Here is a 144,179-nt window from a genome sequence, read left to right as displayed (position 1 = left end):
GCAATCCATCCGATAAATGTCGACACATGTCACTAAAGACCAAACGTTATAACCGCATGGCGGCGCTAGAGGAGAAGTCAAAGAATCACCAACGTCATGACAGTTTATCCTGTTTGCACTCTTTAGGAGTGGCTCAGTTAAATCATAATATGGCAAGGCAAGGAGTCAATCCAGCAATGACTGCATTTAGTAAATTCAGCATTTAACAGCAGATGGATTCTCCCTGCAGTCCCTGAACAACTTTATTTCAAAATTATTTGGCAACACAGCACACTGGAGTTAAATTTAGGGAAGGTTTAAAGGTATCAAAGTTTGAATCTCATCCAGCCTTCATAAAAACTCAATTACTGGCATCTGCCGTGAGACAGATGAATAGTCAGTTCACTTCTAGCCATTTTTAAGAATCGTCACATTACTGAACTGGATTCTTGTTCATTACAAATGATATATGAATTACATTGCAGGTTTACGGAGGATATCTGCCTAAAGAATATACTGTGCTTTGACTGCTCCACAGCCTTAATGGTGGCTTGTAATTGCTCTATCATCTATACTAATGTGCACTCTGTGCCCCTTTCAAAACAAAAACATTGCATTTCCTTTTTTTTTCCATTGTGGACCGTCTGAGCATTGCAGCCAATAGAGTGAGGTCTCTCAGATCCAGGGAACAGAGAAAACAATGTCATATTCATAAGCAGAGACATCAGCTCTCCTCCTCATTACCACAGCACAGTCATGAATGGAAGCTTCTGTCCCCACAATCATGAAAGGACCTGTCATCTGTCTGTTTCTCCTAATTGACTGTTTACTACATTTCGACACAGACAGACAGACGGAGACATTTTTCATCGTCCTCAGTTTGTCATTCAGTTTGACACCGCAGTACAAATCCCTTAGATAGAAATGTCCCACGTTTCTACTCACTACATGACTCAAAGTGATAGCAGGTCTACAGCACCACTCCTGCGACCTTGACAGAACAACCTCATACAGTTTTTACTTGAAGGTCCCACTATTAAGTAAGTGAAGAACAAAAGCTCGTACTCAGCACCCAAGGTGATGTTTTTGAGATTGGAGATTGGACTCTTTCAGATACTGAAAAGAATCAAAGATAGAAAGAATTTTATTTCTTTTTTTATCCGCTAACATGGACCTCTATAACCAAGTTGTTTCTATATAAACTGACTGACTTGCCCCAACCTCTGACTTGGGAAGAACAAATACTAAAGGGAAATCTGCCTATTCACTTGGAGCTGCAAGGACCTTCTGCGCCCAAATCCATTTAAAAAAAAGCGTCTCAAAAGAGAGCGTGAGGTTCGATCGTGGACGCACATTCCCACTCTTGCCATGCTCAGGCAAGGTGGTAATGGTTTACAAAACACTCCATCTGCAGACGAAAACTTCACACATACACAGCAGAGACGGTCAAAGCAGATACAGCAAGTAAACATCCTGAAGGTGTGATGTACTTTAACCAACATGACTTACTTTGTTACATGTGATACCAGTGGCTTAGTTCCTTACATGCATTAGCTGCCAATTCTCTCCCATCCCCTCCCTTTCCAACAGTAAGATTAGCTGCCACCGCATAAAGTAGTGCCATGCATTATCAAGCAATTAGAGTGAAGCTTATTAAGCAGAGTTTAATGCAAATTTAATGAGCACTAAATTCAATTTCTTTAAATAGAAGAGTTTATTATTGTTACAAATGATGTACGGTGGTGATCTCGAACGTACCGGCGATGAAATACTTCACAAGAGGGCACATATCAATGGGCCATTAAGTGTGGTATTAAATTTATACTGAAACATGGCACTGTACCGTAAGTGCTATTTTATAGATAGTGGAGAGAAGGCCACTTCAGTTTGCAACAGAGATAGCACTGAGGCTCTGCATGTGGTTCTGACTCGGTAGTAGGTATTACTTGATTAATCGATTATTCTTTCGACAGAGGTTTCAGCCTCTTCATTTGTGAGGGTCTGCTGTTTCTTTATATTCTGTGAGTTTAGACAAAACAAGCGATTTGTTGGCGTCACCTCTGCTTTGGGGAGTTTTTCTTAACATTATTTTTTGATTATATTTCGATCAAGTGATCAATCAATGAATCACATTCAAGCACACTACTTGCACTTGAATATATATTTTTTTACTTCATTCCATTTGAGAGGCAAACAGCTGGTGTGTATTTACTTCATTACATTATTTGACGACTGCAGTTACATTGCAGAATAAATTATTTAAATCATAATTTTAAACACAAAACAAATGAGGGCCTGATCACAGAATGTTGCATTCTGATGCATTTAATTTAATTTAATTTAGCCCAAACTTCCAACACCTAGCACATTAAAATGCTGCTTACACATACTGTTAAGGCATCAGTAAAAAATAATGCAGTAAGATATAATACTTTATAACACTCAGAGGGGAAATGTTTCTGCGTAATGGTACTTTAAGTATATTTTGCTGTTTTCTTTTGTAAAATGTTGAATGCAGGACTTGAATGAAGTATTTAACACTGCTGTAATTCTACTTTTACTTAAATCAAGGATCTGAGCCCTTGTACTACCACTGGCCCTAGATTGGCTTATATTCAGGACTCAACAGAAGTATGCATATATAGGTGTGAATGTTCTTCCGGTACTGGGGGCCGCACTATGCACCACTGACAAGTACATGTGAAAAACACAGGGAGATCAACACTCGTATGATAACTGGGGAAATAAAAAACAAAACACCAGAACATACTCGCTGTAAGCAAACACAAACTGAGGGCAGAGCAGCACACTGCTGGCCGATTTCCGCAGTATCCTTTTCAAAGCCGAACCCCACCATAAGCAGCAAGAGACGGACATCTTCAATTACTCACCCTGTCACGTGCCAACTGGCAGACCAAGGGCACCGTAACAACTGTATGTTTCCTTTTGTTTCTCTGAGATCCCGTCCTTCAGCGGTGCCTTGAGGCTTCATGACAGCTCGTATTGATCCATTTCACCATCACTCAGCTCTGACGAATGACTTGAAGCTGGCAATAAGTGGGATTATGCAACCTTCTGTAATTAGTCCATCTGATATGGTACAGCAGGCCGAGCCCCAGGAGACGCAGGGAGAGAAAATACTGCTAAACAGATTATTTGTTAAAATGCAAAGTGTCAGCATTTCATAACAGGGTGCCCAGCCCAGGCAGCTCTTTAGCTCTATCATTCCCTGTGTGTACTGTAGGAACAACTTTCTCTTATGACAGTCAGGGTCAGCTTCTTTCTTTAACACACCCTATTTCCTTGGTATCTTTATAACAAACTGAACACCTATTGTGACAGGCAGCATCCAGTTAGTGGGGCTGTTCACCTCTTGCCAGATATGGAGACAAAGTTCAAATCCATTGATTGTGGATTATTAACAAAGAAAAATTGGAAGGCTGTCAAAAAGCAGACCGTCAGCACTTCAAAAAAGCTCGAGCTTGGGGCTTTTTTCCTGCTCCCAGCAGCTGCCACAGAGACAATCAAACAAATAAAATGCCTGATGTCAGATCAGACTTTCTCTGGCTTGCATGGGGACTTTACCTGAACTAAGAGGCCGCATCAGCTTCCTGCTGCTGCAAGCCTCGGTGTATTGAGCTTGAGGTTGCTGCTCATTATTTTGTTTGACTGTGAGGTTAATTAACTTAATGTGACAAGGATACTCTAGACAATGCTGTGAATGTCATTCAACGGTGACCATAATAAATCCACCAATTGTAAAAATGAAAGCATTGCATCTGTAAAAATAAAAAATCCCACTGTAAAAAAATAAAAAAGTCCTTTATTTAGTAGCCTCACCTCAATTTGGGAGCAGGTTTCTAATCTCACACCACACACACGCAGACACACAAAGAGGCTTTGTTGAGTTTTTGCAGACCTGTTGATGTGTGATGCAGATGTCAATATGTGTAGCCACCAATGGCACTATCAGAAACAGAAATTAAATAAATAAGAAGTCGCTCAAGTAGACTTCCAAGTGTAAAGCTGTCATCGCAACTGTTGCTTGCCATTTTAACAACCCGGGGATTGACAACACAACATGTCCATCCCACCGCTGGGAGGCATTTAAAGCGGCTGCAAGCTGACATTTTAACCACTTTACATGCGTCAGTATTGTCATACGTTTTCCAGGAACAAAAACGAAACACTGACGCATGCGACTCTGATGCACCCGCGGTGAAATAACAGGGGAAACGATCGGACTGTGGGGCTCCAATGGTTTGCACAGTTAGGCACCCCTGGTTCATGCAGTTTCACACTGTAAAAAAAAAAGGGGGAGGGGGGGACAAAGCCCCAACAAGCGACATGGCAGATTTACATCTCCAGCCTCAATGACAGGAGGAGAAGTGAAGACTGCGGACTGGAACACACACTGGCATCCCAGGCTGCAGTTGTGCGGCCAGAGGACACTGCGAGACTAGAGCTGCAATGCGTGTTTTTTCCTCCAAAGCGCACCTGAAGCGCAGACTTGGGAGATTTGTAGACCGTGGATGAGTTGGGACTGTGGGGGTTTATGCGGTACGAACAAAACGGTACAAGTGCGATGGAGCCGTGTTCTCTCGTGAACGGAGAATCGGCCGTATTTCATGATAAAAGAGCCACGTTTCACGACACATTGCCTTAAACTTGCCCTGTGGGTCTGAATACTGTACGACCATTTCACCCGATCGTCGCTGCTGATACTTTCTCTCCGCCGATGCAATTGTGCGGCACTAACACTACTTTTTATAGCACTCCTCTGTCGCTACTACACAGGACAACACCCTTCCAATCAGCGCTCAAATTACGAGATAAGTAGCCCAACAGTCACGAGAAACAGCGTGGATGTTTTGGAGTCGACAGCGGTATCGCAGTCAGTAGAAAGTGATGCTGAGATTCGTGGTGGAAGCTTGTGCGCATCTAGCGCGCAAACGCACCACAACTTCTCCCCGGTGCTCCTCTTGCTTTAGCTGCGTGAAGCGGGTAATTGTGCATCACGGACACACACATACACACACACAACAAACGCGCGAGAAACCAAAAACTTACCTTTCCGAAGAAACGCCGCTGAAATCACGAAAACTGAGAGAGAAATAGCGAGAGATCCGCTCCCCGTGATCGCCATGTTGGACACCTGCTTGAGACTGGCGGCGCTAAATCACCTAGAGACGGCCATGGGATGAAAATGTAGACACATGAGAGGCGGAGGGAGGGCTCAAGCAGGGAGCCTGCTATCATACTGGGCTGCATTATGTTGCGATGACATCTATGCCTATAAAATAATGTAGGAATATTACAGTCATATCTTAAATAATGTCAAAACAGTGATACTGTCCTTCTAGACTGCCACTAAAAAAAAGCCACACTGTAATTCCCAATAGGAATATTGAAGGGGTATTACAGTGATACCATGGGAAGTGTAAAATACAATGGAGCGCGGTGAGGTAACCATAAACTCACCACCGAGAACCACAGACACTTTATAGGAATATTATAGTCATTTTCTTTTATGGTTATAGTCTGTTAGTTCATGTGGATGAGACCAACATATACTCATCTGGCTGCGCTGTGGTTTTTATAGCTGAAGCACAAATGAGATAAAACACCTTTTAGTTTATGTTTATTATACAGTATAGGCTAGTCAGCTCAATAGCAGCGTGAGCTTCTGTTTGTTGACGGGAGTGTGCATTCTAATCTGTTTAAGGCTGCAGACAAAGAGAGGATGTGTCTATATGACACTTTTTTTGTGTGGAAGAACACACATTTATGCTACTTTTTTTAGAACCAAAATTGAAATCAAACTGTAACATATTGAGTATTCAGTGACAAAACAACAACAACAACATATGTTTGGTAAAAGGACAGTAATGATGGTGCTCTACCTCATTGAAACCTGTTTAACCATATTCCTACAAACTGGGGTCCCCACAGACCCCAGAGCTATACTTTTAATCATATCATGTGCTTGATTCTATCGTTCCAATTTTCCACGACTTTGTCAATTAGTGTGTTCCTAATAACTTCCTATCTTTTGTTTAGTGCTTTTTGAAAAATACCAATATGTATAATATGTATTGGGGTCCGGGGGGGACACCGGTCAAAAGCATCCAATTCCGCCTATATGCAGTTTTAATAGATGGAAATATGTGTGGAGTTCACGTTTGCCGTGGTGCCTAATTTAAAGTATCATGCTGTCAGTGGGGTTGGGGCACTCTGTCAGTCATTTTCAAGGAGACAGACACAAATGCAGCAGGCACAGATTTCCTCATGTGCTCTGTCTATTTTCATTTTACACGATATGCAAATGAACTGTAACTTTCGTAAAATCATAATCAAAATATTAATAATAATTTAACAACATTCATTACATAACTGATACTGTTTTGAAAAGAACTAAGTTAACATTTTGCTATGATGGTTGTTTGTTCATTCTCAGTCAGTAGTCCTATTATGTTATGAATATGTTGGTAGAATGAGGGTTTATTAAGAGAATGATAATTAAGTTTCGTGAAACTCCGGTTCTCGAGCTATTGATGTCTACTCAAAGACACTCGCCTTGCTTTGAATGGTGCATTACATCTCTGACACTTGGCATGCTCCGCAAAATTGGGAAACAAAAATCACATTTGAATTTCACATTTTAAAATCCGACTGCTTGAATGGAAATTAAATACTGTAGATTATTAATAACTGTGACCGATTCAACTCTCTCCGCCACTCTCTCTGTGTGTGCTTTATTATATTTTGTAATGTTTCAACCCTCCCGAACTCATTCTCACCTGAAACAGTATACATTTGAAATATCTTGTGGGAATCACAGGGGCTACAGAAAACCGTGCATGACAACGTTGAATCTCATTTCCCTTCTTCATTGTGTCAAAACAGCACAAAGGCTGCTAATTGCACAATCTATTCTCTGAGACTGCGTGTCAGTCCTCATTCCATGGATGAGTAGATAGCATTTAGAGCTTCACTCTAATGCTGCAGCCGTCCCTATCACTACAGATTGAATTCCACACATCAAATTTATTTCAGATGTTATTATCTGTGGCAGCTTGCCAGTTCTGCCTGCCACTCACACAATGTCTCCACAAGGTGTTTTCCCCGCACAGCTCCGGCCAGCCTGCTTTACTTTCCGACAGCATAGCATCGGCATCAGTCTGCACCTGGTGGAGGTGTGCTCAATAAGTTATATTTCCACATTTTGTATTTTTGTGGGATTTGTAATAATTCGATTTAGTATAAGCCTGATGGTTCATCTCAGTTCTTGTGCACTCAGGATATTTCACACTACTCTCAACTTTTGTTTTCACTCTCCAGTGACTCACTCCCCTTCTGCATTGCATTGCCTATGCTCATGAGAATAGATGGGGTTCCTGGGTCTCTCTGAGAAGAGAAGCCCAGCATCTCCGTCTCCCCGAGCAGGATGAATAATGGATGGGAATGGATCAGATGACTGAACTGCTTCATTTGAATCCTCGTGTGGTAACGGCCAAGCATAGATTATCTGTATATTTGGGTGTTTGTGTGTGCTCAATCTGTGTATCAATGCAGCTTGCAAACGGTTAAGTCGTTTATTTTGAGGATTTCTCATATGAGCTAGTCGCACGCCGAAAACTGGTGGTGCCATTTAAAAAGGCAGCCATCAGCATTTTCTATTTGAATTAGTGGAGAAAGTGGTAATAAAATATTTTCACCCAGGCCTCTCTCTCAGTTAATGTTTGATTAGAAATGCAATGGTTTTAAATTAAGATTTCTTCCCCCCCCCCTTGGTATGAAATCAATCAAATTAACGGAAATTGAATTATTTGAGATGGTAATCTATTTAGACAAACCATTCACCATGAAAATGTTTTCCTCCTGTTGTGAATGGAAGAATAATTGAATCAGACCCTGGTAAGTGACCCCCAATGGCTAAGCAAGAACAAGGCTTATTGAAACAAAATGAAGATTTTTTCATGCTTATACCATATAAGTGAACAGGCAGGGGTATGTAAAATTCAAATTACCACACATATGTATACATGTGTATGATATTTTACATGCAGGAGCAGAATAATGGACTGTAATCATGTGTGCGGAAACGTGTGTTTTCAAGCCTCTGCCCTGCCCGTAGCCGCCCAAAGTCAGTCAACTTAATTTAGCACAACAGCATTTATAAAGTAGAATAGTACTACTGCAAATTTCCGTCTCTTTCCCCTCCCATATCAAATTATTACAGGAAATGATATTCCAAATATATCACCACAGGTCATCAATTCTTTATGCCTTCCAGGGATGAAACATGTGCACTCAACTGGTTTCCTGCCTCTTTTTTTGGTACACTTACATTCATGTAGGACCCACTTGTAAATCACATTCATGTATGTTTTCCAGAAAGGGAATCCTATATTTGCTAAATGTCATAATGCTTTGAAATACTTTCTCAACCTACTTATGATTATTTCACAAATGGGTTACATTGAATTGATACGTTGCCATTAAAATCATTTGTTTTGTGGTGAATTAATATCACGTGTTGGCCAAAGATAGCAAACAGACCTGCACAAATACATGTTGTATTCTGTGCATCTGTTCATTTGAAGTAACACAAGTGTATGTAAATGGGATACAGTAATAACATTCATCATTCTCTGTCTTTTCCCCAACAGACAACCCGTAAATACTTAATTGTTCGACACATGCTTCACATTTTATCAGCCAATGCACGCACAGGCAATTTTGCATTCTACCACACCCACAGACGCAGGTGATTGTAATAAATCAGGAGTCACATGGTACCTCACAGAGGTTTAATGGTAATAAATTTGGCAGGGTATAGTGGATGTCAAGTTGGCTGGATGGGCCTGAGTGTGCCTTTCTTGTCACTGTATGTGTGGAGGAGAAAAATTGTTTTAGTCCTCCAAATTGTATTAGTCTAAACTCTGAAAAACCCTCTCTCTTTGCATTTTTTGGCCACTTCAACCCTCTTCGGAGCTTTAAAGGATGATATTGACCCACTTCTACCTTTTTATCTGCTTCAAGTGGTCTATCTAATTCAACATATATAGGGCATCTTCTCTGTCTGATGTACCCCTCAGCACATATACAATCAAATGAACAAATACACCTTCAGCAATGCTAGTCATGCTCCACATGTGATGGTTTGGATTAATTATTGTTATTACTAACAATAATAATAATACAATTTTTTTGTATATCGCTTTAAAAAGGTATTTAAAAGCACTTTACATGGTAAAACCAGAAACCAATAACAATATAAAAAAGGCAGAGAGATGACATTATAACAGTAAGAATAGAACTAGCATCACTGGATAAAAGCAGATTTAAATAGGAGAGCAGACAAGCAACTGAGTTTTGGATGTATTGTAGTTTGTTGATGATTTTGGTGGATGTGCCGTACGATGCTGTTGCAGTAGTCCAGTCAAGAGGTGATGAAGGCGTAGATGAGTATTTCAGCGGCTAAGGTGGAGAGGGAGGGGCGTAGAAGGGCGATGTTTTTTCGATGAAATAAAGTTTTTTGTGTGATTTGGTTGACGTGGCATTCAAAGGAGAGTGTTTGATCAAAAGTCATACCGAGGTTCCGGATATGTGTGGAAGCAGGAACAGCGGTGCCATCGATGCAGAGGGAGAAGTTGCGGATTTGTTTTGTGATTTGGGGCCGATGATGAGGATTTCAGATTTGTCGCTGTTGAGTTTGAGAAAGTTGGCTTGCACCCAGGTTTCTAATATCTGTGAGGCAGTTGGTGATGGTGGAGTGCGTGGTGGGGGTGATGGATTTGGTGGAGATGTACAGCTGGGTGTTGTCAGCATAGCAGAGGAAATGGAGACCATGGTGGCGTATGTTACCAAGGGGGAGCATGTAGAGGATGAAGAGGAAGGGATCGAATACCGGACAATGGGGGGGACACCTTGAGAGACTGGAGCTGTGTCAGAGTTGAATTTATTGACATTATTGAACTGGTGGCGGTCAGAGAGGTGTGATTTGAACCAGGAGAGGGCTGTGCCAATGATATGGAGGGGCTGGAAGTGGCCAGTTGGTTGTGGATAGTCTACATTTTTGCATTGTTGAATGACAGGAAGGAGTTACATTTCTCAGCAGTGGAGGAGTTGTAAAGATTGTCCATAGGTTTGAGAAGTTTCTTTATTGTGGAGAAGAGGACCTTAGGGTAAGCGGAACTGGAGTGGATGATGCCAGAGTAGTAAGTGGAGCGAGCAGTATTGAGAGAGTTTGTATTCCTGTATGTATTCCTCGTAAACCAGAGTGTGTACTGTCAGGCCAGTTTTGTTGGAGAGCCCCTCTAGTTGGCGTTTCCAGGATTTCATGAGGGGGAGTTCAGGTGTGAACCAGGGAGCATTGTGTGTAAAAAATTGTGGTTTTGAACTGAGCTGATCAAAGCAGGAGGATAGTGTGTTCCCAATCCAGCGGCTCCATCCTTCGGACGTTACATTTACTTTCAGCTAACAATTTAATTGTTGATCCATTAACTTTTAGCTAACTATTTCGATCATGTATCCCTCAATTAGATACTGCAGGTCCTTCCTTCCTGCTGCACAATCAACACTGCTCCCAAATTACCACACATACCAAAAACTGCAATATCAACATTTCACACCATTCAGTCCGGTTACATCTTATTTGTTGTTAGTTTTGCGGTTTTATACACATAGACACATAATATAACACATAATAAATTATCCTGGGTATAGAGACATCTTCTTAATGACAATGACAATGAAGAAGAATCTCAACAGGGATTACAAGAAAAAAGAGAAACAGAACAAAGCTCTATGATTGTGTGTTGGCATAGAAACGGTGGATCTACTGCGCTTCACTGGAATTATTAGCACAGCTGGAATGCCTGGCTGAACGTACAGTAGACTAAACAGCATAATGCAGGCCCAGAGTCATTAGCATCAAACTGCTCATGACCCTTTCTGCTGGGAGCTAAACGGCCGCTGCCTATACCTGCTGTCATTACATCACAAGATCAAGGTGGCCGCAGTTTTAAGAGCCAGGTTGCTCTCCACCGACTGCAGGACCCAGGAAACGATGGGAGACGATCAAAGAGCTGATTGGCTCTCAGATTTGAAAACAAACACCACGTTTTATAGAAAATACTATTTTTCTGTGTAATTGTAATACTCGACGCTAGATTGTTGGCTTTTAGTCTCATGTTGTGCAATGAAGGTTTAATCTAAAACCATAGCTTGTGTGATTGATAATAATAAAGCTTATTTATAGAACATATTTCAAAACGAGCAGCAAAGCGTTTCACAGGCAGACATAAAAAGAACAAAGGATAGCATACAATGCAGATACACGCACATTTCCACATCAATATATATTTACGAACAGACATGAATAAATCCAAACGAGGTCTGCAAACTAAAAGCAGCCTACAGATCGGATCTAACAGGATGTAACTGTTAGATCTGTTTCTATGTCTTCCTGTTTATTCTTTGAAGGCAGCTGAAAACTGTCCGACTTGACCGACTTTTCAACGCCCCCTGCTGCCTCCGCCTGCTCTCGTCCACCTTCAAGTCGAGACACAGTTCATCTCAAGCGAGCATATAGTAACATTATTCGGCCAAAAGCTTATGTCACAAGTGAAATCAATAATATAATACCAGTAATAAAGTACAATACACATATATCGAACCCTTTTTGCCAACAAAAGCCACATAAAATGATGTATGTTTTGCTGTCAAAGCCTGATATGGACAATGTAGCTACCAGTCGGTCAATTTGAAAAATGTCCTTTCTCTAAATGGAATTAACTCTCAAGTGGATTAAGACACATTCCATTCCATTCTCCAAACCGCGTATCCTATAGGATTAAGACACATTTGCATATTAATTAGTCTGAAAGATCCCATAAACTGAGCATTTCTCTAAAAATCCAGATGAATGATTTGACAGATTTATCAAATTGACTTGTCTTACAGAAGGCACTTCATTCTGAAGACCTATAGTACATATAGTACATTTAAAATCCAGCCCATGTCAGCAGCAGTCGCCCAGAGTTAAATCCCAAAGCCCCAGAGGTGCTGTTCAGGAACCATACCTGCCCTGAGCTTAAGATCAGGATTACAATTCTTGATCTGCTTGTGTGGGCATTAATATCTTTACTACCCTGAAAAATACACACCAAAGACCAACCGAGCAAGAATCAAACCTCAGAAAATCCATAAAAATGCTTTAACCTTGACAGCGCATGTGGCAAACATTCTGTAATTCTTTTGGATACACAAATTATTCTCCAAGAGCATGCTTTCACACATCAAAATAATTTCGATTTTCAATTACTGAAATCAAAGAGACAATAATATGACTTAGGAACATCCGATCACCTCATAATATATTTTCTAACCCTAACTGCAAATGTTTTGAAAAAGACAGTTAGGTTAATATCCTTCAACCTATTTTAGAGAAGCTGTTTACTAGACCAGTGATTTTCAACCGCTGTGCCGCGGAGGTCGTCAGGTGCGCCGTGGGAAAATGTCCAATTTCACTTAATCAGTCCAAAAACATATGATTTAGTTGCTGCAAATACTTTGCCATTGTTGACCGTCTGAGCCTGCAATGTAGTGGCTGGCTAAGTAATTAAATACTCTTCCATGCCAGTGGGTGGCAGTAGGTAGCGCAATAATGACCTTGTTAATTTAAGACAGTCGTAAAAGACGAACAGCGATGGAGAAATATTTGAAAAGGAACATTCTAACCCAGATTAAAACCTAGTAAGGATCAACAAATTGAGAGACTTGTCATTAAATTGTCAGCATATATGCTGTATTATGCTAAAAGGTGTCATTTTGTAACTTTTTTGGTTGTTGGTGTGCTGCGGGATCTTTTTAATGTAAAAAATGTGCGCGGCTCAGAACAGGTTGAAAAACTCTGTACTAGACAACAGATGCTCTAAGCAGAGTCAAACCTCCTGGTGACTCAATTCAACCATTATTCAGTTAGAAAACCTTCCAGAGAAACAAATGAGGGAACATACCAGTTTTAATTTCCCGTAAACACACAAAGAAACAATACAAATCATTGTATCGCCTCCGCTGTGGTCGATTTTGTATAGATTCCATCGACTGCTATTGAAGCACTGACTCTGTGACCCCAGAATACAGTTGAGCTTTAATTGAACTCTCAGATCCAGAAAGCCCTCAGGACTGTCTCCTCGTCTAGATGAAAGACAAGGGTGATGCTCCATTTGCACCCAAGAACTTTAAACGTAAGATAACACGTCTGACAAGATATAATTACCAATCTCTGTCAAGCAGAGCTGTTGCTTTCTTATTTTATTTTAATTTATTTTTTACATTTTCTGAGTATAGGCCTTGTGTAAGCAGGAGTCTGAGGTTCTATGACATTATTTCTGCTTTAATTTGATGGTGTAATTAGATAGTTAGTGGCCTGTAAACTGCTAAGTGGGCTTTATAGTGTCCTAATTTGTATGTAAATTGTCATTGTTACGATAATACCACACTATAATGTATTGTCGTATCTCTGTTATGCTGAGCAGGCCTTTAAGGGAACCTGATTTTCCGGAACATCTCCTACTGTGTTTGATTATTTTGTCGAAATTTGTGTAACGTACTTTGATTTCAGACAATTTGGTTTTTCATTGAACTTTCGGACTTAAATGTGACATTTTTTTACCCTCTTCTAAACAGACAGGACAGCGATTTATTTTAGTATATCTATGTACTATGTCGATGCATATAAAGTCATGTACAACACATCACGCAGTCTGTTGATTTACCCATACCTTCAAAACATAACCAGGGCAACAAATTAGCTTCAATTAGATGCCCTATACAACTGTTCTTCCTGTTTGTCCACCCGTGTCTGTATTGTCCTTGTTTAATAAACTAACAAATGAATAACAAAATATAATCCAGTTTCAAAAATCCACCCTATCCTGTAAGGCTGCTGTTATTCACTATTAAAGTCAGTTGCTGTGTGTGTAGGACACAGCTCATCGAGCAACAGTCGTACACTTTTCCTCCCCTGTGTTTTAAAAGTTCCCTTATTTAATGAACAAAAGGGAACTGCGTTATGGGGCTCTTTGTGATAACAGACAGGTTTTCATTAGATGTGAAAAACAGCGTTTCAGCCAGGTTTAATTGGTTCTTATATTTCTAGCAATAAAGCATCACAACCTGTGTTCATTTTAAGCACTAAAGAGCAGGATTTGATTACAGCTTACAGGCCCTATATACCTCAAACAACAGGTCAGTGACTTTATCATTTCTGTCAGTAAATCTGAAAGTGAAAAAAAACATTTACAGCAGAGAAATGTTCATGTTTTTGATTGTTTAACATGTGAAGCCAGAGAGGGAGGAGTGATGCAACGAAAGTCTCTTGCCTTGTAGCCTTGTAATTATATTATTCTCATGGTCTCTGTTTCCACCAAGGACAGATCTTTGTTGGATTTATATTATCAGTACAGAATCATTTCCTTTAGAATTCTCTATCTTCATTTTTAGTATTTTTACACAAGTTGAGATGTATTCAACTCAAGGCGATGTGTCTGTAAGTAAGACCAGGTCTAATTCCTTCTGAACAGTTACAGCATTACCAAATGCAAGTTGACAGTGTGAAACATGGTTTGTGGTAATGATGCCATTCAAATCATTGAGACTGGAGCTGCTCAGAGGCTGCATCCACACTGCTATAACAGGTTTACACAGGTAGTCAAACAAAAACACAGCGGTGAGGCATGGAGAAGAAAAGTCATAGCATATGATGCAGTACTACTCTTCCTAGTAGTATAATATCTAAAATTGGCTCTGCATTGATGAACCACAACAATGATATGCTTTTACATGTGAACATTAGTGATAAAAACAGAATAATATAATACTCTATAATAACACAACACTGTGAAAGTAGCCATTCTGCATACTGAGTACTTCACTTTTGACACTTGAAGTACATTTTGAATTCAGAACTTTTACTCGTAACAGAGTATTTTTCTTCCACCACTGTGTATGTATACAAATATACCCTGTGCAGAGTGACTGTTGTCGGGCCTCTGAAGAACTGGATCATGACCCGCAACAAGTAACTAGTTTTAAAAAGTGCAACGCCTTCTTATAATAACTGTCACACTGAATTTGAACCAGACAGGAAACCATTTGTGAATTAAAAGAGGCCACATATTAGGTACAGTATGATGAGGCAACGCAATTGACTTCATTAACTAATTTGCACACTGAATTATTCAAATAACAAGCAAGGGAGAATGATGGCTTGTGTTTATGCGTGGCCCTAATTATCAACATACTTCATTAGCAACTTGCACTGTCCTGGTATGTTGGCGAAGAGCTCTTCATGTTTGTCATGTCGGCAAAATAAACACTTGTGAGACCTATCTAAATAACATCATGTATAACGCTCCAGTGTTTGACTGAAGACACACTAATTAAGCATTTTAAAATTACGTTCACATATTTTCAGTATTCCCAAAACCCAGTTTGGTCATAATCCCCCGTGGTATCCAGACATCATGGTGTTATAATGAAGATATAAATAATCACATCTTTTAGAGCTTCAAAGACTACCTCTTTCTTCTGCTTTCCACCCCACATACAAGCACAACTACATGTCATGTACAGTGTATGTGAGCATATGAATCAATTAATCTAAAATTATAAACATCAAGATTTACACTTTTTAGCAAACTTCTACTATATATATTTTTTTTTACATTTATTTTTTTTACTTACCTACGGGCCAGCAGCTCACTACACAGTTTTAGGGTTTTATTAACTACAGGCAACAAAACTCCCTGTTCATCTGTTTGGACATCAATATTACAAAAACTCCACTAAATCTGGTGGCTTAGTAAATGTTTTCATCAAAATTTAACAGGAAAACAATCACTGCACCGCAATTTATTTAGAAAGTCATAAGTCATATGGAAATCTGCTTTAAAAGCACCCCAAGCTATCGTTAAACCTTTGAATCCCTTTTGTTGTTTTATTGCTCAAAATGATACTGCACAAGTCTCAAAACAGCAACCTCCTCAACACTTAATGGTTGTTTTTCTGTGTCTACGAGTAACATTTTATCATAAATAAAAATGAGATGAAAAGTAAACATAAGGGGAGGTCATCTGCATTGGCATGGCGAGCCATGCTAGCCTCTGCTCAGCTCTCTCATCCTCTGACTGGCCTCCAGATACCGCCGTACTCATTCTCGACCTGACCTTTGGTTTGATGTCTTCCGGCTGGATGTCCACTGGCAGGCTTTAAAGGCGAGATAAAGTAGTGGACGCTGCAGGCGGACATGAATTGACTTTTCCTGTGAAAACTGGGTCTTCTTAAGCCCTACTTGCAATGCTATGATGGAGCTTCGTACAATTATTCCATTCAATAGTACTTTTCACATGGTTGGGCTTGATCAAATGCTTCAGTAGATTCATACTGATGAGGTCCTCCATGCTGTTTTGCCAAAGCTCAAGGTAAGTCACCATGATCTCAAGTCCAACAATATGTATGCAGACTCCTTTAGCATAGGATACACTGGGTCATCCCTTCTTTTTGGTCTTTTGATTAAAAGTATGAAAAAGAAAACTTTGTTTTTGTCGTTATTTAATCTAACAATTGGCATGTAAGGTTTTGGCGTCTGTATCAGACAATGAGTAAATGAGCAGATCCACTCTAATCTACACTGAGTGACAAAAGGAAATTGAGTTAAATATGCTCTTCCCTCTTCAGTGGAACTTAATAAAACCCATCACTGCAGCTCACATGCCATCAATGAATGTTCAGCTGGGGATGCATTCTACTTTATATTTCCTCTGTGAGATATCTCAGAGAAATAATGATGAAACCAACACTTGATTCTCTGCTGAAACATCTCCTGAACTGAGTTGGTTCATGGATGATTGATATGCCAATTACTCAAGGTCTGCTTCAGAACTTGCCTTTAAATACTGCTTTGTATATGTCCTGTCTGTAAGTAGCAATGATCTGAGCAGCAAGTCAGAGATACAGGCCTCAGTAGATTCATCTTTTTAGCTTCACCAAAATGCTATAGACTACAATTAAACTGCTGTAGTCAATTAAACTGCAAATTACTTTATTTTAAATTAAAACTCAGGCTGTGCTGGGTGGGCAGAGATACACGGGATCATTGTAACCAGAGCGGGAGAACTGTGTTATTTCTGTGTTTCCCAAACTGGAGGTTGAGTCCCAATATGAATCTGGTGGGTAACAAGAAGAAAAATATCCAATTGTTTGCCTCTTTCTTGAGAAATACTGCAATACTTTCACATAACTCATGTCCACTCTACTCGTGTGGTGAGGGGTCACAAGTAAATGTTACTTAATTTCAATGGAATTGTTTGACATTATGAGGGGTTTTTTTCTCCTTCTTGGCATGAGTTGGATCAGAGAATTGATTCCACCTTAATGTCTGCATGGTAAATATAAACAGGAGACAGGAGAGCGGTATCAATTCTCTCATGTAACTCTCGGCAAGACGCAAACAAAAATATTTCCACAAATATCAAACCATTCCTTTAACACAATGTGCAGTGATTGCAGGTGGGAATCCGGTGATAGGTCATGTCCATCTACACCTGTAAAGTAATCAACAATATATATATATAAATAATACAGCTCTGCCATATTATCAAATGAATGTCACACTAACCAAATAATTGTACTTCAACAGGTATATTCTTCATTCATTTATTTAGATGTATAGTTGTTGATACAACAAGCATTTATAATTTAATAACAATGAAACTGGATACATTTCCTTGTGCTGCACATGTAACCGATCTGGAGTTATATTTCATGTAATATAGCAAAAGAATGACTTTTCCTGCTCATGCATTCATGACAAAGGTATTATCACTTAATCTGAATGGCTGAATACTGACTCATACAAGATATCTTTATTAAAACATGTCCAGGTCTACGATCCAGCACCTGCCTATTTAACAGTCACATGCTGTTCATTAAGTCTCCCTTTTTTTCTGTCAGTCATATCTAACCCTGGCCATAACTCAGCTGGGGATATGAGTGATAACTGCACTATCATGGGCCTTTTCAATTAGTTTCTGAGATGAAAAAAAATATATAATCCTCATCCTTCATGCCAAGATGCTTTTCCAGATTACAACACAGTCTGTATTAATCATAAAATGTATGAACAAGAAGTCTGTGCTTGCATAGCGCTGCCAGTCATATTGTCTGGCTCTGGGCATTGATGAGTACTCATGCACAAGCATAACAAAGACAATTAGGGGTTGAAGTGTGTGTTTATGTTCTACTTATTGTGGTCTTTTATTCTAAGCAACAAATAGCTTAGTATAAATGACTCATAGCACTTCAAGTCCTAGGGCTGTTGGCGAAACATAGAAAGCAAGATCCTGCATGATGTTTGTTTATTAAGATTCACTGCACTTAGCTAAAGGTAAAGGAACTTGAATATTGTACAAAAGATAAAGAGCTCTGTGAGTCTTTTCTGTTTATCTGGAAATTGTCATGCAACTCAACCACAAGTACAATACTGTGCAACAAAGCCATGCAGCCATCAGCTTGCTGATTCGTAAGGTGATGCTCACATTAATACTAACAATGTGCAAACACAAGTAGTCATCCTACTACCAAGGCTATAGGTTAGCCCATGCCCGTATATATGCAGCTGATTATGATGCCACACAGTGTGCATTAGTGGGAGAGACACACATTATTTAATTTTAAAAAACAGTTTTAGAGGGGAAGCTATGGAATGCCATGGTGTATCAGCAGGTGCTCAATTTATTATGCAATGATCTCACACTGGCATATATTCACATAGCAGTGGTTGATTGAACCTTCCAAGTTTTTTCCCAAGTGGGGGGGGGGGGGGGGGAGGGGGGTTGGGAGGTTCCTTTCACCTCAAGATTCAGGTGAAAGGGACAGTTGCGTGCGGTGTTGTAGAAACAGAAAATGACTTATTGTAGTTTGGCCCACTGATTTTGCTCTCTGGTAGGCCACATGGTAACTTACTAAATCCATAGCAAGCAACCTTATACTTTTTGTTTACATCCCCCAAAGTACTATGGGAATTATATATTTGATTATGCATTTGCAGACATGTTCAGGTTCTTCAAAGTCTCCACTGAAAGTGGTATTGTAGGCTACTATGGTAGCGGCGAGTTAGTGAGTGCACTCACTGTGGTGCTAAATATCTGAAAACAGCCGCTGCCACAATATGGTGACATAGTGAGTGTTGTTGTCAGCCCGAGTTAGACAAGTAGACATAGTGCAAATCCTTTTGTTCCACTTTTTTTTGTTGCAAAAATATACATGACAGTCTCAAGTGTAAACTGGGGCTAGAAATGACCTATATGCATTTGCCTAGGGAGAGGGCAACAATCAGGCCAATTGTTTTAGTTGTCTTCCTATTTATAACAGAGGTCAGTGTAACCATGTAGCTACTGTATGTAGTACATTGTCAGAAAGTGGACATTTTGTAAGTGGACTGTGCTCTGGCTGTACTGGATTCGGCCCTTAACATGACAGCTCATGTAACCTTGCAAAGGTTGCCTGTACAATCAGGTTGGCCTTTTCATTCATGAAAAAGGAGACACTTATGTGAGTGATGGGCAGCACAAATCTATGCAGCGGCTAAATTTAGGCTTGTCAGTTGGGCTATTTTTCTACTTGACATATCTCATGTCATTCTTTGCTCTGTTGTGTATTGACCATGACTCAAATGTGAGTATCTGGCAGAAAGTACCCGATGTGATAGCTCTGTCTTTTCCACTAGTGATGCATTGAATTAGGCAGAGGTGACACGCATATGAACACTGTCTGTGCTCAGACTGAAACTAGGGGCAATAATTGAATTGATGTGGAACAATTTCAGCCCACAGCATCATCAAACAAGCTTACTGAAAGAGCTCTTTATTGACTAACTATTGCAGGGGTCATTAAAGCTTTTTTGATTTAAAAAAAGGCAATTTAAAAGCTTAATGAGGGCAATCAATTAAAAAAATTGTCAGCAGAATGAATTGAGAAGTATACATTCTGACATTTTTAATTGTAAAAAATGGTTTGGAAAATTCCACTCCCTGAATTAAAAGTTAATGGGCCAGGTGGATACGTACGGACAGCACACAGTGTGAACAATCACACAGTGTAATTAATTACCACACAGCATTTGCATTCCTGTTTTCTTCTCCGTCAAAAATAAGCAAAACCGTGATACGAAGACATTTTGCTCAGTGAAATGAGCACAGAGATTACAGAATATCCTCGCTGTGCACTATTTGTTTGACTGATGCTCTTTTATTGATTCTCATCTCATCACAAGATAGTACAGGAGAAAGTACAATTTGTTATGTCCGAGACATTTAAAAACATCAAAGAACATGATGATCTCAGACTGCTGTTGTCATATTGGAAATGCAATTTAATGAAAGCGATTCTACACAATATGTGCCAGATAGCTTGTTAATTAGTGAGCTTTATAGGTGCTGGTAGGCTCTGAGTTTGGTACCTTTGTACAGAGCCAGGCTAGCTGTTCCCCCCCGTTTCCAGTCTTTGTGCTAACCTTAGTCGGCGAGCTGGTGGCTGTTACTTTATATTTGGCATACAGTCATAGGAGAGAGGCTTAACTAACTCTCTACAAGAGAGAAAATATGCGTATTTCCCAAAATGTTAATAAATTCAATCGATGGAATATTTTCTTCTTGGCATGTTTGTGGTATCATTGCAACACAGCCTCACAGCAAGTTGTGAAATTTGGTCACAAATTTGTTATCTCTTGATTTGCGGACATGGAGAGGAATTTTCTATTTTTGTTGTGTCGCCCAGCAATTGGAAGTATCTTTTGTGCCTGCACCACGTTTTTCTTCCTGAGAGTTAGGAGAAAATTAGCCAACTGAACAAGCATTAGGTTTCGGCAACAAAACCACTCAGGGTTAGGAAAACCTTCACAAATATGTCACTTCACAGCAACACTTTGGGGACATGGTGTCCAACACTGATTTCGTGGTTTAAAGTCCTGTGTTTGTTTTAAACATACACACCTCTACTCCCACCCACCATAAGTGGTCTTTCGCAATATTTAATACATCACTAGTTTCCATTGTTGCATAGTCGCATGGATGCATTTTATTTGTGTGTACATCCCCAAAAAGGATCATTATTGACTTTCCATTGGCACTGTTTTTGTGCTGAGCAACAGAAAAAAAAATGGAACATTTGTGTCCATGTACACGAATCAACAAATTTCACGAACTGTTGTGAGACTGGGTTGATAATATACAACTTTCAAAGAAGTTTGTTTTTCCTAAACATCACTTCTTCAGGTACTTACAAGTTTGTGGTCCTAATATTTAACAGCAGCTGCCAGTATTGACCAGCTTTTCGACCCCGCTGCAGTGCCCATGAAGGACATGATCTCTGTTTAGTCAAAAGCACTCACCCCGATCTCGCTTCACAATATTGAAACACCATGGGAGGATTTTTTATATCTCGAAATAGAAGAGTAGGATTGGGTCGAGTTTTTGCGGTGGCTTCACTCCTGTCCTTTTTCATCCAGACACGAGCTGATACAATGTAAGATTCTTCTCCGCTATCACTTAACTGAGGTCAGGCTCTCAGGGATATATGAAGACTTTTCATCCTATCTGTGATTGATGTCGTCAATCTTCTTCTACCTATATTCATATGTGTTGCATGTGCCCCTCTTTGCACTATATTTGCCATTTGTGATAAAGATGATTTCACAGATTATCCCAGTTCTTGCACCACCTGCAATTATCGTTTTACTATGAATCCCACGCACACCTGTAATACTAAAGCATATGATGAAATATTAGTACATGTTAGATTCTTGTCATGTAGAAATTCACTCGATCGTTTGTTTTGTTTTTATATTCATTTAAAAAAATGGAATTGAAGTTAGTTGTTTAGTGTTATCTATTTGGAAATATTGGGGGGGGGGAAACACATTTTTTTACTGACACTAAATGCAAAACAAAGAATCTACTAAACTGTAAGGCCCACACACACTCAAAGCCATGAAGCACATGACATGTTTCAGAAATAAATTGAAGATTCTGTCTGTCACACTTACTGCAGTAAAAATATAAGATGATGTCTTCAAAGTGTAAAAGATATGATACTGTAAAGACATATTGCTAGGCCCACCTCCTTTTCACCACATGATAGAGGGTGTAATGAAGAATGGCGTGCAAAATTGATGGAATCACTTCAAAGATAGCATGTGCTTTGATTTCAAATGTTTCTAAGATAGGTTGAACATTTATGGTGATTGATATATATCAACCTCTAAGTCAAATGTTCTTCTTAAGACCGCTCTCTTTTTATTCCGTAAACACCAGATTTCCCCCCTTTTTTTGCTGGTTGTTGTCCCTCCGTAGCGCTTTAAACTTTCATTGTGAAAATGAGTACAACAAATTCAGTAACGTAGCGCTTGAGAGTATAGTTAAAATGCAACACTATGTTGTAGTTTGAATATCAAACAAATATATAACATTTCTGACCTCGCATTAAGATGTGGGAAGAAAGTTGCTCAGGTTCTCAGTTTACTTTTGGAGGAAAAGCAAAGACAAGACAAAATGATTAAAAGGCTGTGGATTGCGAGTGAGGTCAGAGGAAATGAGCAACAGGCAAAATTTCTTTGTTCTTGTCTTTCTCACACAATCAATAGAAGTGAAAAGGGGAAAAAAAACTGAATACCTCCCCTTCAAAGTCCAGCTTATTCTGTTTGAAGTCAATATTGTTCTTCAAAATGAGAGCAATGCCAGAGGGAGCACTCTGCCCTTAGCTCCTGTAGGACTTGAAGTTAGAGTAATGCAATATTGTATTAGCTCATGAAAGAATTTTGCTTTTGAAATATAAAGAAAAACAAACGGTGGCAAATAGATTCTTCGTCCAGGGTCCAAATATGATTGATTTGTATTTTTTTCCAATAATGATAATGAAAACACATAGTATGCAAAAAAGGATTTGTGAATAACACATAGATGACGTATTGTGCAGTATGTTACAACAACATTTGTTGCTATACAGACATGTAAGTTTTGCTGAAATACATAATTTGTTTGTAAATTCATAGCAGCCTTGGTGAGTGGCTAGCGTTCTCAAAGTGGTAGCACAGAGTACAGGATTATGTTACTGTTGGAGAGAGCCAGGCTAGCTTTTTGTCTTTGTGCTAAGCTAGCTTAGCTTAGTTTAGCTGAGCTGGATCTAGCTTCATATTTACCCTACAGAAAGCAAATTAATTCCGTGTCAAATTAATTCCTTTAAGTTAAGGGAGGGACGTGGGAGTTTTGAATGTTAATGCGAGTTGCAAACAAACAACTGTTTTTGAAAATCAATTAAGATGGAGTTGTTACAGAATCTTTATATTACAATTTAATAGCTATCATTTTAAAGTGTTTTAAAGTGTACACCTTCAAATTTGTACATTTTCGTACTCTTGTTTTGTGAGATTAAGACTGGCTAGCATCGTGCTGTTGCTATGTTCTGAGTGTGACACAAATGCAACCTCAGTTTTATATTTCAACTGGTATCTGCCAGTGGTAAACACACGCACCTCATTTTCAGCATCAATCTAAAGGCACATTCAAACCCCCACTGAAGTTATAGTGGGGGCTGCAGCCAATGAACCGTGGCAGAGTTAACTTCCAGGTTGGCTTGCAGGATAACAGCCCTGCTGGACTCGAGAGGCCCTTCGAGGCCATAATATTATTCACATAAACACTGCAAATTGAAAAACCTGTTAAAGTAAGACTGAAAGAACAAACACACTGAGCCCAGCTCTTATTCGTTGGGCTCCTACCGGGCACATAACACCAACAGTTCCAAGGCAGGCATTAACACATACATTAAAAATACCACATTGCTTTTATGTGTAGAACTTATATGCAGGGTGCACATAGAAGCAAACCAATGACCTATTTAAGTTCAAGTCTTACAGCTACTATATTTCCTGTAACCTGCTATGCTCAGTGTATATACCATAGTTTGTTGATTCATTTTGTTGATCCCGTACTGTAAAAGATAATCCTTTTGATCAATCACACATTTCATGCATCTCTCATCTTCTTACGTGAATGTTTTTTTGTTTTTTTTTGGTGTTTCAGTATTACGAAGCGCATCTTGAAGGCAGTTTGATGACTGAGATCCGTATTCTGCATAGCCTGGGGTTTGAAATGGGGTTTGAGTATGTTAGAGGCTTGTCATACATCTTGAGTGAAATCCAAAGTGACAGGCTTCTTGAAAGACCGAGGATCTGATGTGAACTGTCACTGCACATTACAGAAGCTGGTGCATGCTAAGCTCGCTTTACAGAATGTTTGAGTAGTCTGCAGTGAAAGTCGTAAAAGGAGTCTGTTACTCTTATTGTTTATACCCTTTATAAATAACGACAAGTGCATTTGGAGAGGCGGCTGCTTGCTTGTGTTTTTGATGGATCTATAACACTAGCCACCTGTTCAAATTTAACATCTGTGTTCAACTCAATTCATGGCACTATCAGATAATTATTTAGATATATTTCAGGGATCTATTACAATAATATGTCTGTTATTGTGGCGTGTAAATGAGGCTGTTTTTAGAGCATGTTACGTTGCTACTAAGGTACTATAAATAGAGTACGTTTTCATTTAATACAAATACAGAATAATTTGGATTGGAAAATGTTCGAGATAAATACATGACACTGGAAAATCTATTCAGCTTTGACAACCTGCTGCAAAACGTATGAAAAAAAGAACACTTGATTTAAGACTGGCATTAGACAACTACTTATACTTGATAAAGTCTAGAGTACCAATGAATGTAAAGGGCCTCATGTACCACTGGTGCCAGTTTAGATTGAGTCAAAAGTGTCTGCACAGTGAGAGACCATAGACGCAAATGATGTGTGAAAAATAGTGCTAAAATATCACAGAATAAACTTCAAAAAATACAAATAACCAAGAGGAATCATTTGCCGATAAGCAACATAACACCAATCACACCAAATGTAATAAATACCACTGCTGCTGCATTGGCCTGTGTGCTAAACGTCCCATCCAGCTGGAGTGCTGGGTCAGAGTCAAACAGTCAGTTTGGGGGCCAGGCACCACGGGCACATGATGAAAATCTATTTTCCAAATTACACCACTTTTACAGTAGAAAAACGATAACCATTAGTTCTCATTAACGCTTGATTGCATCTGTACACTGTCCATGCATGAATTATACAGTGAGAAGAAAATCAGTTGAGAGTATTGTATTTAAGGTGGAGATATGCTGCCCTCACATGTCAGTACGACCACATTACATGCAAAGTGCTGCTTAGGGTGTGTTGTCGTCTTAGCTGATACTCGGTGTCCATGCTGCAATGCTCTCTTATCCCTAGGTGGCAGCAGATATCCAAAATATCTTTACACTTGCATCTTTCAGATGGTTTTGCAAGAATCAGTTTTACCCTGCTTACTTACTGCCATGCGTCTGTTTAATTAATTTACAACTAAAACAAAACCTTTAAAGCCGGAAGTTTTCAAATCTTACAAATTAAATCAAGTAAGGACAAGTAACATAGTAACACAACCACGTGTACAGTCGAATGCAGTGGAATATATCAATTTATTAAACATACATTGTTTAACTATGTTGAGACAAAGGTGTTGGTTCAAGCCCCATTTTTGTGACTCTGCAGTTGTTGGTGTTCTTGTATTTGGTTGCATTATTCTATCCAACAATTAAAGTTCACTCCAAAAATTGGGTTTGGTGTTTCAACATTCCCAAAAACAACGTGTTAACTGTTTCCTCTCTGGGAATCACTGTCCGAATTGTTTAACCAGTTTCCTTTTGGGAATTTACACATTCTTACCAAGTTCAGTCGAATTCTTTGTGTGACTGTGTCATTATGTGGCCACAGTTCATTTTTCTCGTGTTCTGGCTTATGCTGAGGAGGCAGAGGTGAAGCGTTGTCACTGGCCTGGCAATCAAACTGAGCCTTCTTTGTGCTTGGTGATGATGAATGTTAGCTGGAGCACTACAGCGACATCTGGCAATGACGCGTTACGTCCACAGCGGTCACGAAGAGCTGGCCGTCTCAATGTATTGTGTAAATCATCTCGAAAGAATGTCATTTTTATGATGCGGAGAAGCTGTGCGGGATTGGCTCTGCATCCTCTGTTGCTGCTGTTACATAATGAATAACCATATGGTTGAGTCTATGTGTCATTGTGCGTGCTGATGTGTGTGGTTGTATGTGAGTTTAGTCAGACTCCTCCAGATCTCTGCCTACGCAGATTAATATCTGCAGTCCACAAAGGAGCCCTGTGTGCCTTGCAGAACAGACTCTCAGGACAATGAATCCACTGTCCGACAACACCATCTCCCTCTCAAGCTAACTGATATGCACCCCTTAGTCCTGAGATTATAGGGAACTCAGTCTTTCTGCACCAAAGGTGATAATTGAATGGCGGAGCCATGCTCCGAGCTTTCTCAAAGCCTGTCATCGAGTCATTCATCTCGACTGAAGAACATTGAATTAGAGTAGCCAGCAGTGTTCATGCTTGTCCCTCTACTTCTGACTTTTGGATGTGGCTTTTTTAATCAAATTACACAAATGTTCTGTCTTTATTTAAAAAAAATAAAGAATAAGAGACGAAATACAGAGTATGCACCAAAAGGTTAAAGACAAAACAAGAAAGTTGGAGATACAATAGAGCTTGATTCAAATCAAACTGCCTTCCCAGGCCATGATGCTGCATTTCTACCACCCTGCTGATGCACAATACCGCCACAGCGTGATTTTCTTTGATTTTCTTTTCACGTGATTTGAAGAGTAATTGATTATGAAATAAAAACTACAAGAGTCAGTGAGAGGGAGAGGGTCTTTTCAAACCATACTAGCCAGTCATTCATTATCGCTCCCCTTTTTTCCCTCGTTAGTCACACTGATATCCACTGGACATAATTATGCACACCCCTCCCTGCACAACTGACCTCTACTTTTCTCTCCCATGACCCGGAAACCAATGTTCATGCCAGTACTGTATGTTGCCTTTTGTTAGTGGAGGAGGCAAGAGAAGCTATTTTTAAACCTCCTACAGTGGAGGATGTTCACATGCATCCTCTCCATGAAATATGCTGACATTATGGCAAGTATAGATGCATCAAATGATGGATAAAAAGGACAGAGTTTGACTTAATTATTCAGAAAGAAATACAAAATATACAGTAGTTGTAGTAATTACCACTGAAAAAGGGTATGTGTAAATGTGCTGCACGTTTGTATGAGCATGTGTGCTCAAGAGAGCTTGCATGTGTGGTCATGGCTCTAATGGTGTTGAAGAAAATCATCATATAACTTAAGATTGAACTGAACACATTTGGGCTCACAAGCAACCCGTTTATATAACGTGTTATGTTACACACATTCTGGTTCATAACAACATTTTTAGGAAGTGATTAGGGAGCGGCAGACAAATTGTAATAAATCTCTCCAATCTTACCAAAACATTTCCCGTACATGAGTCGTGTGTTATCTTGACCTAAACAAAGTCATGAGAACATGACATAATGAAGAGGCCAGATGTGCTTTGTTTTTGGTTCAACAGACTGGTTTGATTGGTGGAAAGTAACTTAAGGGGGGTGAATCTTGACTATAAAAGTGATCTGTGAAAAGTAATACATTGGGATTGTTTCGATATGCTGAACTTGTAATATGTTGGCAAGTGTGTATTAAAAGACTCCCCACTGGTTGCAACATCAGTTCGCCGTCTCTTCTCGTCATTTTGCCACAACAATGGGTGAAAGGATGAGAGGAGGCAGGAGAAAGAGGGGGAGATCTACTGTACATGAGATGGAGAGCATGAAATAACAGCCAGAGGTATGTGATAAAATGTACGTTTGAAGTTTCAGAGGGTTGGACATATTATTAAAATGGCTTCTTTTTACCAAACTGAGGATAATATAACAGACGGAGATGAGATTTATCAGCATGTACAGTCCATTAGTTATACTACAGCATGTGATTGAATATGTAGAATAAAGCCAAAACGGGATTCTGGGGGATTTGAGTAGATGAAAGAGCATGTTATGTGTGCTTTACCACATACAGCACATTCAGTTGAAGAGAAATTGAGTTGATACACTTTTTTTTTCTCTGCTAAATATTTTTTTTATAATGAAGATTAAGGCATGTGGCAGTCCAAGGTTTACTACCACACACACAGAAGATGAATATGAATAATGTGAATAAGAGTATTATAAATAGGTTTGTAGCACAAAGTTTAAAATGCAACACTGATAAACTCCTGGACAGATCTTTTTCAGATGATACAATTTGGCAGTTTTCTGAAGGCCGATCTCTAGTTAAGCTTTTTATTAATTCACTTCAGCTGATGGGACCTTTGGGATTGCATTTCCATAAATGATTTACTTGAGCAGAAGATTTACACATTTATCCAGATGTGTTTTATTCTTTAAAAGAAACCGCTTGAAAAATGTCTTAGAAATTCAAATGTCGCTGCGTGTGAGGTCACAGCACACAAACAAGATAACTCGGGGGGAAAAAAAACAAGAAAAAAAACAAGCTACATCAGCTTTTCAACTTCAATGCACACTGAATATAAAACTACAGTGGATTTCAGAGGGCATTCATATGCATGAGTCATCAGCTGAGTCATACTTTTCCTATCATGCCGAAGCTCAAAAAGCAGTCAGACCTCATTCTTCTCCCCCATCAAGCTGAGTTGGTATGTGTGGAGGGAATTGCTGTAGAAGGACGGGTTGCAGCAAAAAAACAAAAACAGCCAGCCCACAGATTGATTTGGGTTTATTAAATTTGGCCCATTGCATCTCTCTGCTGGCCAACAGTGCAAATCAAAGGCAAACCGCCCTGTTAGGGTGCCACATGCTACGGTTCCCCCCTGCTGTGCGAGCAAACAAAACAACTTTCTCTTCCCTTTGTATCCTTGTTCTCTCAGGTACCATTCACGTGAAAGCTGAAATAAAAATGTGTTGCATAAGGCTCTCTTTGGTCATTGAAGGGGTAGGGGGTCAGTGGAGTATTTGACTCACAGCATTGTTTTTTGTGTGTTTTACAAAAGCATGTATGTGGTTTTTCTTTTGTGTTTTTTAAATTGTTGCATTTCAAATATAGTGTTGGACTCTGACAGTATTCTGTTAAAATCGCAGCAATGTTTTCCTGTAATGCAACACAGAGATGAGCAAGAAAAATATTCTGTATGTTGTGAATTATAAATTAAACTGTATTATAAATTAAAACGAAGTAGATTGTTTTAATATTTCTCTACCACAATTACATTCTGGGTGGTGTGATCAAAGCTTTAAAACTGCCTTTGAACCCTCCTAAAGGTAAACATGGTCGGTTAAATGAAGTAAACGTGAAAAGATTAAGAAAAGCAACAAAGCATCACAAATCACAAGCTGGAATTGTTGTTTACTAAACCACTTAAAATGTTATTACTGTAGCGATTAATCAATTCCCAAAATAATTGTCAATTATTTGTCTGTCCTGCAACTATGAGTTTAATTGAATAAATGTTTCAGATCTATCAGCAACCCAAAGTGATTCTTATTCATTTGCATTACAATTATTTCCCACAATACAGTCTATATAGTCTAATACCTTATAGGTACATATTTCTGTAAAGCTTTATTAAATCTACATAAAAGCCATATAAACCCTTTATGAAGGGTGTCTTATTTTGCATGTATTTTTACATGCACAGTTTATTCTCAGTGAAAACAAAATGTAGGCTGTAGAGACAATTTCTTTTTACATTAGCAATATGGTGTCCTCTCAGAAATACGTTTTTATCACAGAAAACACAGCTGTTATGAATATAGATTTTTTTTTCATAGCTTGAAAGGTAATTCTTTTCAACTCTTTTAATATTATTTATTACTCCTGATCAGACGGCGAGCTGTATTTATTTTGCATGAACATCGCAGGGGTTTCCCCATGACATTGGTTTCCTTTGAAAGCCCGCGCACTATTTAACGGGAGTTTTTTTTTCATTCCGCGGATTAATCCACGTGTGTGAGAAGGCTCCGCTTGTCAGTCAGACTTTGAACAAGTGCACTGGCGCTCATCACCGCTAATCTTCGGCCGCTGCTTGTCACCAACGACGCTGCTGCTGACAGTTATCACCGACCAGCTTTAGCAGTATAGATCAGGATGAACTGTTGCTGAGATAAAGCAGGAAACCGGAGGGCAACACCGTAGGGACCGAGCGGAGATTAAACCTGAACGCCACGCCGTTTAACGCTGTTATTCGGAGTTGCGATGGTCCAGTCAACGGATATTTTTCTAGCCTTGCTTCTTGTGGGCTGTACAGGTAAGACCATCTCACATGCAACACTCCAGATATAAATGTTTATGTTTTGCTCTGGACATCGCCACCCTTTAGCAGTGGTCTGTCACGGCAGCAGGCATCCTCTCGCCTCCTGGTGTTCCTCCTCCTCCCTCCCTCCGCCGCCCGCAGGCACTCTGTACAGCAGGTGCAGCGGTAACGGTACTGCGACTGCTGCTAATTAGCTTACTTGCGAGCAGGGTGATGTGCTGTTTTTTTAAAAGTAAAAACAGCTTGCTGCTAATGTGTTAGGGAACCATTTTCTCTGGAGACACGCACACACACGCACACACAGTGGGCTACATAACCCATATACTCTTCGCGTGACCAGCCAGTACGCTGCTGACTTAGCGGTGTTGTGCATTAAATGAAACATGATGTCCAGAAAGGACACGCTGGTAAATTGTGTTGGAATGAATGTGAGCATTATATATGCCATTTGGGATTTGTTTTTAGCCTATTTATGACCGTGTCGGTGTCGGCCGTTTGTCTCTTCTGGCATGGGACGTGTTTGTTGTTGATGGGGGAGTGATGCTGGGCTCCTTCTATTTGCACACACACACACACACACACACACACACACACACACACACACGCACACACATGCACATATATGCACACACGCTCAAACAGCCTTCAGGGTTGAGTCACGTTCTCTCAGTTAAAGGTACATTGTGCAAAATGAAACACATGGCAATTCTGAAGTGGAGATGTGTGCAGGTGTGATGGCATGATGATAGGAGGGCTTATTGACAATGGATGCAGGCTTGCTTAAAGTACATGAAGGCTCTTTCAGGGACAACGTGGGTTTATTTGGTCTCTCAGGCACACTGATGCATCGTGAGCACAACTTCTACTCTGAATCATCTGTTATGTAATCTGATGCCATGATAAAGGCTTTGAAATGAGATCCTCTAAGTTGTGTCCTTATGTAATTTATAATTGAGGGAGTTTCTGTGACAAATTACATTTTTAATAGCTTTTGCACGCCCATCTTTTGATTAAAATCAGTGATTTGACATGCGAGGCGATTACGGTTGGTGTAGTACTCTCAGCTACACTCGGGCTCAGGGTTTTTGTGGGATAGCCTTTTAATCCTTCATATACAATCCAATATGTGCAGAGGTATCCTCCGGCAAGGGAGGAAAACACACAGGAAGTGGAGCCCTCGCTGCATTGTAATGCTAATGCAATTTCTCTTGGGCTCATTTCATGTAGAAATGTCAATTTGCAAGACCCTCATGATGGGATTCAGTCTCCTCCTAATTTAATTGAAGAATATTCTAATGTATTTGACACGTTATTTAGTTATGCATCTACCGCCGATTGCACTTACAATGATACGACTGCACATCTTGAGAAAGCCTGTTAGTTTAATGGAGGCATTAGATGAGATCTAAAAATAATAAAGAATAAACTGAGAAGCTTCAGCCTCTTAAAATTCTCTGTTCTGTTTGAGGGAGAATACCTACAGTGTAATGGTGGCCCTGTTTGTCAATGCCCTTAAAAACATATCTTTGGCATTTCTGTACTAACGTTTCTTGTCACTTATCTGCAACAACCTAATTTTAGTCGATATATATCAGCCCGGCCGACTTCTGTGTTTATCTGTATTGTCCAACGTAATAAGGAAAGGGAATATGGGGTTTGGTTTTGATCCTTTAAGATAACAGGTGAAACATTTCCTTAAATCTACAATTGTGTACAATAGAAAGCGGATGATGGAACAGGTTGGATATGGCTATAACAGAGTGATTCTGACCTTTCAATAGACTGATCTCTTCTTCACATTAATCATGCGCCGTCACTGAAGCTAAAATACAAATGTCTGTTTTCTACTCCTTCATTAATTCTGCTATTGTCGGGTTTTGCGCTGCACAAATGTCAGAAGTAGTACTTTTGTAAATGTCAGTTTTGTAATTTTCTGCAAAACAAAGAAAGATAGTAATCTAACTTCATAGATGAGGACACGGCAGAGTCTCCGTGTTTGTGACTGAGCTGAGATTTGGACGAGCTTAACCGTCTTGCTCTTCCCTTTCCTCTCTGCTGGCTGCCTGCTCAATGGGCCTGTTGAGCCTCTTGACACAATTATTAATTGATCCTCTTCAAACTGATAACTGGAATGTGGAAGAATTTCAAGACTGCATTTCTGGCATGAAATGAAATATAGCCTCCAGAATTCCAAGAGAGAGAGAGAGAGAAGCGAAGCGAAACCAGGCGAGATAAGAGAAGAGTTCCCAATGTCCTCAACCTGTGGGATATGATGAATGAATCACAATCTTCATCATCTCACCATATGGCTCTCGCTTCAACAGCACGACGTGGCCCTCTAGTTTACTGCAGGATTGTTTCACTTAGCATGTGTTACATCATCAGTCCGGCCATGCGGGAATGATGACGTACGCTGCTCCATTTACAAAGCAAGATGGAATCATGGCTGACTGCAGAACGACTTACGAAATACTCCAGACTTCTTCACGTCTGACTTGACTTCATGAGGATGGAAATCAACTTTGCCAAAAGCAATGGCTGCAAGTCCAACTGCTCCAAACCTGATGGAGTGATTACTTAGAAAAGCGTGTGCACATCGTGCACCGCCAGCAGTGTTTCCCATATTTAGAATTGATTTTGGAGGTCCAACTAAATATATTATCTCCCATCCCCCCCCCAAAAAAGGCCCGCCACAATTTCTCTTGTTGATTTCTTCAATTCTTCTTTTGTCAACCTAAATGTTTTCCAATTCCAATTCTATAAAGTCGAGAAAAGAATCAAATGCTCACATTTGAGAAATTGAAACCAAGTGAATGTTTGGCATTATAATAAATGACTAATAAATGACTCAAACGATTTAATTTTCTGTCAAGCCATTTAACACTACATGGGATCGTTGGCTTGGTGCTTCACTTTACCAGCAATGCAAAACACAATCAAGCATTTCATTAAAGCCGTCATGGAGAGCGAGTGCATCGATGAGGGAACCAGTGGTAATTGTTTATGAACCAAAGCAGCAGGAGTGACTGTCCCGTCACGTGCATTTGCAGTCATTGCTAAATTACACGCCTTCGGATCGGAGCGTCAAGCAGTTCTCTGCAACATCGTGTTAAAGTCAGACAGACGTATGAAGGAAGGTCCATTGGGGAAATCCAGCCAAAGCGAGTTAAGTGCAAGGCCTGATGTATCTTTTCACCTCCATTGTCTGGGATTTCACTTTTGTCTTATCAAATAACTGAACCTGCCAAAGAACACGGCGTGGACTGACAGGCCTCCGCTAAGCCTTAGAGGATTGAACCAGAATATGTTTCCGAGTGGAACTGATGATGGAAAAACATAACTGCTGTCTTGGGAGACAATATCTTGGAAACAACTGCCAGCCGTGAATGTTTCAGCTATTTTAGCTCCGCCTAGTTCAACAAATTCACATGTGCACATAAAAATACCCATTCCCTCTAAATCAGACTGGAGACTGTAGTTTTAAAGCTCCCACATCTCTTGCATGTCATAGATGCTGTGTTTTTCAATCAGTGTTATCAAGGAGAAGCAAGAGGGAGAGACTGTGGTTTTGTTACGGTCAGGACTACTTGACTCTTCTATGATAGGGAGTGGATCAGACAGATCCAAGTCTGAGAGAGTTGATTGCCTAGGGACTGTAAAAAGATGACATTACACATGCACGTGACCCCGTGAAGCACTGTGGGAGCAACATAAACACCCTTTGCTCACAGATGAGGCGCTGGCTGTGGGGCTTAGTGTTTTTTTTTTGGTGATTACTCCTGTGAGGCCTGAGATATTATATTATTAACTAGGTATAAGTTAAGAGTAGACTAGCTTTGTTTCAGATTATGTTACTATACTGTACGTGAGTGCTGAAGACCTGCTTCACGTTGCTTTCTAGCTCAAGATTGTAATTCTACTTAACTTCATACCACGGTATGACTGAAAACATGTTAATAATAAGATCTCAGAGCTATCAGGAAATTAGAGCAGCGCGTCCTTGTTATAGGCCAGCGCTGTGAACACCGGGTCCCTGTGGACTTGTAACCCTAGATTGGTGAACCTTTAGGCATTATGTGGTCTCTCTCCACTTTACTCTGTGGGACAAAAAAACCTGTGACAGGGTGTTGCAGACTTCGCCAACGTTTTTTTGTTAAGTGTCATTTGTTTGTTCAGACCACTGTCTCCTGTTGACAGTGATGGAGACAACTTTGAGCCATTTCAAGGTGGCCATTTTCTTTCCCATTCTCAGTTGATCAGATCTGACCCGTGACCTTCAGCTGTGTAAATCTCTATGCTCTATACCTTGCAAATAAAGACTGATTTCCCATTTTCCTTCGGCTTGTAAGAGCTGAAAGCACCCCCTGTCTCCCTCTCTGCCTCTCCATGTCTTATTTGTGAGAAAAGCAGGGAAAAACAGGACTCATGTGACCCAAAACAAAGGCACCACAGCCTTGTTTCGTGGCCCCCGGAAGAGAAAATGAGCTCACGACGCAATTTGCTTGCGACGACAACTCCTGAAAGCAAGCTTTACAGTCTGATTTTAAGGAAACGAGGGCATGTCTCATCTTACCGTAATAAGGCTACGTGCCATTTGGCTCGGATTTAGCTCGTGACCGTCTTTTAAGGAGTGGCAGAGGAAGCAGCCTGTGTGTGTCTTCTTATGCATCCATGCACATCACGGTGCATTCATTATTGAAACACTAAAGGAGGCATCACCATGCACGGAACAGGGGAGAAATTGCAGATTGCTGCGCCCCAAGGCTTTCTTTTTATGCAGTCACCATAGTGTGTCACCCTCTCCTCTAACGTCACACTCCTCTACCGGCTTAGTCACCGCCTGCCAATTTAGAGATACCTCTGTTTTCACACAAAGTCATGACATGCATTAATAATATCATGGAAGAAAATAATCCATCATTAAAGCAGTGAGGTGACACTCATTCAATAAGTAAAAAGCTGTTATTTTAGATGTCTAATTAGATCACGAGAAGAAGGTACCGTCTCCAGAGGAGCCATAACAGCTGTAGTCTAATAGTCTTTATCCATTCAATGTGTAGGGTCCACTTCGAAAGGATGTCAGTGATCCTGCATGAGTATTCTAACTGTCACTCAAGTATATTTTAACCCACTTAACATCTTTTGGGAAGTTTTGTGGATTGCAGTGCATTGTGAGTACTTTATATGAAATCATGCACAGATAACCCTCAGACTTTGCATTCAGTCTGCTAACTCTTTATTCAAAGGCTCTTTATTCATAGAAATGGCCCCTACTTATAAAAAAAAAAGAAGATATATATATATATATATATATACATATATATATAATAATCATCTTTTTTTATAAACGTATAATAACTTGCATCCACCGGGATCAGTTTAGTGTCTCATTATTCTGAAGCTGATCATGTTTTATGGGTTCATGTCACAGTGTTAGGATTTTTAGAGGACTAAGAGGAAAAGGGAAATTTAGAAAGTGATAGCATTGGGGAAGGGAATTAACCTCATTTAAGCATCCGCGCAGAGTAATCTAAAATGATGTAACCGATATGTCCAAGGATAGAAAGAAACCTAGGCCACATGGAAACATGGCTCCTATTTCTAATTGTGTGGTAGAGCTGTGTAGCTCCTGTAAAGTGTGTGGATCATGATGAACTGTTTCTATAGTATGTTAAATAGGAAATATTTACAAATATTTACAAAGCTCTTTGTATTGATCTACTCGATCATCATGCTGTCGTAAGCTTGTCACACAGGGAACATTTGAGTTTATTTTGTATTTATTCCTATCGCTTTCTAACGTACTGTTCTCACAAATAGACATTCATAATAATCAGCTTTCATTTAAATTTGAACATTTTACCAGGTTGACACATTTGACACAGTGCAATCTGAGAGCTTAACATCCACTTTGACTTGCTGGACAGCACATATAGGCCTGTGGTTATTGCCCCCAATGAATAATGAATGAGTAATGTTAAGGACGCTACACCATCTCTTACCAACATTTGCCATGCTGCTCACCTCGCTGCACTCTGCAGCGCGAGGAGAAATATTGCGGCCTTGTAAGAGAGATGGCATTGTGACATTCATATCTTTTCCTATTTTGGCAGATAATTCCCTCCAAACTGAGGTATAGAGAACCATTACCTGGAATATATTTAGCCATGCACTTCCTCTAATACACACGGAGCCACGACAACCTTTTATCCCAACGGTAGCGTCACCAGGAGGACGTCACACACTTGGAGATTCAGAAGATCTACCACAGACCCTTTTCACAGACAGACCAGGAAGGAAGGGATTTTGAGAAGTTAAAGGTAATTTGAAGGCGTTTTCACTGAATTGCTAACATTAACAGACAATATCATGGAGAGTTGAACGTAGCACTAAGCAGAATTCCTGAATCTAAGAGAGAGGAGGTGTAGCCAGAAGACTAATGGATTCGAGTCTGTCTCTGGGTCAGAGCTCACTGGAGTACCATAGTTAAGTGCTCAGTGGTTGATTAGATTTGTTCTCAAATACTGACGGCTGTTTGGATATTGTTTGGCCCCGTTACTGGGGTGTTTTATAACTACTGTGTAATTGAACTGTTAGGTACCTCTTGAGGACTTATTGAAAGATATTCCGGCCTCTTATTAAACCTCAGATTCACCTTTTGTTGACCAGCTTTTAGCCCGGTGACAGATTGAGGGGTCATGAGGATTTGCTGTTCCATTCCCTGAAAAGACTTACGGCAGTGAGTCCTGTGCTATATAGGGCGAAGAGGGGCGGCTGTTGCAAGTCATTCATTCCCTGTTAGCTGCAGCACTATTAGCATCCTTGGCATCAACTCAACCACACTCCCTTTTGGCATTGGACTTGTCACCTTTACTATAATGTTTATGGATAGGACATCAAGGCAGAGAGTTTGATGACGCTTGCCTTGTGTAAATTTCGCTTCGCTAAATGTTTGCTGGTTAGCCCTCACCTTTGGTTACAAGCTTTGGATATTGGCCTAAAGGTGAAAGAAATGTATGCAAGACGGGGGGGGGGGTTTGATTGTCAGCAGTTGTATCTCCATCTTTTTGTGCCCAGTCAGCGTGTTCGCAGGTGGAACACTTGGGATGAAGCACATTGCATGTCTGTGTGCAGCTCTCTACGGGCAAGCAGAAGGGCTAGCATTAAGAAGGATTCCAGTGCATCTATTGCTGGGAGGTATGACTGAAAATATGGATCAAGGTATTTTTTCTGAGATTCTCAGGGTTTCATGGTATATTGCTGTATTGTTTGCATTTCAGCGGTTTTATACAGGTTGATGATATCTTATTCTATCGTCAGGAGAACATATTATCTAAAAGATATATATATTTTGATGTCATCGTGTGTATGCTGAAGTTGCCGAATGTAAACTCTTTTTATTGCGCAAACTGAATCGTAATAAAAAAAAAAGAACTTGAAATAAATAAGTTATATATGCCAACAACTTTTAACATTGCTTCCTTTTCAAAACAAAATATTTGAAGACAGTTGTTTAACCCCCATAAACTGACCACAGGTCTGTTGTTGTAGAACAGTGGGCGACTGTATAAAGCTCTGCTTCAAGCTTACTTTGCTGTTGGTGTGTTGTTGGATTTTTATTTTGCACACATTATCACTCCACCGCTTGTCCTCTCCTGACCTATGCAGGGCCTCGGGGCAAATGCCTCTTCAAGCGATGGCCGACCCTTTGTCTTCACTGTTTCACTGGCGCTACTAGCTGACGGCCTCAAATCCAACCACCATGATCCCACTCTTGGTATTTCAATGCAAATCTTCTCCTGAGCTGACGGAGTAAGTTGCTCGTTTTAGTTGGCTACGTCAAGATTTTTTAAAAACCAAAAAGCTTCCAAACAACAGACACAGCTCCTCTCTTGGGCACAACGTCTTCGTGTGCATCTCCGGTCTCTCTTCACCTTCCATATGCGTTACGCTACCTGGCTAGCTAGCAGCTCTAACGTTACCCAGCATGCCGTTCGACGGTGTACATTTGTAAATGTAAATTCTTATCACAATGAAATTATGCTGATTATTGAACTATTAAAATATGTGTCTATTATTTAGTTTTACTGTGATATTTAGTGCCTTGAAATGATGCTGTGCTGAATGTTGAGATGCATAACACTTGAGCGGGCGGTGAGCTAACCAGTGGGACACGCTTACATGCACTAACATGCTCTAAAAGCACAGGCAGCAGGCCCGGCTATGTTAACAGAGCATGGAGAAGCTCGGATTACAACAGATGGAGAGGGACTTCATTCTCTTCATTACACAACTCTATCATTATATATCATATATACATATCATCTGCTATTTTAATGCTCTGAATGTCGTATATTGCTCCTCTAAACTTACAGGCAACACATTATTACAATTTATTAAAATCGGTTCTTTGGATTTTAAAATTTACAGGCAGCGTCGTTGCTACTGCCTCTAATTATTGACTACTGGACTCTTAATGAGACAGCGTGCTATGGTAAGTGAGAAGGTACAAGGGGGACGAAGGAGGCCTGTAAGGTCATTGATTCAAACACACAATGTCAATAGATAAAGGTTGTATTTGAAGCTTGGTGTTCCACTTGGTCAACTTAAACTTTGTTTGTAATGCAGTGCCATCTTTTGAAGTGAACTTTTCTTTGTGTACACTGTATGTTTGGCATCTTGTCTGTTTTGTCATGTCTCTCACGCTCCTCCCTGAAGGATCTCCTCTCAGTAGGAGTCTTTGACTTCCACATGCCTAAAAGCCGTCGTGCTCTCTTTGCCAGCAGAAGCCGGATGTGTCACGATGAACCCCGTTGTTCTTCTTTTCCGGATGGATGTCACGGAGTGCAAAGGCAGATGACAGGCCCCTCTAAAGCAAATTCAATTATCTTACAGCACTAGTCATAGTAACCAGGCCAGTGTAGAGGAACAGGGTATCTATGCGCCCTTGAAATGTCTCAAAATTATAGCACAAGATTCAGAAAAAGAAATCAATCTAAAGGCGATCACAATCAATGTTTCGTTACTGTCTTAAATACTGTGCTTATATTTACTCATCATTCTGAAGCTTGAAGCAGTTTAAGTAGATTCGTGTTCATGGTTTTGCTCCAAAGACTCACAGTGTTTTCCATTAGTTACCTGGACTCTGCGGCCCGCCATAGTCTAATTTGTCTCGCCACAGTTCATACCATCCACCATTCATATCTATACAACCTGTGTTGGTGAAACTGTTTGCTAGGGCACAGTGGTGAAAGATGTACTCAGGTCTTTTATTTAAAGGTGCACTGTGTGGGATTTGGAGGCATCCAACAGGGAAGTTGTAGATTGTAACCAATTGAAGATTCTCCTGTGTGCCCAGCATGTAGTAGAACGACTATGAGCGACGGGAAAATGCAAATTGCCCATCGAGAGCCTGCGTTTGGTTTTTCTGATATCAGCTACAGGAGAAACATGGCGGCCGGCTCCGTGAAGAGGTCCCGCTCTGCTTGTAGATACAAAACTCTCATTCTTAGGTTTACAAAAACACAATGATTCTTATTTTCAGGGGAGAGTCTCACGAAATCCTGTGGGAAACACCGCAATGCAGCAAGCTAGTGTTTTATAATTTAGCCACCCAAAACCTGCCTTTGATGCGGCTCACACTATACTCCCTACAGCTTATTTTGGGTATCTAGTCATTTTCAAGAAAAATACATTTTGAAGCATGGGGAGATTTTGTGAAAAACGAAATACACATTTTGTAAAGCACTATTTTGTGGACTATTATTGGAAACATTGTGAATTTGGATAAAGAAACAGAAGAAAAATCAGTAACTGTGCTGTATGCTGTTAGTAAACAGTAATCATTGGCTGTAATCTTAATGGCATACAGGGGATTTGTGCATCTACTCCTATTGGAGGTTCTTTCACAACAGCCATTAGTGGGGGGACGGGATATGCCTGTGAAGGGCTGTTCTCTGCCTTATGACGGCACGTGGCTGCTTCTCTGCCTCACTGGCCACAGAAACACACAGCTGAAACACATTTTGACTGAACAGGGTCAGGGCGCCGTTTCACCGCTGGGTGTAAGCCTCCATGCTGGAGCATAAAGGATGTTTGACATCAGCTGTAGCATTCACATCATTCGTCGGTCTTACTGCACCACATTGGAAAATGTTTTCACACGGGGTTTTCTGGTTTGTTGATATCATGGGGTGTCAGATAAATAACCATCCACCTATGTAGTAGTGCAACGGATCATAAAGCTCACGGTTGGGATCGTGTCACGGATCGGATCAGCACAAAAGAAAAAAGGGAGCAAATATAACTTTCAGAGGTCCCTGCTCATGTTTTTTTTGCCATCGATACTAATTGCCAATCATTGATGATCCATATTGGCAGATACAGATCCCTCTACTGCGTGATTACAGCAGCTGGTCTGAAGTCAGTGTAAACAATTCTAAATGTTATCCTTTTACTTTTTTAAAGTAATTTATAACATTTTTCTTCATAAAAAGACACAATTCAAGTGATAAGATAAGAATATAAGGGATTGTATTTTTATTGATTAAAACAAATCTTGTTTTACTGATGTATTAGAAGCTGCTTAGAGCTAGTGTAAACAGGTCATAATTCCCTCTCTAATATTAATTTTGATATATTACATGGGAACGCGTCATAACGTTATATATTACCTTCGCCCAATACTAAAATACAACCTGAATGCATCAGAATGTAACCAAACGGAACCTTTGTTTGTTGGCCTTTAGCGATGCCGCCATCGTTACTAGTGTCAGTTTGAACTCAGATTGGTTGTTTACAGTGTAACATCAGAGATCGGCGACTAGAAAAGCTTAAATGCCGATCGCAATTGTACTGAATATTGACGGATAAAGATCGTCAGTAAAACAATGTTAAACTGTGTATTGATCCGCGGTTCACATGTATCCTTTGCTCTACAATTTCTTGCATCTTTGGTTATCCGAATACATGTCGCTACATTCATGGGAATGTATTTTTTCTTACTGTTACTGGCTGTATAAGTGGTACCTCCTTCTGTTTTGTTAAAAGATTGTATTCCTATTGATTTTGTACACACTGTCAGTCAGTTATTGACGAGGGAAACCACTGGCTGGAATAAATGCTGTGATTGGCTACATGTAAAGTAAATGTTCTGTATGTTCTGGATCTATGTAGACCGAACAAGTCATTGGATCACAAGATTTGAATGACTGTTTGGGTATTGATTAGTACTCACAAACAAGGGCATAAGACAGCTCATTTAACATTCAGCAGATCTGGTTTTGGCCTGCAGTTTCCACAGTTTCTGTCAAAATCGTGGCATCGGGATGTGTTGTTGTAAGACATGCAACCCTGTTTTCAAGCTCATTTTCTCATAGAACCTAATTAGAAAAATCAGCTTGGAGGAATGCAGTGTTGGAGTTCTGTTTTGCCTGAGGTTGTGGATATTTATTCACTGGTGGGGGACATGTTTCTCCACTATGCTAGCATGCTGTGGGCTGAGGCAACTGTGGTTAAATGTGCTTGTGTCTCAAAGCGATCTTGTTTAGATAACCAGAGGAGAGTTGCAACCCTAAACAAGTGGCACGAGCATCATGATGAAACGCATGCTGTGTTGACTTCCACCGAATAATTGGGCGAAGGTCTTTTCAAGTGAATCTGTTTACGTGTGTGAACCTTCGACAGACTGTGAGTCTCTGTTGTCATCAGTAGACACAGTCAGAGTGGGAAGTATGCTCGCTGTTAGAGTTGTGGTACTCGTTGGACATGAAACCAGAGGAATCATTTTGTTTTCACAGAATCTTCTGAGATGTCACATAAGACCTTGTGCTGTCTCCTAAAGAAGACCCCACACCTACATGTGGTGGCGTGTGATGGCTTGAGTGAACATGGGTAGTTTTGAAACAGCTTTTATACTTGCAATGTTGTTAATAGATCATAAAAATGTTCAGTCTGTCATGTGAAGGTTAAACTGTTGTGTCAGAGTTTTTCATGCAGACTGAGTCCTGATTTCCCTGTGACATTTAAGCTCTTGGTTTTTGGTAAAAGTTCCTGTGTCCCTCAGAGACAGAATGAATCCAAGTGTCTAAACGGCATGATCCAATCTAGATGAAGAACCAGAATTGAGTAGCAACACATTTAGTCTGTGGTTAATACATTTTTTATAACATTCCTACGAGGAGTCTGTGTTATGTACTATACTACACGATACCGTACTGTATGATACTTTTCAGTATCAACTTTTTGTCAATTTCTGATGATACATGTACGTAAATGAAAACTTCCACCTAATGCATTCCCCCAATGAGTTAATTCTCCCAGTTTAAATACAGTATGACTTGAATTTCATTAACAAGTCATTTCATTAGCGAGATCTAAATCGACTTTCTGTGATGAATTGAAATTTTTTTATGGCAGAATCTCCCAGGTGTTTCTGCTCCTGACAAATGTATTCCAGTAGTGCAGCTCTCAGGATTTGGAACATAACATCCAATGAGCAGCAGCTAAAATGTGCAGTGTTTGCTGCATCGGCTTCAATGAATTTCAAGGGAGCTAAATCTGTCGTCGGCTAATTAGCTGTCTTGACTGGTTGTTATCATCTGAACGTCAAACCAATGAGGTCCAACAATACCCACCAATAACAAATAATGGCACATGCAATGATCTGGTGCAATATTATAAGCGTATCAGCAGCATAAACCTCACTCCAAGTATAACCACATTTTCTGCTGTCAAGGTATAACATCTGAAAACCCATTTAAGATAGATATGACCCTCAAATCCATGCATGTCTGCTGGTAATGAAATTAGTCCAAGCCACTTAGCTGAGACTGTCACATATTGAGCGTCCTATTACACATATAACGGAGCAGGCATAAAGTCTGAAGAAATGCATTACCTCACTCTAATTAATCACAACCATGTTTTTAAGTGCCTAGATTGATGGCATTAGTCTTCCTTCTCTGTAGATGTCTCCGGAGATTCTAGCCCTGAGGAATAGAGTACTCTCTGGAGGTTATCCTTGTCCCAGTGTCTATTTTTACAGTCCAGTCTCTGATTGGACAACAAGGTGTGTGTGTGTGTGTGTGTGTGTGTGTGTGTGTGTGTGTACATATAAGCTCATGTTGTGTTGTAAGGTGCCTCTGTGCCATCTGTCGCCCCTCAGAGGAGCCGTTGTGAAGACAGACCACGCCTAGCCGGTCTGCCTCAGAGAATGCAAAACACAACCTTGGGCTTCCCCTTGCTCTGTTGTACTGACGCTATATCAGGATCATGAGAGGAATACAGGAGCCACAGCCCCCCATCGGTGCTTTAAAATGAAATCAAATCTGTATGTGGTATATGATAAAGTACATTTAATCGCTTGAGTGTGCATTGAATATGCATCAGATGCCCCTGATATTACATGCTAACAGTAAACATGAACAGATTTGCTTAGCAGGTGTAATAACAGGTGTTGTTCGTGAGTCATTGCTTGTGTAGTCAGAGTATGAATGTGTTGTCCCACCAAATGTGCAGAATGATTCACATTTGTGTGACAGACTTGGCTGACTGAAAGAAAAACACACTGAACAGCAAAGTTCTTCAGATTCACCGACCATTACTTCCCTTAACTGCCCTCTTGCCCAATCCTCCTCAAGTGCAGCACATTGAATGTTCAAACCAAGCGGCAACGTCCGAGGCTGGAAAATGAAATTTACCGTGTAATGTGAAATTTATACTATATTCCCTTTACCTAAACCCTGGAATACAGGTTTGCGGCATTTTTCCATATCCCTATCTGACAGAACACAGGACTCTGTAAAAAGGAGGAGGTGTGTCCCTTTCGGTGAATAAAGTTTACGCTAATGCACAAATTGAAGGAGCTGATGGGATTGCATATCATGTGACAAATAAAGTGATTGATTGAATAAAGAAGTCATGTGCCAAAGTGTTAAAATTCTACTGCCAGTATTGTTTATGTATATGTTAGTATTGGTACCAACAAGACCTCAGGGCTAACGTTAGCAAAGGCCTAGCTTGTTAGCCTTAGCTAGTTTGGTAGCTTTGAGCTAGTTGGGGTGGTTTCAGCAACCAGGCTTCATTCGACCTGCGTCAGCGACATCCTAGCACCACCTGTTTGACCCGAACAGGTCTTTTGGGACGTTTTTTAACGTTCTAGTCTATGCCATTGTATTCTAATCTTTTCTTTCATTTTATTGTCTTCTTACTTTTTATTTTATTCTACAGCATGTACAGTGTCAACTGTACATGCAACTGTCAACTTTGTAAAACGCTATATAAATCTGATGTATTATTTGTATTATTGATGTATTATTGTTAGAGGTTTCATCTTCTCCCTGTGTTTGCATGGATGTCCTCTGGTTTCCAACCCCAAAGACATGCACATTAGTTAAATTAGGATCCTCCTGCTTTTGCCCCCTGACTAGGTGATGGCCTCAGAGCTGTAGTTGGTCCCCTCAGGCACTGCGTTGTAGTTATTCAGCGCTCCTAAATAGTTAGGATGGGTCACATTCAGAGGACAAATCATCCCATGGGGACCTATAAAGTGTAACTAATTTGAAATAGGATGAAACAAATGAGCTTCTTAGTAGAGCATAGATGACTCTTGTGTCCCAATCAAAGGGTTTTATTCTGATACATGCACTGCATGTACACGTCAGAAAGATGAATTACACTTCAATGGCAGTTGTCTGGCTCGTTAGATAGCAAGAGATCCTGTGCATATAGATTATCTAAGCTGGAAAAACATTATGTAGAAACTAACTCAATCAGATGCTTACTATATTATAATTAATTCCTGTGCGTGCTGCTCTGAGTAATCACAGTGTTCTCTCCCTCGCACAGTCCTGCTCGTAATGGAGCCAACAGCTCAGGTTAACAGGGGTTGCATTGGCTTGAATTTTGACACATTTAACATCTACTCAGTAAAAAACAAGTTTTGGGCAAAGGTGAATTGTGACGCTATCGTGATGTGTTCAGATGTGACCATGTAGGTCTAAGCTCGAAGCAGCTTATAATATATATTTAAAACTGCTGATGCCAATATTTTCTTTAAGCAAAGCTAATATTTAAATAATACAATCATTTATTTCCTAATCATTTGAATTGTGTACTTTTATGCAAATTACAACTATAGCATCTCTAGTTGGAAGGTATTTTTTACAGGAAGCTGGGTACTTGTACACAATTAAAGTTATTATTTTGGTGTTTTGAAATTACAGTTCATCAAAATATTAGTGTCAATACACAACTAGGGCTGTTGTTTTTTTACAGTGCTAACAGAAAAGCCTCATATATATAATTTATATAATTCTATACGTTTGTCCTTTACTTTTGTATATTAATGAGCACCAAGGTAAGTATAAATGTTCACCACCGTTAGATAAATGTGAAATCCCATGTTTGGTGAGTTTTAATGTTTTTTCCGGGTAAGTCTCCTTCGACAGTAATTCTCAGACTGCAGTTCACGGTGTTGCTGCTGCGGTTGTTTCATGACCTGTCTGCTTGATGGGTCTCTGAGCTGCAACACCAACCTACCCAGTGCGCTTTCATGTTCTGTATTAGATCAGAAACGTTGCGAATAATTCAGCAAGGAGATGTGCAGATAGAGGCTTTGATTTCAAACCTGGTCCCACAGTCTACCCTAGATCGTTGTCTTGGTCTTGTCTTTCTGTTTCTATCATGCCGGCTGTTTGTTTGTGGTTATTTTTAACATTATCTTTAACATACTGTTTGGCCGGTAAACCATTCACTTAATTAAAAGAGGAAATAACAGTTTCGCAGCTTTTTGTTGAGTCAGCTAATCAAAAGCCTGTTTGAGGTGCAGCCACTGCTTTGATTTGATTGGCTTACAGTTGGCGAAAAGCGTTCAGTGGTCAGCAGGGACATAATACGAGGACAGGAAAAGACCAGCTGAGGCATCACCGTGTTGGCTACTGTGGTGGGTGACCCTTGTTCATTCGCTGGCAGACTAAATCTACTGGCATTTGATACTTGGCAGGTGTTAATATCAGACTCTCTTAGTATGGGAGGCGGGACATCCGTATGTGATTGACTGCTGGGTGGGCGACGTCCAAATGCTCAGCTGCAGCCAACTGTTCATGCCAGCAAGCGAGGGAGAGGGGATGGCCGTGGTGAACATTGTTCAGCATTTCTCTGGTTGTAGGAGAAGTTTCTTCTGGTTTCTCCACCTGCTTGTCAACGTGTTCACACAATTATCCGTCTCCGCTCTGCAACCTTGACGGGGACACGCTCGTGCCAGCTTTTTTATTTTCATTAGTGCTTTAATCCAATTACTGTGTTGTCTGCCGTAATCTTCTAATGGGTCTGCAATCGTCTTCCCTTCCGTTCGCAGACGCCCCGGGAAGTGGCTGCACACGCTGTGTCATCCTACACAACATAATGAGCACTCAAGTGCTGCTCTGCCTCTCCGCCCCTGGCTCTGCCTGGCTTTATCTGAAATGGTGCATTCCCTTCTTATTGATCCTCTTCCTGGTGGAGTCACAGGCAGGCTTATCCGGCTCGTCCCAGCTTGTCTGCCTTCTGAATGGACACACAGAGAAAGCTGTGTGCATGTGCCAGGCTTCGGGGCTCTGCGTAGTCCCAGGCAGCTTGTGGCTGAGTGGTCTTTGTGGCTCCCCCCCCTCCTTGCCTTCCCTGTCCCTCTTTTTTTGCCTCCTTTTGTTGTTACAGGAATTATTAGGGATGCATGAAATTCTGCCCAGTTAGCACAGCATTAGCGTATTATATTCTGCAAAAACCTTTAAACGCTTTTCTCACAAGTAGCGAGAAGGCGGCCCGCTTTGTGGGCTTTTTCACGGGATTGTGTCGTGACGAGCGCTATAACAGGGAAGCCACTGGAGAAACACTGTTGTGATTAATCTGGAAGAACGAGTGTTATTTTGCGACAGTCCGTGGTGATTCATTGTGTTCGCATGCAGAGATGTTACCGTTTCGGTCATTGTTCATGCCACACAGACTCCCTATTCATGTATGTAGTTGCCACACAGGATTCAAACTGGGGGAAAAAAAGAAGAATCTTTGCACAGTGCCCAGTATTCAGCCTCCAGGAATCTTTCCATATCACTGGTTATGCATGTCTTCTTTAGACATACTGACAGACTGCTCTCTCAGGTTGTACAGCTCCACTGGAGCCCCGCACTGCATGAAAATCAAACTGGCCTTTTTGGCGTAATTATTAGGTGACAAAACGTGTTTATCCTGCATTGTGGTAGTTTGGGTTCACATCCTTTTCTGAATGATTTACTAAGCCACAATTAATCTCTCTCTCCTGTGATTTTCCGGAAGCTTTCTCTCCCCTATATTTGAAGTGTCTGCATTTTCTTCTGGCCTTGTGTTCAGCCTTCTAAATACTGAGTCATTACAGGAGTACACAGCACGGCATGATGCGCCACAGACGCTCAGATCTCTGCCTCCCTGGGCTTTTGTTGTGTTGCGCACAGCTGAGGCAGATGCTGAGGGCCACTCGCACTAAATTGCCTGAATGGGGGCGAATTCTGTTGCCCACTGAAGTGGAGCGCACCGTAGCTCATTGACTGTCAGCTTATCTCGAGCAAAGAGAGGAGAAGGAATGTAGCTGAGAGAGGCTTGCGCCCATTAAGGAGTTCATTTTAACTTCTATTTTGGCTTCAGTTTGAGTCATGATGCTGCTTAAAAGACGTTATGGCTTCCCATATATAGATAATATTTGAGAGACTCAACCAAATTGATTCACCACAGCCCAAAATTGTGTGCCTGTTTTGTATTTATGATTGATTCTTGTCATTAGTTCTTAGAAATGCAGTGACAAGTCTGGGAGAATGGTGCGTTCATGTGCAACTGCATAGACCGGAAAAATATCTTCCCTAATTTGAATTCAGCTTGGGAATACAATTGTGTTTGGCAACAGACTCAAGTGATGCATATCGAACACACCCACCACAATTAAATTCTCAGGATGTGAAGAATCTCCCATGATCATGTAAATAACAAAGTGTATTCTCCTAAACTGTTGATTGAAATAACAGTCTAGTTTTTTATTAATTAGGCTAGGATCTTTTGGAGGATTGCGCAATGCAAAAGCTAATACAATTATTGTGGTTGGACCAGTTCTTTGGTTTCTGTTTTTAAGAAGTATGCATCTGCATTAGGTCTAATAATTAGAAAAATGCCAGATGGCAAAGGTGATATATTCAAATTGCTAGTTTTATTCGACCAGCAGTCACAAACCCAAATATATTTAGTGTGTCTTATCGAGTAATCAATGAATCAACTGATCATTTCAGCTCTAGTCAGGGCACACCCGTCCTTATAATAAATGCTCAACAATTCTGCTCAGAACTAAGCCAGCGCACCGCAGTGGTTACACCGCGTTTGGGCTTAAATTGATCAAAGTTCAGTTATGTGTTTTAACAACCTCTTCGGTGTGCATAGTCACTCCTAGGAGGGTACACTGCTGTGTCCAATCAGACAGCCATGAATCAAGTGTTGTAGTGGTTAATACAAATAAACAGCTGTTTTTATGCCTCTGTGCCGGCGACAGCCGTACGGTCCATCCTAGTGTTCCTGATACCCCTGTGAACGAGATAGTCCACGTGGACTCCAGGATGAACTGATAATAATTTGGTAATCAAAGACACGTCTTAGTCCATAACTCAGGAATTTATATGCTAATTATGACAGTTTCACACAGATGTCTAATAGGATAAGATGATGAGGTGATGACGCTTTGGACGAACATGGATGTAAACCGCAACATGACGCGAGGCGGTAATTCTAGTTTCAGTCGACTTCTTAATGTTGCAGAGGCCAACGTGAAGAGGATTTCATGCGTCAGGGACCTTTTTTTATAAGGGTTATAATTATATTTATAAATCATGTTTTTACAGTATATTTGATGTGAAAATAGTATTTTTTTCACGGATGTGTTTTGATGTATGTAAATCAGTATTTTTGTTGTGATGCACATCAAGCTACAGTACACAACAAAACAATCCTTTTGGCTTATGACACAGTGATAAAAGAGATGTGAAAGGTTGTATGATACTTCAATATCCCAGCCAAATACCTTTGAAACGTCCACACTACAACTACAGATAGGAGTCTGAATCATCTCTGCTGTAGCAGCTCGGCCTCTTATTCTAATATGTGCTGCCCTATTACGCAACACTTAAATATGACCGTTACGTCAGTGTTTCAAGTGGTCATTTTACGCCCTCGTTTTAACATGTAACTGGGACTGGGATTGCAGAATATATGAATGTTCAGATGCAATTCATTTATAGCTTATAAAAATAATTTAAGTACATATGAACTACATCATAAGCCTCCTTACTAAGTTCTGCAGATAGACAGAACGTTTTGGATTAAGACTTAAGTTTTACAGGGGTAATTTGGACTGAAAGCCTTGAAATAGATATTATTAAGAACATAGCAGTGTCTTTGCACTAGTGGTTCCTTTTTGGGTTGACACATACTCATTTCCTTTAAAAGTAATGCACAGATATTTAATGTGAGCTGCCAGCCATCTGTTGTGCAGTCGTATCACGTAAATGAAATGCCCAAAGTGTATTATCCCAAGCTGCCTCAGCTTGGGGTAATAATAAGGTATGAGCCACAAACTAATTGTTAAAAGTTCCTCTTTAAACATTTTATATAAGAATTTGTAGCTTTTTACTTAAATACAGTATGTAGTTAACTGGTGCAGACATTGAAGGCAATCCTGGTGATCCATTGAAGTTGTGTGCTGTGTTTTAACAACCTCTTCAATGTAAATAGTCACTCTACTTCGGAGGCTGCACTGCTGCGTCCAATCAGACGAGAGAGAGAGAGAGAGAGAGAGAGAGGTAGAGAGACAAAGAGAGAGAGGGAGAGAGAGAGCGGTGATGTCAAAATATGGGGAGAGGGGAGCTGGGAAACACGTTTCCATGGCAACTGGAAGAAGTGAGTATAACTGTGGTTGAGAGGCATGAGCAGCAAGCAAACACTCACTTGTTCCTTAGAGGTAGCGAGTCCTGAATACATCCATTTTGGGTAAGTATTGTCCCTTTCAGACCGAGGTCTCAGAGTTCTGTTTATTCTAAATGAAGGTTAATTTCTAGTAATGTGGGAAAAGAAACATTGTGATATATTGTGAGTAAGTCTTAATACAATATATAAAAAGCACAACACTATTACTGAGGCACTTCATCCCTGGAAACAACTGACCCTTCGCTAAGCCCCCCCCCGCTACTACTACGTTAAGCTGTCATAGCTACCATGGAGCCCACACTGTCACGCACTGCACTTCCTGAATAAATACCTTATTTTTGTGAAAACAAAAAAGTGATTTCAGAGAGAAGGGTCTTCGATATCTGCAGGATGTATATCGAGGACGACAGACTGATTCAGCAGAAATGATAAAGATAAAGATAGAAGATAAAAGCTAGTGATCACAGTGTAAAGGCGATCCAGACAGGAGACTATGGTATTAAGGAACAACACTGTTCCTGTAAATGCTAGTTGTGCTAACGTACTCTGCTAGTGTTAGCCCCAAAAGGTTTTTACGTAGAAATGTAATGTTTTATATCTCCTTCCAACCTCTCCGGGTAACAAGTATTACTCTTACATTTACCCAAGGCCCAACGTTAGCATAACTAGCTCGAAATGATTGGCCTGTCTGTGTTCGAGGGGCAGGACTTAGCAAAGGGTCAATTTAACTTTTCTGCAGTTCAAACAGCGCACAGGACAAAGGGAATACTTTTGTGCTGTATCCCAAATGGCAGAAACTCCAGCGTTGTAGTACACTGCCATTAGCTTGGGCAAAATATATATAAAATAAAAATGTTGTTTTGGTAGTGTAACACAAGTTGCTCAGTGATTTTCAGGCCTTAGTGGCTAGCGTACCTTTCATGTGAAGGACAGATCAGATTCTTTGGTTTATTTTAGATTAGAGATAGTAAAGCAAAGGTTGTGACTGTCAATGTGGCAAGTTTAAGTGTGTGTGTGTGTGTGTGTGTTTTACACTGGCAAAAGAGATAATGAGCTTAATCCCACATGGCAAGTGAAGCGAGTAGCGGCTTGGTTGGAGGCTTACTACAACATCCAGTAGCACAAGCTGTAGCACCCGAGGTGTTGTTCCAAGATAACTACGGCGGCCAGAGGAAAGAGGCCGTGCTCTGCATTAATTCTTATCTATGTGGTGTCCTTGCTCTTCATATCTTATCGAGTCACTTCCGACATAACCGTCAAAAGTCAGTTTATTCCCGCGGGGAACTTTAAATTTTAAGATACAGCCCGAGCTAGAAAGGATGAGTTCAGTCTACGTGAAGCTATTTAAGGCTCTCCGACTGCAACCACTGATTACTGTAGCCTGAGGACATCAATGTACACCATTTTCATTCATGAAATAATAACCCCCTTCCGCCGCCATCACTAGACACAAACACATACACGTGCAGGCACATGTGTATGCAGTGGTATTAAGTAGTACAATGCCCCGCGGCTGTACTGGAAAAATCATGGAGATGACCCTTGAATAGCAATGGTTTGAAATGGCAAATATGCAGTCAGTTCTGGTCCTAGACTACAGCTGCATTCAAATGGCATTGCTGCATTGTCATGTGACAGAGAAATTCCCTCACTTCATGCTCCCACTAATTATATCGTGTTTTTACTCCATGTCGGTGTATATTTAATGAGCCTGCTCTGAGACTACAAACACTAAGGTTCTGTTAATGACCTACCGAGACTTGAATTATTGACACTGCAAGCTGTCTCCTATAGTCATGATCAGCCTGCATCCACATATGACATTGCCCACAGCCACAGTAAACATTACATCAGAAATAAACTGCTAATGTCAGAGCCACGGTTCTTGTGTTGCATGCAGATTTGCCTCGTGCTCTTCTGCTTGATTGCAGGGGAATGGGACAAACAACTAGATTTATTGCTGCTGTTTTCTCGGTATTTGTCTCGGCATTGTGTTGAAGTTGTAGGCAGACCATCATTCTCCGCTCATATGTCATCTGTCAAGTTGAACACATCGTGCGATTGTGATTAAGACTTAATTTACTGCTCAGATTTTTGGGACAGACTGGCATTCTTCATCCGTTTGTTTGGCAGCTGATGTTTGGGGTTCCGACCATATTGTGCATCCATAAATGGCAATGTCTCGAAGGCAGAGATTATTAAATCGAATTATCCTCCTTGGTTTTTCTCAGTCTTTCCTTTTCCATCTTAAGAATGAAATCATTGATGTGAAATAGAATCCAAAACTACTCTGAGGTAGAGCCATACCTCAGTCTCCTGATGTCAGCTTGTTGATGGAAAATTCCTCTCTGTCTTCCTGACATTCTCCTTTGTATTCTGTCTTCATGTTCCTGTTTTTATTTATTGTATTATAGGCGCTCCATAGAGGTTAATTGTGATGGGGAGGAGATTGAATTTTTCCTATCTTCATTCAGTTTATGAGAAAGGTAATTTTTTTTTGGGACAAAGAGCGAAATCTGAAGACGTTTTTTAATATGAAATGTCAAATTTAACTGCGGGGGGATTGCGTGTTTTTGTTGAACTAGGCCACTCTTACTCCTCAAATAGTATATTTCTCAGTAGGTCTCTCAACCGGTCTGGTGTCGAAGGCCTGAACAACTAAACTTAGCACACGTTTGGACATCTTCTCCGGTTTGTATGCAAGTTTCATAAGCCTGGGGTGAGGTTTGCCAATTAGTGGTACATAGTACCTTCCAGCCCCAGTTTCCTTAATACTCATTTTAAGTCCTCGTTCCAGTTTTGATAAACAGCCAAACTTTGAATCTTCTTTTCCAACTTGAGGCTTGCTGCAGGTTAAAGACTCTTTTCTTGGTTATTAGCAGTTTGCTAACTCATTTATACTCTGTGTACGCTGCATTTAAAGACTGTTAAATGTAGTAATGGGACGTTTTTAAATATTGGCAACAGGGTAGTATTAAAAAACACTCTTGATATTGATTGACATATGGGAAATCAATTACTCATCAATTTTAAAGCAACAAGACAACAGGCAAACGTGCATTCTTCTCTGCTCAATGCTTCTCTTCTCCTGCTTTGACTTCTATAATATAGAGATCTTCTCCAGGCTCTCTCAGCCCTGCTGGGTTTAAAATGGATTAATCACTGGGGACTGACATCGCTAGGTCGACTACATTCCTAGGACATACAGTTACTTCCTGTTATTTGGCCTCCTTCTGCTTTGAGCCCCGGACTTGAGCTAGAGTAGCTTGTTAGCCTGTTAAACGTATGAAAAGATGGCTGTTGGTTCAAAAGAAGTGACACTGTCTTGCTCATCACTATGTGCAATACGGGCCATGGAGCTGCCTTCGATCCGAGCAGACAAATGACTGCTTGAGCTACAGAATATTTTAATTTGGAAAACTCCCAGACTGTGCTGCTGTATTGTTCTTCTATTGTAATATTCTACAGAATAAGAAGAAAAACATATAGCGAGAGACAGAGAAGGGGATGGGGGATTGTTCATCATTTTGAATGTCAGCTTGCTTGCAGGATATGACAAAGGTTTTGCTTTGTTGCTTTTAATATAGGAAACACGGTGCTGTGAAGTACACAGGCAGCTTTCACAATGTGGCTCGCTGCTTTCTGACTTCTGGACATTAATTCAATGCACACAGCTGATCCAGTTACATCCCAGTTTGTGATGAATTAGCACATTAGCAATTTATCAGTTATCAATTTATAGTACCTGTTCTTCTATTATTTATTATTATATAGGGGATATACAGTGGATATACAGTTGTGTGAAAAAGTGTTTGCCCCCTTCCTGATTTCTTATTTTTTTGCATGTTTTTTTCACACTTAAATGTTTCAGATCATCAAACAAATTTAAATATTAGACAAAGATAACACAAGTAAACACAAAATGCAGTTTTTAAATGAAGGTTTTTATTATTAAGGGGGGAAAAAAATCCAAACCTACATGGCCCTGTGTGAAAAAGTGATTGCCCCCTAAACCTAATAACTGGTTGGGCCACCCTTAGCAGCAACAACTGCAATCAAGCATTTGCGATAACTGGCAATGAGTCTTTTACAGCGCTGTAGAGGAATTTTGGCCCACTCATCTTTGCAGAATTGTTGTAATTCAGCCACATTGGAGGGTTTTCGAGCATGAACCGACTTTTTAAGGTCATGCCACAGCATCTCAATCGGATTCAGGTCGGGACTTTGACTAGGCCACTCCAAAGTCTTCATTTTGTTTTTCTTAAGCCATTCAGAGGTGGACTTGCTGGTGTGTTTTGGATCATTGTCCTGCTGCAGAACCCAAGTGCGCTTCAGCTTGAGGTCACGAACAGATGGCCGGACATTCTCCTTCAGGATTTTTTGGTAGACAGCAGAATTCATGGTTCCATTTACCAAAGCACGTCTTCCAGGTCCTGAAGCAGCAAAACAGCCCCAGACCATCACACTACCACCACCATATTTTACTGTTGGTATGATGTTCCTTTTCTGAAATGCCGTGTTACTTTTACGCCAGATGTAATGGGACATACACCTTCCAAAAAGTTCAACTTTTGTCTCATCAGTCCACAGAGTATTTTCCCAAAAGTCTTGGGGATCATCAAGATGTTTTCTGGCAAAACTGAAACGAGCCTTTATGTTCTTTTTGCTCAGCAGTGGTTTTCGTCTTGGAACTCTGCCATGCAGGCCATTTTTGCCCAGTCTCTTTCTTATGGTGGAGTCATGAACCCTGACCTTAATTGAGGCAAGTGAGGCCTGCAGTTCTTTGGATGTTATTCTGGGGTCTTTTGTGACCTCTTAGATGAGTCGTCGCTGCGCTCTTGGGGTAATTTTGGTCGGCCGGCCACTCCTGGCCTGCCACTCCTGGGAAGGTTCACCACTGTTCCAGGTTTTCGCCATTTGTGGATAATGGCTCTCACTGTGGTTCGCTGGAGTCCCAAAGCTTTATAAATGGCTTTGTAACCTTTTCCAGACTGATAGATCTCAATTACTTTGTTTCTCATTTGTTCCTGAATTTCTTTGGATCGCAGCATGATGTCTAGCTTTTGAGGATCTTTTGGTCTACCTCACTTTGTCAGGCAGGTCCTATTTAAGTGATTTCTTGATTGAGAACAGGTGTGGCAGTAATCAGGCCTGGGTGTGGCTAGAGAAATTGAACTCAGCTTTCCAAAGATGTGATAAACCACAGTTAATTCATGTTTTAACAGGGGGGGCAAATCACTTTTTCACACAGGGCCATGTAGGTTTGGATTTTTTTTTTCCCTGAATAATAAAAACCTTCATTTAAAAACTGCATTTTGTGTTTACTTGTGTTATCTTTGTCTAATATTTAAATTTGTTTGATGATCTGAAACATTTAAGTGTGACAAACATGCAAAAAAATAAGAAATCAGGAAGGGGGCAAACACTTTTTCACACAACTGTATACAGTTGCAAGTTTATAAGTTGCACCCAGCTAAAAACTAATGCAACAGTCCTGCAATGAATCCTACCTTCATGAACGTCATGGTGTTCAGGTTTGATTCAACTCCATGGTCATTTTGGAGGCTGTAGTTTGTGGTGCGAGGTGTTTGAGACATTCAGGCTACTCTACTTTCATTCATATAAATGGTTATCGCAGGGTTGCTGTATTAAACTGCCTTAGCTTTAGCTCGTGTATTATACATACTGTACACAGTATTATTGGATCCCCCCCACACATTTGCATTTAATTTGCTCCTGAAACGCAATGCTATTGTAAACGTTAAGTGTAGTTCTGCGATGTTCTGAAACTTCTACATTTCTGGCAAAAATGTCGGACAGAATTATTTTTAGTTTCTGAAAAAAAAGAAAATAACCTTTTATACTCCAGGACGACCTGAAGTGCACAGAGAGCTCAGCCATTCTAGTCAGTATGCTTAACACTACAGGACACTATTTCAGCCCCTGCTCCACATCTCACCCTTCTCTTTAATCGCCACTCCACCTCCCTTGAAATTGAAAAATATGGCAGATTGATCGTACATCTATGCATGGAGTCATCGAACGGCGCATATTTCATTCACTCGCTTTACTTTATTGGAGTTCTTATAATGGGTTTACCCTTTAAAAAAGCTGAAACCACGAAGTAAAGTGGTTATAGAAACACAAAAATACAACAATTTGACCACATTTCAACAGTAGTAATACAACCAGCTTGTTTTTAAGGTTTTTTTCCTCGCCTGCTTAGATAGCTTTGGCTCGGTAGGGAACCATTACAAATATAAAGCACTTTCAGACATCGAATGTGATAATGAGCTTTACAAATAAACTTGACTTGACTTGATTAATCATCATCTCCTCGCCTCCTCTGCAAATGAGTTGCCTGTTCCACTAAATGAATACCAACGGTAGTTATTTCCTTGTTCCAATTAAAACAAAACCCTTATCCATAAATTAACATAACAGTGTCTTAGCTGTCAGTTCATATGAGAATAATATGAGAGGGTTTTTTGATGCCTGGCTTTCATGTCCCTTCACTTTGAACATCAAACCCTGCTGACAAAATGAAACAATTTGGCTCATTTAAAGATAGAACTGAATAACTGCTATTCATGCTATCAATAATAGTGCAGAGAGAGCGCAAACAACAGCGATTTCAAAGTCTAAACCTATATTCTGTGTCTACCTGCCACTGCTGCTCTGATGGGATGAGGGATCATACGCCACACACCCACTTAGTATCCTTGTCTGGAAGACGTAGTAAACAGTATTTACATTTTGGTTTGCTGAACAGGGTTTTCAAGGTCTTAATTCAGCCGTGTATTGCATGCATACCTCTGGTTGTTTCCTGTGACTCTTTCCTGTATTGAATAACAAGTATTAACTCAATAGATGAGAATCAATAGTGTACAAGAGACGGGTAACATTTATACACTTTTTGATCTGTCTTTGGTTCCGTTTTAGCCTTTTCAGTACAACTAATTATTATCTTGCTCTGCCAGTCAGGGATGTTGATGAGTTAAGATCTGAGGCGATTAATTGATCAGAGTCCCCCCAAAGAGAAATAATCGATCATTGATCAATTATTTACGTGTTATTTTAAGTACAGTCACTGGTTCCAGCTTCTCAAAATGTCAATACTGTTTTTACTGGTTTTCTTGGTCTTCTTTGATGATTAGTCTAATCTGTACACAAGATACATTGACTTTATTTCTAACCTTTAGTCAAAAAGGAACCCAAGCAATTACGATTTAATAACTAGGGCTTTGGAAAATATATTTTTCTTGCCACTTATACCTAGCAGTGGTCACTCTTGAAAATACAATTTTATGCATTTTGGGCCAATTTCGTCACACTTCTTAGTCTCACCACAGGCCCCCATGGGAGACTCTGCAAGGAACAAGTGAAGCTTTGTTCTAATTAAGCAGAGAAGTGTTTCAGGCCATACTTCTGTCCGTGGTCAATAACAGAAATCTGTCTTTTTGATCCGGTCTTTGATTAAGTGCAGGCTTTCACTGAGACACACGCTGTATTTATCTCGTTAGACAAACAGAAAACAAAAAAGCATCTTAAATTTCAAAATACACTGGCAGCACAGCATTGGTTCTTACCAACTGCTGAGTGTTAACTCAATAATTGCAGTGCTGAATGGATGTCATTTCTCTCTAAAGACCAGGAAGACTGCAGCCAAAAGAGGAAAAGGACATACGGTATCAGGGTTTTTGGCTGCTGGAGCCAAAACTGGCCGTTTCTACAGGTTTCCTGTACCTACTGCCTACTCAACCACAGTAAAGAACGTGGATGTGTATGTGCAAAGATATGAATGTCGCCACCTACAGGCATGGAAAATAACAGCTGCTGTAATTTAGGCCAACTGACGGAAATGAGAGACGCAGCTTGATTCTTTATTATCGTTTTAACTGCTTTTGTCTTTGATTGTGTGTTTAAAGTTTCACATTCACTACTTGTACCAACTGTTATCCGCAATCAAATAATTATAAAACATTAAGCAATTAACCTCAGAGCAACCTTCAGTCGGTGTTAAATAGTCAAATAGGAATTCAATTCTGCCTCTGCCCGAGAACAAAAGATACATGATGAATGTGTGAACTCCATACTTTTTCCAGTAATCAGCAAATCAAATTTGAATTCATCAAATACAAAATGGGGAAAACCTGAAGTGATGATTGCCTGCAGATGGCTACTTCTTTTCTTGATTTTAGATGGCATACATTGATGTGTATACATGTTGTGCTTCATTTATTATGTTGGCAAGTTTCAGATTTTGTGATTTATATTTGTTTTTTTTCTGTTGTAGTTTCATTGGAAGTGCAGATCACTCCAAGTCACGGGGAGATTAGTCTTGGAGAGTCCAAATTCTTCATGTGTGAAGGTAAGTTTACCAAACTGTGATGACTGTGAACACAACACATTTCATTCCCTTTCAAACCTGCATCCAGCAACACCTTTCACTTTTTACCTCCATTTTTACATACAAGAGAAGTTGCAAAGATCCCCCCCAGCCTACCGACAGAGGTCTGTGTTTTGAGCTGATACTCTCATGAAAATATCAAAATAATCCTTTCAAATATATTTTACCTGAACAAACTAAATTGGTACTTGTATATATTTTTGACATCAATAACTGGCTCTCAGACAAAGTACAAATAATAGAATACTAGCGAGTACTAATACACGTACTTTACTTTGCCAACCTCTCATCCTCTTTGGCAGGATTATGTTGTAAAACCACATTGCTTTACAAAGCCATCTTTTAAAAACATTTAGTCTCATCCTGATGATTTCGACATCTATCCATATGGCGGAAGCGTCCTGGTCATCCATTGACTCAATGATTGACCTTCGTTTTTCCCGTTGCCCTCACCATCTGTTCAAGGCAAGACAATGGCATCAAATGCTTGAGTTTACAATTGGATATTTTTTCATTTGACTTTAATGAAATTGTAGTTGTTTGTAAAGAGCTAAAAAGGCACAAACAGGCTTCAGGCCATGCAAGGCGCATGAACAACCCACAGTAAAATATTCGGTCTGTGGGCACTGGTGACCTTTTCTGGTGTTGAATGTGGATGTTTTAGATAACCGTTTTCTAACATGCAGCTCTTCACTGTGCTCTCAGTTGTAGGTGTTGCCAGGCAGATAGACTGGTTTGGACCAAGTGGGGACAGGATAGAAGCGAACAGGCCAGACATAACAGTAACCCGCAACGATGAGTCATCCTCCACCCTCACACTGTACAAAGCTGGGACGGAAAACGCAGGGACATACAAGTGTGTCGCTACCAATGGAGACCAGCAAAGGGAGTCAACTGTCAAAGTGAAGATCTTCCGTAAGTGTTTCTTTTTTCCTCAACTCACACACTCTGCAAATGATGGAGTCGTATGAACAGAGAAGAAGAAAAAACAAAACTGTTTATTGAACTCGTAGTATTTTATTGACTGCTCAAGGGCAACACATTACTCTTTTTCTTTTCAAGTGAGGATGGATTTTTTATCAGTTCAATAAACGGTCGGAAGACCATTAGAGGGCTGCTTAATGATCCTGTCTGTTGTGCCGTTCTTGTGAGTAATGGCTTTTATTTTCCATGAATGCCAAGCATCAGCAAATGTCCATCAGAGACGAAATTCTTTCCCAAACAGAACTTTTCCTGTTATTTCATTTCCTATTTAGATTATGATTAGAAGTGGTCACCCATGTAGATACTGCATATGGAAATCAATATACAGCAAAATAAGATTGCATTTTTCTGTTTGTAATTTGCATTTGTCTTGGCTCAGTAGATGTTAAAGGAATACGTCACCCCGTGTTACCTTGAATTCTTTATCAAAACTTTATCAAAGTACAAACTCCCCCACAACTTGTGCAGTATAATCCAAGTTCCATACATACAGTTGTATGCTCACTACTTCCCAAACACTTGTATTGTTGACAAAAGAGGCAGGGGCGCTACTTGTTACGAAGGCGTGAGACTGTTTATGCAGAAGTTTGTCTTTTCAGGACATTTGAACTGTTTTTAGATGTGAAGCACTTCATGGAACTGGCTCGTAGTCCACTCACAAACTCATACATTCACAAGCTACTGCTGTTGTCGGAGCGGTTGCACACGCGCCAACTTCTGCCACCTATAGTAAAGGAAAGTACGAGGACGAGTTTGCAGATGTAATGCGATGTCACACCCTGCAGTCAAAGAAAATAACAGCTGCTGCAATTTCACCACTTTTGCCCCCTGCAGGCAATGAGTGTTACAGCCGCAGTTTTACTTTTGAATAGCTGTTTTTTTACTTTGTATGTGTGTGTTTATGGTTTTACATTAAAACTTTTCGCAAGAAATGATCTGCATAATATAACAAAAACAATGTCTTCATATTTTAAGCCTTGTTGGGATGCTGTAGATTTATAGCTGGGAAGTAGAATAGAATTCTGTTACTTTTTAATTTAATTCCATGCCCCGCAGAGCTCCTCATTAAACAAATGGTGAGCTTTAGAAATTACTTTAAATTAGATATGCTTTAGTTCTGGTAACTTAAAGTGGGGAGTCAGGGGGGTTTGTTTTGAGTAATAATAAGCTCGCAAAGCAACGCCTGAAAGAAAGTCCTCCTCACTTAGCTACAGTGAAGTTGGTTGGTTGTAAAATGGGTCAGAATTGGATATTTTATAAGTAGAAAAGATGGTGATTGGTAAAATTGCCAAGCACTCCCCCAGTTTTGTTTTACAGGAAAAAAGCAGGGAATTTAAACAAAATTGCTGCCTTTACTTTGACGATATCTTGTTTCATGTGCTTGACGAATTCCTGTATCTGTAATTTTGAATAAGAATGCATTTCTTCCCAGCAGTCAAACTTTGTGTTGAGAAGATGGAGTTTTGATGAGACTCGTTAAATGATCGATGAGTAAAAAGTATTTATGTTTATGTTGTTATTCCAGAAAAAATCACCTTCACAAACGTACCCTCACCCCAAGAGTTTACAGAAGGAGACAGTGCCAACATTGTTTGCGACGTCATCAGTTCGCCTCCACCCATGATCTTCTGGAAATTTAAAGGAGCAAAAATAGAAATGGAAAAAGATGGTAAGTGCTCTCTGAGTGTCCTTGGGGATCATATTTCTATTTCATTTGATTATTTAAGCTCATGTCCTCTGTTTTAACGCGACACATTATGTGTAATATTGTTTGACGGTTAGTTTGCGCGGTCTAGTAGATTGCATAATAGTTTGCATAAAAGGCCTTTGAAATCAATCGTATTACAAAGAATCTAAATAATTAAAAAATGTGTCATAACTAAACATTTTGTGTTGTATTTCTTTGAAAGGTCGTCATACATATCTGTATGACCATACTCATTGGAGTGCTGCAGTAGAGTTAATATTTGAGGATAAACTCGGATTATTATTTTACAACAATAATCCGACCTAAAACAGAAAATGTGACTAATTTATTGTACCTATAATGAACATAGACTACTAGAAACTAAAAGAGTGCAACAAAATACAACAACAGGCTCAAGCATAATGGATATATGTAGATTTATTAGAGACTTGAAGTTGTTCATGCCCGGCTTTTATTGCCGTTCTCCTCCAGGGTTTCTCCTGTGGTTTGAAAGGAAAAAATAATTTTGTTTTGAATTTGAAAATAGAACCGATTCTCTGTTTTTCACCTCTGACACGGAGCAATATCATGATGTGTTTGGTATTGTTGGTATCACTGGAAAATAATAACACAAGCCCATGTGTGGGCTGAGATAGTATTTTGAATTACTACATGATTAAATTTGTTCGGTTCACATTTCATCTCCAAGTGAGAGAGCTCTTGTGGGCCATATTTCTCCTCTTCTGGAGCTGGTGAAAGGAGTGTTGGGCAAGCTCACGGATATGACTTTGACGAAGTGGAAATGACATCTAATCGGTGTCCTAGATAGAGTATTTTTTCATGTACGAGTATCCCACACAGACACAAAGATTGTACATTGAACTTAATGAAAATGCATAAATTCAACATTACATTTGTAGTAATAATGCAAAGATATTGGTTTTTAAATCAGACATCTGAGTTAAATTGTTGTCGGCCAGATATATCAAAGTGAGTCTTTGCCGTGTTGATTTTTCTTTCATTACATCACGATGCAACCGTCTGGGTAGCACAACAACAGCTGTTCATCATCGAATACTGACGTGTGCCTAATTTAAACTTTCCACAAATAAAGCGCTCCTGACATTTATGTTGCTGCTTTCTTTCAGTTCGCTTTAAGGTACTGAGCAACAATCACCTTCAAATCCGTGGCATAAAGAAGACCGACGAGGGCTCGTACATCTGCGAGGGTCGCCTCATGGCCCGCGGCGAGATTGATCTGCGGGTCATCAAGGTGGTTGTGAACGGTGAGCACACCTCGCACTCTCTCCTTTCTTGTTCCCGCGTGCGTGTTTGTGTGCGGCAGGTGTCCCGCGATGCTTAAATAAGCTGTGTATCCTCAGAGGCGACCGGGCTCGGCATCAACGTGGAACCAGTTGCCCAGAGCAACCGTGTATCAAAGATGTTCCATGCTAATGAAGTCTGTTTCCTGCAACTTCTGAGCCAAGCAAATGAGTGTGCCGAAAATAAGTGCTCTGAATTTGTCAAAGCTTCTGTCTCTGTTTTCTTCCCCTCGCTGCTATTTATCTATGCGACTCTCTGCCTGTGTATCCGTCTGTCGACCAATTTCTTTATTTCCGTTTCTCTTTTTCATTATTTCTCTATCTCCGTGTGTCTCAGTGCTCCCGACCATCAGGGTATGGCAGTCAGAGGTGAATGCCACGGCAGATGTCGGGCAGCCTGCCATGTTAACTTGTGCTGTTGACGGCTTCCCTGAACCCATGGTGACATGGACAAGGTAAAACTCTGCTAGCTAATGGAGAGACAAATACTTTGCAGCAGCACTCGTCAGATGCCGGCACATTGCCCTAATAATTCAAACATGTATCTGTATATTTGTTCACCTTTAGTAAGGCCTGACACATACATAAAAATCAGTCTATTGAAAAAAGCAAACAATTAGGCTTGACTTAATCTAATGATAGTGTGACTGCTGTTACATGCAAGAAACTTAGTCCTTTCACTTTTTCGTTTATTTTTATTTTTCTTTATTTGTGTTAACTCACATACACAAACAGCGGAGAGATTGTCATTTATTTTCAATCTTGGACGCCTGTTAAAGTTTAAACTATACATAAGTTGTATGTTAGCACATTATTAAATAGCATTAGCACATCTATGCTACGTTAGCTACTGAATGTATACTACATGTCTCCACATGCTGCTTTTGCTGTTTAATGATTGTAACAGTGAATACACACCGAACCGAATTTACAGGAACAGTGTTGTTTCAGTGTCTTCTGTCTCGATCGGCGGGTGATGTGAGGGTTCACTTTTACACTGTGATCTGTAGCTTTGGCTTCTATCTTTATCTTTTAACCTGTTTTTCGCTGACTCAGTTTGACTTCCTGGACATATCCATCAAATGCATATTGTAGACCGTTCTGTGTTGCTGCTTTTTCAATTGCTTTTTCATTTTCTCAAAAATTAGATAATATTTATTCAGGGCGTGCAGTTACTGACACAGTGGGCTCCATGATAGCTCTGACAGCTTGACGGAGTAGCAGAAATGGTTGTTGATACATGAGATCAGTATCGGTTAAAGCAGACAGTAACGGACAAAAGAGAAATGGCTTATTAGAAATAATGAGCTGTGTGGGTTGGACAAGTACTACATATAAGAGCAAATTAGACTGGCAGTATTCATAGTATAGTTTCTAAAGAGTTTAATTTTGTAGTATCACTTTTTTTGGGCATAAGAATCAAGCATGACTATCATTATAGTCTAATTTATTTTATGTTTTGACTGTTTGTTGTTGGCAGGATTGCGTAAAAAGTTAAATTTTACTTAACGTCAGTAATCCTGTAGCATTAATGGCCAACTTTGCATCATTTATGTTGTTATAAAAACATTGTTTACATTATTTTAAATTCAACATGATTATATAATTATTACATAATGATGTCATGTTTATTACAGATCACAGAATACATAGGATCTTGCAGTAGTCATTCAAACATCCATACAGTAGCACACACACACATCTGGACGACACTAGGATATTAGGGATATACTGTACTTACTGGTTTATTCATTGCAGTGGGAAACCTAATCACAGGTTATCAAAAGTGCATGTAAACAGTGAAACCTGAAGACCGGCGTGTTATCAATAGCCACATTATTCTATCCTTCTGTGTATCTGAATACAGCCATTGATAGCGTCCTGCTTTGTTGAACTGTTCCCGTTCATCTTGTTTCCTAGACAGCAGTTAGCCGTGCAGACGGCCTGGATTTGGGGGCACAAAGTGCAAACAGCCTTGGCTTTTAGTATCGTGTCGCCCCTGAAACACATTTTTTTTATAAATGTGCAGCTAGACAGCACCTGTCATTTGTTGAGAGCTGTATTGAAACCCTGAACAAGTGATTGCAGACCGTTTGAGGCTGGAGAACATCATCTCTTTTGATATGGCTGCCAACAGTAAAATACATCTTTTGTTAGAACACTTAACACTGAATGTTAAAACGCTTGCAGAAGTAAAAAATTCACATTTTTTCAGCTTTCACCTCTTTTTTTTTCGTCACTGCACTTCTACCCTTTACCCTTTCATCTTTTATTCGTCATTCAAGCATCTAGAAACTATTGATAATTTTCTAAAGTCATTATTTGAAAACCAGTTATATATATGTATATATTTTTTTAAATGGTGCAGTTTAACCAATAGTTTGAAAACAAGTGTATAGACGGATATAATCCATATATCCACAGGAACGAAGTGGTCCTCGAGGCAGTAGAGAAGTACAGCTTCAATGAAGATGGCTCAGAAATGACACTGCTGGATGTTACCAAGCTGGACGAAGGAGAATACACCTGCATTGCCAAGAACAAGGCCGGGGAAAGTGAGAAGGAACTCAGTCTGAAGGTGTTTGGTAAGGCAGAACGTTTTATATACATACATACATCAACTAAAGTGATAACATACAATGTTCCAAGTGTGTGGGAATGAGGTATAAGACTATGTAGGTGGGGGAAGAGCAATACTATGGTTATGTGTCTGTTTTCTAAGGGATACAGGATGAGGTGTTGTTTCAGTGTGGGTTGTGGTTGTTTCATGTAAGGATGAAGCTTAAGGATCCAGAGAACTGGCCAAGTGGGATGAGCTCTGCCTTTCTTCTCCTGTGCCCACTAAGTTGTTGTTGTCTTTATTCTGTCATGTAACGGCCATAATTTCAATCCCAACCACAATAACGGTGCATGTAGTCAGGTCAATTGAATTCACAATGAGTTAGCTGGTTCAGGTGGCCTTTACAGCTCAACAGGTAAACGGTTACTGTACAATTACTGAGAAGAGCTTTCAAAGCACATTGTTTACCTATTAAGCAATATTTACCCCATTATCTGAAAGCGCCTTCAATGCTCTGCTCTTCTTGCATCAATGTGGGAAAGATGCAATCATGAGTTCCCTTGTAAGCTCCCACCTCTGTTTAAATGTGTTCTTTTCCCCTGATCCTGATTTGAGTTCTTGAATATTTAGTACCTGTAATTATCTGATCATATGTTTATATTTTCCTACATAGTATAGCTGCGCGGTGCACACTCAGCCTTAAGGGCCCTGAAAATGTGTTTTACAATTGTATACTTTTCTCCATAGTCTTCAATAATTCTGATAAAAGTCTCATTCATACTGGACTTACTTATCTTGGTGAGGTGGGGTGATCTTGAGTGCGTCTGTGGGTCATTTTCACCCCAACCTCAGTAATATTTACAGCCGCAATTACACTCAGTTTTTTTCCCCTGTATATTAAATAGCGCCCGAAGCAACGTCCTTGTATTTTAAAAGAGCATTATACGACATTCAGAGCATTAATATAGCATCAGACAACTATTTCTAAGCAGTTTTACGGATGTTTATTCACAATAGATACTGTAATATTGCAGATAATGATATCCTCTGGAAGTGTAGGTCACACTGAATTATATCAATATGTGTTCAAGTCTGTGTGTTAAGATTTGACTGAGTTAAAAGTCTGAGAAGGAGTGCGATTTTTAACTCACGTCTCTCCCTGTGCGATTGCCTTTACCCTCTGGGGAGGCTGTTGACTTATTCTTTTAGCTTCGTCCTGCCTTCGTCTATTACAAATCATATCCTGTCATTTCCTGGTTGTAATGTCCCCCGTAATGTTGTTCCTGTCCGAATGGGGCTTTTAATGTTAGTTTGGAATATAATTGTACAAATGAATACAAATTGTTGCTTGTCCAAATATGTTTTTATTTAGAAATTACAAAATGACAACACTGCTGTTCCTTTGCTTGTGTAATAATTACCGGTTGAGCTAAAAGCATTTTAATACAAGGTTTCAAAAAAAAATTGTAAACTACACAGTATTTACTCGAATGAATAGACGTACATTTAAAATGTCCAAATGGATTGCTCAATTCATGCATTCATCATTTAGAGTGGAGTGGAAAAAAAAAAGTATGAAAGCACAGAGTAATGCTCAACAGCACACTTATAGTAGTAGTATTTCAGTCTGCTTCCCTGAGCGTCACAGTTGTGGCATCCTTTCAGGTTAGCTCAGGTGTACCAATTACACAACAGTTCTCTCAAATCTAAACAAAAAGGAAAATCGACTCCTGGGATAGGCTAAATATATTATTACTTTAATGATTCAAACATGGTTATCACAACTTTGCCACAGCTGTGACTGGAAAAGCTTAAATACAGTTTTGCTGCCATAGAAACCTCCCATCACCAGTGTCATGCTACAGATCAGCTTCCTTTTGAACACATCACACATCTACAGAGTTGCTGTTTTACTTATTGCATTTGTGCTGCCGAACCACCTGCCTTGTGTTGTTGTGCTTGTGCCTCTGTGAGGACTTTGTGTTTGTGTTTACAGTCAAACCTAAGATCACTTACATCGTAAACCAGAGCACTTCAGAGATGGAGGAGCAGGTAACTCTGACTTGCGAGGCATCAGGAGATCCAACTCCCACCATCAGCTGGAGTTCCGGTGAGCACGTCTTCACTGAGGGAGAGCAGGTGAGATAATAAAGACAGTGTGGATGACAGGAGAAGCTCAATATCTAAATCTTGGGTACTCAGTTCTGCTCCTTGAGGGCCGATGTCCTGCAAGCAATTTTCCACCTGAAGTTAATGAATCACAACTGGTGCAAAGTAGACTGATATATCTGTGTCCCAGCTGCACACTATACATTCATTCTAACCTCTAAACTTTTAAGTAACTAGTACACACTGGGGAAATTAGACACTGAAACCACTTGTTAGAGTTTAATAAAAGATGGATGTGATGATAGGGGTGTATTGTCTCTGGAGATGGCACAGAAAGTAAATTATATAGAAATAAACATTTATTATACTTGCCATTTGTGATACTTCCATTTCGTAAATTGGTGATATACTTCTATGCCTCTGCGCCGGCGACAGCGACAGGCATTATGTTGTCCATCCATACCATTCTTGTGAAGACGCGATCTCAGGAACGCCTCTCGGGAATTTGTGCAGATTTGGCACAAACGTCCCCTTGGACTCGAGGATTGGCGGGGGCAGACAACCGCGGGGCGGTAATTAAAGTTATTTATAAGTTGCCGTTTGACTGATATCAATTAATCTCATGCATCAGTTCCTGCACGTGCAAAATGAAATGAACGTTCTTACAGTATATTTTATAACATATTAGCATGTGATGTGGAATTGAGACACTGCATGGTAAGCATCTGCGAGCGACACAAACCTGCAGGACTCCGGTGTCTCAAGGAGAGGAATTGAATGCCTTTTTACCTAAAGAGGTATATTGATCATGCACAGGTCGGGGACTTCTGCCGTTTCCTTCGACAAGATTACGTACTGCTGATTATTTCCCCTAAATTAGCAGCGTCTTCTCGATGGCCCCGAGGATCTCATGCAATTAGCTCAGCAATACTCAGCCAGTAATGTGGAGTACACTAGTGAGTTTTCCCAAATGTCAAGACAATCTGCATCAGAAACCCAATTTTAACATTCCCCAAATAATCATGCAATTTGAGGCAATGATTAAACTTGATCTGCCTCTTATTGTACAGTATTTGCTGGAATGAGCACTTGAACGATCAAGTATTTGTTTAGCATTTTCAATCACCATTATCATCATTCTGCTCATGCTGGAGATTGAAAAGTTTAATTTAGTATGTTCTATTGACTATCAATCTCTATTGATATCCTGCTACCATCTTTTAAATTTGTTTTCAGCTAGCTTTTTACCAACCATTACATCCTCGATACGATGTCCTCTTGGTAATGTTTTCTGCAATATTCCATGTGCAAACCATCAGAAACAATGAATGCCTGATTGGTATTCTCGCACATCTATTGCCCACATGGCCCGCTTCTTCAAGGTCTTCGTTTCTTGCTACAGTTGAGAGGTAATGACGGGGGAAATGCTTCAGAGGTGTACTGTAGTTCATAGAGAAATTCTGGAGCCAGTCCATTACATGCACTACATTTTCTTCCTACAGGCACATCTAAACAGGATCTATCAGGTATGGAATCCACGTGGCACAGAAATGTACTGGAGTAGTGTTGCAAAGTATGCCCCAGCGAAATCAAATAATCTCTTTTTATTGAAAATCTCCCAGCTGTTTCTTGAAAACCCCAAGGAATGATCTCATCAGAGTTCATGAAATTGATTTGACTGCTGCATGCTTCCCAAATGTGGCCTGAAAACTTGTCACGCTGATCTTGTGATAGAAAGTGTCTGGAGCTTATCTCATGAGATCAGATGACAATTTGGTTAATAACGTAATAAAAGAGAGAGAGAGACGCTATTTCTGTGTCGCTGTTGCCTGATCATTTCAAACGTTACATCACAGCATGAGGTTGCCTGGATTCAAGCCCAGCTCAATCTGTCTATCATTTCCATAGTACTGTAGTTTGTCTAACATTTATGTCGGTATCACTTGAAAATTTAGGGTAAAAGTGCTCCACCTTTCAGCTTTTTGAGTATCAAAACACACCCTGCAGACAAAAAAAAATGAAAATGTGAGAGTTTGGAACATACCTATTGTAAAAGTGGCCAGCGGAGAAGTGGATAATGCTGCAACTTATTTTCCATAAGTTTGAACGCTGGTTACTACTGGAATCCATTGTAATTGACATGATTTCAAGCAGACTACAGACACTATACCAGCTGTCAAGCCTACAGGGCCGAGTGTTTGATATTCAAAAATAGGTTTTGAGTGTCACTTTGAGTGCAAAACACGCTACCGCCGTATGACGCACGTCACGACAGGCCTGTTCTCTTTTTCTTGTGAACCTACACACTCACAGTGGCGAGGCACGCATGAATGCAGCCGCCCAGGAACAGCTAACACCTCTGTTCTATTATCAAGCATAGGTGTCCCACGAGAAGCAGCATTTCTTTTTTTGCGGCACACCTGCCAGCTGCTGAAGCTCAACTTCCTTTTCTGCCGGTGACGGATAGTCTTCTTTTGTGATCTTGAAGCTGTCATCAGGGGGCTCGAGTAACTCTCAGAGCTTTATGCATCCCACCATTTTTTCCTAAAAGACGTCGCCTGGCAAGCTGTACTCTAGGTGTGAAGATTAACTCTGTGGATGCTTAGGGAACAAATAACACAAAGGGGCTCTTTGTCATTAACAAAGAAACAGGCAGCTACAATACACGTTACCCGCCCAGTTTCTGCACCGCGGAGCCCTGTTGTCACGCAGCACCATGGCATGTCACGTGACACACGTCATGTGACGCACAGCTGTGCTGTGGTGGTGTGTTTTGCACTTTAGTCTGCAGTATGTTTCGTGATCCGTGGCATCTCTTTACAGCTGTCTTTAAAAAATGATTAGCAGCCTTACTGAATGATCGTAGAGTATAGAGCGAGTAGATGCAGATTTCTTACATTTTCCCTCAAAGGTCGGATTATCGACTAGGGAAGTGATTTCCGTGGTGTGTCTCTAATAAATGCATGAGGGAATGGCTGCTAATTGTTTAATCGTCTTGTTCTGTTTGTTCATCTGGTGTCCATCCGTCATGCTATCTGCAATCATCATAACAGCTGTATTTCATCTAGGATGGTGTGACTATTGAAACAACATTCGTTTGGGGTGGACATGCTGAACTGAAAAAAAAAATGCAGCTGTTCAATTTTTAAGCAAACTTTAAAGGAAGAGAAGAAAAAAAAGAGAGATTTTTGTGTGGCTCAGAAAACCAGTACAGAGCTGTACTGTGCCAGTTTAGATGTGTGGTGGTGATGAATACACAGAATTCATTTGAAGTTAATTTGAATGTGTTTTCAGTTCTTGGGCTCCCAAGCCGGTTAGCCCGTTTAATTTCTTGTTTGAATAGTACTGTGCATCTAGGACATGGACTTTGTTATGCAGAATAAAAAGATGGAGTTTTACTCCCATACAGTACTTTACTTTATCACACATACTGTATCACTGTAACATTACAATTCTCCTTATGGTTATTGAACACTGCTTAATGAGGAACAGACAAAATGTTCTGTTTAACAAATGTAAAAAAAACGACACTTTTACTGTAAAGTGTATCTGCCATGACTGATTAGAAGACGGTGGACTATTACTCCAGGAATGCACCGACATCTTTGGTAAATAATCAATTTCATCATCTTTGCTTTTACAGTAAGATGATGAGTAGCGGAATAGTCACAGCAACACTTAAATGAGTATTCTACCTTATGCAGTGGATCACATTTGTGAGGGACCATAACTTATTTTCATGGTTTAAATACTCAGTGGACAACACAATGTGGACCCACCTGTAAATCATTGTTCCATAGTGCAAAATCTCCACAGTGTACCTTTAAGCGAACAATTACACCTCCTATCACCCTTTCAACTTTATATACTACTTTATATTGGACTCCTTCAGTAGAGCTGCATGTTAAAGTAAAAAGAATAGAGAGTCAAGAGTTACGGTTTTAATGATGTTACCTTCACCTTTCATGTGGAAATTATACTTTAAAATGCAGCACACAGAGGACACGGTCTCTGTAGCTCAGGATAGTGAATTACTGAGTAATGTTGGAGCAAAAAAGATCAGGATTAGAGAATCCTGAATGATTCCGTATGTCAATCATTTAAGAAACCAAGTCCCTGTTACATCTGATGCTCTGTGACAGATTAGCCATTCATTTCCACTTTGAAATTCGTTTGACTCGGTTTCCTTTTTCACTGTGGTCTCGGGTTTTAAAGGTGAACACGGGGAGAAACGCATTCATTATGAATAACCTCCCACTCAAAATGTTGTGTCGGCAGACAAAGACATTGTGCTGTAACTGTGAGTAAAAGGGGTGCACAGTGTGCGTGGATAGAGGGAGATTACTGTCTCGTACAATAGAAAATCAGCGGTACTGTACATTAAAGAACTAGTAAGCTCTAATAGTGTTGTACACTCGTGGGTGCTTGTTTGTGTAGACCTGTTTTCAAATTCAAATTGGCACTTATCTGGCGATAGTTTTGTTTATACGGCTATTAAAGTTAATGTTTGTATATTTATTTTAAAACTTTAATCTTCTATGTGTGGTATATACGGTTGTTTCAGTCCTTGGAATGCATTTGCTGCGAGTCACTCTAGATAAGTGTGTCTGTTTAATAACAGAAAAATGTAAATTAAGTATTTATCCATCCTTTGTACATTATCTACATAATGACTGTTTGGCTTATTTGAATACATATGAAATGCTTGATGCTCAGAGTTTTCAAGCTGTAATTGTCTGGGAATATTTTTTGAACTGTAACTATACAGAAGGATGTTGTAGTGAAAAATGAGTAAAATATAAAACTTAGAAGCGCATTAAAATGATGTAGTTGATTGGTTAATGTCTGTAATTTTGTTTCTGGACACAAATCTGCTATGAAAGTCTGCTCTGTCCAGCATCCAGATTGCCAATTAGAAGTTAAAGGCCTGAGAAAAGAAATGCACGAGTATCTTGTAAGTAATGAGTTGCTTTAAGTAAATGTGTAATTAATGCGGTGTGGCAGCGGTTTAGGCAGGGCCTCTGAAACAGAGGAGCGCTTTGAGCTTTGCGTGCCGTAGCAGAGAGAGCATTGTTTCCTCCGAACACAAAAGGCTCCTCAGTTACAACAGCACGCCTGCTAGCTCAGTCGGGGGGGGGGGTGATCACGTAAGGGTTGCTTCACACTGAAATGTCACTTTTCTGCGATGCGCTGGCAAAAAGCTCAGCAGTTCATGACACAGGATGATGACAATATGCACAGTCATCAGTTTCAGTCGGGCGTCACCCCGGTGAATACAACACCACCAGGCTTCTGTACATTTATGTATTCAGTGTATTTGTGTTAGTGTGTCTCCTCTTCACGCTGACATTACAATTCCCGTCAAAGAGCCGGGATAATTCTTGTATGGAAGGGAATAACAATGGGCTGGAAAAAAAAAAAGATAAGTCCCAACGGGAGCCGTCGTCATATTGTTCTGAGCATTTTGTTTCGTCGACTTCCGTCTTGCACGCTCGCGCCTGCTGCTGTCCCTTGTCCTTTTTGTCTGAAACAAACACCTGTCACATAAAATGACGGCGGTACTTGTCAGCTCACTTGCGGCAGCAGCGTCGCCGCAGACGAGCGCGTGCAGCCGTGGTGGTGATGTTCCAGACTGTTAGGCTGCTTGTTTTAATTGGACCGCCGCTCTTCTCCCGGCACCGTGGTGATATGCAGCCAACTGCTGTTTTTAATGACGTGTGTTTTACTCTGACAGGGGAGGACTCACTGTGCTCTTAAGAGCACGGGGAAATTACACTCACACCATGAGCTTTGTCATGTGATTTGTCCAATAAGTATTTACTCATCTCCTCCTTTTTGCATGAGGTTTGTCAGTGATATAAAGTAAATTAATTCAAACACACCATATGTGTTTACAAGCCACCAGCATTGATGATGAGAGGGAGATTTATTTTTTTTTTAGTTGTAAAAATAATTTACGGTTGCTTTTGTTTACTTAACAGTTGCACCTGATGAAATAGCTGTTTATTATTCTGCTTGTTACCGCTTCAACACTTCTTTCGCTATGTGGGTCATCACATCTCATTGTCATGCTTAACATTTTCTCTTCGGCGTCATGAAATCCATAGAGCATGCTTTCTAAAAGGCTTTTCGTCTTCTCGGTGTCACTGTGATTTAACTTGACATGGCATGTTGACTGGAACAGTTGTACGTGTTTGTGTACTATCCAGAGGTTTGATTTGACCTGCAATGATGTGAAGCAATTCTGCATTCAGTAAAGTGGGGAATATGACCAACATGATGAGGATTATCACTTATTTATCTTGATATAAGTGATTCTCTTACCTCTGTAACTCTAAATAATACAAAGTTAGTCATATTGATCCCCTTTACTGTGATTTTCTGAATAATATTCACATTTTTGTCTGTTTTAGTCTTGGAATGCAATCAAAGCACAACCCTTTGTTTGAGACTGTAGTACAAGTCCTGCTAACATTCAGAGCAGAGCATCTGATACAGGCACCTGTAAGCAGAGATTTATTTCCAGGTGTCACATGGGCGTATAGGGAGAGGTGCAACAAAAACCCCTCACGCTTATTGAGAAACACAGCGAGACTTGATGACTACTAACTGGTGTTTCTTGATGTAGGACATGCTTTTTATATGCACAGATAGACAAGTGCCACAGCAAATTCAGTTTTATTGGATTTTACATTCTCATTATTGCTCTCAGCCTCAAAAATGGATTGTTAGTCAATAACCGCCGTACAGCTTTTACCAAACAGGCTTCCATATCCCTTTGTGTAATGGATTCACCTCTTCCTGATAAACCAATAACCTTTTTTATCCGTCAGCGTTTTTGTTGTCATGATGCCAATACACCTACTTCTTTGAGCGTCAGAAGCTGTCTTGTTCCAGTACAAACAAAAACACACAAAAAAAATCCTCCAAAAATACACTTTCTAAAAAAAAAACCCCTGTTGACACATAATAAGCTTCTCACGTATGGAAATCCAAACTCTTATTGTGTCTGCAGACCCTCGTCAAAATCATACATTCAGCTCAGGGACTGTGGATGTACGACAAATAATATGGACACTTAACGCTTGCATGCAATGTGCAGCGTCCCAGCTTTGCCTGGATGAGGATTACTTTCTAAGAATTGCTTTGCCTTTTGTTTGTTGTTATGTCTCTGTCCTCTACAGGCATCATGGACTCGGCCCGAGCAACACAAGGTATTCTAAATGCATGACTTTTTACCTACGCCCAGCTATGTAGTCTAATTACATTCTGGATGGACGCAGATCAACTTTCTTGATCAATTAAGGGTCAGGATGAGCATAAACCCTGACAAAGATGCCAAGGGGGCCCCCGTCTGTCCGTATCTCTTTGTTTTACATGTTTGGTTTACATATAAACTTAACATGCAGTAGTCTACTTGAGCGTGTGTTTTCTCCCTTTCAGACCTTTAACATACCTGCAGGAACATAAGTCAATACAAGACATCTGATTTCTCTTTTCTCCCACCAGCGTCTCCAGCTCTCTCTCCATCTGATGCCAATTCTTGATTTCTAACATTAAGATGTTTTTTTCACCTTAAAAAACTGTTTTTTATAGCTTTACTGTGTTGGACCAAAGATAAATGAATATGTATGCAAGATGTCTTTGTGCAGCTGCTCAGAGTATCAGAGTGAGGCACTGTTCCTGAAAGAAAGTGAAAATTGTCAAAAGAAAGAGCCGCACCAATTGACTTCCCTTTCAAATATGTGTTTTACATACGTGAGAAAATTGGTGAGAAATACCACTTTGTCATTTCTAATATTAGTGCTGAGTGCACCATACTAGAGGACAGTACAGATTCATCACTTGGGCTTTCAAATGAACAGAAATGTTTGCTCTCACGAAGTGTGTCGTCGATGATTAGCTCATCACAGTTTCAGGTGCAAGATCAAATACTGGGCTTGCCATTGTTATTTATACTTTTGTCCCATTTGAAAGGAAATTAATACGTATTTTTAGATCATTTGGTTCCTCAAATAGCCCTGCTATTTTATTTTCAATCTGCAGGAAGCTCTGGACATCAAACAAATTGGTCTTTTCCTTTTTACGCCTCTCTGTAATAGTTTTAGAATGGGTCGTTTTTTTTATATTTGCTGATTCCAACAATCAGTCAGTATTGACATTTTGACATGCACTCAATAATAACACCTATGATTACAAAACGTTTAGAATAAAAAAAATATATCAAGCACGTGCTGACAGTAATGACTAGGTTTGTGTGACGGTTGCAATAACATTTTGTGCATCCGCAGTAGTACGCTGTACAAGGTAGTAACACTCTTACAGAGAAAGGAAGCTGTGCAAAAAGCCCAAATAGTTTATCCTAGTAAGATTCCTAGTTTTCAAAAGCAAGTATCATGCAAGTTATGCCATGCTACTTTAGTTTACGAAGCATATTTTAGTTAACTGTTGCCTCACAAATTATACCTCAGCAGCACATTTGCAGCATATTTGTGTTTTCAGGTTGCAAGTGCATTGGTTTACGTTAATGTATGGCGCAATAATAATTCTCACTTTCTGACATAATGATATGGGAATTAATCCACCAGTGCACTCTGAATTGATCAGTGTGTGTCTCTGCAAGAGATCCCATTACAGCACACAGAGGAGGAGTATGAGCACGGGGCAGTATGAGCATGCTGAGCATGTTTGTTGCAAGTGCGTAGGCAGCTGAGTGTTCATTTGACAAGCCACGGAAGGGAAGGTACATTCAGGGGAGGGCGCATTTGTATGCAGGACCAGTTCAGATTTGGTGAGACACGAGTTTAACATGTCCTCAGTGCATTCTCAATTTTATGCTCTGACGTTCCAGCAGGGTCTCTCTCCTCTGCTGGTAAAGCTGCAGAAGCTGTTTGAGAGCTCTGCTGTCACGTATTAGAGGAGCTTCTGTTTAAAAGTCAGTATTGCTTGGAATTGTATCTATTTCATAAAGATAGTAAAGTCAACAAATAAAGGATGTTTAACTCTTTACCACCTGTAGTTATGAAGGTCCTAGGATGTTTCCTATAGACAACTACTGTGCTGCATTGTGCATTCATACTGAAAATGCATTGTTATAAAACATTAATGAATCACAACATTAAGTTACAGTGAAGATATGATTTTCCTCCGTTAGATGATATTTGTTATGGACTTCAAATGGGGAAAAGAATCGCTGTAAAGAAACTGTCCATGTGTTTTTTTCTGGTTGGTGACATTTTGATGCTACATTCTTTAAAAAGTAGTAGCACACCATTGAAAAGGACTCGATAATGATGCATACTGACGAACTAGGACTTTGAGGTGGTACATAGTGCGGCATGTTGCACAGATGCAGGTGTCTGAAGCAGTGCAACAGGGGTCAAGGGAGAAGGCTTTCTGCACAGGGGTCAGAATAAAAGGCTAGTGTGTTATGTAAGTGTGTCCCCGGTCCCGCTATCCGCTATGCATAATGAATGCCCCAGACATGCTTTGTCTATTGAATTTGAATACAAACTAGCGAGGGATTCTCTTACATGGCTGCCCAGACTGGGCCCTAATTCAATATGTGTAAAAGCATCCGTGTCATTGTTTTGCCTGCAGCTTGGATCAAAGCCATAAAGGCGACCAATAGCGAGGCCTAAATATTCAATTATGTAGCGCCTTGTAAAAAGAACAATCCACAAAAACACCAAAGCTCACTGTATAAAAGAGTACTATACAGAAAATAATGTCCCAAATCCATGAACTAATCTTCAGACTTACCGAGTTTGAATATTGCCATTAGCAGCATTAATAAACACTTGAGGAGAATTAAGGTTGAGAACTTGCATAATACATGTTTTAATTCGTTTTTTATGACGAAATGTTTCTTCAACGGGGGAAATTTGGTCTGAAACTGTACACTCACAGTTTAGTGTCACATGACATCAGCAACCACAACAACACAAGAGTCGTTGACCCTGCGGGTCAGGAAGCCACTTATGGTCGGATGTTGTAACTCTGCATATCGAGTAAATGAAACCAGGTATCTGTAGAGCAGCGAGGTCATTCACACATCTCATTAGCCAGCTGTCTTTTGTTGTTCCCCTGGTTTCGAATGCAATGTGACTCGGCATGTGCCCTTCATCACTGAAACTGGGGCACGTGCTGGTTGTGGGTTCAGAGAGCATTGCAACACACAGTACGATACCAAAAAGAAAACACCACAAGTCATTAACTTAAAGTGTCATTTTACGAAAAAACATCTGATTGTGTGCAGTGACTCTTCAGCCCCAAGTGTCTTCAACATAAAAGCGCGAGTGTGGCATGTAAGGTAATGCACTGCTGGCCAGCCTCATGCATCAGCATATTTCACAAGTTGGTAAGCTCTCCGTGTGAAAGGCTCTGGGTGGTTTCTAGTCCTTCTTTCATCTATTATTGATAAGTTCCCCTGTTCTGTCAACTGTGTCCTTATGTTTCCACGTCTTTACAGAGCAGACTGTGCCTTTTTCATTAGCGTAATGTCTCTTCTGGTCGTTAAAGGCAGGCATTCTTCAGTCGTTTCTTCTTCTTTTCTTTTCAGGTGACACTTCTTTTTGCAGAAATGATCTCTGTGTAAATGTGCAATATGGTAATGGGACAAAACTGATGGGAATGTTTTTTGTTTTGTTTCCTAAACCAAGCTATTTTCTGCTCCCATTTAGAGCCTGGATGGAAATGTAGTGGTGAGGAGTGATGCTCGTGTGTCCTCCCTCACTCTGAAGTATGTCAAGTATACAGACGCGGGTCAGTACCTGTGCACAGCACGCAGTGCCATTGGAGAGGATGATCAGCTGGCAATTCTGGAGGTCCGCTGTGAGTACAGTATTTCCTTCTCTCTTGATGTAAGTGTTTCGGCTTACAAAACAAGTGCCGTAATAAAAGCGACTTGCTAGTCATGCACCCTTTTTAACTGAGCAAAAATAAGTCATTTTTGATCACGTAGAGCACTTTGAATTCACTTTTATTTAAACGGCACATTTTTCAGGCACTGTTAAAACAACAAAACCTTAAACGTTGTGGCAGAATTACATGAATGTCTTCCCCTAGATGCCCCTAAGATTCACGGTGCAGTGGCAGTATACACCTGGGAGGGAAACGCTGTCAATATCAGCTGTGAGGTCAAGGCTCATCCCAGTGATGTGTCTATTGTGTGGCTGAGAGATGGACTGCAGCTCCCCAACTCAAACACCACCAACATTAAGATCTTCAGAAGTCCATCAGCCAGCTACCTGCAGGTACACACACACACACGCGTGCGTTTCAATCCACAAATTACAGTTCACGAAGTAAATGTGCACACGCACGCACAATCACACGCGCGTACCCCTTGCTTCATCAAGATTTCATGAGCATAGACTTGAAGTGAAGAGGTTTTCTTTCAGCTCCATTGTGGGGAAAAAAAAAAATCTGATGAATAATTCAGCAGCAGGAAAGCTCACAGCAACAAATAAAAATAGGCTACTCTAATGGACAAACAAAAAGGTCACCTTCCGAGTGTTTGACACACACATTTGTTCATCTGTTTTGGTACACTGCCCTTCATATATTTTGTTTTTCTCCTCCAGATAACCCCCGAGTCTGAAAATGACTTTGGGAGCTATAACTGCACTGCTTCAAATGAGATCGGCACCGAGTCCAAGGAGTTCCTGCTCATTCAGGCCGGTCAGCGGTGATTCTGTGATTTTGGATTTAATCGTGCTGTTTAAAGGATGACTCATGATATGCAGGGTGTACACTTTCTCTGAATGCTTAAGGACATTGGTTTTTAGTGTTGACAAACACATAATCAGGAGACAATTTCATTGTAGCGCATACACTAAATTACAAGGCTTTTCTTGGTTCCAGGAACAGTTTTGGACCAAAACATCTACCTTATTGTGAGATTACATGGAGCAGTGTTTGTTTACACGGATAATAGATTTAGATGAAAAGGCGATGTAGCCAGCATCTGATGATTTAACGTTCCTTCTCTCCGGATGTTTAGAAACTACTGCGGCTCTGAGGATTTCACTTAGTGTTAAAACAGAATATATTATCGTGCACATCCAAGGGATAGTGGGTGTATTATGAATTAAAAGACAATTTATCAAAGTTACAACATTTCACTGTAACATCAACTCACCACCAGCTGATACCAAAGACTTCAACAACACATTAGACAAATGGTACAGAGAGCAGAGAGATAATGCACTCTTAAGCCTCAAGTAAATGAGTTGAAAACAAGGGCAACCCCGGCAATCACAGTGTGCCGTTTCATTTCCAAGATCAAAGTGAGTCAAAACAGATCTGTGAGAGTTCAGAACAGCTACCAGTCCTCTGAGAGGGCCAATCTCAGGGCTTTAAATGGTCATTTTTCTCTCAAATAGAGAGTTCAGTGGTAGGTAAACCAATGTTTTGATCATTAAACTTGACTTACTTGAAAGTGAATGACTCATCAATCGATTATGTGAACTACAGGCCAGACTTTCTCTCTACAAACACAAACTTTAGGAAGGCATAGTAACCACTAAAGCCTTGATTCTTTTGTCTCCTTCAACACCAATACCGTTATATTGAAACATTACACTGTGCTTAGCTGACTACAAAAAAATCCTTTTTCCAGCTGAAAGGTTCATCATAATCACAATCTCTCAAGGTTTTGCTTTTTTTTAAAGGTCTGTGGTTTTCTTTGTTTAATTATCATCATTTAAGGCGGACTTGAGATCAGCTGCTACTTGTCATAGTAACATTTGGATGTCTTTACTGTTATTTTCTGAGGTAATGTAAAAGAGTTGCAGCATTCGGTGTCTGAGAAATGGCATTCATGTCACAAAGAGTACATGTCTTACAAAGCTGAAGCCTTTTGGACTGTTGGTGAGCTCGGTCTGTTAGTGCGATGGAACAATGGAGTCTGACAGCGTCGGCGTGCTGCAATCTCAGTTTTATTTGCAATCGCTGTACATTTCCTCCCTTTAACCAGAGGTGCCATCGGCTCCATCCATCAGTGAGGTGAGACCTTTCTCCACCACGGCACTGATCCAGTTTGAGGAGCCAGAATCCACCGGAGGTGTTACCGTCCTGAAGTACAGAGCGGAGTGGAGGGCTCCTCAGGAGAGGGGCAGCTGGGTGCAGCACGTCTATGAAGTCCAAGATGGTAAGAACACAAAGCAAATCCAAAAAAGATGGGTTTTTTTAAGCAAATTGTAATGAACAAAATTAGTTATTTAAGGTTTTGTTTTATACGTGTGAAGGTTTTAGTTTCATGTAAAGCGTAACATTTGAACACAGTTCATTGCATGAGATATGTTTCATTTTAAATGTATTTACTTATAGATTTGTTCTGCTGTAGGAAGGGTGTTACATTTGATTTCTATAAAAGTGCAGATCACCCTGAATGAAAGAACTTTTATTCCTAGTGTAACACAAGACAAATAGACAATGACAAGAGGAAAGAAAGTCATCTGTACATCATGATGGTGGCTTTGAAACAGCTGTCAGTTATTTCTGTTTCTGTGTATGCTGTGTTTCGACCTTTTACACCAACGCTAAATAGATTTATCTGTTTAAACATTGTCGGAATGAAACGAGATTTGAGCTAATCGCTGTTTACTCGTGATGGAATTAATTATGCATGTATTGTTTGAACTGGGGGTGTGTTTGTTTCACAACTAATCACAATTATGAAGGTGTTCTCAACAGGGATTGCCCTGCCTCTGATATATTGTAACAGGATACACCAGTGAGGCGACTATCACAGGCCTGAATCCAGAGACCGGCTACGAAGTGAAGCTGTCAGCCATCAACGGCAAGGGTGAAGGTGAAAGCAGCCCTGCTGAGTTCTTCAAGACGCAGCCTGTCCGTAAGTGGCGCATGTTGCTCAGTTTAAAGCACGGTGTAGAGCTTTTCCCCCCCCCCCCCCCTCCCCCGTCTCCACAAACACATTACCTGAAGTCCTCTCTTCTAGGTCTTGGGAGTGGGAAGTGCTTGTCAATCCCATAGCTGATCTATAAAAACTCAATGAAGTGTAGTCAGCTGCTGGACAGCAACACACACACACACACACACACTTTAGCATTGAGACTGTTTCCATCACATAGGCTGCACTTGGATCCGGTCACACAATCATTACAAATCCACACTTTTATAGTATTTTAATAAGCTCATAGCATGCTTGCAAACTATGAATTGGAATATGAAACAGAGAATTATCCCTCAGTCCTTTTAAAAAACAGCCTTGTAGTGAATCCCGAACGCATTGTTTAGTGTTTAGCTCCCTCTGTTGGTTGGGGATAGATGTTTTTGGAAGAGAAACTGCACCACCCGGTTGGCTCCATATTGAATATTTTGGAAATTATTCATTGTTGTCCACACGCTGATCAGCTTCCTCATATGTTCGTTTCATCATTTTAATCATCTATTTTTTCATCCATTTGCTCATCTGTCTGTTGTAAACCATCAGGCTACACTTACAAAAGTAAGTGCTTCATCTCTGTTTGTTCAGTTCTGTGTATGAGGTGGTTTAAAGTGCTGCTCATCAGTATCAAATTGGAGAAATGTCTGAATAAAATAGCTTCTCTGTTAATAATCGACACATCATGATGAATATTTTCACGATTAGTTTATTTTTCATTATTGTGCTTTTAGAGCATTGTCTGGGCTTTGTTTGAACCCAACTGTCTCTCTGGTATTGACATCCAAAGCCATTGCCAAGTCAACCAATCAGTGTCTGTTTTGTATTATTTCTTGACTTAAAATATTTCTGGTTGATGTTTCATTAATTGCTAATTGGGGACTAAAGACAGGAGGCCCAATCAAGTGTTTTTACATTTTGAAATAGCAGCTTCTTACACTGAAGATTGTTTGATGTCCGTTGAATTGATCATTTAAAACTAATTAGAACAGCTGCAGTATCTTTCTTGAAATACAATTTCATGAAAAGAAAAACCCCTTTCACTTGGTTTTGAAGCTGTCTCAGAACAGCCTTTCAGTTTCATGTGTGCAGACTCGTCTCGTTTCTAACCTTAAATGTGGAAATCATTATATGAAATGTTTTGTTTCTCCTTGCTCCTCTGGTGCAGTCTGGCAGGAATGTGTCTCACTAAACTCTCCAGTGAAGTGTTATTACAGAGACACAGGTAGTCATTTGTGCAGACAACTGATTCTGATTGCCTGATATCTTCTCTTTTATGTCCCTAGACGGCACTTTTCCTTTTTTCACTGAAGACACAGGTTTGTTCTGTAGAGAGGATAATAGATGAGTAGTTTTTACTACCTTAGCTGTGTCTGTCCCTGCAGGATAATCCCCTCACCCCGACTGATTAGCTGCATTTATAACGACTTTAAAGCAAAGCACATGTATCTTTTCCTAGAAACTGTGACCTTGTGTGGCCTGATTATAAATGCAAACTCTTCTGTGTCTGTAACCTGGATGCTTTTATCTCACTCACATTCTTTGACTTGACAGCTGAGTTGTCCAAATATGAATATTAATATCATTTTGATTTGCACCTTGTAAATTAATTCACTCAATGCCAATGTTATGACTTAACGCCAAACTCTGCATTTGAAAAGCTGCACGTTTCCCCTCTGGCTCAAGCTATTTGGTGTAATTTGGGAATGTTTACATTTGGATTAGGTCCTTCAGCATTGATCAATCAGTTTCCTTTCAAATGATAAAGTCTCTAAAGTCAAGAGGACAAGGCTGTTAGATGTCTACTGCACTTTTCACATTGAGAACCCAGCAGAGGGATTTTGTCTTTATTAGTAGGAAGAGCTGTGTTGTGACTCCACATCTTTCTCTTTTAGTTTCCAAGTCATTTACGTTTTTTTTTTTGTTGTTCTGTCTTTCATGTCCTCCTTCCTCTTTCAACCTCTCACACGTGTCATTTCATGTTACTGTTATTCGGATCTCATGGTTCTGATGGTCCCACTCCGTTCTGCAGAAGGTAACCTATTGTTGCAGAAGACCCCTCACTTTAGTCGGAGAATCCCACAGTTAAACAACACATTAATTGCTTCTATGCAATCATGTAATATACGTCTCCCTCAATCCCATTAATCAGTCATGTAGACATTTGCCTCAGCAGGATAAATGAGAGAGAGCCAGATCTGTCTTCATGGTAATATATAACAGTCAAGAGTGTTTAATATCAGCATCACTATGATGGTGTTGATAGCACGCTACCTAAAGGGATGTTACCGCTCCTCCTTTTCGGATGTGTTCCTATAAATCAAGTGTGAAACAAACAGCGTTTCCTCTGCTCATAGGAGAATCATTATCAGTGTCTCTACACCACATAGCTGCAGAAATACTGCCTCTTATCAGCAGTTTGTTCTGGTTCTCAATCAAGAGTTTGTAGTATTCATGCTGAGAGCAATAACTACCCTGTGCATCGTATCCTCCATGTTGTTTATCATGTTTAACCTGAGGCTGCATTAAAGGCTAATAACTAACCTGGACTGATTTTACCAGGGTTTTCAAGGCAATCTGACTTTTCAGAGTATGAAGAATAACCATTCAAAACCTCTTTCTTGTTGTCTGTTCGTAATTCATACTTTATTTATGTAGCGTTTTTCTAAGCCAGGGTTCAAAAAGAAAAAGAAAAGATTGTTAAAGAATAATACAAATCAGGGCAAAGAGTGTCTTTTTTTTACTTTTTAAAAATAAGTCTTTAAAGAGTTTGATAATCTGACCGCCAGAAGGAGAGCCACATGGAGCCAAACTGTGAAACACTTTCCAAATAATTGGTAAGATTTTGATTACAGCACTTACCTTAGTTAGTAATAATGTAAACGTATTGTAGACGGGCTACAGCTTCTTGGCTTAAAAAAGAATAAGGTGCATTACAATGGTTGAGACGCGAGCAGACAAACAATGGATGATTCCTTCAAAGTGGAAATAAGAGGCGCCATTCTATGGCAATGTTTGTTTATTTAAACTATAACAAGACTAAATAACTGACTTGATATGTTTCTCAGAGTTCAATTTGGAATGAAAAAATGACCCCCTAAGTCAACCAACTTTTAGTTAGAAGCCTTTAGTAAATGCTGACGCAACATTTCAAGTCTGATTTGGGGCGAGAACTCACTGCAGGTAATGAGGAGACGTCCATGCACTGATCTCATTCAGACAAATTTAGCCAAATTTGAAATATGAAAGTTTCCCAGATTTTACAGATACATAAAGCTGGACATCATTGATCCCTGAGGAACTCCACAAGCCAGATAAGCCCAATCAGACACTCTGTCTGTAGTGGATACAAAAAACGAACGATTAGATCAATTAATCAATTGTCTTACATTTCTATTTGACTTAATTGTTTTGTGTTATTTGTGTTTAAACATTGATTGTGGAAATAAGTTTGAGATGCTGAAAACATTCCACCTTGTGGTTATCTTTATAGATAAATCTCTTTATTGTGCTGTTAAATGCAGATCTTACCCTGAAGCCTTGTATGACACTGGCTGAATGTCACTCAGCAACTTGGACTGAATCAGATAAGCATGTGGCTGTGTGTCATTTGGTAATTAGTCTTAGACTTGAGACATACCATCTTGCGGCTGGCAATTAAGGAAGGGCAAGTGACTTAAATGGATGACAACAAAGAGGCCATTTTCAAAGTTGTGACTTTTATTTCTAATCAAAGTTTTGGTTTTTCTTTGCTATATATTTTAAAGGTGCTGGTGGACTGATAGAATCTTCCTCCAATACAATAACCCTGTCGCTCTCTGCATCTTTTCAGTGAGACTTTAAATAACATCTAACTTGCTCCTGTGTGCCTGTAGGGAATCCCAATCCTCCTAAACTCGAAGGGCTACTTCAACCCAAAGGCAACTCTCTCAGAGTCCGCTGGATCAAGCAGGACGACGGCGGCTCGCCCATTTTACATTATCTGGTCCGCTATAAACCAGTGAGTATTAGTGATTAGAGCCCAAATGATTAGTCCTCATCAACTGAAGCTAATAAAAGGTTTTAAAGCAAAATGCCACTGTATTATGTTTTCGGGTTGTCCGTCCGTGCGTCCCATTTTCCGGTGAACGCGATATCTCAGCAACGCCTGGAATTCTAATGATGGTCCATAGTTCTGACATCTTAAAAAACATTATTTAAAATATAAAAATGTTTTCTAATTCTGTTATGTTCAAGCCTTAATGATAATGCATGTAGAGCTGAAACAATTAGGTGATAAATGAATAGGTGAATTTAACAGAAAATTAATTGGCAACTACTTCGATAATTGATGAATCCATTAAGCCAAACATTTTGATAGCTCAAGCATCACAAATGTGAGAATTTAGAAGCTTTTCCTTTTCTTACATCATAGCAAACTTTGAAAACGTCACAGTGGGATTTAAAATCAATTACTCAAGAGAATAAACTGCCGATGGATCGATAATGAGAATAATCGTTAGTGTCAGCCCTAAAAGCACTGTACATATCTCTGTGTGTCCTTAGATACAGGTGTCGGAGTGGAAACCAGAAATCTGTCTGCCCAGCGGCAGCGACTACGTGGTTCTCAGCGGGTTGGAGTGGGACACAGAGTACAATGTCTTGGTGGTGGCAGAGAATCAGAAGGGCAAGTCCCAGCCAGCTACCATGACCTTCAGGACGACCACAGAGCCCGACGCCATCCCAGGTACCCTCCCTCAGGTCACTCGCACTAAACTGGAACTAAACAGCCAGAACACTGCGGAGCCAAACTCAAAGCTCCAAGCACCAGAGTGTGACATTCTATTTTCAACTCTCTAGCTCTGAAAGGTGAATGGCAACTAAATAAATCTACAGGAAAAATGTGATTTCCTGGACGGCGGGTGAGCCAGAAATGATTTTCCGGCTGAATTTCTACACTTTAAAGTTTTGACAGGCCTTGCTAAAGGAGCTTGAGTTTGCGCTCGCAGAACTGGGACAGGCTCCATCCACGGAGGGTGAAACGACAGTAGTTTCCCTTTAGCTTTCTTTACTGCTAAAATAAGCAGCTAGAGTGGATAGTTTGTCCCTGTGTGGAAGCAGCCTTTAAATTGATCCTCGATAACCACTGATTAACTTGTACCTCGAGGGCTTAACTGCAGCTGAAGGTTCCTACCATTCGCACACAAAAACAAACAAACTCACAGCTTGTCAGATTCCCTTTAGGTGCTAGACACTGCCGAGTGCTTTGCTGAAACATCGCCACAGAGCGTTATGTCTTCCTCTCACTTCTTCTTTTCTAATTCATTTTCCAATCTAAAGCATTTTCCACTCACCCACCGACGAGTCACCATCTAGTCCACACGGTGTAGTTTTCCCCTTCGTGCTGTGCTTTTGCTTTGATGTGTTGCTGTATTTTTTCCCCCTCCCTCAATACAAGAAATCAGTTTCTTTTTTTTCACTTTTGACACATTTTCACTTCTCTTCTTCCTCTTGTTTTCCCCACCCTTCTCTTTTTTCCTCTTTGTTTCCCTTCATTCCCCCCCCTCCTTCTGTCCTGTACTCTCTCTCCCTTTCTCTTTTTTGACCCCCCCTCTCTCAATGTTCCTGCTCTCTTGCCCGGTTCTGGACATTGGTGGGGTGGACCACGTGAACATTTCCGTCTCGCCCTGTGTGCATTATGCTGTGGTCGGGGGTTGTGCTGCCCCCCCCCCTCAGCCAAACAGGGCTGTTCATCTGTGACATCCACTTTGGTATCACTCATCGTGTCCCTCATCACTGTATTCCTGCTCTCATAGTTGTCGTGGAGGGAACTCACTCCATAACTGTAGAGAGCTCGCCTTTCTCTGGCCTGGCTTGTCTCTTTAAACGCTTTCACTCTTAAAAACAGACTTTGTCTATGACAGACGTGTCTCCGTTAACGGTGCCGTTTTGGCTTCAGAACAGACCAGACAGACATGCTGAACCAAAGGCAGTGGAAATCCTCGGCCTCCCACACATTCACCTTGCTCACCATTTGAACAGCTCAGCACTAGACAACAGAGAGGACTGCCAGTTTACAGTAACGAACAATAGTGGAATTGAAATGAGGTTATATTAGAATAAACAGCACTTAGAACAGAATGAAGGCTGAGAGCTGGGCCTGGCCGTTTACATAAATACTATTCTATCCTTTAATCGCTCACAAAATGTACTGTAACGGTTTGTAACATTGATGTTTACATTATTAAAAACAGAAACACTTAACTGAAAAATGTTTGTAATAACAATATTGGAATTATCAAAAGAAAACTGTTATTTTTATGATGTTTACTAAGACAAATGTCCAGATATTTCTCATGCATGTAATTGTATCAAATATAATTCAACAAATACCTGTTTTTATACATTTATATTGGAGGGTGCTTTACTCGGCTGATTAATTATTGGTGTCTAAAGAGTTGTATCTAGAAACAGAGAGGATCTTTTAGAGAGCTGACTTTACACAAACAGTAAAGACGCATCATAGCCTTTTGTGATATTAAGAAAAGCCTCACGTTCATGTTGTCCATGAAATATTCTGTATTTCTGGGTAACTAGCAACGCAGTGTACACTTTGGTTTGCTCTTCTTTCTAATACCAAATAAATTGGATGAATATATATATTTATATATATTTCTTTGTGTGTTTTTAACGCCATAAAATAACACTAGTCATTCAGCACAGTCTACACAAACATCACACTGCATCTAATTGATGCCGAGACAACTAGAAGGTATCGGTGCTCGTAACAGGTGAGTTGTTTCTGTTTTATGGAAGTATTTGTGCTTACAGTAGCATAGCTGCACTTTTATTTATTGAGTTGTTCCTGGCTGTTTCTATGGAACTGCGTCACGCTCCAGTTGTTCAGCTCCCCCTCTTGTCTCTTGTGTGGCAGATCTGGGTGAGGAGGCAGCGCTCTCCATGGGCGTCATGCTCTGGGCAGGGATCCTTGTCGTAGTATTTCTACTCCTGCTGCTAGCTGTGGACGTCACCTGTTACTTTGTCAACAAATGTGGCCTCATCATGTGCCTCTGCGGTAAATCGGGCACGGGGACCAAAGGGCACAACGCGGAGGAGGGCAAGGCAGCCTTCATGTGAGTATCAGTGACAACAGTTTGCGTGCTGATCAATCTATTAAACAGTGACCGTTACCATTGGCCAGATTCAGAGTTCAGTTATACTGGAGGGCACAGTTTTCTTTTTTAATCTCTTTTTAAATGCAATTTATTTTCACAAACTGGCAACTGAGAGGTTGTTAAAGTTGCTGATAACATTTCTTCATTAACAATGGATCAGTTGACTGTGTCATTTGATAAATGGATCAGTTGTAATTACAAACACTGAGAATAATCACCACACTCTGCTGTTCCCCTCAGCTCCACCTCAGGTTTTTTTTTGGTATCGTTCTGATAACTGTTTTGTTTTTGCAGCCCGAAATTTTACTGCATTGTTTCAGTGTAACTGATGTCATCCGCGTGGTTTCCAGTCGCAGCCGGCAGCTGTTTTCAGCAAAAAAAAAAGCTCTCATAAACAAACTGTACGCTAACCTGCCCAGCACCAAACGCCAGACAGACAAAAATAGCAAATACGTGGTGAAAATATTGGAGCATTTAGCAGCTGAAGAGTTAGTGGAGACTGTGGCGACTGTGGCTAAGTGGAGAGCAGGGCCGTCCTTCGATCGGAGGTTCGATCCCCGGCTCCGAGAATCGCATGTCGATGTGTCCTTGAGCAAGACACTTAACCCCAAAAATTGCTCCCGTAGCTGTGCCTACGTGTACGAATGTGATAGAATCTGAATTGTAAGTCGCTTCGGATAAAAGCGTCGGCTAAATGGCTGTAATGTAATGAGACTAAAACACAGCTTTAAGGAGAGTGAACACTGCACCCTGTTTAAACATGGCTGTCCTAATGCACACAGAATGCATTGCTTTTAGAATCAGCAGCGACATTGTGACGGGATCGAAGCCAGCTGGAAATGCAATCTGTTGATCGTGACTGCATTAAGAAATTAATCCACCCTGCACATAATATTTCCAGATAAAGATCATATATTATTAGCAGGTGGAAAAGGGGCGTAAGACTTGTGTTCATTGGGTGTCTAAGTGTCTGCTGGATGTGGAGGCAGCTGTTGGTGTTGTGCTTACAGCTTGTTGCACTGCCCCAAGTAGCCAAAACATCTTAGTTCAAAGTAAAGAAATTCCAGGTTTGAAGAATGACAAAATGTAGATGATTATTGACAGACTTGTGAAAAAACAAAGTGATGCTTTTTGAGCTGTTCTGAGTGACGTTAAATGTATTCCAGGCATTGTTTTTATCAAGTTTTGTTGTTTACATTTTGTCTGCTTCGTCTACTGTACTTCCATTTCAATCAGTGACTTCCTACATTCCCCAGAAGGCCTTTAAGGGCCGACAGTGAAGAAGATGAAGAATCTGAGCTGAAGTTTTTATGTTGAGGCTGATAACGCAAGAGCTAACTGGAGAAGGGTTTTCCATTAAAGAAAAAAACATTGTGCCTCTTGAGCAAAATCAACATCTTGCGACTGCAGTGCATTATGGTCCACTCAATCAGAATCCACAGGAACAGGAAAAAAAACAACCAAATCAAAGAAAAGAGCACATAAATGAGATGACGTTTTAAGAGTGGAGTCCCTCTTTCAGTCAAAATATAGAGGATGCTGGGTTTAAGTGCATTGAACATGTACTCCCTTGTGCACAATAAGGCAGTATAAAATCAATTTGAGTGGAAAGTTTCCCTGTGTATTGATTTGTGCTACATGCAGCACAGCCTCCTGTACTTGTAGCAAACTCGAATATTCAGACTGTGGCTAAGTTGAAAAGATAATCCACTCACAGTCTGTGTTGACATAATTACCGTCTACTTCTTCTCTTGTATCACCTCTTCTCGCTGCTCATTGTGGCGGACATGATGACTGTCCTATGAGGTAATCTGTTGCCATTTAACAGGGTAATGCCTCTCTGTGTCCTGCAGGAAAGATGAGTCCAAGGAGCCAATAGTGGAAGTCAGAACAGAGGACGAGTGCACAGCCAATCACAACGCGGCAGGACCGACGGAACCCAATGAAACCACACCTCTCACAGAGCCAGAGTGAGTAGAAACCGACGTACAGCCCAAAGCCTTTTTACCGCTCAAGTCTCTCTAGCTGTTGTACAATGCACTCCACTTCAAAGAATAATTATCTTATTCAACAGGACAAAATTTGAAACTCTTTAACAAAGTTCAGGTCATTCTTGGGTGGAGTCCACTGAGCCGTGTTGCTTTTCTGTTTTTATTCCCCGTCAGAGGGATCACTGCACTTTGTGTTTCTTCTCCAGCCGTTGGAGATTTTCTGTCTCATTGTATCAAGGTTGAAGCAATACCAGTTAAAGACACAGAAAGGCTCTTTGTCCTCTTCAGTGTGGTCAACTCATATGAAGCCGTTTGACAACCTCAGCAAGCCATCTCTCATTATCAGCAGTCTGGAGGAATTAGATGATACCGTATGAGATTGTCACTGGTACTGTTTAACCCTTTATAGGTGGTACTGCGTGGTTCTGTAGTTTTCGGCAAGAGCATTTTTGTACATTAGTTGTCCGAGTCAGTGTACTCCATGTTGATGTGTGTATGGGATGTAACCTTCGATGTCCACTCACAGCATGACGCCCTCTTTTTCTTTTGTTTCTTTTTCTCGCTGGGCTTAAAAGTTTCTGTTTTTTAGTTGCTTTGTCGATGTACGTGTGAATTTCTAAAGCCGACTAATCCCTCTGCATGCTCTCGTCCGAGGCCACCCTTCCTCTGTCACAGTCACCCTGGTGTCTAGTCTGTGTGTCTCTGTTCTCTCCCTGCTCTCTCAGGCTGGCGGCTTACACTGCTGCTCTGGCACTGGACACCCTCTCCTCCGTAGCCACCAACTCTGACACAGCCACTGCAACAATTGACCCCGCTCAGGACAGCCCCTCTAGCGAGACCACTACCCTCACTTTTAGTCTGTCCACCCCAGCCAACGACCCCTCGCCCACCCTTGTCCTGGCTCCGGCCCCGACTCCAGAGTCGAACACGGCCCCTCCGACTCCCCTCATCTCCACCTCTGCCATCGAAGCTAAAATGGCCCCGTTAGTAGAACAGAGAGGAAGTAACAACCCGGAAGAACCGGAGAAAATACCCGATCCTGCTTGTACCCCTGAAGGGACTACAGCTCAAAAATCTGGGACGCCGATACCACCGAAGCGTAGACACTCTCCTAAATTTGCAGCTCTGAATGCTAAAGGTAGCCCGCCTGTATCTCCACTGGCCGCATCTTCCTCATCATCCTCACCTACACTTGACACCAAGAAACGTGCTCCGAGGCCGCCTGTCAACAAGCTTCCCATACAGCAACACACCGTAGCCTCAGACACCGAGACGCCAGCGCACACTGCCGCCACTCTAGCGACCACTGCCCCTCCAAAAGCAGACCCTGATCCAGATACAACTGCCTCAGACCCGAGTGGGAGTAGCCTAACTGCCTTTGACACTCCAAATAAACCTGCTGAGCAAACTGTTGATGATAACACTGCCAAAGATGCTGCAACTAGCTCTCCTTCAGTGATCCACGGTGCTCTTAAAGCCCTGGATGCTGACGAACCTGCCCCTCTAGTTGCAGACGTCCCCTCTCCGTTACCTGTCGCTCATATTTCTTCTACTCCCTCCAGTGTTGTGGCGCCGGTTTCAAATGATCTCTTCACATCGCTGTCCAACAGGTACAATTTACTAACCCCTGACGTGGGGCCCATAAGCGCAGATGTAGAGTTAGAGCTGACAAACGGGACAGAAAGACCCTCCTCGCCTCCCGCATACCTTATTAGCTTAGAGAGCCTGCCCTCTGCCCCCTCTCTGCCCAATGGAGACGGAGCAGACCTCCCCCCCTCTGGCCCAGTTCTGGAGGCGTCAGAGACTCTGGCCAAGACTGCTCCTCCTGTCAACGATGAGTACGGCTCCCTCTAGAGGTTTATCTGTGTGTTTGTGTGAGTGTGTGCTTGTAACTTGTACGCCCATTCATTCACCACCGCATCTTGCCATTGACCACACAATATGAAATATTGTAATGGTAAACTGTGGTAATGACACTGGGTGAGTTATTAGTAAGATGTTGTGGATCGTGATAGACGAGCGGTATGATGGTTCTGTATTTTTCTGCTTGTGTGTGTAACAGTCTCCGCTTTGTGCAACATTCCCCAGTAGAGTAGCTCGGTCCCTTTCAGACATGCACCTTGTTACATGAATGAGAAGCAATTTTACACGTCTGTCTCAAAGTCACAAAGACACTATTACGAGCCCGGCAACCTTTGACAAGTCTGCATTGAATGTTGTCAGATTAAAGCTGCCAGTGTGCTTCAACACTCTGACAGGCACTTTAGTTCAACAGCTTCAAACCCCCCCCCAAACAGACATCTTTCCGACAAACCAATCGAAACTGACAATCCAACATGCAGAGGGGAGAAAGCAAGCGGGGTTTGAACTTTTTCTCTTTCAACTTGCCTCGCCTTTCAAGCTCACTTTCGTTTGTTACACAACTATCTCTGTCACTTTTTGTCTTTACAAATGTGTGCATCGCTATAAATACCTTCCAGCAGAGACTGGTCTGAAAGTGTGCAGCGATATGATTTATTTGATTATCCCGTCTCGCCCTCAACGAGTGTGACAGAACTACTTCTATTCCAGCGTAGCGCGTTACTGTTGCAGCTGCAAAGTCTAACACGCAGAGAGAAATTAAATGCATATCATTGCTCTCCTGCTCGGTGGTGCCACTACTACCTCTCGTGAGCACCAGATGGCAATATCGCACAAGCTGTGTGTTTTTTCCTTAACACTCCTGTCCTGTCTGAATTAAGCCGTAACGAACACCTATATCTGAAGGATAAAACAGTATCACTTAACCGGGTAGATGAATCCAGTAATGTTTCATTGTTCATGTCTGAAAGGGGCTTCGTTGTCTCAGGCAGTAACTGAATGCCTCTGAGCGTTACCTGAATGGTTACCAGCTCGACTAAAGTTTAGCCGGTGTTTTCCTGCTCTGAACTGCAGAAGAGAGGAAAAGAGCTGCAGGCAGCAGGACCTAGATCCTGAGCTTCACATGGATGTCTCACACCACCAGCACAGGGCTCCTTCACTGTGCCGTCCTAGTCTCTTTGAAGTAGAACTGATAAATAGTTCATATTTGCTCAACACTGTTTTGGATCAGGAAGGGTAGTCGACGATACGGTTACGTCATAATCTGTGTATTTGATTTTATCTGACTGTTGGTGGTGAAGAAATATGTAAGAAGACCTCTAAACACAAACATTGTCTTCTTACATATTGGGTGAAGGTGTCGTCGTTTGCTGATATTTTTTGTTTTCTACCCAGAGGTGACCAGATTTCTAATTTTGCACTCCTACCTTTGTTTCTATTGCAGGAGTATTTTTTCTGATGATAAAGGGAAACTGCAGGAGGCAGACTTATCAAACGCCCTGACGGAGATCGCTGCAGAACACAACAGTGTCATACAGACAAATACCACTGAGAGCAAAGCATGATGGGCCGGGGAAACCCCAACCCGACACAAAACATTTTGCAGCAGCAACGAGCGAGAAACACACTGCAGGAGTTTTGATTTCCGGTGCCCTTAACTACACATTCAAAACAACACATGTATTGATCGGTTAGAGCGCACTTTGACGGTACTTTCAGTTCTGGTTTCATTCATAAAAAATGTTTACTACACCCGAGAAGTTTATCTTTAGATCGAAAGAGGTTTATTTTATTTTTTTATTGTTGTTTTATTTAACCCGTCAGGACGATTAAGGACAATCTCTTATTCTCATGATCGCTTGGTAAATACATGAAATTAGACTCTACTTTCTGTTCCGTGCTTTTAGTTTGAATTGCAGTTGCGCACAAGTTTTGGATTATTATGAGAAATGTGAAAAGAAAAATTAAGAAAAACCCTGACTATATATAGAAATTATTTTTCTTATTTTCATGTTCTACTGTTCAAATGTAAAACTGTTTGCATTTCTTTTAGTTTGGGCTCTTAATTTGCAGGCGTGTCTCATTTAATCGCTTGTTCTGCATGTCTGACCTGCAAGTGGTGGTAAAGTTTAGTTTACAAGGTTTATTGTTTCACTTCGTCTCCTACAGGGATGTTTCATCTCTCACAGATACGCTAGCATTGATTAAAACAGACTTCAATGTTTTGGGCTATAACCATATTTGCTATGGTTGTGAAAGATACAGGATTAACCCACAGCCAGCTGCAGGGGGAAAGAGATGGAGAGAGAATCCCACAACACATCAACAGCATGATCCGATCAGATTTGGCCCATTTTATGATCTAATATACTCCGTCTGTCTCTGCCTTACCACAGTGATGGTATTCATTAATAACATGTATTTAATAAAAGAAAGACAAATTCCTCAAAAAGAACAAACTGCCAGCAGAACTGTTGATTCTCAGCCAAGGGTTGAGGAACCGTGAACCTTCAGATCTTGAGCTACATTTACGACTCTTATTGTTTTGTGGGGGGGGGGAAATGGCTCCGATAGCGACCGTTTCTTCCTCACATTAAAGCAGATCAAAGGTCTGGCTTTCGTACTTTTGAGTTGTGCTTTTGAAGCAGAAAAATGAATGAAAACTCTAAAAAGCATTTTGTACTATTTAAAAACTGCAAAGATTTCTTTTCCATTTCCTGCCTGCAAGCTTGTGCACTGTGCCTGTGTGTGTCGATAGATTGTCTTGTCATCAGTTTCTATGATAACCTGCATAGCTTTGTCGTGAGAGATTTAGCCTATTCTTTTTATTTAATATATTGTATTATTAGAAGAAACGTATGATAAATGGACTAATGTGGTCATTATAACACGTGTAGTGTATGAAACTGTCCGTGTCTGGTCACAGCAGCTATAGTGAAGGAAGATGTTTTGAGCCTTGGCATGAATTCAGTCGGTACTTTATAACGTAAAACTACAAGGCAGATAGACCATTGTTTGTTTGGGGGAAATACTTCTCATATTGATTCAATGAGTGTTACATTTGGGGCTTGTTCCGGCATTATTACACATTGTTTTTTATTTATCTCCCCCCACCCCCCAGTTGTTATTCAAGTGTTCTGTAATGTGGTCTTTGAATTTCTTTTTCTAGTTTTTGTCTTTTTGTACAAAAATCACTCACCGAGAGCAAGTGCTTGACGAGTTCAGGATGAACACTGACAGGAAGCAGGCTGGTCCCACCTGAAACAGGAGATTACACTTGTTTTTGAATTTAAAAAAGCTTTAGATAATAGATGTCGAGAGAAGTGAGGAGCTTTACTCACCTTGTACTCCACTGCTGTTACCTGACCGCCCTGCTCCCTCGTCACTGGACGCTCCTTTTGGTTTTATTGGGTCCAACTCAGAACATATCTGTTGTGTACAGTCTGAGAGATAACCCAATTTACAAAATAAAAAAATGGTTTCCGAATCTAATTTTGTCGTGGCCCATTTTGTCATTAGTTTCAGTCACTTTTTAAGAAACCGTGCCCTTAGATTCAGACGATGGAGCGACGTGTTTTCACCACTAGATGGCGGTGAAGCACTTGGTTTGGAGCCCCTTTTGTTTTCGCCATGTCATGGACGCACAGGACTATTTACAGAAAGGTTACGGTGCAAACAGGTTATGTTGGGCCTGGAAATGTCCCCGGGGCAACTTGTTGAGATAGACGGGGGAACAAATAAACACGTGTTACATAATGCATGTTTGTGCTGGAGTGAAGTTAATACTTCCCGGGTAAGATGTCAAAATACTATGTACCGGTGAGGGCGTGATATTTTCAGCTGTGGCATTTCTCCCCTCGGTACTTCTAATGTGACACGAACCTCCAAACCCCGGTGCGATGTCAACAAGCACAGCGGTCAGCACAGAGCCGGCATCCTGTTACGCTGACCGACTGTCCCCTCTTATTCATATTTCTCGACTGTCCTGTGAAATACAACCTGATTTGACCTGTATACCCGATCTGCATTTGACAGTTTCTGCTTCTTATTCCAGGACAACAAACTGCCCCCCCCCCCCCCAACCTGGCAACCCCGTCAGTAGTTCAGATGCCCTGTAGATGTCTCTGATTGCATCGTTGATGGAGAGACGAGGAGCAGAGGGCGATCGTTCAGAGCCGTGACGTCGTCCCGGCGATGCTTTTTGCAGCCAGGCAAGTCAGCAGTAGGCAGCCGCGAGGATACAGGAAGTCAGGTCATTTTGGCCTTCATAGTAAACGGGGGGGGGGGGGTAAATCTGGTAAAGAGCGACAAGTGGTAGGTTTAGCAATGCAACAGGAGCTGTATCACATGGTGGCACTTTTACAAGAGCATCTATTCATTTTCCTCCAAAGCTGTAGCTACTAATGGAGGTAATATCCTCGGTATGTTGACTGGGTATTTTAGGGAGAAGTATGTAGGTCATTCACACAAACAAAGGAATATACCTTTAGGGCTGTCACAATGTCAGATTTTCACCATAGCCCTTTCACAGGAGTCACGATACTGGTATATTCGGATATACACTCCTAACCAAAATATAGTAATTCTACATTACATGTATTGTTACTTAAGTAAATGTAAATAAGTATGATCAGCGGCCATATATCAACAATAAAAGTAGTCATTATTTATTATGCAAAAAGAATGGACCAGGTGGAACTCATTTTCATATAATCTATAGTTTAATTTATACACAAATAATTGTCTTTGATTTAAAAAAAACAAACAAAAGCGAAAGGTTTTGTATGTAAAATATCTCTCTTCACAGTAAACTATAGCTGTTAAATAACTGCGGTAGAATAAAAGGGTATAAGTACCATTAAATGGCTGTACTCAAGATAAAGTATTTCAAAAGTAGGTCAATGTAGTCAGTTGCATTTCACTACTGCATCCTACAGTTTAGAACTTACACATGATGGGTAACTTATAGGCTTGTTCCAGTAGTTCAGTCTCAATACATTTTCCTGCTTTAGAGTCAACATTAAATAAATAAAAAATAAATAATTCACTGCATTTCCCACCAGGATTTTATTCCTGAAATACCATTCAGACCCTCCTGTTAAGAAAATAGGTTGCAGAGAAATTATTCAAGGTTTAACAAATATTTGAAAAGAGTTGGAGCCTGAAGGGGGATGGGTGTGTATTATTGTGGACTGACATTCTTGACCTCAGTTGACCGCACGGGTCAGCGCCTTAAAGCACTGGGTCACCAGTGTGCCGTATAGTATTTCTAAAATCCACCCATTTTAACCATCTGTTGAAATGTCAAAAATCAAAATAATTGCAGAAGCAGAATTCTGGTTTTAGTTGCAACATTTTAATATTCTCCAAACAGACACATGATTGAGTTATGGCACTCTTGCTACCCTTCCCCCACTTGCTCAACACACTGCTTGCACACTAAAGAAACCCCTCCCACATTTTTGGTTGACTTCAAAGACAACAAGTGAGTTCTCCAAATGTGTCTCTAAACATGTTCAGTCCCTGTATTTTCGACATAGATCTTGTGACCATCCTAACAGAAGAAATGTAGGCTATTAGTGAAACAGGATTTTCCTATTTTTCCATCCTAATATGACTTTGTGTCCACATGAAGGTAAGCAATGCAACATATTAAGGATAAGGTCTGATTTAAAGATTTGACAAGCGTTTGTGTTGAGGCAGACAACACCCACCTTGTTCTACATAATAAACACAATGCAGCGGTTACAATTTTTACTCAGAGGAAGTTGCCGTCATTGTGCATTATTTATTCTTACCTAAAAGATGGGAAATTTCAAATAATGTTACAACTAACAGCTCCCACATTCTACACTATTTTTTTTGCCAGAACACTTCTGGTGTTATTCTACCAGGATTAAGGACACAACCCTTATTTTCTTTTTTCCAACACTAGAAGCAATTACAGCTACTGTACATAACATTATGCTTTCACAATACTATTGTGGATTAACACCATTTGACTCTACACCTTCACTTTATTTTGATAGTCTTAATCTGACTATCAAATTCCCACAAACCAAATTCTTTTAAAAATTCAAAACTAAATCCTCCCGTTTGGTTGCAACCTATTTATGTATCAGCTGGGCATCTCATCAGTTTGATTTCACGGTCCTTTCTTGCTATTCTCAACAAAAACACTGCATGTCATCGTGAAACATTTCAACACGTGGGTCTTCAGACGAGTTTTATTTTGAAGGCTGTACTCGGAAGTGTAGATTTCCCCCCGCTGGTTTCACCGTCGTGGCTGGGTGATGATTTGCTTACTTGGAGCAGGACTGAGTTTGGAGCGGGTACTGTGAAATGTGTAACCATGATGTTGCCTGGGTAATCAGCGGAGGACGTTAGGAGACAGAGGTAAGGACAACTGGGACAGCCGACACTTTTATTTTTTATGCTGATCATTTTAGGCGACTCCGCTCCGATGAACTACTTTCCAATCTCTGACTTATTTTAAGAGTGAATATTTGAAATAATGTCAGTTTTGGAGCGGGTGGTTGTAATATCGCTTTACAGCAGACATGTGTAGAATTGACTCCAAGTTTGACTGCAGCCCGATTTAGCGTTTTTACAAACTTGATTCAGCGCAGCAGTATCGCAGAATGCTCGACACATCAAATTGGACTGTTTTGGATAAACTAGGGTCTTTTATTTGCGCGTTCCCTCAAACACCGCGCTGACAGTAAATACGCGCGTGGAAGAGGGTTCATTTGTCGCAATGTGTTTGAATAATAAAGGTGGATTTGTGCGTGTGCACCTGATGCGCTCTGATGTTGCGGTTAGTTGAGGATGCAGCCTGTCAGCATCGCTCGAGGTGCTGCTCAGTGGTCCGACAACAATCATCATACAGAGTCTTAACCCGCTCAGACAGTCATTTAGGTCTTTAAATGCGGTGAACATACACGTGCTTGTGTGAGGATTGAGCTTCATTACCATGCGTTCATCAATTTGATAGTTTTATAACTTATTTAGGGTTTTTTAACAGAGCGGCGTAATTGCTTTGTATCTAATCATGAACGTGCGCAGCCTAAATGAACTAATCAGCCCCTTCAAGGCGTTTGTTAATAGCGGGTCTACCTGTTGAGGACACGGGCGCGCGCGCGTGTGTGTGTGTGCGCGCGCGTGTGTGAGGAGGTTGATAAATTGAACCGTCACCTCTCAGTATGCAGACGTTATTACAGCGACGTGACCGCTCTCAACGAGACCTCAGACTAATCACCTGCAATGGAAACTGTTGCTTTGTGCGTATCGACCTGTTGTCTGCTTTTGGTTCTTAATTAAAATACATAAACCTGTAGGACGCATGGAATAAAACCCCGGAAGAGATCAAGTGGTGGTTTGAATTTCAAATAATATATCTTTAATTTGGTATTTTTTGATAAATATTTATTCAAAACAAAAATTGATATTGATAGATGATGGATGAAAGTGTACACTGGAGTTTAAATAACAGTCTTTTGCATCACATTCAAAGTGAGACAGCCACTAACGATCCTCTACCCTTCCCCTCCACCAACCACAACCACAGACCTACAACTAGCTGAAGGCAAGTGAAGAAGGCAGGACAGCCACACCTCATGCGTGGGCTCAGCAAAGGTCCGAGTGGATACGGGTCTGACAAATATGGGTGTGCTCCAGCTCCACAATCCCACTCACCCCAGCACGCTTCTGCAGCGTGCCAATCAGATGCGTCTGACCGGCACCTTGTGTGATGTCATCATCACGGTGGACGGCCAGGAGTTCCCGGCGCACCGCACCGTCCTGGCCTGCACCAGCAAAATGTTCGAGATCTTGTTCCACCGCAGCAGCTTACGCTACGCCCTGGACTTCCTGTCCCCCAAGACCTTCCAGCAGATCCTGGAGTACGCCTACACCGCCTCGCTCCAGGCCACAGCCGAGGACCTGGATGACCTGTTGTACGCCGCTGAGATCCTGGAGATCGAGTACCTGGAGGAGCAGTGCCTGAAGGTGCTGGAGACCATCCAGGCGGAAGAGAGCGAGGAAGTGGCGGTGAAGACTCCCACCTCCGGAGACCACAGTGACCACAGCAGGGCCAGGCACTGGAGGCACATGTTGATGTCCAAGAAGCATTCCATACAGGATGGACCCAACCGCATCAGTCCCACCGCTCTACACCACCTGGCGCTCTACCACATGACGGAGGGGAGCTCTCCTGGCTCAGAGCCCAAGACGGCTCCTGAACTGAGCCCCAAGTTGGACACGGAGGTAGACATGGAGAGCTCCCAGCAGCCTCAGCGTGGCAGTTCAGAGTTATCCCAAGCCTCAATCCTGGATCCTGGCAGAAGTATAAAATCAGAGAGCATGCAGGTGGATGATGCCAACGGCTGCGAGGGCAGGTCCTCCAGCACTGGAGAGGGAAGCTGCATGTCAGACCAGCCCAGAGACGAGGGCCCGGGGACGCCCCTGAGAGGCAGCGTGATCACCAGCGCTCGGGAGCTGCACATAGGCCCAGAAGACGGAGGACAAGTGGTGGGGAACTCCCTCGACTGTTTCCCCGGGATCTCTGAGAAACATCTGGCCTCCATATACTCTGTGCCCTCCAACCACGCTGGGGAGGGGATGCTGCCAGTGTCTCTTTCAGTGGCCCCGTCCCTGGGCGTGCCGCTGGACCCGAGGGCCTACAGCGGCCTCCTGCACCAAGGCTTGCTGCACAGGGAGCTCCTCAGCAGGCTGGGCCAGTTTGCAGCAGGGATGAGGCACGAGGGCCAGGCTCAAGGCCAGCAGTGCTGTGGCGAGTGTGGGCTTCAGCTGCACAGCAGGCAGGCCATGGAGCAGCACAGGTAACCTGCACAAAACATCCATCAACACCACATTTGTTTTACACACATTTTTTGCTACACTATATTTTAAATCCATTTTCGCATCTTGAGTAATGGAAAATGAAAGAAAATGAAAATTTGAGTCCAAAATCTAATAGTCACTTGTTAAATCCAAAAGAAAGAGGGCTTAGCTTTAGTCTCAGTGCCATTTTTCATGACACTTCTACACTCACTGCTCAGCGTCTTTACAGACAAACGTCTGTCGCGTGTAATAAAGGTTTTAAAGGAACGTGCAGGTGCATGTGTGCTTGTGCGGCAAGATGAATGTGAGCTGATTATGCTGTTGGGAAAAGCATTGGACACATGTCCCTTGAATTGAACTGCTTCTTGGTCTGCAGGATTTCTCCCCCCCCCACCTCCCCAGCATGTGAAAATACTATGAGAGTTAAAAGCTGGAAGGGGCAACAGCAAATATGTTAATTTATTCTCAGGGACACCTGCTCTCATGTCTTAACAGTGAGACATCTCGGGAAGTTTTGAATCGGCTCTTTGTCAGGGATTTGATATAAGGAAGCCCTGGTGTCGCATAACGCTGTTATTTACAGAGCTTTATTCTCTAGATTCTGTTTGATTATTTGTGCAGAAGCGTGCCCCGCACAACAGGCTGCTTCCCAGGCTATTTGATATGCATTCCTTTGCATCAGTAGAGAGGAGCCTCTCAGCAGGGACCAGACTGGACGCTTCAGCTAGATGATGGATAACTTCTGCTTCACGACCTGCTCTGTTGTTTTTTTTGTTCATTCCTCCTTTATTCCCGAGCTTGTCAGTTCAGATTTTGTCATTGTACGCTAAAACGTTACCCACTATCTCAGTGACAACTCTCATTAACTTGATTGCAGATGTTTATAATTGTGCGTGCTTGGCAGTGTTGTGACTCATCACTAATCATTAGAAACAAGGAAATCTGTGAGCCGAAAGTCCTAATTTCGCAGTTAGCTCATGATTAGGATCACAGCCCTTCCCTGTCCGCGCCCGTGGCTGACATTTCAGCCTCGTGCCGCTCCAGAGTTGTGTTGAAAGCGCCCGGTGAAACAGAGCCTCCTGTGGGATATTTAGTGATGCGCGTTGCTTACTCATGGAGACAGCCGGATGTCCGCAGGTAGAAGGAGTTACATTGGTGGCACTGCTTAAGGATGTAATGAAGTTTTTGTAGGTCTGTAACCAGGTCACTGAGCATACACACCTGGTCTGCAGATTGACATTTTGTAGTTGTGTTGTTGAAGAAGGTTCTCCGTGGACAGTGTTAGTGGGAAAAACTACAGATAATTGACAGATTTGGTTTTGAATGTTTGCTTAATTAGTCCTTGTAGAATAAAGGAACAGAAAATAATGAAATTTAAAAAAAAAAAAAAGGCGATGCCTTCATAACAAAATTAAAACTAGTTTTTCAGTTCATTTTTTAGGGTTATAGGAATATTTAGTGTGAACATAATTCACAGTATTTTGAAAATAATTAGCTTAATTTTTAGGGATTGAAATAATACCACAATTTTTTTTATATATATATATATATATATATATATATATATATATATATATATATATATTTTTGGGGTCTTTTATGTTTTTATTATAGTGGAGTGGAGACAGGAAATAAGACGAGAGAGATGGGAGATGAAATGCAATAAACCTGTCGAGCCGGACCCGAACTGAGAACGTGTGGTTACATGGTCAGCCTGTTAAACCGCTACACTACCAGGACGCTCCGCATTTCTTTTCTTTAAATCATTAACTGCGGAGAGAAAACAGGAAATATATACATCACGGTTAGACGGTTAGACTGCTGGGCCATCAGCATACCCAAAATAAAAATAAATCACATGAATGCTCAAATTATCATCCTTTTGTGCGATCTTTAAAATAACAGTAAAACGCCAAAAACCTGTTAGTGCTCCTGGAGCATGTAGCTCCAAAAATATTCTTTTCCCATAATATGTTCATGTTGATTTCAAGCATGCTAAGTTTTATCTCCAGACTCATTCGTTTTGACCACAGAGTGTATTTAATCGTGGAGTCTTTTTAGGCTGTTAGCAGGGTGATATAAGGATAACAGTACAGATGCCTTGCATGCTTGGATGTGTGTGATATGATATGATAGGTTTTGCTGCCGGCAGAGCTTCAGCGAATCATCGTCTTTTTCTCCTTTTCATTGCAGTTACAGGAGAAGTGTATGTGTGTGTGTGTGCATGTTATGCTCGGGTGTGAGTTTGCGTGCATGTACTTAATGTCTGGTGTGTTCTTGTGTGCATGCCCAGTGTCTTGCAGTGCTGGCGGGTGGAGGCACGCGTATGTCTGCACTCTGAAATTAGCCAGATATCCTATTGTCTGTGTTCTTTTAGCATTCATGCGTTGTGATTCACAACTCCAAGGGCCTCTTACACTAATGATGTTGCATTCAGCGAGGGATTCTTGACGGAATTAAAACATGCTCCTCTTGTTACGAGGACAATGATGCTTCTGGGTTAGGGAGACCTTACGGAAAGAAAAAAAAAAGGCACAGAACCGAGATACTTTTATTATCACAAGTGCGCACTCGCTCTGTTCTCGTCCCTGTTAACACGCTCGCATTTGTGTTTATCTTTCCACAGGAGGCTGCATAACGAGGAGAAAGGCCACGGCTGTGAATACTGTGGCAAACACTTCCAGGACAGCATGCGGCTAAGGATGCACATGCTGTCTCACACAGGTACTTAGTAACTCTTACACTCTCATCTCAGAGTATTCAGTGCTCATGAAGCCTCTCGATAGTGCGGCCTTTCAAATGCACCTGTTCATACTACACGTCCCCCCCCCCCCTCCTCCTCCTACCAGTTAGTGCTGCTCCGAATACTTGGATCATGCTTTCTTTTCCATGCTTAGGTCTACGTACCTCTCCCTCCCTCTCCTCTGCGTCGCTCTCTAGTCTCTCCCTCCGTTTGAATCGTTTCTGTGGTTTCTTTTTTTTTTTTTTTTGGGAGACTCTGGCAGCTCACCAGCTCTGCCCCTTCTGAGTGATGACATCATCAGCTGCCGGCAGGCCTGGGTGTTCTGCCAGTGTTCCGAAGCGTGTGTGATGGCTCGCTCGCAGATGTGTGTCCAGGAACACACTGTACCCAAATGCAGACTTAATCAGACCTGACTGCTCTCCCAGCTACTTTATCCAAAATAGAGAAAGAGGAGTGGAGGGGGGGGCGGGGGGGGGGAGGAGAGGGGATGGGTGAGGAGGGGGGGGATCAGGGACTAAAAATGAAACTAAAACAGAAACAGAAACCTCAGTCGGAATATGTGTATAGACAAGGCGAGGTCCCTGTCCTCTCCAACGTGACATGCTGCTGACAGATGAGAGGGAATCTGCTTCTTTAAACTTCACCTGAGTTGTCCTTTTATACCCTCTGCGTAACCCCAAACACACATATTGTCTTGCAATACCAGCAGATCTACGACAACACGCTTTGATTTTCAGTTCACAGTGACATCCGCAACAGCAGCACCTTTAACCTAATTTGAATTTTTGTATAAACTCTCCGCATCCCGATGTGTCAACCCGTAATACTACAAAAAAAAAAAGAGAGAGAGACGTGGATCTCATTTCTTTGTCACCGTGTATTTCGGTATAGCAGCCTTAGATCCCGCTGGTTGCTAAGGAGCGAGTGCTCCGCTGCTCTAATGGGCTGATTTGGTATTCAGCTCGATGCTGGCTCTTATTTTGGTATGCCAGACAAAGTGTTTTGATGGAGGACGATTGCAGCCGCGTCTGGAGACAGTTTGATGGTTTATGGATGAGAGCACACTCCGTGCCTTTGACTGCACAAGACAATGCACTATGTTCTCTTCTTCCCTTATCACACAATCTCACACAACACAACACACCACACTGGACAGCGTCACACAACATCAGCATCTACAACACTGTTCTGGTATTACTCCTATTCCACTTGGTGGGAAGACTACTTTCCCACCAAGTTTTATTTTTGCACAGTGTAACAAAACGCACCGGTTCCAAAACAGTAACCAGTTTGTTTTCAAAAAATTGTTGTTTTTAGAAATGAACAGATTGGGGCTTTTTTTTTTTCCGTTATTTGTGAGCAGCACTGGGAACAGTGGCACAGTGTCTGTGTATAGAGGCATCGTAACAGTTGAAAGAGGACCACATTTAGGCTGTAGCGATCAGAGTTCCCGAAGCTTGTGGGTGTTTTAATGAGTCATTTTAACTTCATTTAAAGCCAGCTGAGCAGAAAATAGATCAGTGAATGAGCCCTGGGCCAGTATGGATCTGCAACCGATTTACATCTCTGTGAGAGCCAACCCACATCCAAACAGCTGTGTGCGCCCGCGTGTGTGTGTGAGAGAGAGAGCGAGAATGTGTGTGTGTGTGTGTGCATATCTGTCCTATGTGTCTGTCTGTGCAGGTGTGAGGTGAGTGCAGAACGAGGATTGAACATTTCTCCGAGCAGTATGCATACTTGTCTCTTTCATGTCTTCATCAGAAGAGACAAGGGCATTCCAAAGGTGAACTGGGAACTGTAGTTACAGTGCATGCGATGGGATTTGGGGTGTTGACTCTGAAGTGGGTTTTTTTTGATAAAGGGATGTGCCGCAGGCGGGAAGCGTCTGCTGTAGAGAGAACACCCAGTCCTTCTGTGGCCTCTCAGGCAGACAGTCTGCTCACTGTTCAGAGTCTGATAACAGGGCACGGTAAATAAAACTCTCCAGCTTGGCTCTTTTTTTGTCAAGAAGAAGGGCCGTTGCACCCTGTTTGGTGCTTTTGTTTGTCCTGAGTTGTGTTTTCATGGCGCTTTCCTCTACTCCATTGTACTCCGCGCATTTTCTTCCTTATGTTCACACCTGAAAAGCACAAAGTGTGTGACAAGCGGGGGGCTCTTTGGTGACTTTTGAAATGGGGCGCCTTTGTTCCCATCTTGTCCCTTTTCCCCACAGTTCCCTTTAAATGCTAAATTAACTGACTGAACCTACAATTACAAACACACGCGTTTGTGTTTACTGTCTGATCAAGAGACCTCACTATGAATTTGATTCTTTCTACAGCTCCTGCAGAGGCGCTGGTGTGTGATCAGTGTGGAGCGACATTCTCCTCAGAGGATGCTCTGGAAGCCCACAAGCAAACACACACAGGTAATTCACACACACACACACACACACATTACATCAAACCTGGACAGCATGCATTGACCTGTCGAGCAAGCCGTGACTACGGGAATTGCACTCGTGGGTCTAAACTTGCTTGTCATGCTAGCTGGGTTAAACTGTTCCTGTCATGATGCTCCATAATTTATCAACATGGAGGTGGGAGGCCCCTCTCACATATCACCCACTAATATCTCTCGGCATCCAAACCCACTGCATGCCACTTTGCTACAGCCGTGGCTTTAACAGCGCCATCATCACAGTGCCAGTATTACAGTTTCACAGCCATACTATCCTCACCTCTCGCGGTGGAATTAATGACCTTACACTCACACTCGACAACAAGATAAACACCTTCTGTTTATCAACAATATTAATAAAGAAAATGTTTGTATTACAACCTTGTATCGTCCAGTGAATGACTGGCATTAACAGATGAATATAGTTTCTTAATAGTTGTGTTTTTGTTGGCCGAGCGGCTGCACAAACCTGGAAGGTGAGTTGTGATCTTGGATCTTTACAGTTTGGAACAAACTGCCTGAGGAGCTGAAGTCGTTTTCATCTTTTAAATCAATTCTTAAAACCCACATTAATAGACTTCTGTGTTATTAGTAGCAAGCAAGCAGCAACTTATGGCTTTCTAGGGAGAGGAAAAGGGAAACAATGAGATACGGCAATATATGAAACAAGAACAATTAATTCTATAACCTGAAGTCAAGAGCAGATGTTCTTTTAATCAGTCAATTACTATTACTATCATCAAGATTGTTATTATTACTTCTAGTGCCACTTTATTATTATTAATATTTTCTCTATCAACTTCAAATGTGTTATCTGAAAGGGCCTGCCCGGGTCAAACATAAAACACACCGATTTTAACCTAAGATACATAAAACATAATGATAAAACTGCTAAATCTCACCACACACGCTAACATGACACCATTTACATCAGTGTATCAGTTATGGACAATAAAAAAGAGGTGAAGACATTTTGCCGGGTTCGGTTGCTTACATTTTAGCATTCTTTGGTTGTTTTTTATTCTCTGCCAACATGGCTTTCTCAGTATTTATAGCTCTTTGATTGATAAGGGAGGAAACTTCCCTTGAATAGTTTGACTTTAAAACTTTCTGAACAAAAGCTTAAAAAAAAATCAGAGTAGATAAAATATTTTACAATATATATTAATTATTAAAGCTTGTTGGTTTATTTTAAAGTATAGTTTAAAATATTAGTTGATTAACGGATTAGTCGATTGACAGAAAATGATCTTGATAACTGATTAACCGTATTAACCGTAAAGTATTCTTTTCAAGCAAAGTAGGCAAACATGTTTCTGTTTCAGCCTCTCTAAAGTCAATATTTGAGAGTAAAATTAATATCTTTGATATTTTGGCTTGTTGGTTTGACAGAAGCAGCAATTTGAAAACGTCCCCTCTGACTCTGGGACATTTTGATGGATACTTTGAACTATTGTCCAACAGCTAAATGACCAAAAGATTCATTGATAATGAAAATAATGGTGAGTTGCAACCCTTTAGGGAGGACAAAAAAACAACCTATGACCCATTGTTTTCCACACAGTGGTGATAAATACTAAATAACACGATCAGTCCCAAAGCATTGATAACTGGTTTATTTATTACAAGTTTATTTTCATTGATACGATAAAGCCTTAACAAGTAAGCCTCGAAGTGAAGCGGGACTTTACTCTTGAACAATATCCCATTAGCTTAAAGTGAGAAACACGAAGCAACACTTGTTTGACTCTCCAACTGTGAAGAATAAGTCGCATTGTTGTCAGACGATACATATGCCTGACAGTGTCTGAATCCACACCTTTTCTGCTACTGTCAGAGAAAGGCGATAACCCTCGCAGGAGCATTGTCATGTAACTGTAACTCCAGGTGGCACACACAGTATGAATACTTAATGGCTGTGGACATGGAGGGGTGTTAACGATGCCCAGAAGATTCTACCCTCACCTCCCCAAGTTGTAAACATCCAGAGCTCGGTTTCAGCTTGGCAGTGCATCCAGAGCAGGGTACGGGAGGGCATTACTCCCTCATTTTTGACACGATCTCAGCTCGCTCGACTGTGACGCATGACCCTTCATATCTCATTGTTGCTCTCACGGCCTACACCAACATGAGTTACAGGTAATTAAATCAGCTGTGTTAAGGATATGGCCCATTGTGCGGCCTCGGCTTTAATTTGCCGTGCGGCATAACCAGTGAGCTGCATGAGTTTCCTCTTAGCTGATTAACACTTGTCGGACCTCAGCAGCTGCAAAACTGCTGTCCACCTCCTCTGGAAGGTAGATAACGCCGCTTTTGGGAGATCTTACTCTGAAGCAGTTTGGCAGCACTGGCTGGCAACAGTGAAAGTCTCTTTAGCTGTTTTGATATGTCAGAGGTGAATAGCCGTGGGTTGCTGAAGTTAGAGATCAAAGAGGGGGTGGAGGATTTGGGGGCGGAGTGGACTGCGGGAAGGGAAGGGGGTTGGGGGCATGTGAGGACTTCCTGAGGGCAGGAGGATTGCTGCTGGTGTTGGATGCCAGGACTGAGAGGAAAACAACATCATGTGCTGCTATTTACTCCTCACCACCGCACTGTCATCGTCTCCTCTGACCTACTTGTCGGTGCCCAAAATAAAAGAATGGATCTGTCTCCGAATTGCTCTCACAACAAAGGGGTTTGTTTCATCAGAGCAAGTCAAAGGCTCTGGGGCACCCAGTTCTCAATTTTGGAAAACCCAAGACTGTAGCTTATCTACAGCACGCACAGAAATTGACTGTATACAGTGTGCTTCAAGCCATGCTGGCTGACCATTTTGCCACTTTGCCTTCAAGGCAAAGGCCATAAGAGTGCTGCCTTTGTGTACTCACAGCAGCTGCACTGTTTCCAGACATAACAGGCTGCCTCATCAAGTGAATAATATTACCTTCTGTCCGAGCCCTAATTAAACGCTCCTGTAGCTCATTCAGATACAGCCCCGGCTCTATAATGTAGACCTTTTAGCTCCCCTGGTTGTGTGTCCGTCATCGTACTGCACTCTCCTGTTAATACCCAGCTGTAATTCATACAAGCCTTAAACTGATTTGAACTGTGCTCTGTTTGACCATTGCGCCCCCAGTATTTATTTGCCCTCGCTGTCATGATACACAACCTGTCCTTTCGCATCGAGCGAAATATAGTAGATGGAGAAAATATTGTAAACATTCGAGGAATCGAGGCGAATGAAACCCGCGTGTGACCTCAATGAACCGATCCATGGAATGGTGGTTAAACACGAGGAACGTATCTCTTGTTGCATTAATTATTAAGTCGGTTGTTCCTCACTCGGGTAGATTAGCAGTCGGCTGATGAGCGCCCGGGGTTGTTTAAGGTACTGTAGTGTTTGTCTATGCGCTGCCTGCAACTGCACAGGGAGCCGTCTGCATGAACGCATACAGTAGCGAGGTCATGTGAGGTCTATAGCACATAATGTAGCCTGCATAACTGTGTATGTTTTACTGGGGTGATATCAGTGAGAAAGTGAGCTCACTGTGTATGCACTGAGCAGGGCCTTGGGACATAGTTAATAGTGTCTTCACATTGCATACTCCAACTAGAGGACATGATGAGCCCGTGATGCAATATTGTAAATTGCGACATCTGTGTGAAATTCCCTGCCCTCTTGACGGCAGCCGGAGATTTGTTTTCCTTTGACTTGGCTGTCATTCACAACTTAACTGAAACAAATACCCTTAACAGGTCAAATTCTGCGCAAGCATCTCTTTAAATAACGCAGGTCAAATGAAATGTTTTGTTCCTATGTATTCCAGCAAATGTAAAAGACAGATTATTCACAAATCAATCATTAATTGGTGGGCTCGGGACACTGAAGTTTAGATGTACGCAGCAGAAATTATACAGATCTGCGGTCGTCACTGAATACAATCTCTTGTTCAATGTGCAGTGGGTTTACTCCCAGATTCTCAGGGTGGGAAAACTTTTGTTTGCCGCTTGAAAAGAAACAGGCTGCGCTTATTTGTGAATGAAGGGATTAGCTTGAACACTTCACCCCAACAAGGACCATGATCCTATCTGGTTGCCTAGACACATGGTTTTGTTTCTTAGGCAGCGTGAGAGCATGGCTGGCTCCCACCTCGGGTTGGACTGAATAAGTGGCAGATGTGTGAAGGCAGACCATGTTAAGTCACATGAGCATACACATGGCCTTAGTAGAGATATGCTGAAATAGCATAGCAACCTCAGACTGTCCTGAATTACTAACCTAATTGTGCATTAGACAAGCAGCTCAGTCATATAATGCACACAGTCAATGTTTATATTTTCTGCCTCTCAGCAGATTTGCTTGAAAGCAATCATTATTCCCACTGTTAAGGCTCCCTCCCAGTAAACACAATGCTCAGTCAACGCTCCAGCCTTTGAGGAATACCATTGATTACATGGTGTTTACCCCATTCAGGGCCAAAGGTCAGGGGTCATCCTGTGCCTTTAAAAACCCAAATCCTGAGCCCATTGTCCGGTTAAGGGTGAGAAAGCAGGGGGCAATGACCGCCAACTTTAGGGCTTATGCTCTCATAAAGAAGCTCCTCTGCACTTATTACCAAAGCTTACTGGAAAACTCTACAACTGCAAATCCTTCTCCTTTGAAAAGTTAACAGAGCGCAGCGAGGCGAGACGCCGCCACTAACGCATACAAACACTTCCTCGCCTCCGAAAGGTTTTTTGTTTACACTTCAAGATATTATTTTGTTATTTTTATTTTCAGCGTCGCCTGCGCAGAATCAAACCGAAAGCGACTGCTGAGCTGTTGTCACCGTGTGACAACCTGAGATCAAGAGTGAGATTCTTGTGACAGAATGTTTGTCATATTTCTTCACTCAAGTTTCGGTATTATTGGTGACAGAAGGATCAGGTTATACATCTGTGAGAGTCTGCGCGTGTGTCAGGAGTAACGGTTTAACCTCCACAAAGAAACTGGGGAAAAAACTGGTAAACCTTCAGAGCCGACAGAACAAAGTATGCAGGCTGCATTGAAACACGCATTTTCAATATATGCTAGTTAATGAAGAGAGGGTAGAGAGTCTGATTAAAGTAGCTTTGACGTAGCTACAAGGTGTTTAATGTGTTATTCAGCTGTTTGAGGGCTCTGCTCTGCTCAGACTGCAGCTAGGGTATCCTGGATACATCGGAGCAGGAAGCACTCCCCCTGCTGGCTGCAGCAAATATTACAAGAGAAACTGGTCAAAGCGGATCCGCATCTCAGGTCATGCAGAGACTGCAATTCTGTGCCTTTTAAATGCCTTTATCCATTTTTGGATGGATCATTATCCAGGCTCCAGTGTTGCACAGTGTCTAGTGAACTGGCATTAGTTAGGTATGACTCAGACAGAAAGGGAAGCTGGTTGGACGGTGAAAGGATTTCCTGTATGGTCAGCGAATAAGAGGAGTGGAGAAGGGCTCGCAGAGGCGTTGAGAATGGAGGGTCTTTTGTCTTCAACTAAAATATTGTGAGCCACGGGTGAGAAAGAACTTTGGTCATTAGGCGACAGCATAAAGACGGGGATTGTAGGAGTTGCGTGAGGAGCCTATGACTAATGGGCTTGGTCAATGAGGGCCTGAACCTCATTGTGTGCCCTTTGTGCAAAAGTCCACAGGCTAAAGCCTCTGAACAGGTGCAGTTCATTCCACTGGATCGCCTCCCTGCAGGATTGTTTGGATCAGGGAATGTCTTTCATCCTGTCTTTTTTCTCTGTTAATGATTACGAATGATCAGTTCTATTAGTGACGTTTTTTTGGGGTGAAAATTTCAAATACTAGGTTTAAAAAGAAGCCCCGTAATTTCAAGGACGAGGCTTTGTGCCTCTCTGCCAAATTATACCAATACGTGACATGTGGAGTCTGAAAAAGCGTCTTGCTTTGTTTGAGCAAATGGTGACACGTGGATTAGAAAACAATACACAATGAATGTTTCTTATTTTTTCCTTGAAAATGTGAATTTGCTTGATTTGTTTCCTTTTCTTTCTGCTTTCAACAGGCTTGCCTGTTAACTTGATTGAACCTAAAGCAAGTGTCTGACACTCTTCCCTCTTAGTATGAGTGTGCTGTATCCCTTTCCCTGCGTTAATTCCAATTTAATTGCCAGTTGCCTCAAGGCACTTCAATAACAGTAACAAATGATTTGATTTAGTGGACCTCATCAGACTGCATTTTAAATGCGACACAGCAACCCCACTTGAATTCCAATGAAGTGCTGGCACAGTCCTCTGTTTACTAATGATCCACCGCTGGAGATGTCTGATTGAATCTGAGTCAGGAGCAATGGGACCTGCTAGCATTGTAAATGATCTGCAACCTGAGCAGACAGAGAAATAAGGACCTCATAATCTCGCATTAAAGCCTCACTCTCCAGGACATGCACATTATGTCCAATGCAGCTGATTAACCAGTCCCTCTGTCTTACCCGCATGTATGAATTTGCATCGGTGCGAATGCCAGAACGGATTTGAGTGCTGGCGTACGCAGCCCGTAGATCAAGTGTTGACTGTATGACAGCCAATGGATCTTCTTCACATAGCCATTTTGACTTGAGCTACCCTGCCAGCGACTCCCTCTCTGTATTCCTCTCCACACTCTGTGCAACAGGAAAGCAGCCCCAAAGAGATGCCAGGTCACACACAGGATTAAACTGGATTGTGTTTTTTCCTGCAGTCCTGCCTTTAATGGCTTGATATCACTACTTAACATTCTGCACAGAGCGCATGGAGTAGGCATCATTTAGGGTGGAGCTAATATCAGCCGCTCTTTGAGCACAGAGACAGAGGACTTCACAGGCTGGAGCTGACTCCTGATGGGGAATGAAGAGAATAATTACACATCTAACACACCAGGAAGGAGCCATTGATTGTGTGATTGGCATGCTGTGCATTGTGTGGGAAATTCTTAAAGAAAACAATGACTTTCATGGTTTAAAATAGAACGCATAAAGACTCGCAGTTGAAAGTGCCTCTGGGCTTTTAGGGGAGTTAGTTTAGGTAGAGGCGCTTGCTCTTTGAAAGAAGCTTTTCCCTCTGAGGACTCACACAAAGTTGAAGTGACCCAGTTTCCCCACTTACGGCCCTGTCTGTGTATGGTACTGAAATAACTGTGCGTCTGTGTCTTGTGCGTTCTCCAGGGACTGACATGGCGGTGTTCTGTCTGCTGTGTGCAAAGCGCTTCCAGACCCAGAAGGCCCTGCAGCAGCACATGGAGGTCCATGCAGGCATGCACAGCTACATCTGTAGCCACTGCGAGCGCCCCTTCCCCAGCCACACGACCCTCAAAAGACACTTGCGCTCGCACACTGGTAAGAGACGGATCATTTGCACCGTCATCGCCGCCTATAGTGTTATCTCCTGTACTAAAACATACGCATGTGGTGGCAAACGCAATGCATATTTTGAAAAAGAGACAAAGACTGCTGTTTATTTTTGTATATGGGTTCATTTCCTTAGGTTACTGGCTTTGAGGTTTTTTCGACAATTTGCATGCATCCTCTCCCACCCTCCTTTTCCCTTCTCTATGAGATGACTCACCTCTCTGATGACAGAACTGTACCGTTATGGCCGGTGCATATTTTGGGCAATTTCATCCTGTTTATATTTTGGGTTCTTAGACAGCCTTTGGGCTTCTGCAATTCACGGCTGTCAGTTCTAGTGTGGTTCACCCAAAATGATAGAGGGAACCCAAATAAATATTGAAGGAAAAGCAAATGGAAATGACTTGTCTGTGTGTTCTACCGAGGGTGAGTCTTAGTGCCGCAGGAGACTTGAGAGATATTTACTGAAAAGATGTCCCTCTTTCTTCTTTTACCTTAAATAACACTCCCAGCTGTCACGATGGCTTGATGTCTAGACAGGAGAAATACATAATTGATGTGAAGAGACAGAAGTGAAGAGAGTTTTGGCCATGGCAGCGTATCTTGTTTGTATGGCATTCTGCTTGGAAGTAACATTTTGTAAATGTCATCTGCTCCACAGTGGGGTGGGGGGGGGGGGGGGGGGGGGGGGGATTGGGGAGAATCGGCTTGTAATGAGGAGAGCAATGTATCCTCTGACTTGGCTGTTGCTGTGGACACTGAGATAATGAGGCACATAGGTCATTGAAGATGAGTCAAACCCTCAGCCTCGGAGAGAAATAGATTAACTACAGTATAGAGAAGCGAGCAGTGCATGCCTGGAGGACTTTTATTAGCTATTAGCAGACAGCCAAGAGGAGTGTCCTCGTGTCATAACATTAGCAACGTCTGAAAGCACATCATTTCCCTGCTTGATATGCATGTGCAGAACGGGCTTTGTGACTATTTGACCTACGCAGCCACATATGCACCCATATACCATGTCGTGCCGAGGATAAAGCCGTTAATGCTTCTCACGATAATGCACCGTGTTGGTGTTGCGGCTACTGCGGTGACGCAACTGTGTTTTCAGGCGATCACCCGTTTGAGTGTGAATTCTGCGGGAGCTGTTTCAGAGACGACGGCACGCTGAGGGGCCATAAACGCATCCACACAGGAGAGAAGCCTTATGAGTGCAACGGCTGTGGGAAGAGGTTCAGCCTCAAACACCAGCTAGAAACACACTACCGTGTCCATACGGGTGAGAGTTCAGACAGGAAAACACACTCAAACATACAAGTTAGCAAGGTGTTCGGGGGATTTTAGTTCTACTAATGGGGGTGATTATTAAATATCTTCCAATTTAAAACGATAAGGCGAGTGGTCAAGTATTTTGTTTTTGTCAACAAATCCCATAACTGGACCGAAACCAACAATTCATTTGTTATTCATTTGTTATTTTACTGGCAAGTATTGCTTGTGTAGCTTATTTTGTCTTCATTATGATGAACACGGCCTCCATATGTTATTTTTAGAGTAAAAAACAGCATTCAAATCCAATCGAAATTGGGACTAAATACAGTAAAATCTTACAACACATTTTTGATCATCTTGATGGTTTGCAGCTTTCAAAGCTATTTTACAGCTACAGAGCGCTTTTAAATATAATTACGTGATATAAAAAAAACACTACAGAACCACTGATTTAGATCATTAAGATGTGCAACAGGTCTAAATTGTACTCCAGGTTGCAGATTGTACTAACTGCTACCTGATTCTTGCTGAGGTCAGAGAGAAACCTCTGTCGTACTTGCGGTGGATGACTCTGACTGGCCAATAACTAATTAGCAAACCGATATAGCTCTAATCCTACAGCACTAACAGACACAAACACCACACAATACCTCAACAAGTACAGTGGACTGAAATAAGAGGTGAGTCCCGTTTCACCTGGCATTCCCTCCGGCTCCGGGTCGACAAGGTTAATGCTGTATTGTTGAATTTTTCAGGTGAGAAGCCATTCGAGTGTAAGCTGTGTCACCAACGTTCCAGAGACTACTCGGCTATGATCAAGCACCTGCGCACTCACAACGGAGCGTCTCCGTACCAGTGCACCGTCTGCCAGGACTTCTGCCCGAGCCTGGCCTCCATGCAGAAGCACATAAAGGGCCACAAGCCAGAGGATGTGCCAGCGGACTGGAGGATAGAAAAGACTTACCTGTACGTCTGTTACGTCTGAGCAGGACTTAGACCCCCCCCCGCACACACACTGTCACTGTTGGGTGAAAACCTCGTAACTCCAGTGTTGCTGTTTTTTCATGCTGAAAGATTACATGTCTCTCTCTATAGGTTTAAAAAAAATAATATTTCAGACTCTTTTTGGATAAACTGAAAAAAATACATTGTGGTAAGTTGTCATTCTGGGAGATACAAGGTTGTTACCTGACAACTAAGACACGCAAGCACGAATACAAATGTGTGTACACACTAGGGCTCCAACTAATCTTTAGTTTCATTATCAATTAGGTAATTTTTACTACTAAGTGATGAACCGTTTAGTATGAGAAATGTCATAAAAGTAGTCACATTTTGGTGACAAGGGGACGGACATCTTGAAATAACTGCTGTTAGGTCGTCCGACCGACTGTCCAGTCTGAAGAGATTCAGTTTACAATGATACAAAACAGTGAAGAGCAGCGAATTGTCACATTTTGAGAAGCAGGAAACCCTGAATATTTAGCATTTCCCCCCGAGAAATTACTTCAACTCAAAAATTCTTGCCGACTTATTATTTCAGCCCTCGTGCGCATAAACATACACACACTCTCCCTCTCTTCCTCACACACACAGTTTAGCTATTCACTGCGTCTCTAATGGATCCACTGTGGTTTAAAGTGAAAGCCACAATGGCTGTGACTGCTGACCTGTATATGTAGCTGGGGCTTTTCGATTGATTGATTGATTGATTGATTGATTGCTGAACCATCAGGCAACCCGAGTCATCTTCTCTGATTGTGCAGTAGACGAAAATGATTCCATGAAGGCTTGATGGGCTGACATTTGCAACATTAGGCAACTTGCCTAAATTCCTGTGACTTCTAAGTTTTATTTTCTGCTGTTGGATTTTATTTTGGAGTTTTTTATGTTGCATGTACTTGAATGGCTGCCACCTTTTGACCTCATAAGCTTTATCTCTTTAATTGCCTTGTCTTTCTTGCAGTGGGTGTTATTTTTTCTTTTTCGAGATAGCTTGCTGACAATTTGAGTTTCTGTTGCAATGTAATAGGTTTTGCTATTTATATGTTGTTTATTTGTTACCAAATATGTGCTGGTTTTCGTCACAGTCTATGTCATCTTGGTTGGATTTTTAGGAGAGAGAGAGAGAGAGAGAGAGAGAGAGAGAGAGAGAGCTCTACCTCTCCTAACTGTTAAACCTACTGCAAATTATTCAGTCATCAGTAGTTCAAATTTTCTAACAAATCTATTTCAATGGACAAGCAGTGAGTAAAAAAAAAAAACAGCCTCTTTTATGTGTAGGTTTTTATTATTAACTATATATAGATGTCTTATAAGATTACAGAATCTGAATTTCCGAGGAGAAAATTAAAGAGAACGTGAGAAGAAGTTGTTGTTTTTTTTACAAAACCTGAAAAGAAAAATTCTGACATTGAATCACTATGAGCAGGTTATTGTCAGTTGTTGTGTAGCTGTAATGTACAAATTGTCATGGTCTGTTATTCCCTAATGTGAGCCTAACACAGGCCTTATAGATTTAAACATGTTGTATTTTTGTATTACAGTAATTTGCTATCTGTTTACATTTGGTATGATTTGAGAAACATCTTAATGTGTGTGTTTTATAAGTCTCTGATTAAGATCCCTCCCTTGTGCCTCTTTTATAAGTAGAGCATTGATGTGCTTGAGTACATGGGTCTGTGCTACTGGTTGTTGTTTCTGGGTGTTTGTTTATTGTTACTTAATTAAAGATAAGACTGCCATGTACATCCACTTTGTCTGAACATTGCAACTGGAAGAATCATACTGTGATTGTGACTGATCCTCTGAGACGAGTGTGTACTTTTTACATCACAGTCGCTTGAAAACTTGCATCAACTTGTTCCCTTCAAAGTGACAATGGACTGAGATTTCTGGATGAAAACAGTGTGTATAGCAAATCCCGGCGTCTGTGGGTACTTACCGATGCCCGCTTAAGTAGCCGACAACACTCAGTGCCATGAAAACACACATTCACTGTATCTATTCTACATGAACATGCACTATAAATGGATTTCCTTGGTGGACCAAAAGAAACAGAGCACTTTTGTTTGAAAAGGGTTTATTCTTTGATCTTTCTATGTTGTGATAATGCAGATGTCCTTTTATTTGATGTGTCCTAGAAGGATGTGATTAGCATTGTTTAGATTATGTCAATGTCTGTCTACCTCAGGGCCAGATCAAAGCTCGACCTGGTATCCAATCAGGGTTGTTCCTCTTGCCATGTGTGCAGTAAAATCCCTCTTCATTACAGCTTTGTAACACGGTGTGTGAAAGTGTTTTCTCAGTGTGGATTCAGGCACAACTCTGTATGCGTCAGTGTTCGGTGGCATGGTTAAAAAAAAAAAGAATAAAACTATTTACTATTTTATGCACCTTGTCTAATTTGCCAACTTTTTGCTGTCTGCAGGTTTCCCGACACCTTCATCAATATTCCAGAGGTGCTCTATGAGTTATATTTGAACTGGATGTTATTCAGGACAATTCATTACATAAAAGTGGATCATGTTGTGATCATTGTTTCATACAATTGAACTGTTTTTCAGACACAATATATCATAAATGAATATTTTCGACATGCTATTCTATTACGTTTTCGACATGATGTACTATTTCTTTTTTATGACCTTTTTTTGACATACTATGACGTTTCTGTGAATGTTTTCGACATGCTATTCTGACTTTTTCGACATAATATACTCTCAATTCTTATGACTATTTTCAACGTACTATACTATGAGTGTTTTTACAGACTATACTATGACTTTTTTGTGACTTTTTTCGAAAAACTATATTATGACTTTTTAAAGATTTTTTTCAACATGCTCTATACTATGACTTGTTTACATATTAAACTATGACTTTTTATTACTTTTTTAACATGCTATACCATGGTTTTTCAACATACTGTGACTTTTTTAGGAATTTTTTCAACATACTATCCTATGTCTTTATGACTTTTTGATATGCCATACTTTGACTTATTTTTGACATACTATACGATGACTTTTTTGACGTACTACAGTCAGGGCCAAAAGTACTTGGACTGTGACACCATTTTTCAAATTTTACCTCTCAACGATTTGAAGTGAAACAGTCAATATTTCTATATAATATGTGGTGTAGTGTAGACTTTCAGATTTAATTCAATGGATACAACAAAAATATCACATTAACCGTTTGGAAAAACAGCCATTTTTACACAGTCCCCCACATTTTTAGAGCCTCCGAAGTAATTGGACAAACTAACATAATTGTGAATATAAGGATTAGTTTTAATACTTACGTATATAAAACTATATAAAGTTGTCAAGGAGTGCATGAGTGCGGTAGCTGAAACTTTACTTGAGGGGAAGCAAATAGAAGAGTTATGTGAAAAAACCTCAAGCAAATACCTATATCAGCATCATCAGCCACAAAGAAAACTGAAATATTAGGCCAGGATGTACTAGCACAGCTGGATGAAACAATTCATAAAGCACCCTGTGTTGGCTTAGCTGTAGATGAGTCCACTGATGTGTCTGACAATGCCCACCTGAGAAGAAAGTGTTCTGTGAGGACCTGTTGGCTGTTACACCCCTTAACACCAGTACAAGAGGAAAGGGCATCTCTCTGGACATAAAGAAGATGTTAACTAAAGGGGGAATAGACTTGAAACAAGTGGTTTCAATAACCACAGATGGAGCCCCTGCCATGGTAGGGAGAGAGAAAGGCACAGTGGCAAGAATGAAAGAGGACAATCCTGAGCTCATCTCATACCACTGCTTAATTCATCAATCTGTCCTGTGCTCCACCTCGTCAGAAGAATATGCTGAGGTGATGAAGATAATTGATAGTGATTAACTTTCTCAGAGCATCCTCTTACCACCTTCTGCTGCACAACAACGTAAGATGGCTCAGCAAAGGTCGGGTGTTGGAGCGCTTTTGGTCCATTCGAAGGGAAATTGCTGCATTCCTTAAACAGCTGAAGAGCCAGAAGGCAACACAATTTTCTCTCTTTGTAGAAGATGAGAACAATATGCATATCATTGCTTTTCTGGTAGACATTTGAGTGAACTGAACGTAAAGCTGCAGGGCAAAAACAATTCAGTTTGTGACCTGATGACAGCTGTACCCTCCTTCCAGAGGAAACTTGAGGTGTTTAAAGGAAGACCTGCAGGCAGAATGTGCACACTTCCCAACTGTGCACGATCAGGTTGAGGGTGAGCGAGATGTATCTTCTTTTGTTGACTTGTTGACACGCTGATTGTAAACTTCAGCACACGTTTTGAAAACTTCAGCCTTGGACAGCAGCTCACCCTGTTCCTTCAGAACCCATTCCTCATCACAGATGTCAAGGGGGTTCTCAAAGGAAGTCACACAGCACCTCTCCAGATGCAACTGATCGATCTTCAAGCAGATGTAGCCCTGAAAGAGCATTTTGGACGAACTGACTCTGCCACCTTCTGGCTCCAGATGGTCTCATAGACAGCTTGCCCAGGTCGGAGGAAAGTAGGCCTGTACATCTTAACCATGTTCCGCTCCACATACAGCTGCCAGGCAGCTTTTTCCACTATGAACATTATTAAAAGCAAATATCGTTCCAGGATATCCAATGAGCACCGTCACATGTGTGTGAGTCTAGAACTGACACCATTCCAGCCCAGATTTAAAATCCTGGCGGGACAAGCTACCGCCCACTTCTCTCACTGAACAAGAGAAAGTGGGGGAGTGGGATGTAAGAGGGGAAGAAAGAGAAAATGAGGTGTTAAAAGCTGTTCAATTGTTAAAATGTGTTGAGATTGTTTATTGTAAAGTTAACTGAGACTGTTATGATGTGAGATGGAGTTAACAAAAGACAAGCACACTTTACTCCAGCTAAACTCTTTGCTTGATTTTAGAAAAATGAAAGACTTTCTTTTAAGATCCAAGTTTTTCAAAAAGTTCTTTCTTGTGTATTTAATTTTTAGATGAAGTTCTTATTTTACTTGAAATGAGAGAAGAACATTTATTTATGTATTTCTGTGTATTATTAATAATCCATACAGTTCAATTTGAAAACTGACAATAATAATTGTTAATACATCATTTCTGTGTGCTGTCATTATTTGATTTGACAGTTGTTGACTACACAGAGACGTTGATACAACTGCTAGGCTACTTGAATATATATGGCACTAAACAGCACAAGATAGATATTATTGTAGTGTTCCGGACGTTTGCACGAGGATATTTTCTCAATCTGGACCTGTTTAAATTTTAATTGAATACTCCTGTACTATAGTATGACATTTCAATGACTTTTTCGACATATTATACTATGACTTTTTCTGACACACGATTCTTTGACATTTTTCGACATACAATAGTGTTTTTGACATACTGTACAATTACTTGTAATCACTTTTTCAACATACTCTACAATTACTTTTTTTTTAAATACTTTACTATGACTTTTGTATGATTTTTTTGAGACATGGCATACTGTACTACAGCGGTGGGCCGTCAGGGCCAGCTAAGCCTTCTCTGCTGGGCTAAACAGAATCACAAAGTTATAGCTATTTTACAATTTAATATTTTTTCACAAATACACTACATGCATCATAATTTTTTTTCCCATTAGCTTATTTTCTCATTGCACAGCTCCTGTCTTCCTCTGTTGCTCTGCTTCCAGCCTGCAGCGCTGCTTCCAGCACAGCTTGTTTTAAGGAGAGCTTTTATCCAATCAGATGTCACCTCTATGCTGTCTCTATAGGAGAGAGAGGCCCGAGGTCCTCTAGGTAGACTTTGCAGATTAAAGTGAATGGGGACGATATTGTTGATTGTCATAGTCTTCAACCAATCAGATCTTTAGTTTGACATGTTGGGCGTATTCTTTGACGTGCCACTGCTACCCAGGTAGCCTGCTAAGTACGTCTGCATTAACGTGCGCCGTGATTGGTCAGTAGGCCAGAGTGACTTTTGTCAAACAGAAAGCTAGCAGATTTTGGTATTTAGTAAGAGTTCAGGTTGAAACATAGAAGTTATGACTTTTTTAGCGTTTTGCTTGGTGGAGATTCTTTTTTTTTTTTACCTAGCTGTGTTTTTTTAACACTCAATGGCTGAAGGAGGAGGAGAAACCGATTTGGTGGCGGAATTACTGACAAAGCCTCTCTCGAGGAGGACATTTCAGGAAAAGCGTGAAATCGTATCAAAGGGTCGTCTACCCCCACAGCTAGCAGCTTTGACCCAGCAAGTAAAAGGAAAAAGTGGCTCCGCCCGCTCAGCTCGGCAGCTTCTTGACGGGTGCCGAACGAGTGCCGCTCGCTTGCCGCTGTTGTGACACCTGACTGACGCTTGCCACAGACTAGCCAGTGCGGTGCCAGTGCCACAAGGAGGATCTCGGCCTTGCTGCGTCAACTTTACGCACTGGCATGTTACTTATTTTATGACTTTTCAGAGATTTTACTGTGACTATTTTACAACTTTTTTGGACATACATTACTTGGACTTTTTCTCAACATACTATAGTCAGTCTTTTTTGACATACTATACTATTACTTTCAGTAATTTTTTTCAACATACTATAGTATGACTTTTTGAAATAATATAACATATATATACTATGAAATAGTATACTTATTTTAATGATATACAATATTAGGAGTTTTTTAAGTCTCTGGAGATTTTAATAGCATACTATGTAATCACATTTTTGTGAAATTTTACAAAACTCTATACCTTAAATTCTTTATGACATTTTTGTGACATACCATACTTACTATGAGAAAAAAGGCCACAATAGGCCATGGTTTAAAATAATATTAGAACAGCTAATGGCGCATTGTTTTGCAACACCAAAACCTGTCATCAATGCAAGAGCTGTTAGCTAAAGTTAGCCATTTTGGTAGAACTCTTGCGTTTAATGTGGAAGTGTGATAGATTAGATGTTTTGTTTTATGTGTGGCCATTTTCTGTCTGCCCCTCAATCATTTTGCATTAAAAAAAAGTCATCAACAAGGTCATCGTATAGTATGTCATAAAAAGTCATAGTATATTGTGACATTTTTGACATAAAAAATGTCATATTGTAGTTTATCATAGTCGATCATAAAAAATGTCTTTGAAAAAGTCATAGTCTCACTGACACACACAGAGGACCTCAGCCATGGTTCAAATTCTTTGTCATCCAACCATTTGTCCAAAAACTTGCATTTCCCCATTCGCTGGGTAGGTTAGGCGTAAAGGGACCTTTGCGTAACATTATTAAGCAGTCAGTCAGAGGGCCTAGCGAACGTGTTTACGGTCACTTTTCATGAAGTCAAATCTAGAACTACACTGTTAGTGTTCAAGAAAAAGACTGTATAAAATATGGATGTAGCCTCCCTGACTTCACCCAAGCTGATGTGAAACTGTGTTGATTTTTGACACAGCCTAACTCTAGAAATGGGCCAAGAGGTGGATGGTCAGTGGCTCTGAAGCAGGCACGGGTGACACAGCAGAGGAGAAAGCTAGCAGCTAGCTACGCGGTACTTAATATAATTAAAATGGGGGTTATATAAAAAAATAAAACACCCCCCAAATTATCTATAGAGCCCCAAACTGTTTTTACCAGGTACCAGGTTGTAAACAGCTGTAAACACCATTCCTGCTTTAAAGTTGGTTATTTTAACATGGGGGTCTATGGAGAGTGACTCACTTTTGGAGACAGCCTCAGGTGTTCATTCAAAGAACTGCAGTGTTTGGCACTTTGACTTCAATTCACAGCACTGGAAGTTCCCTCTTTGTTGAAGAGCAGAAACCCTAATTTTGCCATTAGTTTTAGCCTCTAATTTGACTATTTATACTTTAAGTTCAAGTGTTACAGCTGATTCCATATATAGGTATGTTTTTTTAATTGTGATTTCTATTTTTCCAATCAATTGAGCTTCAGTCTTTTCATATACACAGTGGCAACAGCAGAAGTACCCCCTAGGGTACACATATCCCTTTGGTAATCACTGATCTGACTCTTCTCTCCACCGTCTCTGTGGTCCAAATTCAACCTGAACATTTTACTTTTACAGCGCGGCTTTGGCCCAGCCCATCATTTGGATAAAGACAATGCTGTTGATCCCTCTTCATGGTTTATTTGCTTCTGACATAAACCTTCCCGGTTTCCAGCTGTTTATAAGTATGTGTCAGCTAGGCGACTTGCAAACAGCTGGAGTCACTCCAGGCTCTGTTGTGACCTCTGATGGCACTCTGCCACAGTCACAGCTGGCCTGTGTTTTATCCCAGATGTGAAAGGTGCTAAGAATCAGCACATCAGGTCTGCCACTGCTTCCTGCACAGCACAGTGAAAGTGAGACCTCTTATTAAATACAAGCACTGGCAGCATTTACTGTACTTTTGATGTTAGGTTTTTATATTCTGCTCATGCTAATGAAATGTTTCTTTGGTTTCCTGTTCTATTGTCTACATTTTATCACAAAGTATCCTCTGAGTACCCTGTGGATGTTTTATTGTGTAATCTATTTTCTAAATTTAATTTCAACCCTGTCAGCCAAATTCCAGGCTGCAATTTCTCCCGAAAAAGATCACGCTCTTGTTTTCTCGTGCTCTCTGTTTTTTGAACTCATTAAATTTGCCGCACACAGGGATAATCTGAGTTTATTTTCAACTACAGTATGAGACTCTATTGACTTCTTTCCACTGGAAAGAAGTTCAGTGGTTTCCAACCTGTGGCTTTGGCACCCCCCAGAGGTCACAAGGTTCGTCTGACAAGTTGCATGATGATTAGAAAGAAAAATATCTGACTTCTGCTACATACAATTATGAAGTATACTTTTTTTATATTTTTAATTGAATAATTTTATCTCTCCTGGTCTCTACAATTTTTCAAGTTTTACAACCTGAAAAATCACTCTTTGCTTACAGAGCTCACAACTTACAGATCAAAGTGTTGCAGCAAGGTGTCGCAAGTTGATTTGCTTTGTTTTTAAAAAGTTCACAAGCCAAAAAGTTTCGGAAACACTGTTAAGTAATAAGTGGTGGGGGATGGAGGGCGCCAAACTCAAACTATACTATACTATACTATACTATACTGTACTATACTAGGCATGATTCACTTCAGCCATCTTCAGAGTTAAAGCTACATGCATCAGCAAGTTCAGCTACCGACGAGAGATGCTCCTAGATATGATATATATAAGCAAAAGTTTTGAAAACACAACAACTCAGAGAATGCTACATTGATGTTAAGAGAGATTTAATGAAAATTAAACAAATTAATTAATTCAAACTGCCATTTCTGAAGAGACTACCCTGTTTTTTCCTTTAATAAATCAGCTATTGTTTTTGCTTTTCATAAAATCTATTATCTATAATCTACTATCTATTTAGGCATTTATTATATTTATTAGTAAGTAGTAGGAGCAGTGTCATATGTGTGGTTATGTGCCTTGCTCAAGGGCATTTAAAGAGTCAACAGCAGTTGGAGAAGCCTTCCGATATTTCGAGTTGATCCAACCATCTGGAATGAAGCATTCTTTTCTCACCTTCCAACAGAGTTCATTTTTTTTTATGAAGAAAATGAATTTAGCTTAAGCAGTAAAAATGTATTTATGACTCTGTAAAACCCCTCCACCTTCAATCTCTTGGTCTTCAGGGCAAGGCCACACTCAGTGGTGGAGCAGATTGAGTGGGAGCCAGTGCTAATGTTATCTCCTCTGTTTAATTAGAGTGAGCGTGGTGGGCAGCTAAACCAAACTACATTACCCACCATCTGGTGGGGAGCAGCTCTGCTCATATACCCACCCTCACTATCATTAGCCTCTACAAGACAAGACACAAACACATACATGACAGCTATTTATTCATCCTGCCACTTTCGATACAGACACAACTGCATACCATTTAGCCGCTATGATGAGGCCATACTCCGTCATGTTTAGACCTGTCATCAATGTATGTTTGTGTTATTACAATATGCCGCACACTGAAACTTCCAAATAGAAAAATGCCAAAGATTATAAAAGCCACAAACTGTCCTACACAGGTTCTCTATAAACGGCTATTTTTCTCAGGCATTTCTGTTCCACGTCTTTTATTATCTGTGACCTCCAACATATTGAAGAAGGAAACAATCTAGATGAACAAGTAATCACCATACATTTAGTTGCCATGAACATGGATTTGCTTAATATTTACACAAAAATAAATCAACCTTCATTTTCACTTCACGTCATGTCACCTCTCAGCAGATCAGTAGATGGAAGTCCTTCATCTACCACAAGAGTGCAGTATGCTACCACAGCACTATTGAAGCACAGAGGAGAGAGTTTGGCACTGTGTGTGTGTGTGTGTGTGTGTTATGAGATAGGGGGGCATAGATTAGAGGTCTCTTCACTCACCCTGTGCTGCATCATGACCTGGCAAAATGATTGTGTCATGCCACTGCACACATGGAGAGCCAACAACCTCAGCCATGCTTTGGCAAAGCTAAACGTCTATTTGGTCATTTTTGACATTTGAGGTAAGGCATATTCACATAATACAAGAATTTGACCCACAGTTGTATGGTTTGGATGTGGAGGATTAAATCTGACCCAAGCCCCCAGGATGGAGCGCCGAGCTTTGAAGCAAATTTTATATAGCCGAATTACGATTTCTGTTAGTCACGTGATGTCATGGGGCCCAAAAATATTTTATAATTTTATATATTTAGCAGCGTTGAAGCAACAGTTTAACATTTAGGGAAAATATGCTTATTTACTTTCTTGTAGATAATCTGTGCATTAAATATGAAGCTGGTGCCAGCAGTCTGTCAGTTTAGATTAGCATTTCAGGTAAAACGACACACCTACATCCCCCATTAAGCCACAAATGTGTCCTTTTCACTTGTGTTTATGTCCAGACTAAACAAACCAGATACAGCAGGTTAAGCTTTATAGGTGCCGGTAAGTAGATTTTGTTCGGTATAGACAGAGGCAGGTTAGCTTATAAACTTATTCAAACTGCTGGCTGACAGTAGCTTCATATTTAATGGACTAATACAAAAGTGGTATAGATCACTCAGCACAAAAGTGAAATGTATTCTCCATAATAATGAACTATTTCTTTGAAAAAGGTAAAAATTGAGTCTAAAATACATTCAGATATACACATTTGGAACATGTGAGGTGGTGTTAAGGTTACTCAAAGTTGTGCGATAGGGCAACTGTGGGAACTCCAACCCTTAATGGCAGCCTCTGCTGAGAGGTCACGGTCAACAGCATCAATGGCACAACTCTCTTGAAAGCCCACACATCAATGAGTCAGTGATAAATGCCTTGGTGGGCTGGACTTTGTCAAAAAATGTGTTGAGGCAAACGCTGTCCAAACTTTAAAAAAAGAAGCTTCCTTCTTTTCTGCTCAGTTAGAGTCTACTGTGGGATTTCCAAGCATGTAGAGACCGCACCTGATGTTGAAGGTTTGGACACTCAGAGACAAATGTACTAATGGCTGAGATAAGAGTGAAGCTGATCAAATCTCACTGCACGAAACAGGGAGAGTGATTCACCCTCTGAGCAGAGAGGTGTCCAACTCCAAACTGGGCTGCAGCCAGCCTCTCCACAGTGCACTGTGGTACATGAACACATTGCATGTATGACGTCCACACTGGGCCTCTGTCACTCTGTAACACCAAGGTGACTGTTATTATCGGAAATTTTTTATCAAAAGATTAACATTAAAATAATGGCTTGTGTTATATCGTTTGTCTGGACAATTACTCATTAAGATACTGAAGTAATAGTTAACTGGCCTAGTTGTGGTTGTTTCTTATAACATCAAGTGAAGTATATTTGATAACCTACACGTTTTTATTCTATAACTCAAAACAATTCAACAGCACCACGAACTCGAAAGCTTCAACAAAAACTTAACATTATAACCTTGATGAAGTCAGGATGTATTACAGGACTGTTGCAAAAGACAGTTTAAGCTCAGTGTACCTATTAAACTACCACATGATTGTAAAATACCTGCTGTATATCATAGGCACCACCTTTCCAGTACTGTTCACCAGCAAACAGGAGTTTGCCTCTAAAATCATGAAGCAACACTGCGGAAGAACAAAGGAGGAAAACACAACATTCATACAGTTTAAAGAGAATAAGAATAATTTAAAAAACTTGGCCAGGGCAAGTTTTTCCATATCCGGTACTTCATATTACGCTACAAAACAAGGATGCATGAGGGATAAATAACCATTATGGAGGAACTGATGCAGGTACATGCTGATCCCCGAATGAAAATTGATTTATCCACGGTGCAAATGTTTTCTAACAAACTGAAAGGCAGCTCTGTAAATCCCTGTTGACTTGGCTGTCTGAGAAAACAAGTTTCACCAGCAGAGGGAGACATCAAATCCCTGTTAAAAATGACCAAACAGCTGCTATGTTCTCCTTGCTCCTCTGTTTGCCTATTAAAAAGAACAATTATGCACAATGCTAACATTACCAAACATTATTAACCTCACAACCCTAGTGATATGTATTTTGGTCGTTGCTCCATCACATGCAATCTGCAGTGCTCATTACTCTGTGTTTGATTTCCAAATAATTCCGTATGGCTCTTATTAGATGAGACAAATAGATCTGAGCCATTTCTTGGATTCGGCCTCGACAGTCGGACGAGGAGGAATTTTCTTCCTGGCAGTTGCTCCCTTCACCTGGACTCTGACAAATCCCACGCCACGCATATGGGAGATACATATACAACCTTTGTATCATATATTATTTTACCAACAAGGATCAAATTATGAATTTCTTTCCAATTGAATCAGCTATGTTTTGTCTGAGAGGTGATGTGAAGACAGGCTTTGATCGCTCTCAAACAATTTGCTCACCATTTTCAACCAGCACATCTGAGTTATTAATTATTCTTACTATTCATAGACTTAATTATTCCATTAATTATTCAATTTTAAAGCCTTAAAATGAAGACGATATTTCTAATAGAGAAAAATACTATAGATAGAAACTGATTATGATTATTATGAGCTGGTTAAAAGGGTGAGCAGAGAGGAGAAAGTTTCATCTGTCATCAGGCAGACAGAACAGACTTAATTTTGTTCTTGAGTGTTGAGAGACGGTAGCTTTGGATTCCAAATGATGGGGATTGACATGATATGAGGCTTTTCAACAATCTGCAATAATGACCTTTTCACAGAATCTACAAACTGTCAGGTAATAACAAGTCTCAGGTGAAAATGGACAATCTTTTGGCACAAGTAAAAAGTGTTACCTAGCAACACCTGGTGTCCTATCAATAGTCAGCTTGGAGGTATCTCTGGAGATGCTCCCCCCCTACAAAGACCTGGTTCAGCTTGCTTCAACAGGCCCCATGACCCCCCTGGACAAACAACAGTCTCATTCTCTGCACTGCTGCTGACCTCATTGTCTCTTTGTGAAGGGAAAATCCAGAGTTGCATTCTGTTAAATGGCAAATGGTGCATCAACTGCAAGCAGGACGGACCTCTCTGCCTCCAGCACGGGCCTACAGATGAGCACGGACACCGCTGCTTTTTCCTCAGGACTGTACCCAAGGAAAACATGGTAAGAAAGACCAAATATTCACGACACCTTGTTCCATCGGTGGAACGTATGCAATCCTGACAACACCTCTCTCACAGCGTCACCTGCACCGTCACAAATTACAGGAACTGCTGTTACACCTGTAGCTTTCACTTCAGAACTGTATCACACTTGTTTCTGTCACATTTACTCATGCTTTTTTTTTTCATGTGCATCAAATGACCTGTGCTGCACAGCTGTTGTGAAATTCTTAAGTGCTCTTGCACTATATGCAACTCATGCTCATTCTTTCTCCAGAAGCACATGCTTAGCTACACTCAAGTGCCACAGTAATACAAGACAGCAGATGCTTTGCCATTTATTTAGATGGATTTTGTACTGTAATTGTATGAAATGTGTTGTACAAGACGCAAAACAGACTTTAATTTGCTCATTGTACCTTGCACACTTAAGAGATGTACAACACACACACCTGTGCACATCTACTGCTCTGACTCCATACATCAGACAGTCAGTGGTGGTTAATATTCTAGATTACAGTGTTACTAATTCAATCTGACAGAGCCTGACAGGTGCACTGCTGTTTAGGGGCAGCAGGTAGTTTTTGTCACAAGTAAGCAAACTTGCCAAGATTCTAACAAATAGGAACAAGCTGTAAATGAGGCCTGACGTGCTAACCGTACTTCTTATAGAGTCTTGATGAAGACACATTGTCAGTGATTGAGAACCCGGTGGCTGTCAGCCATCCCTTACACTCAGAGAAAACAGCAGGAGTTGCAGGGACCAGGGGAGTCTGGAGATGCTTAAAAGGGATTCACTCTACGAGTCACGGTAAGCTTCTGTGGTGCACCACCCAATGGGCACAACAGTACAACAGCAATCTTGCATCACGAGTGCAAAAAAACCTGAAAGCTGTTAAAATAGGCTACCCTAAATATAAAGGGCAAGTCTAATTAAAACCAAACCATCTACAGTTCAGAAAAATATTACGTGCTTTTTTTTATAAATGTCACTGTGTAGATTTGCTTTTCAACTCTTTAGTGTTATGTATGTATCGCATATAGCTGCCTCTGTCTCGGTGCGGTGTGTTAATGTACTATGCATGTAACAGTTGACATGTAATTATTCTTCTCAGCTCATATCTGGGATCCGGAGGCATTAACTCCATTCTTAATTGTTGCTTTAGCTCACAGGCTGGTGAGGCTGCTGGCAGCAGTGTGTGCAGTTGGACTACTGGGAGGCTTAGCTGTAGGTGTCTGGTTTCTAGGTGAGTCATTGTGTTGAGACAGAATCAGTGAATTAGCTTAACTGTAACCAGGAACAGTGGAGACGAATGTTCAAAATGTCTCGTTACAGCTACTCAGGCTTCTGTACTTTTTCAGGTCACAGCAGAGCCCGACGGATGAGGGCAATATAGTATCAGCTTTTGTAAGGCTTAAAAAAAAAAATGTTATTGGGCTATAACATGTCATTGTCATTATTGCTTGATTTATCTGACCAACTCTCAAACAAACAAAATAAACATTTTACATATATTTATCGAAGGCGGATCAGCCCATTTTCCTATTTGAGAAGCTTTTGCAACAGGCACAAATAAAACAAGATTGTGCAGAGTATTGTTTTCGTGAACCTTTTTACTAAACACCAGAACTCCTCGGTTTGAACATATTTCGTGCATCCTTCTCTGCAGAGTGCAGTTTTATTGCTCTGCCAGACAGGGCTTGTGTGTTCTGGGTACTAATTCAGATAATCTGGCAACATTTAATAAAAACAAACACATTTCTGCTGCTTATCTCCCTGGCTAATTAAAAGACGGATGAACTTCATCTTTATCTACATATAGTGAAACTTCTGCTGAGGCCTTCTTACTCCCAAAGTCCAGTGGGACTCGGGGACACAAAGGAGACGCCTTTCTGCAACGTGACAGAAGATATCTCTACCTCTGACCCCAGGAAAGGTCTGTGTTTCCTCATGTCTTTGTTTGTTAGGAGGCAGGCATTTGTTTCGCTGATTTATGAATTAACAGTGCATGACTGTGTGGTTGCACATTATTATGCGATTCATCATACTGGGTCATGGCTCACCCTTGAAGTGATTTTTAGTTGAACAGTAGCAGAATTACCATTCAACAGCTGCTTCTTGTTGCCTTTTGTTCACTTGCGAGAGATGCTCATTGACTGACATGACAACATCACACATAATGATCTGTTTGTATTGACTACATCAGCATAGATGCTTGTGTTTTTCCTAATCATGCTCCACTCATAGAAGAAGCTTGTTCATTACTGTTGACTGAAAGCTTGTCTCTGGAGGGATTTTCAATCAATCAGGTTCAGTGTTTTACAGAATCAGCCCAGAGAACTCCCTCCTAGAGATTCAGCTGGGAAAGCTGCCCACCTGGCTGCCAGTGTGCTACGAGCGGTGGAACTCTTCAGTGGGAACGCTGGTCTGCAGACAGCTTGGTTCTTTGAGGTTTGCATTCCTGACAGGATCACACACTACCTCAGCCCTTTTACGCTGATTGAGACTGGAGTACCCGCTCACTAACTTTTAGTTTCATCTTAGCCTGCTTTACCAAGGTTGAAGGCTCAGCTGATTTATGATTTGCTAATACCTCCTTTACAATCTTGCTTCACACGTTACGAGTCTGAATTATCTTCACACTCACTGTCCCCCATTTTGCATATTTTCTCTTCCCAGACTGACCGAGCATAAAGGAGTGAATCTAACTGATATTGGGCCAAATTATACTGATGGCTTCATACAAATTACCTCAGAACACAAGAGCAATCTGGAAAATATGTGGCAAGTCAGGTAAGGCACTTTGTCGGACGTCACACTCGTAATGATGCAAAGAAAATGATTTATTCATTTTGCATCAGAGTGACACAATTTATTTTCATTTAGGGGGAACTGTATCACAGGGAAGGTTATCGCTTTGCAATGTTTTGGTGAGCGAATTAAACTTTTTGTTTGACTTTGCATCTAACACCAAGCCCTGCAGCTCCATACAAATACTTCACAAAAAAGCTTGACATCAGCATCGGACAGAGACTATGATGCTGTTTGCTACAGCACTTTCTGACCAATCCATATCCTTTTTGATGAATGTATCTCTGAGTAGAGTGTGGGACACGAGCGAAGCTGCCCAGGATAATCGGGGGAGTCGAAGCCACGCTGGGCAGGTGGCCCTGGCAGGTCAGCCTCTACTACAGCAACCGTCACACCTGCGGAGGCTCCATCATCACCAGTCAATGGGTAGTCACAGCTGCCCATTGTGTGCACAAGTAAGACAGCTGACCTTACACTAAAAGGTCTGGGGCTACACGCTCGAAGGAGAATAATCAGCCATTAATAGCTGCACCAAACTGGACACATAACAATTCTCTCTTATCAGCATCTGCCTCTTCTTCTCTTTTGTCAAATGTCAGCTACAGGCTACCTCAGGTATCCAGCTGGGTGGTCTACGCTGGTATTGTCACACGTAGCTCGGCTAAAATGGCTCAGCACATAGGATACGCTGTGGAGAAGATCATTTACAATAAGAACTATAACCACAGGAGCCATGACAGTGATATAGCCCTGATGAAACTGCGGAGCCCGCTCAATTTCTCAGGTCAGTATGGAAGGCTCATTACAAGCTTTGCACACAAAACAGATAGCAGCTTCGCAAAAACACAACACAATGGGAATACTACGGCCTCAATTTACCGTTTTATTTCATTATGCTGACACATTACAGCAAACAAACCTCCATCAGACCACCACAAAAGTGATATCCTTCTCTTTTAATAACGAATAAGCAATCATTGCAAATGTCAAGATATCTCCTACTTTCCTAAAAAAAACAATTCTCAGTTGGAGGTTTCACATCACATGCATTATTATGCATTGCATATTGGACCAAAATCCACTTACATGTCATGAAATAACAATGACTTGTGAATCCATACATAGCACAAGGTTAACGTGAGGGAGCCCATTACAAGACAAAACCATAACAGAGGGAAATATGTAATAAAATGAAAGTCATACAATCGTGTATCCAACCTGTCAGAGCTATTATGTAAATGTCCCCTCTAACTAGACACAATTAGGCCCATTTGCTTGCCTCCGTACGACTATGATCTTCCAGGGGGTACACAGTGCTGGATCTCTGGATGGGGATACACACAGCCTGATGGTGGTAAGACCCTACAGCACTGCTCTTGAACACATTTACATCCACTGCAAGTCTAATTCACACATGATGACAGAGTGTATTGAAAGAGCAGCAATAATTGCATGTCTTCTCACTCAGTTCACTCACCTGACACTCTGAAAGAAGCGCCAGTTCCCATAATAAGCACAAAGAAGTGTAACAGCTCCTGCATGTACAATGGAGAGATCACGCCTCGGATGCTTTGTGCAGGATACACAGAAGGGAAAGTGGATGCATGCCAGGTCAGATATATGTTTTGAAAAACTACCTTGCAGGGCGTTTTAAAGATTCTCTCTTGTGTAATTTGTTCATGGTAAAAACAATGGCATAATGAAGCCTGGGTGAGTCTGAACAGTGAACAGTGTTTTTTGCCTACCTCTCTAGGGGGACAGTGGGGGTCCTCTGGTTTGCCAGGATGAAAATGTGTGGAGGCTGGTAGGGGTCGTCAGCTGGGGGACAGGCTGTGCTGAGCCCAACCATCCAGGAGTTTACACCAAAGTGGCCGAATTCTTGGGCTGGATCTATGACATGATTGAGGTAAAAAGGACTTTTTACACTTTGTAGATGAAGATATGACATACAAAACATATGATCATCTTGTAAAATATGATGCATTATGGATTAGACTAGGACTGCAACTAAAAACTGCTTTCATGAGTGATTAACCTGCAGATCATTTTATTGATTGAAGGATTTGTCCAGAAAATGGGGAAAAAAAGCCCCTCACAGTTTCCCAGAGCCCACATCCTTAAAATGCTTGTTTTGACCATCTAGCACTCCAAAACCCAAAGATATTCAGGTTACTATCATAAGGCAAAGAAAATCAGCAAGGCTTTTATTTAAGAAGCTGGAACCATCAAATGATCTTACATGAAATTGAATAATAGTTCATGACAAATTTTCTTTCAATTGACTTAAGATAGATTACAGTTCTAAAAAAAAAAGAGTACCCAACAGTGAGAATGCATCCAAAAATAAAGACAACCCAATATATAACATTGATGGGGGTCATTCTGCTGCCGTATCAGTACTTTTAGTTTTGTTATTTTGCAGATAATGCAGCTGTTCTTCTGATTAAGAAACCTTTTGAATGCAGGGTTTTTACAAATAATGCAGTGCTTTTACATTGCTATCTTATTTTACTTGAGTAAAAGATGACAATATTTCTCACTTCACTGCAGACTTATCAAAGAGTCTAAATACATTTCATACACATAACAATGACTATTATCAGCAACAGGAATGATTTGGAAACTACCCTACAATAGATTATAAGTCGATTTTACACTGCTTGCTAATGATGTCTGTTTCTCTTCGCAGAGTTACTGAGGGCCCATGAAGCACAACAAGATGCTCCTGATATTACTGTAACCGAACGACAAACATGAGACAGTCTGTTACATTACTGTTTGAAACATTTGAATCATCGTTGATATTTTTACTCTACATGTCCGTTAAAGAATGTACACATAAAGACAGGCTGAAGACGTCAATATGCATTTTTACGTTATATTTTTCATGTATTTAATATAAATTATGGCTTATATAAAAAACTGTGTCCGGTGTTTTTCTTGTCAGGTGGCTTCTGTGTGTGCACGTGTCCTCTCATCAAGTTTCCATAGCAACTGACAAACATTAGCCAAGCTAGCGAAAGCTGTTAGCTAGTTAGCTAGTAGTCAGAAAGCTTGTTGTGTTTTACTTTTAGAGCCTATTTCAACAACAAAATCCATTTTGTAACCCTTTAGACAAGCTGATTTTCTAACTCCTCCTCACTATAGCATTAAGTAGCTAACGCTAGTAGCTTGTGTGTCACATTAAGATGTTCTCCACTGGCAGCACAGGGGACGTGTTTCAGCAAGTGGACCAGTTCTGGTCCATCCTGGATGATCTTTCTCAAGATGACCCTGCAGCCTACCGCAAGTTCATGGAGAAACAACTGAAGGAAGGAGCTGAGTTCTGTGCACCGCCTGAGCTCGACTCTTGTTTGTGCACTGAAATACTGGTGAGTTAGCTTTCAATAAATGGCTGTAGTCAGCAATTTGCTTTAGCTGTGAATAAATTACTCCTCACGACAAACAGTTGACTTCAAAGCAGGGACAGCACAGGTGTGTCTCATAATGACTCATAGAAAACGCCTGGCATCGACACAAACATGACATGCAGCCATTATTAATTATATTATAACGGTACATTATGTTTTATTAGCGTAAGTGAATATGAGTTGATTTTTAATGAATATTATTATCATAATCTCTAGCGTTGTGCTGGAGGTTTCTGCCTGTTAAAAGCAAGTTATCGCTGATGTTGGGAAATAATATTGTAGAGTGTGGTCTTTATGAAAAGATGACTTCTGTTATGATTTGGCGCTATATAAATACAACTTTGTGACAAAGGTCTATCAGGTTAATGTAAGTACTATCCACCTGTCAGTTAAATAAAGTTTCAACTGAAGAATATTTTACGTATGAGTCGCATTTTTTGGCAATATGGTTATTAATCTAAGTATTATTTTCTCGAGCAAAGTTTCTAAAACATTTCAAGATGTCTTATTCTGTCCAACCAACAGTATAACACCCAGAAATATTCAGTTAAGTGTCACAGAACAGTGAGAAAACCCCAAAATATTCACTAATCAGAAGCTAAACCCAGTAGTTCTTTGTCATTTTTGCTAAAAAAAAATCCAACAACAAGCATCTACCCCTTAATACAAAAGTTGTCACACCTGTGTGGGTTTATAGTTTAGAGATTGGGTGTGTTTTGACAGACGGCTGATCTGTGTCCTCAGCAGGAGCCCAAGAAAGGGTCGCTGTACATCAACATATGCAGCTGGAAACGTGTGCCTGCGCCTCAAGATCCCAGCATGCCTTTACCAGTTTGTGCAGGAACACTGGAAACAGACACACATGAAGGTCAAAGTAAATGACAAAGCTGTGCTGCATCACAAGTTGTTACATCAGAAAAAGAAAATGTGTTGTGTTTTTCCTCCGCAGGCTGGTACTCTGTGTTGGATGTGGCATTAAACCCTGCAGTGCTACAGGCAAGTAAGAAAGACAAAACAGAAGTATACATGCTGGCCCTGAGCTTTGCCCAGCAGCAGCATGGGATGAGTTTATCTCAGCAGTACACAGTCGTCAGCTGTAGCCCAAAAAGCAGCCCAGATGACGTGCACCGCCGGCTTGGGTTTCGGCAGTGGCCCAACACCTCCAGACAACCAGACACAGGTAGAGCAATAAGTTTTACACCTCGATAAGCTGCTACAAGCCCTTTAAGATGGAACTATTTCCCTTTTCTGCTGTAGGTGTATCATCTTTAACCTTCTACCATAGTCTTTTATAATCCATAGTGTTCCTTTTACAGCTAGTCAGAACCCTGCTGCCCTTCTGCAGCAAATCTCCTCTCTACGGTCTGAGAAACAACACAAGGAGCCGGCAGCCCAAATTATCTCCAGACCCGCAGAGCACAAAAAGAAGGATTTGATCCAGGTCATCTCAACTACATTTGTGCAGCCTCAGAAGCCAGAGTATCAACTTGAGGTGAAGACCGATACAGTAGGAGTTGCTCAGAGCATGGAGCTGACAGTGGATCTGCCAAAGGTTTGCTCCATGTCAGAGTGCCAGCTGAGAATCTCCAAGGTTAGCTGTTACACACTCCCTCGAACAGTTATAATGAACCACTTTAGGATCCAATGTGTGTCATTGCGTAGTTGGATGTCATAAAAAATACACAAGCTTCTTTCTACATTTATGAGTCAAACAGTGTGCTGTGTGTATCTTTCTCTACAGGACGACGTCTTACTGGAAGTGGAGGATGTCTACTATTTGCTTTTGGAACTCCCCAAAACTGTGATTGAAGACACTGCGTACGCCATTTTTAATAAGAAAACACGAAGGCTTACTCTGAGAGTGGATGTTTTCTAACTATTAGCCTATATAGAGAAACAAATTAACACAGAGGTTATCGGTTGTGCTGGGAATACCTCAAAGTAAATAACCGAAATAAACTTAATTCCTGCTATGTAATGTAAAAAGTCTTGTGAACACATTACACTACATATCGACTCATGCTCTGCCTCAAAACTCCAGCAAACATTAAACTGATCTGCTCCCAAATCCAAAATGATGTTTTTACTGAAACGAATATTCCACTGTGTCCCTTTGTGCTGTGTGGGTTGATCTGCAACAGCAAATGTAATTTCTCAACCCAAAAAATAATTGACATAAATGACAATCTGTGGGGTTTGTTTATAAATGTGTGGGTGTATGAGTGGAGGTGTATAATGGCTAGGGGCTGGTGTACAGTGTCATTACTGTACGCCCGGGGAATAATTGACAACAAAATGATCCATGCGATAATTCGGTTTAATAAAACATCAAAATTGATGCAGAACAACATCAGTATTTGGCAATCTGGAACGTGTGACAAATGTCACTAAACACTTTTATTTCAAGGTTTGCATACTATGAACTGGTAACAGATTTTTAGAGCACAACTTAAAACATGATATTTACTGTAAATCGCAATTTCTTTCATTTTCAGCTTCCAGTATCGCATTACTGACCATTAATTGGTAGTTTAACAAATTCATTTAGAGCTGCACACAATACCCCTCAAAAAAAAAGTGGCACTCCAATGTCAAGTCAAATTCTTCACATGAAACATTCACTTTTAAAACATTGTTTTGTAACAAAATGGTGTTTATCCATTGGTCCCGGTTAGTAGCATTATACTTTTCTATTATGGCATCACAAGTATTTTCAGTGAAATCCTGGTCCAGTGAGAACAACTGAGGTTTGTAGTGGTGATCTGTGGTATTTGGGCTCTACCTCCTCTCTCCGTGGTCCTCCTCCACCCACGCTACAATCTTCCCTTCCCAGCCAGGCACGACTGCACCATCCTGGAATACCTGAACAGCCAACATCCAACATTTACATATCTAAGAACCACTCTCATCTACAACGTACAAAGGTCTGGACAGAAACTGAAAATGACTACTCGGTCCTCCTGCAGTGTTTTGAAGTACAGCACAGCCTAGGCTATTATTAGCATATCTTACTCCAGAACTGCCATTTTATATTTGCCTGCTGGAGTTGAAAGAAGTAGTGGCTATAATTTTACTCCCACGCCTACCTCCTCTTTCACTGTGCCAAACTCTGGGTCGAGGGCCTTGAAGTGGTATCTGAAACTGCCTTGTCTATCCACAGCGGCCTTGAAGTCTCGCAGTGTCACCTCACCCAGCCTGTAAGAGCACACCATCAGTTATGATATATGCACACATACACCCACAGAGACATTAAGCCTTTCCAGAATAAACATTTAACCAGCACAAATACTGAATCTATATGAAGCTCAGTTCATGCCAGAATCAAGCCATGTGTGGTCTGCATGCAGCTCCAACCAAAACAGCAATTTGCTTAAAATGAATGCACTCTACAGTGAGGGAACAAACAATACCACTGTTATATAAAGTGTCTTTATTTTCACCTTTTTGGGATGTTAATCAGAAATGGAGTGAGCGAGCGATCAGTGAAGTAGAGCACTTTAGTGGAGATGGTGCTGTCCAGTCCCGGGCTGCTGAGTGAGTGCGCCATTTCTGGAAATAATCACAGAAAACAACAAACACTGTTATTCACAACCAGTGTGTGTAAACTGGCTCTATAGCCTCAGAACCAATAATGCCCCCTCCATACATAGCAGTGTAATAGTACGGCACAATTGGATTTAACAGCCAGGGTTGAGATGTTGCAGAGGATGACAAATCCTAAACAAACAACAAGGATTTTGTTTGTCTCACTTGAGCTCTGCGGCCAGGAGTCGCGGTCTGTCGGGTTGGCTCTGCGTCCTGGTGATTTGAATTCCTCCTAGAGGAAGAAACCATTACTCATGGTAAACAGTTGCATGCGCATTTGTAGTTGACTCACTCATCAGGTAACAGATGTGTTGCTACTTTTTAAGATTTATTCACACTAAATGGTTGTGTGTGTGTGTGTCTGTGTGTGTGTGTGTGTGAGAGTGCATACCCCTCTGTCCTGTCTGCGTTGGCTGTCCACAGTGTGTAATCGGTCCATGAGACTGGCCATGCCCTGCTCCAAGGTGTCTAGGGTGTGATGTTGGGGGTCATGGCCAGAAAAGCTATCCCTCAAACTGCGCAGTGCCTCCCTGACCAGCTGCAGCTCTTCCCCCTGGGACAAACAGCTTCTATAAATGTAGTCCTTTTTTTACATTAAAAGGCAAGAACTATGGAAGCCCATTTTCCCACAAGACAATAAAAATATACATAAAAATTGAAGGTTTGATAAAAATACTCATGGAGGGTCAAAATTAAGAGATTCACTAATTCAAAGTTATAATACTTTAAATGTTAAATGTATAGACACGATAAACAGCAGTTGATAGTATTGATTAAAGACTGAAATATAAAAGCCTACGTACTGGTGCACTGTGTTGGAATGCTGCAGGAGATGTTGAAGCCACCGAGTTACTGTAACCACCGCTTTCACTCCTGAATGACTGCAAAATGGAGCACAATACATTTGAATATGTAAATAAGGCGGATGATGCCGGTGTTATTCTATAGCTATGTTATTATCAACAAATGACTTGTCTGTTTGTGCAAAGTTTGCTAAAAAACAACAGTGCCTAGCTGTTTTGGGAAATTGCGGAGAAAATAACAAAAATGCAGAATACAATCAACCTTATCCATTAAATCTCCTTTTAAAATGTACTTTTATTGAAGAGTTTTTACATGATTGTCTTTATTTGAATCACCTCTTTATTTCTGTTATCTTATATTACTATGTATGGTGAACCTTGTAACCTTGGTTCTAAATGTTATAAAATTAACTAATTTCAATATTACATGTATCATTTACATCCAAACGTACATTACACTGTTGAAGCCCTTGAAACGTATCATGATCCCTACCCGTCCAAAGCTGACCTCATGTGCTTTATGTTGAGCATCATCAAGCTTTTGCTGCTGTTGCTGCAGTATTCTGTCCTTCCTCCCGAGCTGCTGCTATTGTCACAAGAAAGATGGCTGAAATAAGTCTGCATATATACACATGCATGTATCCAAAGAAGGCCTGATGTATAAAAAAAATAAAAGACGATACCTCATATTCACCAAGTAATTTGTTCCGTTCACTCAGCCTGTGTTTGAGCTCTACCTGCGAACAGACATATCGGCTTATGATATATGAGTGTTATATTGCTCTCTGCATCCACAGGTCAAGCAAGTCAAATATCTTATTGTGTCAAACGGAAATCTCACATTTTCCCCTTCCAGCTGATCTTTGGCCATGTTGCACCTCAGTAGTTCCTGCTTTAGCTGCAGCACAGCATCCTCCTGCACTGCCAGGCGCTGCTGTAAAGCATCCTAATGAGAAAGAGAGGGAGATCAAAGAAATGTCCAGAGAAGACCTGCATGCAGATACGCTACATCCTCCTGTATCTCATTGACGGCATTCACCCTCCTCTAAACTTTATTATCATTATAAAAAATGGGGAAAAAAAATCCATACATACATACGTATATACATAGTGTGCCATAGTATCATCATTTTGGGATAGATAGTGCAAGAGTGGAATAGATTGAATTATATCCTTTAATCCGTTTCAATCCACACACAAAGGAACAAAATTCGAGTAAGAGGTTTACCTTGATGGCCTGAAGGTGGCGTGCCTCCTGTTTGTTCCTCAGGAGTTCCCTCTAAGAGCCACACAAATGAAAAGAGGCATTAGAGGAGGGGATTCTTTGCTTGTAAGGCAGCTCATCTATATTAAACCTAATTACATTTATCAACTGTACCTTGAGATCAAGGGCTTCCTCCGTGCTTTGGTCCAGACGACTGCGGAAGAGAACCTTCAAAGGAAGAGGGAATAAGCGGCGTGATTATTAACGGAAAAATGTCGGAGCGAATGAGAGGAGCGATGGCTGCAAACATCGTCACAACAGAAGGGCTGATTCTGACACTTCACACAGAGTAACGAGCAAGTGTTGGTTTCTCGAGTTAGCAGAGAGAGGGCACCGTACCAGCTGCTGTTCGGCGTTCGCCCGGTTATCTCCGAAGCTCACAGATCCATCCTGGTCCTCTTCGGGGAGGGAGCCATGGAGTAGCAACGCCTGAGGACAAAATACACACACACACACATACATATATAGACACACAGAGTGAAGGCCTGTAAGCAGCCATAATTAAATAAACATGGCAGAGAAGCCTGATTTATTTATGTATTTATATTTATAAATCCAGCCGTTTGGGATATTCATACTTGGCTGCGCTATAAGGTTCCCATCTCAGCTAATAAAGTCAGTAAATTTAACTTGTCTAAACTGCAATAAATTGAAATAATATTGAATAGCCTGCAGGAGTACACACATAATTCAGCCTATCACCTGCTCAGCAGTGATAAACAGATCAACAGTACACAGCTACATACACAAATTGCACCTTGATAATCAGACTGAATAATCAAAATTGGTGATGGGTTTTCTTATCATCTTTTATTATTTTCTTCTTCTTAATGTGTTGCATTTACTCAGAGTTTGGTATCAATTACTTGACACCAAGCATCACTGTTTATTTACTGTTTATTTTGCTTAACTTCATCCATTTTAATTACTGAATGAATACGAGCTACGAGTGGTGATTCAGAGGTACGGATCAACAGACGTTAGGATCGAATATATAAAATCACACACGTGTTTAACTAATTTGGACCCCAGGAAGACAAATAGTAAGACATCCCTGGTCACATTAGCATAAGCATTGCATTGGTTTTGGACATTACATGACGAACAGTAGTGTGTAGTGGGAAGGAAAGGTTATTTGAGTAAAGTCACCTCCCACGTCTATTTGTAAATACTGCACAGTGTTGCTTTAGTTGCACCACCAACATGACAAAATATGACTGAAAACAAGGAACGACTCCATACATGCCAAAATACTCTCATTGTCTATTAATTTGTATTTAGATATACTGTATGGTGATCATATGGACAATATAATAATAATAATAATATATAATAGTAATAATAAAGGCACCATATACTTTTATATAAGTATTATTTCACAGACACATATTCATATTGGTAATATTGATTTAACAGTGGAATCAAAGAGATTAGATTGTCAGTCCGACCAGCAGTTTATAAATAGTGTCAAATTAAAATAGACAAATAAAGGTCTCGTGAGTACATCTGGTGATCACCGAATGCCTTGATGTACCCCAAGTAGAAATTTTGACAGGGATGTAACATGTCTTTTCTCTGCCAATTCAGGTCAGTCTGGTGTTGATTTGTTTCTTCGTTATTTGAATATACTTTTAGCATTTTATTGAATCTATTTAAACCGTGTGCTATATTTGAGCTGTTACCTCCCTCTGGTACATCTGCAGTCTCTGTGCCTTCTGTCAGCGTGCTCATATTAAAGATGCAGTGGTTGGGTTTTTAAGTGTCATCACCAGGACGTACCTGTAGGCGGAACACCATCCTCCTGGCCTCCTGCATCTCCTTCTCCAGCTGCTCCTGGTGGGCATCCAGCTGCTCCTCCCAGGACTTCTCTTCCTCCTGCACATTGTACCCGAGGGAGGGACACAATCCACACAGAGACACATCCTCTGAAAGGAAGAGAGGTACAGGGGAGATGAAGCAAGGGAGCTTCTTTTTTTTCTTTGTAGGGATTCATTGCATTGTATCTTGCTCTATAAGAGTTGATGTGCAGCCAACCAACCTGTGACAGATTTCTTCTCTGTCAGCTCAGATTTGTCATCCCCCTGGTCGTCACACTGATCGTGGAGTGTTTCTTCTTTTGGGGCGTCAGCGGAATGGGTGATAACATACTCCTCTTTGGGGGAGTGAGCAGGGCTGGCTGAGCTGAGGCTGAAACAGATGGTGGGCACAGGCAGGAATGAGTGTGTGTGTGTGTGTGTGTGTGTGCTTGCAGCCTTGCCAAATGGCAATAAATAAACCCAGTAACATAAAATGGATATATATACGCTTTAATAACTCCCCAAAGAGCATACAAAATCTGAATTAATCACATCTGGGCGAAGGATTTTTAACCATACTGGTTTTTAAACACACAATGCCTATAATAAACAGTGTATCACAGACACTTAATGAAAACACACGACAGAACAGGATAGAGACCTGTTTAGAAGATACACAGAAGAAGCATGAATACATGCAACTGTGTCATTTATCCCACAGGAAATTCTTCACATAGTTTGCTCCCCCTTTGGCAATCATTTCAAAACATAATGCTCCTATGATTTCTGAGTGGCTGGGTCCTTGTGTTTTTTTGAGAGCATCTCCTGCTGCCTGAGGTAGAGGCCGGCTGTCATCTTCACTCTGCAGTGTTTGTAGAAATTAGATACAGCTACTTTGACCTGTGACCTATGGTATTATGCATGGTCCTTTAACGTGGGATTCCTTCTGTTTCCCTTCTGTGTCTGCATGGGAAAACAACAACAAGCCTGCCTCTG

General features: G+C 40.9%; 6 protein-coding genes across 24 annotated transcripts in view; 4 read left to right on the top strand and 2 right to left on the bottom strand.

The window, feature by feature from the left end:
* cadm1b (cell adhesion molecule 1b) overlaps nt 1-5,169 on the bottom strand; it is a 121,586-nt gene extending 116,417 nt beyond the window's left edge. For both annotated transcript variants that reach the window (XM_031873537.1, XM_031873538.1), the window contains exon 1: nt 5,050-5,169. In XM_031873537.1, coding sequence (XP_031729397.1) covers nt 5,050-5,125 — 76 coding nt within the window. In that variant the 5' untranslated portion in view covers nt 5,126-5,169. The remainder of the gene's footprint in view (nt 1-5,049) is intronic.
* Nucleotides 5,170-30,062: 24,893 nt separating this feature from the next.
* Nucleotides 30,063-95,803, top strand: ncam1b (neural cell adhesion molecule 1b). Of its 14 annotated transcripts, none has more exons than XM_031873548.1 (23): nt 30,063-30,350; nt 58,624-58,698; nt 59,443-59,652; nt 61,247-61,390; nt 62,557-62,694; nt 63,068-63,185; nt 65,155-65,315; nt 67,287-67,429; nt 68,902-68,925; nt 74,584-74,613; nt 78,082-78,232; nt 78,467-78,654; nt 78,985-79,081; nt 80,379-80,552; nt 81,129-81,257; nt 82,595-82,627; nt 83,341-83,343; nt 85,184-85,308; nt 85,854-86,034; nt 88,222-88,420; nt 90,316-90,432; nt 91,179-92,291; nt 93,758-95,803. In XM_031873548.1, exons 1-23 carry the CDS (start codon nt 30,299-30,301, stop codon nt 93,876-93,878), a joined length of 3,726 nt encoding a protein of 1,241 aa, XP_031729408.1. In that variant the 5' UTR covers nt 30,063-30,298; the 3' UTR covers nt 93,879-95,803. The 14 variants fall into 14 exon arrangements, with proteins under 14 accessions (XP_031729408.1, XP_031729419.1, XP_031729420.1 ...); XM_031873559.1 differs by having other exon boundaries at nt 91,179-92,327; nt 93,758-93,846; XM_031873560.1 differs by having other exon boundaries at nt 91,179-92,309; nt 93,758-93,819.
* A 2,862-nt stretch (nt 95,804-98,665) lies between these two features.
* On the top strand, nt 98,666-118,351 carry zbtb16b (zinc finger and BTB domain containing 16b). Its single transcript, XM_031873509.1, has 7 exons — nt 98,666-98,679; nt 99,912-101,153; nt 103,781-103,878; nt 106,218-106,304; nt 113,502-113,672; nt 114,796-114,963; nt 115,712-118,351. Exons 1-7 carry the CDS (start codon nt 98,666-98,668, stop codon nt 115,939-115,941), a joined length of 2,010 nt encoding a protein of 669 aa, XP_031729369.1. The 3' UTR covers nt 115,942-118,351.
* An 11,080-nt stretch (nt 118,352-129,431) lies between these two features.
* On the top strand, nt 129,432-135,182 carry tmprss5 (transmembrane serine protease 5). The gene is made up of 13 exons (XM_031873544.1): nt 129,432-129,514; nt 130,186-130,324; nt 130,680-130,760; nt 131,337-131,450; nt 131,830-131,965; nt 132,194-132,307; nt 132,401-132,444; nt 132,618-132,780; nt 132,925-133,109; nt 133,581-133,679; nt 133,794-133,936; nt 134,079-134,231; nt 135,015-135,182. Exons 1-13 carry the CDS (start codon nt 129,512-129,514, stop codon nt 135,021-135,023), a joined length of 1,383 nt encoding a protein of 460 aa, XP_031729404.1. The 5' UTR covers nt 129,432-129,511; the 3' UTR covers nt 135,024-135,182.
* Nucleotides 135,183-135,319: 137 nt separating this feature from the next.
* On the top strand, nt 135,320-137,795 carry pih1d2 (PIH1 domain containing 2). Of its 2 annotated transcripts, none has more exons than XM_031873546.1 (5): nt 135,320-135,696; nt 136,483-136,609; nt 136,685-136,915; nt 137,052-137,326; nt 137,477-137,795. In XM_031873546.1, exons 1-5 carry the CDS (start codon nt 135,514-135,516, stop codon nt 137,609-137,611), a joined length of 951 nt encoding a protein of 316 aa, XP_031729406.1. In that variant the 5' UTR covers nt 135,320-135,513; the 3' UTR covers nt 137,612-137,795. The 2 variants fall into 2 exon arrangements, with proteins under 2 accessions (XP_031729406.1, XP_031729405.1); XM_031873545.1 differs by having other exon boundaries at nt 135,321-135,696; nt 136,480-136,609.
* A 241-nt stretch (nt 137,796-138,036) lies between these two features.
* Nucleotides 138,037-144,179, bottom strand: part of dixdc1a (DIX domain containing 1a) — a 9,523-nt gene continuing 3,380 nt past the window's right edge. For 2 of the 4 annotated variants that reach the window (XM_031873539.1, XM_031873540.1), the window contains 14 exons: nt 143,426-143,574; nt 143,167-143,312; nt 141,727-141,816; nt 141,502-141,555; nt 141,352-141,402; nt 140,965-141,069; nt 140,807-140,860; nt 140,617-140,709; nt 140,124-140,201; nt 139,712-139,873; nt 139,486-139,552; nt 139,176-139,284; nt 138,822-138,930; nt 138,037-138,597 (listed from right to left, as the gene is read on the bottom strand). In XM_031873539.1, coding sequence (XP_031729399.1) covers nt 138,514-138,597; nt 138,822-138,930; nt 139,176-139,284; nt 139,486-139,552; nt 139,712-139,873; nt 140,124-140,201; nt 140,617-140,709; nt 140,807-140,860; nt 140,965-141,069; nt 141,352-141,402; nt 141,502-141,555; nt 141,727-141,816; nt 143,167-143,312; nt 143,426-143,574 — 1,351 coding nt within the window. In that variant the 3' untranslated portion in view covers nt 138,037-138,513. The remainder of the gene's footprint in view (nt 138,598-138,821; nt 138,931-139,175; nt 139,285-139,485; nt 139,553-139,711; nt 139,874-140,123; nt 140,202-140,616; nt 140,710-140,806; nt 140,861-140,964; nt 141,070-141,351; nt 141,403-141,501; nt 141,556-141,726; nt 141,817-143,166; nt 143,313-143,425; nt 143,575-144,179) is intronic. The other 2 variants (XM_031873543.1, XM_031873542.1) reach the window with 2 other exon arrangements.

The sequence above is a fragment of the Anarrhichthys ocellatus genome, unplaced genomic scaffold (genome assembly GCF_004355925.1).
Source record: "Anarrhichthys ocellatus isolate YVR2014 unplaced genomic scaffold, GSC_Weel_1.0 scaffold72, whole genome shotgun sequence".
NCBI classification, from domain to species: domain Eukaryota; kingdom Metazoa; phylum Chordata; class Actinopteri; order Perciformes; family Anarhichadidae; genus Anarrhichthys; species Anarrhichthys ocellatus.
The sequence above is the reverse complement of the archived record's forward strand: the minus strand, read 5'-3'. Positions and strand labels throughout refer to the sequence as shown.

Excerpts from the sequence above, each read along its gene's own strand:
- tmprss5 (XM_031873544.1), top strand. Across the intron at positions 130,325-130,679 it reads GATTCACTCTACGAGTCACG|CTCACAGGCTGGTGAGGCTG; the intron begins GTAAGCTTCTGT and ends TTGTTGCTTTAG. Across the intron at positions 132,308-132,400 it reads GAAAATATGTGGCAAGTCAG|GGGGAACTGTATCACAGGGA; the intron begins GTAAGGCACTTT and ends ATTTTCATTTAG.
- zbtb16b (XM_031873509.1), top strand. Across the intron at positions 101,154-103,780 it reads CAGGCCATGGAGCAGCACAG|GAGGCTGCATAACGAGGAGA; the intron begins GTAACCTGCACA and ends ATCTTTCCACAG. Across the intron at positions 114,964-115,711 it reads ACACTACCGTGTCCATACGG|GTGAGAAGCCATTCGAGTGT; the intron begins GTGAGAGTTCAG and ends TGAATTTTTCAG.
- ncam1b (XM_031873548.1), top strand. The coding sequence starts at position 30,299 with ATGGTCCAGTCAACGGATATTTTTCTAGCCTTGCTTCTTGTGGGCTGT. Across the intron at positions 85,309-85,853 it reads ATCTGGTCCGCTATAAACCA|ATACAGGTGTCGGAGTGGAA; the intron begins GTGAGTATTAGT and ends GTGTGTCCTTAG. Across the intron at positions 86,035-88,221 it reads AGAGCCCGACGCCATCCCAG|ATCTGGGTGAGGAGGCAGCG; the intron begins GTACCCTCCCTC and ends CTTGTGTGGCAG.
- pih1d2 (XM_031873545.1), top strand. The coding sequence starts at position 135,514 with ATGTTCTCCACTGGCAGCACAGGGGACGTGTTTCAGCAAGTGGACCAG. Across the intron at positions 135,697-136,479 it reads GTTTGTGCACTGAAATACTG|CAGGAGCCCAAGAAAGGGTC; the intron begins GTGAGTTAGCTT and ends CTGTGTCCTCAG. Across the intron at positions 137,327-137,476 it reads GCCAGCTGAGAATCTCCAAG|GACGACGTCTTACTGGAAGT; the intron begins GTTAGCTGTTAC and ends CTTTCTCTACAG.